The following is a 136,229-nucleotide window of genomic DNA, read 5'->3' on the forward strand; positions in this document are numbered from 1 at the left end:
CTACCTCTCTAAATCAGGGATCCTCAAACTAAGGCCCAGGGGCCGGATATAGCTCTACAAGGTCATTTACCCGGCCCTCACTCAGGGTCAACCTAAGTCTGAAACTATTTTAAAGCACACAACAACAACAACAACAACAACAATCCTATCTCAACAGCCAAAAGCAGGCCCACACTTCCCATTTAAATACTAATAAGTTTATATTTGTTAAAATTGTTCTTCATTTTAATTATTGTATTGTTTCAAAGTATTTTTTGCATTACAAATAAGATATGTGCAGTGTGCATAGGAATTCATTCATGTTTTTTTTTTTCAAATTATAATCCGGCCCTCTAACAGTTTGAGGGACTGTGACCTGGCCCTCTGTTTGAAAAGTTTGTGGACCCCTGCTCTAAATACTTTCCCCAAAAATTGTTTACATATTTACATTGCCACCACATGTATGTTCCTGATTCTTGGCATCATCTCCAGCAATCTTTTGAGTCGTTTTTATTTATATTTCCTATTCTTACTGATGTTAGGTACCATTTCCATATTAACTTATAGTAATTTTCTTTAACCTGTAGTGATAAATTTTCAAATGTCTTTCTCTCCATAATTGTAGCCACTCTGCTTCATTTATTTTCATTCCTAAATCTTCTTACCAGACCTCCTTGAGGGTGTTATTCTTTATTTGTCCTTGGTTTATTTCAATTATTATCTTATATACTTTACTAGTTATTCCTTTCAAATTTTCATGCTCCTCCGTAGCCCTTCCATTTTGTATTATTTGTTCGAATTGGTTAAGCTTACTTACTTTTTTTTATTTTTTCCCCAATTTTTAAACCATTGTTCTAATTGTATACAATGGAACCATGTCGATTTTATTTCTCTAAATTCTTCCATAATCATTTCCTTCTTCATTCCATCCTTTATCCAGTCTCCTATTTTGTCTATTTTTTTTCCCTTAACTTTTTAACTTAAAAAATGGAATTTTTTTCCATTATAGTTGGGGTTATTATTGAACCATCCGCTATTAACATTCTCCTATATTTGTTCCATAATTCTAATATATTGCTCAATAGTTTTTTAAAGATAAGGTATTTGCAGAACTGTGTTTGACTGACTGCCACCCCCTTGCCTTCTGCACACCTCACCCCAAGAATGGTAGCCTGTAGGCAGGAAGCTGCAAGAACATGACGTTATCTTTTGATGTGTCTGGAACCTAATGCCAGAAGAGGAAAGGCACCCCGTGTTGGCCAGAGGCCAGATGTGAGGTTACTGTTGGAAGAAACTACAAACAGCTGCCAGCTGCAGCTGGCACAGAATGGCAGGCAAGGCGAAGAGCCCAGTTATGTAGAAAAAACGAAAACAACTACGAATAACAACAGAAAAATAAATCCCAAATGACCAAACACATCAAGGCTTTCAGGCTCATTGGGTTCTAGCTAGTCAAGATCCACAGAACAGGACCAATCAACTCCCAGCACATTCCGTACCCTAGTTTCACAAACACAGATCCTCATTCTAGTCTAAGGAGCCGAGAACACACGTGGTTCCATTTGGGAAGGAATGTGACAAAAAAGACCAAGGAAGGGTTTCTTTGATTCAAATTACCTACAGACTTGGGATCGAAAGAAATGTTTGTTCAGTTGCCTGTTACTTTTATTTACTACTAGCTTAGTGCCCAGGTTATTTGAGAAAGGCATTGTGTGCCAAGGTTGTTCTTTATCAGTTATTTATGTGGCTCACAGTGATGTCAGGAAGTTAGTGATGGTACTGCAAGTCCCATCGTCCATGGTCCATCCTCCAAACAGTACCAGGTGGCTAGAGTGGCTCATGGGGGTCTGTGTCAAGTTTGGTATTGATCAGTCATTGGATAAGGGTCACAGTGGTCTCAGAAAGTGAGTGAAGGTACTGCAAGTCCCATCATCCATAGTCTGTCCTCCCCCAAACTGCACTAGAATGTTGAGTTGGCCATGGAGGCTCTGTGTGCCAAGTTTGGTCTTGATTGGAAATCATTGGATGAGGGTCACAGTGATCTAGTGAAGTGAGTGGAGGTACTTCAAGTCCCATCATCCATTGTCTGCCCTCCTCCAAACTGCAGTAGGATGTAGAGTAGGTCATGTGGGCTCTGTATGCCAAGTTTAGTTTTTATCAGTTTTTGTTGGGGGCCGCAGTGGTCTATGGGAACTGATGGGTTTGAAAGTACTACAAGTCCCATCATATTTTGTCTGTCCTCCCTCAAGCCACACCAGGACGTAAAGGGGGTCATGGGGGTTATGTCTGCCAAGTTTGGTCCAGGTCCGTCACCTGTGCTGGTCACAGTGGCTTGTGAAAGTGGCAGCCAATCAGAAAGCTGCCACATACACCTTCCTCCCTCTGCATACAAACACTGACTTTTATTATATACATAGATTTATTTATTTATTTATTTATTTACTATATTTGTATACCACCCTTCTCAGGCCTCAGGCAACTCAGGGCAGTTTACAGAGGCAACGATTCGATGCCCAAGAACATCATAAAACATTTTAAACACAATATAAAACCACAACAAGAATAATAAAAACATAAGCCATTTATGTCTTCTAATGAAAAACATTTATCCATCTCCGTCGTCCAGTCGTTCCAAGTTCCTATGTCTTTTACATTGCATTTCCAAATGCTTGCTCGAACAGCCAGGTCTTGACTTTGGAAGGGACCGATCTAATGTCCCTAGGAAGGGCGTTCCATAGCCAAGGGGCCACCACTGAGAAGGCCCTGTCTTTTGTCCCTGCCAAACGTATTTGTGACGTAGGTGGGATCGAGAGCAGGGCCTCCCCGGACGATCTTAAAGTCCTAACAGGTTCATAAGGGGAGATGCATTCAGACAATTCCACTGAGCTGAACAGATATGTGCCAAGTTGAAGAACTCTAGGAAAATTTAGTTGTTTTTTTGAAAGGGCCATCTCTATGCCCTCTTACTTCTTTAGTTCCTGTAGCACTGCAGTGACAATTGAACAAAAAACTAAGCAAAATACATGGTCTATTTTTAGGCAGCCTACTTCTGGCTGGGTTTATTTTTAGCATTCAACGGACTGTTTTGAGGAGGTGGAAGTGGAGAATTGCGGGGAGGGAGGAACAGGCACTCTTGGAAAATACTCTAAAGGAATGCTGTTAAAGGGACAAGATTTTCCATTACTCAGTCAATATATGCAAAGAGAACTTGGCTGGGAAAACTACTCAGATATGAAAACATGAAAATGATTTGTCCAACTCGCTTTCTTCTGTGGCCTCTAACAGGTTGGATAATACTTGTGCGTTTAGAAAAGAGTACTTTTGGGCTAAAGTACAAGATGTGCAACCTGTATCAGAAGTCCAATTTTAAGAGGAATGGTTTATGTCCTAACTCATACAGAAGCAATAAATCCAGGGTATGACCTCAGGAAAAGGTTCTGGTGAACTTTCAGAGTCAGGTAAGTCTTACAGCTAAATCAGGCAGAACTGTTGACCTCCTTAATCCGATCTTGTCTTGTTTTCATTTTCTTTGGAAAGGCAACAGTAGGAGGCAAAGTCTAGTACAAATTCAGCACACATACTCCCAATTTTTTTTGTTAAATACAACCTTTTTTAAAACGTAATGAAAATCTGGTAAAGGAAGAACCACAGTTCAGTGTCAAATACAAATTTTGCAATCAGCATGTCCCAAAATCAAGTCTTAGGTGGGGAACTGTAGTCTCAAAATACTGTATAAGTGGGGCTCCTTGAAAAAAATACATTTAAATGACCATAATTAAGGGAGATTGCGTTAGTTCAAGGAGGGAGTTCACCTGATAGTAGAAAGTGCAAAGAGGGACACATAGCCACTCCGAGGCATATGAAGCCAAAGATTCTCAGCGTTGTATACAGGAGAGAAAACTAGAGGATGGACGTAGAGCACAATGCTACACAAGTGTTCTTCCGAGAGAGAAACTGCTTTTATGCACAGTTGTGTGTTTCTAGTAAACAGTGCTCTGTTTTGTTGTATTATTATTATTATTATTATTATTATTATTATTATTATTATTTTGGACGTGTCAGTAGCGACTTGAGAAACTGCAAGTCACTTCTGGTATGAGAGAATTGGCCGTCTGCAAGGATGTTGCCCAGGAACACCCAGATGTTTTGATGTTTTATCATCCTTGTGGGAGACTTCTCTTGTGTCCCCGCATGAGGAGCTGGAGCTGATAGAGGGAGCTCATCCACATTCTCTTCAGATTCGAACCTGCGACCTGCCAGTACAGGGGTTTAACCCACTATGCCACTGGGGCTCCGTTATTATTAGTAACTATATATATTGTTGTTTATTCATTCAGTCGCTTCTGACTCTTCGTGACCTCATGGACCAGACCATGTCAGAGCTCCCTGTCCCTCCCCCAACTCCTTCAAGGTCCAGCCAGCCACTTCAAGGTTACCATCCATCCATCTTGCCCTTGGTTGGCCCCTCTTCCTTTTTCCTTCTTTTTTCACCAGCCTAACTGTCTCCTCTAAGCTTTCCTGTCTTCTCATTATGTGCCCAATGTACTTCATCTTTGCCTCTAATATCCTTCCCTCCAATGAGCAGTTGGGCTTTATTTCCTGGAGTATGGACTTGTTGGATCTTCTTGCGGTCCAAGGCACTCTCAGAACTTTCCTCCAACACCACAGTTCAAAAGCATCTATCTTCCTTCGGTCAGCCTTCCCTATGGTCCAGCTCTCACATCCTGTCATATGTTCTGCAGTTGATGGTGCTTGGTGATGGAAGGGTTAATGTAAGTATTAGTTCTAAAGGGCTTAGTAATATGTAAGTAGGAGTTCATGGGTGAAAGCAATTAAGGGTGGAGGTATGCAAGAGATGGGTTGCAGCTGAGTGTTTGTGGATATAAGGAGTGAGCCTTGGAGGTGATCTTTGGGAGAAAAGTATTGTTATATTTTGGTGGTGGATGCTGCTGGTTTTTCCCCCAGGTCTGTTGGATTTTCGGTATCCTGACCTTTCTCCAGTAATCTTGGAACCCTGGAACCTTGAACTTTTGGACTGGCTTTTGACTACGGAATAGACTCTTGATCCCTGGACTTTGTTTATTCTCGGCGTTTGATCACTGGACTGGACCCTTTGACTACAGTGTAGTTTTTGCTATCAGTTTTTTATTCCGTGGCTGAGTACTATCTTTATGTTTTATATTTTGGTCTATTAAAACAGCCAGTAAGTAAGTGCTGTTTTAATTAAAATGTTTGATAAAACTGGGAGTTTGGTTCATCTCTACCTAAATAAGTCAGAGCCCTGGCAACGTGACACATGCATAGGTTGCTACGGGATGTGTGTGTATATATATGAGATAATTGAATAATAATAATAATAATAATAATAATAATAATAATAATAATAATAATAATACCTGCCTCTCCTTTCGGCTCAAGGCAGAGTACAACACACACTATTAATATATATATAACAATAACGAGAGATAAAACACAACACTATTAAAATAATATAGCAAGATACACACAGGTAAAATGCAGGCTTTCACCAATAAAATGCAGGTTAAAATTGACTGGTTAGGCCTGGCAGAAGAGATAGGTCTTCAGTTATGTCTTTAATTCTGACAACTGATTTGGCTGTTAGAGCTCTTCTGGCAGGTCATTCCACAGTCTTCTCACGGCAGGCAATGAAAAGGTCCTCTGAGTGGTGGTTGCCAGTCAGATTCTGGCTTGTTGGAGTAGCCGCCCCCCAGAGGACCTAAGTGTCCATAGTGGATTGTACTATGGAGAAGGCAATCCTCTAGGTAACCTGGACCCAAACTATACAGGGCTTTAAAGTCAAAGCCAACACTTTGTACTTTTCCAGAATATTGATTGGCAACCAATGGAGTGACATTAATATGGGTGTAGTATGCTCATTCTTGGATGTTCTTGTAACTAGTCTGGTGGCTGTGTTTTGAAGTGATCAGAGTTTCCGAACTTGGAACAAAGGTAGCCCAATGTAAAGTGCATTGCTAAAATACAGCCTTGAGGTTTCCAGTGCATGCAATAACATATTTAAGTCTTCTAAATCTAGGAAGGGTGGCAGCTGCCGTATCAGGCAAAGCTGGTAGTAAGCACTCCTGTCTGTTCCATCTACCTGGGCCGACATTTAGAGAGGTGGATCCAGGAGGACTCCCAAGCTGCAAACACAGTATTCCATGGAGAGTGTACCCCCATACAGAACTGGTTGACACACCGCCATCCCTAGGTTAGGACTCTTGATGGAAAGCAACTCTGTCTTATCTGGATTCAGTTTCAATTTGTTTTTCTTCATCCAGCCCGTTACCTCCTCCAGGCATTCATTCCGAGGAGACATGCTATCCTTAGCCAAAGCTGTTTTTATATACAGTCATACATAAACATGGATCATAAAACAGCAATTATAAAGTACTATGTTTTATATCTGACCTAATCAGACCTCAGAAGACACCCTCCCAGAATCCCAGAACAGCTTCTGCCCCTCCAGAGGAACTGTGGACATGATCTTCACTGCTCAACAGATCCAACAAAAATGCAGGGAACAAAACCAACCTCTGCCTGGCATTCATTGACCTTGCAAAGGCATTCGACACAGTAAATCGCTGTGCTCTCTGGATCATCCTCCAAAAAATGAGGTGCCCTAACAAATTTGTGAACATCCTGCGGCTCCTCCATAATGACATGATGGCAACAGTCTTGGACAGCAATGGCTCCCAAAGTGACCCATTTAAGGTGGAATCAAACAGGGATTTATTATTGCCCCAACCTTATTTTCCATCTTCATCACTATGATACTTCATCTTGTTGATGGGAAGCTTCCCACTGGAGTGGAAATCATCTATTGGATAGATAGCAAGCTATTTAACCCCAGCAGACTGAAAGCCAAAACCAAGATTACAACAACTTCTGTTATAGAACTCCAATATGTTGATGACAATGCCGTCTGTGCGCATTCAGAAGAAGACCTACAAGCCACTCTAAACACCTTTGCAGAAGCATACAAGAAGCTTGGCCTGTCATTAAACATCGAGAAAACCAAAGTGCTCTTCCAGCAGTCACCGGCCAATCCCTTTCCAATGCCAGAAATACAGCAACATTAGAAAATGTTGACCATTTCCACTACCTTGGCAGCCACCTCTCCACAAAAGTCAACATTGACACTGAAATTCAACACCGCCTGAGCTCTGCGAGTGCAGCATTTTTCCAAATGAAGCAGAGAGTGTTTGAGGACCGGGACATCCGTAGGGATACCAAGGTGCTTGTTTATAAAGCTATTGTCCTCCCAACCCTCTTATACACCTGTGAGACGTGGACAGTCTACAGATGTCACATGCAACTCCTGGAATGATTCCATCAGCGCTGCCTCTGAAAATTCCTGCAAATCTCTTGGGAAGACAAGTGGACAAATGTCAGCGTGCTGGAAGAAGCAAAGACCACCAGAATTAAGCGATGGTCCTCTGCCATCAACTCCACTGGACCGGCCATGTTGTCCAGATGCCCGACCACCATCTCCCAAAGCAGTTGCTCTACTCCGAACTCAAGAACGGAAAACGGAATGTTGGTGGACAGGAAAAGAGATTTAAAGATGAGCTCAAAGCCAAACTTAAAAACTCTGGCATAGACACTGAGAACTGGGAAGCCTTGGCTCTTGAGTTCTCCAGTTGGAGGTCAGCTGTGACCAGCAGTGCTGCAGAATTTGAAGAGGCATGAATGGAGGGCGAAAGAGAGAAACGTGCCAAGAGGAAGGCGCATCAAGCCAACCCCAACCGGGACCGCCTTCCACCTGGAAACCGATGCCCTCACTGCAGGAGAAGATGCAGATCAAGCATAGGGCTCCACAGTCACCTACGGACCCACTGCCAGGATACTACACTTGGAGGACCATCATCCTCAGACTACGAGGGATCGCCTAAGTTATCACAAAACAAGCAAATAACATATTTCATTTTATGTGTGTGTATGTGTGTGTGTGTATTCAGTTACCGGTTTAATTGTAAGATGTACTTTATAGAGCAGTAGAGTTCAAGAACTGTATTTTGTTTGTAATCTTAAGGCAGAAAGGTACAGCTATAGAAAAGGTAAAAAGCACAGCTTTAGTTTTACTAAAGCTGCCGGGGTTTGCATGTAGGAAAAGAGAACGGATGGACTTGACCATATATGGGAGACAAAGACAGACTCAAGATGAGTTTTTTTGTGAAAGGGTGAAAAATCGGTCATGAGACTTGCCAACTTTGCAGAAAGGAAATAGCCAAGGCTAAAGTTAGAACTTGCCAAGATCAGCAGATGTTTTCAGCTGTATTTTGCATGTCGGCATCTTGAGATGTCTCCAAGAAGGGGCTTGCTTATTGCGAAGCGAAACTTAAAAATATATGAGCTAATTGCTTAATATAATTATAATATTGACAGCTTTTTTAACCAATGATTTAATCTTCGGGGCGGCTCTTAAAGCCGAACCCCTTTTGATGTATAAAAGGAACACTACCTTTGATGCTCGGGGGCTTTCCCAGAGACGCCATTTGTTGTGTCGGAGAGCCACTAGCAGCTGCTATAAATAAACTTTGATATTCTTGCTGAACCCAGTTGGCTGTCTTTCCTGACTCATCTGTGTCCGCAATTTGAACTAAAACGGAGCATTTTGGCTGAGCCTTTGAGCAATTGCTCAGGGAAGGAAAAAAGCCTGCTTCAATCTCTCTCTCTCTCTAAATATATATATGCACATTCTGACAGTAGTTGCTTCATTGACCATATGATGAGAGACATGGGATCACAGTTATTAACTTTTCACATCACAACATAGAGCTGTTTCCAAGTGTCAACACCCCTACAGCTGAATCTGTGATAATGGGAGTTGACAATACATACAAACACTGAATTGTGTTTAGAGGCAAACACTTCAGTAAGTGAACATAGTGATTTTTAAAAACCCAGTGTTTCGTTTTAGCAAAACTATGTTGACTATAATAAAATTCAAATGTATGAAAAAGGAAACCACTAGCAAGGTGTGCTCCTTCAACGACTTCCTGCTGTCAGATGATAATACTCATTTTGATGTTATTCTCTTTATATATACACACACTATCATACACACTGTGTACTGTGAACTTTTAGTTTCTGTTCCTGTTGGTAGTTTTTTTCCCTCAGCTTCCTGTTTTCTACAGTTTCTTTCTTCTTCATCTACTCCACCTTCATATTTGCATAGTTGGCCTTCTGTATCCACAGCTTGAAAAGACTTTTTTTAATCCCAAAAGCAAATTTTGATTTTCCAATTCTGAATAAAGGACACCACTTTATTATGCCATTATAATTCAACTTAAGCATGCATGGATTTTGGGATCCATAAAAGGTCCTGCATCATGGTGGAGTCTCCTTCTCTGAAGGTTTTTAAACAGAGGTTGGTTGGCCTCCCATCTGTTGGGAGTGCTTTGGTTGTGTATTCCTACATGGTGGGGGGAAGGACTGGATGCCTCTTCAGGCCTCTTCAACCCCTAGTATTCAATTCTAGCAGATACGAAGAGTCTACTGAATTGTTTGCATTTTTGTCATCTATTCTACTTTGTGTGTTTTGTCACTTGTATCTTAATTATGTTGCAAAAGTTCCTTTCCCCTTTCAATTTTTTGGTTACATTTACCTGTACGTCTTCTCCCCTTACTGCTTATGATTTTTCACCTCTATAAAAATACTCTCAATATTCCTCTTAAGAGTGCATTTACATTGTCAAATTAATATAGGTTGACACCAGTTTAGCTGCCATGGCTGAATGCTGTGGGTTACTAGGAAAAGTTACACAAGCTAAAGTCCTTGTGTAACTACAACTCCCATAATTCCATTAGTTGAATTGGCCCTTTTAGCTTTAACTTAATTTTCAGCTCTTGCACTTGACTAGTATTTCTGTCCTGTAGATGTAGTGCACAGATTTGAATTGGCCCTTCCAGTCCTAACTATTTATTTATCGTGTCATCAGCAACCATTGTATTACAATTCTAACAGAGCAAAACAAACACAGAGATTAAAAAGAAAAAGGAAAAAAAAGGGGGAAAAAAACCCACACAGATTTTGCAAATTTGGTATTTGGTTAAATGTCCTTTGACCAGTATCTGGCCACTTGGAGTGCCTCTGGGGTTGCCGCAAGAAGGTCCTCCATTGTGCATGTGGCAGGGCTCAGGGTGCATTGCAGCAGGTGGTCTGTGGTTTGTTCTTCTCTGCACACGCATGCCGAGGATTCCACCCTGTAGCCCCATTTCTTAAGATTGGCTCTGCATCTCGTGGTGCCAGAGCGCAATCTGTTCAGCGCCTTCCAAGTCGCCCAGTCTTCTGAGTGCCCAGGGGGGAGTCTCTCATCTGGTATCACCCATGAATTGAGGTGCTGGGTTTGGGCCTGCCACTTTTGGACTCTCGCTTGCTGGGGTGTTCCAGCGAGTGTCTCTGTAGATCTAAGAAAACTATGTCTTGATTTAAGTCGTTGACGTGCTGGCTGATACCCAAACAGGGGATGAGCTGGAGGTGTCTCTGCCTTGGTCCTTTCACTATTGGCTGCTACTTCCCGGCGGATGTCAGGTGGTGCAATACCGGCTAAGCAGTGTAATTTCTCCAGTGGTGTGGGTCGCAGACACCCTGTGATAATGCGGCATGTTTCATTGAGAGCCACATCTACTGTTTTAGTGTGGTGAGATGTGTTCCACACTGGGCATGCATACTCAGCAGCAGAGTAGCATAGCGCAAGGGCAGATGTCTTCACTGTGTCTGCTTGTGATCCCCAGGTTGTGCCAGTCAGCTTTCGTATGATGTTGTTTCTAGCACCCACTTTTTGTTTGATGTTCAGGCAGTGCTTCTTGTAGGTCAGAGCACGGTCCAAAGTGACTCCCAGGTATTTGGGTGTGCTGCAATGCTCCAGTGGGATTCCTTCCCAGGTAATCCTCAGAGCTCGGGATGCTTGTCTGTTCTTAAGGTGAAAGGCGCATGTCTGTGTTTTAGATGGATTAGGGATCAGTCCTAACTTATCATCTGGCTATTGCACTTTTCTATCAGCCCTGTCCTTGCAGTTGCATTTCACAAGCCACTGTCCACCCACTAGTTTGAAATGTCCAATAAGCCCAGCTATTGGTTGTTGTATGATGAATTATGTTTTTATGATGTTTGTATATGTATTTTTATCCTGTACATTTTAACTCTGTTTGTCTGGGCTTGGTCCCCATGTAAGCTGCCCTGAGTCCCTTTGGGGTGGTGGAATACAAAAATAAAGTTATTATTATTATTATTATTATTATTATTATTATTATTATTATTAGAAACACAACAAGATGAGTCCACAGCAAACAAGATCACTCTGCTAGCTGTTGTATTGGATCACACACCTGACACATCCCAAGTCTCTAGGACTGTGTGATGTATCTGCGAATAATGCATGCAGATCCCAGTAAGGTGGCCTTCTGCAGCAGGCAGATCATAATTTTGTCAGTGCCGATTATGTTTAAGTGCAGGCCAAGGTCTTTTGGCACTGCACCCAGTGTGCCGATCACCACTGGGACCACCTTGACTGGCTTGTGCCAGAGTCTTTGCAGTTAGATTTTTAAATCCTCATAACGTGTCAGTTTTTCCAGTTGTTTCTCTTCAATCCTGCTATCATCTGTGATTGCAACATCGACGATCCATATTTTGTTTTTTAAAACGATTGTGAGGTCAGGAGTATTGTGCTCCAAAGCTCTGTCAGTCCCAATTCTGAAGTTCCAGAGTAGTTTGACGTGTTCATTTTTTTTCAGGCTTATGATCCCTATTATTATTATTTATTATTATTATTAATTATTATTATTGACACAAAAACACAGTATGTCACAGCAAATGAAATCTATATGCTGGATTTCGGATCACAAAATCACAAGTCGAACATTTCCCAAGCGTCTAGGACTGTGTGATGTATTTTCGAATGATGCGCGCAGATCCAAGTAAGGTGTCTTTTTGCAGTTGACAGATCATGATTTTGTCAATATGTATTGTTTCCAAATGTTTCCAATTATAATCGTTTCCTATTATTCTTATTATTATTATTATTATTATTATTATTATTATTATTATTTGTACACAGAACAAAACAATTTTACGTATTTACCTGTTCCCTCCTTAAACAATAATTGGCTGCTATGTTTCCAATTATAGCAGTTAGAAGGGGGGAAATTTAGGATTATGTGGATATAATAAAGGAGGGAATGCTCTCCCAGAATTCCCTTCCTCTTAGCACCGCTTAGGTAGGTAGACTTTGGAGCAGAAAAGGAGCACCAGCCACCACTAAAGGGTTGTTGTTGTTCACTAGAAATTGTACCGTTCCAAAAACAAGCTCTCATTATGTCCGTAGAAGTTGCTGCTCTGCAAGTTGAAAAGCCTGTTGTATAAAACAAACAAATGGGTGCTTATGTGTGGTGAAAGGATAGAGAGAACAGCGCATCCGCTGGCCCTGCCTGGCTATGACGTTGAGCCTGACCAGAGACGGACAGGCAGCCAAGGCTCCTCCTGCTTCTTTAATCATAGTAGCAAGAACTGTCAACAGGTCTAGCTTTTATGGTGATTTAAAAATATTTTAAAATCAAATTGTTGTGCAATTCTATAAAGTTTATCTGGTCATGCAGATTCCATATGAAACATTTAATCTAGAGCCCTAGTTATGCCTTCACAGAGAAGTCCATCTCTCCCACTAACATCAATCAATGGAGGCAAGAACACACTTTCCTTTGTACAGGTTTACGCAGACTATGAGACACCAAGACAAAGCAGTTGTTAGCAACACAATGGTGAGTTCTCTAAATAAATACAGTGGATACAATTGCCCTGCATGGTTTGCAACAGCTTCTATGCATTATTATTATTATTATTATTATTATTATTATTATTATTATTATTATTTTACTGACACAAAACCACAGTATTTCACAGCAAACGAGATCTATATGCTGGATTTTGTATCACAAAATCACAAGTCAAACACTTCCCAAGCATCTAGGACTGTGTGATGTATTTTCGAATGATGAGCGCAGATCTAAGTAAGATGGCCTTTTGCAGTTGACAGATTGTGATTTTGTCAATGTTTATTGTTTCCAAATGCCGGCTAAGATCTTTTGGCATGGCACCCAGTGTGCCGATGACTACTGGGACCACCTGTACTGGTTTATGCCAGAGCCTTTGCAATTCGATTTTGAGGTCTTGATAATGGCTGAACTTTTCCTGTTGTTTTTCCTCAATGCGACTATCACCCGGTATAGCGACATCAATAATCCAAACTTTTTACTTTTCCACAATCGTGATGTCTGGCATATTGTGTTCCAAAACTTTGTCAGTCTGGATTCCAAAGTCCCGCAGCATTTTTGCATGTTCATTTTCCACTACCTTTGCAGGTTTATGATCTCACCAATTCTTTACTGCTGGCAGGTAGTACTTGTGACATAAGTTCCAGTGAATCATTTGGGCCACAGAGTTGTGCCTCTGTAGTCTGTCTGTGCGATTTTCTTCCGCTTCCTTGCACAGTCTGCATTTTGGGGTCATCAGCTGATTTTTCAATCCTGGCCTTAATGGCATTGGTTCTGGCTTGCTCCTGGGCTGCAAGAATCTGGCCTTCTGTCTCCTTCTTCAGGGTTCTATTTGTGAGCCATAACTAGGTCTTCTCCCTGTCAACTTTTCCTTTAATTTTGTCAAGGAACTGCCCATGCAATTCTTTGTTGTACCAGCTGTCAGCTCTGGCTTGTAGTGCAGTTTTCTTGTACTGGTTCTTTGTCTGCTGTACTTTGAGAAGTTTCTGATTATTGACTTCAATTAAAGCAAGTTTTTGGCTTTCCTTTACTTATTATTATTATTATTATTAACTGGGGAGTAACTTCTGTTGAAATCCACTGGAATGTTTCAAAAGATGTACCCAATTTGAAATGGCTCTATCTATGACAGAAACTCATACCATTTGAAAGACTGGGGCAAAGAGTTTCAAAGGAGTAGTGCTAGATGCCTCACCCAGCACACAAACAGCCCCTAGCCTCAGTCATTCGAAAAAGGACAACTCCACAACACAAGGTCTAATAAGATATCCTCCATTAGCGGAATCGATTTTTAGATTTGTTTCTGACTCAAAATGGTTAGAAAAATTGATTATTTTTTAATTTATTAAACAATTTCTAACTTTTAGGTAATTATTGAGCATTTTAAAAAATTGCAGGAAAGGAAACATTGTTTACTCCCCAGCCAGCAGAATCATGACTCTTCTAACACTCAAAAACTTTGGAAACAACTTCATATGAAAACAAGATGAGGCATATAGTTTCTATATATGAAGGGACTTCAAAATGTTTCTGCACTTTTTTTGTTGAAAACGATGAGGGTGGAGGGAGTAGTAATTGGTCACATCTGAGAGTGTCATATGAATAGTTTGTCTGGTAAGCCGGTTGACCTTGTAGTTTAGTATAAGAGTTGTTGTGATGTAGTGAACATGGCTGTGAAGTGTATACATTTCACCAAAGACTAACCATCTTCTATCATATGCTACTTGTGGAAGATGGTGTGCTGGGAGCACAAATTCATCTCTGCACGTGCGCTCAGTATGGGGATAAACTTCTCTCTCCTAGAGTCATCCATGAATGGATTGAAATGTTTGAAAATAGTGTGAAGGACATCCAGCTACAGCACATGTGTCAAACTCAAGGCCTGAATCCAGCTCACTATGAAATTGTATGTGGCCCTCCAGATGCTGGACAACAACTCGCAGTTGGTGGGGATGAGAGAGAGGGTCTTCTCAGTGGTGGCCCCCCGCCTCTGGAAAGCCCTTCCTAGGGAAATAAGACAGGCCCCACCCCTCGCCTGCTTTCGTAAGAGCTTGAAGACATTTTTAACAAGCCTTTGAAAATGACCAATTCTAACTCAGCCCTACACATTGTCGAATATGGCCTTATTCTTCCTACCAATTACCCAGATTCTTTCTCTAATCGGCCCCAGAATGAACAGCCACAGACCCGTACCTAATATTATTGTTGCCTGCCATAGCATTGCACTTAATTCCCGGGCCCCCTAGAATTTTTGGGCTTGCACAAATCTTGGCCCGGCCTTTTATTAATTTTTAAATTGCCTTGAACAGGCAAGATTCTTTTAATATATGTGTGTTATGGCGACAATTTTAATGCTTATATTTTGTTTTGTAAATCTTATAACTATGTTGTTTTTTACTTTTATGTTTTGTGATGTTACCTGGGAACTGCTCTGAGTCCCCTCGGGGAGATGGAGTGGTATATAAATAAAGTTTTATTATATTATTATTATAACTCCTGTATTACTCATCACCGGAAATCATGACTAGAGCTGATGAGAACTGTGATACAGGAATATCTAGAAGGCTGCAGTTTGTTCTGTTTAGTCAGGATAGTGAGTTTTGAATTTAGATACAAGGCTTGTGACTACGATATTTGACTTTAAAATGTCATTTAACCTTTCCTAAACCTCAGAGCTTTTCACCTTAAGAACAGACAAGCATGCCGAGCTCTGAGGATGGCCTGGGAAGGAATCCCACTGGAGCATTGCAGCGCACCCAAATACCTGGGAGTCACTCTGGACCGTGCTCTGACCTACAAGATGCACTACCTGAATATCAAGCAAAAAGTGGCTGCTAGAAACAATATCATACGAAAGCTGACTGGCACAACCTGGGGATCACAACCAGACACAGTGAAGACATCTGCCCTTGCGCTATGCTACTCTGCTGCTGAGTATGCATGCCCAGTGTGGAACACATCTCACCATGTTAAAACAGTAGATGTGGCTTTAATGAGACATGCCGCATTATCACGGGGTGTCTGCGCCCTACACCACTGGAGAAACTACACTGCTTAGCCGGTATTGCACCACCTGACATCAGCCGGGAAGTAGCAGCCAATCGTGAAAGGACCAAGGCAGTGACATATCCAGCTCATCCCTTGTTTGGGTATAAGCCAACACATCAACGACTTAAATCAACAAATAGTTTTCTAAGATCTACAGAGACACTCGCTGGAAGACCCCAGCAAGCGAGAGTCCAAAAGTGGCAGGCTCAAACCCAGAACCTCAACCAATGGCTGATACCAAATGAGAGACTCCCCCCTGGGCACACAGAAAACTGGGCGACTTGGAAGGCGCTGAACAGATTGCGCTCTGGCACCACGAGATGCAGAGCCAACCTTAAGAAATGGGGCTACAAAGTGGAATCCAAGACTTGTGAGAATGGAGAAGAGCAAACCACTGACCACCTGCTGCAATTCAACCTGAGCCCCGCCACATGCACAATGGAGGACCTCCTTGCGGCAACACCAGAGGCAAGTGGCCAGATACTGGTCAAAGGACATTTAATCAACTATCAAGCTTGCAAACTTTGTGTTTCTCTGTTTGTTTGTTTTTTTGTTTGTTTGTTTGTTTTTGTTAAAAATGTAATACAACTCTCTGGCTGCTCCTGACACGATAAATAAATAACCTCAGAGCCACAAGTGCTGTTGGGTTGCGATTCCCATCATCCCCAGCCCGCATGGTGGATCATCAAAAGTGATAGTTGTCCTTCAATAACATCTGGGAACCCAAACTGGGTAAAGACTAAAGAGCCTTGGCCACTATGTGAAAAACTTGTAACTGCCCCCCTGTATCCACGGATTCTCCATCCATGGATTCCACTGTCCTTAGAAGGCAAGCATAAGGTTGATGTGACCCTTGATGAAAATGAGGTTGGCACCCTGTTTTACAGCAATGGCCACAAGAACCCTGGAACCCATTCTTGAAAACAGAAGAATAACAATCAAAGAGTTTGCAGAAAAGCTGACTGTGAGTGCTGGATCTGCCTTTGCCCTGATTCATGGCAGCCTCAAGTTCTGTAAAGTGTGTGCCAGGAGGGTGTCTAAGCAACTAACAGAGTGCGAAAACTTTTTGAAGACTCGTTATATAAAAAAGTCTATGTATGTATGTATGATACTTGTTTGTTTGTCTCTTTGGACCACAAAGGTGATCGCTAGATGAAGTAGCCCTCTGTGGCATCACTGGGTGACATGTATGGTATATGAAGAGAATGAAGGAAGGAAGGTAAAACCCACAAAATGAAAAGCAGATGGGATTGGGGGGGGGGGGGGGCGCACTGGTTGTGTAGTTTTTTTAATGTAATAATAATAATAATAATAATAATTTATATAAATAAAATGTAATGTTCGTTTGTGGGATCAACAGAACTCAAAAACCACTGGGCGAATTGACATCAAATTTGGACACAAGACACCTACTAACCCACGGAGTGACCATGACTCAAAAAATTGATTTTGTCATTTGGAAGCTGTAGTTGCTGGGATTTATAGTTTACTTACAATCAAAGAGCATTCTGAACTCCACCACTGATGGAAGTGAACCAAACGTGGCATACAGGACTCCCATGACCAACAGAAAACACTAGAAGGGTTTGGTGGGCATTGACCTTGAGTTTGGGAGTTGTAGTTCGCCTACATTCAGAGAGCACTGTGAACTCAAACAATGATGGATCTGGAGCAAACATGGCATAAATATTCCATATGCCCAAATATGAACACAGATGGAGTTTGGGGAAAATAGACCTTGACATTTGGAAGTTGTAGTTACTGGGATTTATAGTTCACCTACAATCAAAAGCATTCTGGACCCCACCAACGACAGAATTGGGGCAAACTTCCCACACAGAACCCTTATGACCAACATAAAATACTTAAGACCATCCAGTCCATCTCCCTTCACCAGGGCAAGAAAACGTAACCAAAGCCCTCCTGACAAAGAGCCATCCAGCCATAGATATGGATAGATATGATTCACACACAGAGAGATATAGTATCATAAATCTGAAAGGGACCCCTAAAGACCCCTAAAGGAAAAACAATAATATGTTGCATATTCCAGAGTAGGCAAACCAGACACTCTCCACATCAACACTGACAAAAAAACCCAGCAAGAAATACTGTTTACCCACAAGCATACAGAAATTACATATATTAGAAACCAACACTTTCTAATTACTTTATTTTCCAGATCACCAGACTGGGCCACAGCAGTGCGTGGCAGGGGACTAATAATAATAATAATAATAATAATAATAATAATAATAATAATAATAATAATCTTTATTTATACCCCACCAGCATCTCCCTGGGGTGGCTAATATGAGGCCAAACCCAAAGATACAATACAGCAAAATAAAATACAGAATGCAGACAACAAAAATTACATCAGAATAACATACAGTAACAAAATAAAATAAATAAGGCAAACTAACACAATACATGCATTTATTGTACTTCAATTGTATTTTGACTTTATATCAATACCCTGAGATTTTTTTTTTCATTTTTGTATTTGTCTTGTTTTCAATGTGTATTAGATTGTGTGGTTGTTAGCCACTTTGAATTCCTACGGGGAGAAAGGCAGGGTGTAAATAAAGTTAATACTCATGAACAGGGAATTTATGGGAAAAGTGAGTAATTTTATATAAAAAGAAAGACTCTAAAAGTCTTAAAGGCTTCAGTGTTTAAAGGAAATAAGGAAGTAATAGTCGTCTCTGTGGACAAAAAATAAACATTAAGTGCTTCAGTTTTCTTTTCACTAAATAGAACGCAAGGCGATTAAGGAAGAACCTCTACCTCAAAGGGAAGGAAGGAAGTCTAAACAAGACACTGAAGCAGTGACTCTATTTTTATTATTTAATTGTATTATGTTCTGTTTACCTTGTTTGAGTTTGTCCTTCTTCTTTGTCCTTTTTTATGATGTATATTTTTTCTTGAAACCTAAAAAAAACATTTCTGTTGAAATTGTCCACATGTTTATGGATTTCAATAGTTTCCCTGTGTAGTCTGACATGGTAGTTGTTAGAATGGTCCAGCATTTCTGTGTTCTCAAATAATATGCTGTGTCCAGGTTGGTTCATCGGGTGCTCTGCTATGGCTGACTTCTACTGCCCCCCCCCCGAATCAAACTCACCCCCCCCCCCCAATCCAAATCCTGGCTACGGGCCTGATTCACACCTTGCTCCAACAGACAAGAGTTCTTTCTCCCGTCTTGGACATTCCACAGATATATAAACCCAATTTTTCTAGTTCCAACAGACCTCACAATCTCTGAGGATGCTTGCCATAGATGCAAGTGAAACGTCAGGAGAGAATGCTCCTAGAACATAACCATATAGCCCGAAAAACCTACAACAATCCAATCATAATAAGTATAGCAAAGCTTCTCGTAAGCTTCTGCGAAGGTGTTTAGAGTGGCTTGTAGGTCTTCTTCTGAATGCGCACAGACGACATTGTCATCAGCATACTGGAGTTCTATAATAGATGTTGTTGTAACCTTGGTTTTGGCTTTCAGTCTGCTGAGGTTATATACCTTGCCATCTGTCCGATAGATGATTTCCACTCCGGTGGGAAGCTTCCCATCAACAAGATGAAGTAAACATCGAGAAAACCAAAGTGCTCTTCCAGCAGTCACTGGCCAATCCCTCTCCAATGCCAGAAATACAACCTAATGGTGTAACATTAGAAAATGTTGACCATTTCTGCTACCTTGACAGCCACCTCTCCACAAAAGCCAATATTGGCACTGAAATAAAACACCACCTGAGCTCTGCGAGTGCAGCATTTTTCCGAATGAAGCACAGAGTGTATCCGTAGGGATACCAAGGTACTTGTTTATAAAGCGATTGTCCTCCCAAACCTGCTTTACGCCTGCGAGACATGGACAGTCTACAGACGTCACATGCAACTCCTAGAACGATTCCATCAGTGCTGCCTCCGAAAAATCCTGCAAATCTCTTGGGAAGACAGGCGAACAAATGTCAGCGTGCTGGAAGAAGCAAAGACCACCAGCATTGAAGTGGTGGTCCTCCGCCATCAACTCTGCTGAACCGGCCACGTTGTCCGGATGCCTGACCACCATCACCCAAAGCAGTTGCTCTATTCTGAACTCAAGAACGGAAAGCGTAATGTTGAAGGACAGGAAAAGAGATTTAAAGAATTTATTTATTTAAAACATTTATATTCCGCCCTTCTCTCCCCAAAGGGGACTCAGGGCGGAGCACAGCATATACACGGCAAACATTCAGTGTCGGGACACAAATTCACATACAATACATAAACGTTAAAAAACATTTATCAAAATATTAAAATACACCATTTAAAACAGTCCTAGTCATCTGCGTCAAATCTAATTGGCCTGGTCATCTTTCCTATTGCCGCTTTATTACCCTGTCCTGAAAGCTTGGTCCCACAGCCAAGTTTTTACCATCCTTCTAAAGGACAGGAGAGAGGGGGCTGACCTGATCTCACCAGGAAGGGAGTTCCATAGCCGGGGAATAATCACCGAGAAGGCCCTGCCTCTCATCCCCATCAATTGCGCCTATGACAATGGCAGGACGGAAAGCAGGGCCTCCCCGGAGGATCTTATTCTCCACAATGGTTCATAGGGGAGATGCGTTCGTAAAGGTAATTTGGGCCAGGGCCGTTTAGGGCAGAGGTCCTCAAACTACGACCCAGGGGCCGGATACGGCCCTCCAAGGTCATTTACCTGGCCCTCGCTCAGGGTCAACCTAGGTATGAAATGACTTGAAAGCACACAACAACAACAACAATCCTAGCAGACAAAAGTCCTTTGTCCCACCCTGGTCATTCCACAGATATATAAACCCATTTTCCTACTTCCAACAGACCTCAGTACATCTGAGGATGCTTGCCATAGATGCAGGCGAAATGTCAGGAGAAAATGCCTCTAGAACATGGCCATATAGCCCGTAAAAACCTACAACAACCCAACAACAATGCTATCTCATCAGCCAAAAGCAGGTCCACACTTCCCAATGAAATACTAATAAGTTTATATTTGTTAACATTGTTCTTCATTTTAATTATTGTATTGTTTTAAAGTGTTTTTTGCACTACAAATAAGATATGAGCAGTGTGCGTCATCTGCGTCAAATCTAATTGGCATGGTCATCTTTCCCAGTGTCCTATAAACACTGAGAACTGGGAAGCCATGGCCCTTGAGCGCTCCACTTGGAGCTCAGCTGTGACCAGCAGTGCTGTAGAATCCATTCATGGTTTTTTCAAATGATAATCCAGCCCTCCAACACTTTGAGGGACTGTGACCCGGCCTTCTCTTTAAATAGTTTGAGAACCCCTGGTTTAGGGCTTTATAGGCCAAAGCCAGCACTTTAAATTGTGCCTGGTAGCAAACTGGCAGCCTGTGGAGCTGGCATAACATGGGAGTTGTATGCTCCCTGTATGCTGCCCCAGTTATTAACCTGGCTGCCTCTTGTTGGACTATTTGAAGCTTCTGAGCAGTCTTCAAAGGCAACCCCATGTAGAGTGTGTTGCAGTAGTCAATCCTAGATGTAACAACGGGCTCAAAGCCAACCTTAAAAACTCTGGCATAGACACTGAGAACTGGGAAGCCATGGCCCTTGAGCACTCCAGTTGGAGGTCAGCTGTGACCAGCAGTACTGCAGAATTTGAAGAGGCACTAATGAAGGGCGAAAGAGAGAAACGAGCCAAGAGGAAGGCCGCCTTCAACCTGGAAACTGATGCCCTCAATGCGGGAGAAGATGCAGATCAAGAATAGGGCTCCACAGTCACCTACGGACCCACCACCAGATACTACACTTGGAGGACCATCATCCTCAGACTATGAGGGATTGCCTAAGTAAGTAAGTAATAAGTAAGTATAGCAAAATTAGTAAACTGTTCCCAGGGGCGGCTCGTCCATTATGCGAAGTAAGCAGTCGCAGAACACTTTTTTTTGCCAGGGGTGCAGAGGCACCTTTGTAAATGCCCCTCGACCGCCACTGGAGGAGCGACCCCTCAGCTCACAACAGCCCTAGCAGTCCAGAGGAGCCTCGACTTTCTTGCCTTGCTGCCGGGCGATCCTCTTCCCAAAGGGGCCGGGCCCTTGAGCCTCACCTAGCCCCTCTCATTCCTGCTCCACCTGGCCACCGGGTGCATGAGCAGAGCCGGCGCTCAATCGTTCTCCGCGTTCGATCCCTTCCCCATGACCGGCTCCCTTTCCTGATCCCCTGGCAATCCAGCCTCCTCCTTTCCTCTCCCCAATCCGAGGGTGTGCCAAGGAGCTGCCGCGCCTGGCCCGCTTCGGGACTGGAGGCGTGTCTGAAGACCCCAGCATGTGCACCAAAAGTCGCCTCTTCTCCTGACTTTCTCTTCAGCCATTGGGACCAAGAGAGAGAGAGAGAGAGAGAGAGCCCCTCCGGCTGGAGGTATCTCCCACCTCCGCTCCCTCCTTTGTTTTTGCGCCTACCTTCAGGAAAGGTGGGCATCTCCACCTTTCTCTCTCTCTCTCTCGGTCCCAATGGCTGAGGAGAAAGTCAGGAGAAGAGGTGACTTTTGGTGCACATGCCGGGGTCTTCAGGACGCCTCCGGACCCAAAGCGGGCCAGGCAAGGGAGCAAGTACGGCAAGGTGAAGTATTACTGGGATGTATAGTTCACCTACAATCAAAGAGCATTCTGAACTCCACCAATGATGGAATTGAACCAAATATGGCACACAGAACTCCCATGACGAACAGAAAATATATATCAATGATTGGTTGGGGGGGGGGGGGCGCCAAAATACTGTTTGCTTACCGTTGAAAATTACCTAGGGCCTCCTCTGACTGTTCCCAGGGAGGGGGGAGAAAGAGGGGAAATGATATAAACCTGGGTCCAAGTTGATGAAGAAAACCAAATGAGGAAGAATGCCTCCTAAACACCAAAGCAGCCAAGTAGTTTAAAGAGCAGCATCCAATGCGGCAGGCCCTAAGAACTCAAGGTTAGCTGTGAAAGTCTTGCAAGATAGAAGGAAAGGGCTGGGAGGAGAGGCCTGTCCCGCCCAGGTGCCGCTGGAGGGGCGGGGAAAGCCAAGGCAGGGCTCAGAGCCGGCGGGAAGGAAGCGGGCCCGCTCTCGCCTTCTTCGCTGTGGCCTCCGAAGAGAGAGCGAGAGCAGGAGGGCGCGCTCAGGGCCGCAGCAGGGAGGGAAAGTTGGGGACTGTTGCGCCCCTCCAGCCTCTCTGGGGCTCCCCTTCCCAAAGCAACGCCTGGCCGCCCAGAGGAAGTGGAAAGTCCTCGCCGGGGAGGGAGCCTTTCGAGGAAGGACTTGGTGTGCCCTTCAGAGCAGCAAAGGAACTCAAGGGAAGCCCCGCTTGGTGCCTTCCCATTGGCGGGGACGGAGGGTAAGGCAAGAGCTGGCCGATGGGGAAGGGAAGGGAAGGGACAGAACTAGCCCGGCTTGCCTGGGAGGGAGGGAGGGATGCCTGGCTTACCTGTTGAGTCTTCCTCCGCCAAAAGGGGGCCGCTTTCAAAAGTAGGGGATAATAAGCAGGAATCACATACAATAAGGATGGAAATAGTAATAATAATCATTTTGGGGGATTGGTGTGATCTTGGCTCGGACTTTTAGGTGGACATAGTGATAGTTATTATTACTATTATTATTATTATTATTTGTGGGATTGGTGTGAACTTGGGCTCAGACTTTTAGGTGGACTTAGTGATAGTAATTATTATTATTATTATTATTATTATTTTGTGGGATTGGTATGAACTTGGCTCGGACTTTTAGGTGAGCATAGTGATGGTAGTAATTATTATTATTATTATTATTACTATTATTATTATGTGGGATTGGTGTGATCTTGGCTCGGACTTTTAGGTAGACATAATGATGATGATGATGATTATTATTATTATTTTGTGGCATTGGTGTGATTTTGGATCTGACTTTTAGGTAAGCATAGTGATGGTAGTAATTGTCTGAACAGATTCTCCCCTATGAGCCATCAAGGCTATTAAGATCTTCCGGGGGGGGCCCTGCTCTCGGTCCCACCACCCTCACAGTCGCGCTTGGTGGGGACGAGAGACAGGGCCTTCTCGGTGGTGGCTCCCTGGCTCTGGAACGCCCTTCCACTAGAGATCCGATCTGCCCCCTCCCTCCTGACTTTCAGGAAATCACTAAAGACCTGGCTCTGGAATGTGGCTTTTGAGGACTGAATCTTTAATGAACTGTGACTATGACTATGACTACGACTGCAATTGTATTGACGTTTTGGCCTGGGTAATTGTAATGATGATGTTTTATTGTATTTTATTGTGTGGTTTTAATCCTTAATGATGTTGCACTCGGTTGTATTTTGTATTTTTTGTAATTGCATATATGCTGTAAACCGACCTGAGTCCCTCGGCTGAGGTGAGAAGGCCGGTATAGAAATCTCCCAAATAAATAAATAAATAAATATTTTGTGGGATTGGTATGAACTTGGCTCGGATTTTTAGGTAGACATAAATGATGATGATGATGATGATGATAATTATATTATTATTTTGTGGAATTGGTGTGGACTTGGCTCGGACTTTTAGGTGAGCATAGTGATGGTAGTAATTGTTATTATGATTATGATTATTATTTTGTGGGGTTGGTATGAACTTGGCTCCAACTTTTAGGTAGACATAATGATGATGATGATGATGATGATGATGATGATTTTGTGGGATTGGTGTGGACTTGGCTCGGACTTTTAGGTGAGCATAGTGATGGTAGTAATTATTATTATTATTATTATTATTATTATTATTATGTGGGATTGGTGTGATCTTGGCTCGGACTTTTAGGTAGACTTAGTGATAGTAATAATAATAATAATAATAATTATTATTATTATTATTATTATTTTGTGGGATTGGTATGAGCTTGGCTCGGACTTTTAGGTGAGCATAGTGATGGTAGTAATTATTATTATTATTTTGTGGGATTTGTGCAATCTTGGCTCGGACATTTAGATGGGCATAGTAATAATAACAACAACAAATTTCTGTGGACTTGACTTAGATTTTAGGTGAACATAATGATAATAATAATAGTTTTGTGTGATTGATGTGAACGTGGCTCGGATATTTAGGTGGATGAAGTGATAGTAATGATGATGATGATAATAATTTTGTGTGAATTTGACTCTGACTTTTAGGTGGACTTAGTGGTAATTATTATTATTACTATTATTTTGTATGAACTTGGCTCAGACTTGTAGGTGGGCATAGTAGTAATAATAATAATAATAATAATTATTATTATTATTATTATTATTTTGTATGAACTTGGCTCGGACTTTTAGGTAGACTTAGTGATTGTAATAAAGATAATAATAATAATAATAACAATAACAGTTTTGTGTGATTGATGTTAACTTGGCTTAGATTTTTAGGTGGACATAGTGACAATAATGATGATGATTTTTTTGTATCAGAAGCGACTTGAGAAACTACAAGTCACTTCTGGTGTGAGAGAATTGGCCATCTACAAGGACATTGCCCAAGGGGCACCAGGATGTTTTAATGTTTTTATCATCCTTGTGGGAGACTTCTCTCATGTCCCCACATGGGGAGCCGGAGCTGACAGAGGGAGCTCATCCGCGCTCTCCCCACATTCGAACTTGCAACCTGTCAGTGTTCAGTCCTGCCGGCACAAGGGTTTAACCCACTGCACCACCAGGGGCTCCACATGATGATGATGATGATGATTTTGTGTGAACTTGGCTTGGAGTTTTAGGTGCATATAGTGATCGTTATTATTATTATTATTATTATTATTACTATTATTATTTTTTTGGTGTGAACTTGGCTCAGACTTTTAGTTGGACATAGTGGTAGTAATAATGTTAATATTATTATTTTGTGTGAACTTATCTTGGAATTTAAATGGACATAGTGATAATAATAACGATGATGATAATAATAATAATAATAATAATAATTATTATTATTATTTTGTTGGATTGATGTGAACTTGGATCAAACTTTTAGGTGGACATAATTATATTATTATTATTACTGTGAACTTGGTTCAGACTTTTAAATGGACTTCATGATGGTAATAATGATAATAGTAGTCACGAGAAAAGACAAAATCATAAAATTGTATGTTATTACCTTACAAATCATCCATGTTTAAAAATATACCTTATTTACTCAAATATAAAATATAAGATTTTCATGAGAATGTTGTGTTCCCCTAAATTTCATTATTACCGTTTATTTTTGTGTCCAAATCTCTTAAAGGGGCTTGGTTTAAACTCTGTGTGGCTGGTGAAACTGAATTACTCTATCGCAAAATGATGCATGTCTAAAAAGTGTGTCGTCAACATGCCGTATTTGGAAAACAAAAGGTTTACTTTATCCTTCTGTTGGTTTCCATGCCCCTTTCCCCACAGATTGGCTGTTTGTGCTCAGAATACCTAAACTTTGTTTACATCAGTGTCCACGTACAGATGTGAGATAACCATCTATGGGATGAAATGCCTCTGTTAAAATGTAGAGAAATGATTTGAAAAGAGAGAATGAAACTACTCATGTTCATGATGGGGGCAAATTAACAAGAGGGCTCGCATGGCGTAATGGTTTGAGCATGTAACCAGGGTTTAAACCCCCACTGAGCCATGGAGATCCATTGGACAAGTCACATACTCTCAACCTCACAGGAAGGCAGCAAATGTTAGCAAGAAACAAGCAGTAATGGGTGCCTTAGGGTCACCACAGGTAGGGAACTGCTTGAAGGCACACAACAGCAAAGGTAATACATTGCCTATCCCTATCTCTCTGTTCATAGAATTATGGAATTGAAAGCGACCAAATCAAGTCCAATCTAATTCTGCTATGGAAAAACACACAATCAAAGACCCCTTACAAATGGTCGCGCAGCCTCTGTTCAAAAGGCTCCAAAAAGGGAGCCTCCACCTGACTCCGAAGCAGAAAGTTCAACTGTTGAACAGCTCTTATGATCAGGAAGCTCTTCCTGATATTCAGCCTTTCCACGGTAGTCCACACTCTGGTTACATCCCGTATAGACTACTGCATGCACTCTATGTGGGGTTGCCTTTGAAGACTGTCTGGAAGCTTCAAATGGTCCAACGGACAGCAGTCAGCTTGCTAACAGGAGCAGCGCTCAGTGAGCACACAACCCCTCTGTTGCGCCAACTCCACTGCCTGCCAGTTTGCTACTGGGCACAATTCAAAGTGCTGGCTTTAGCCTATAAAGCCCTAAACGGTTCTGGCCCAACTTACCTGTCCAAACGCATCTCCCCTTATGAACCCTCCAGGACTTTAAGATCGTCTGGTGAGGCCCTGCTCTCAATCCCGCCTTTGTCACAAGTATGTTTGGTGGGGATGAGAGACAGGGCCTTCTCAGTGGTAGCCCTTCGACTATGGAACGCCTCTCTAGGGATATTAGATCGGTTCCTTCCCTTTTATCATTCCGAAAGAAAGCCAAGACTTGGCTCTTTGAGCAGGTGTTTGCAGATGCAATATAACAGACATAGAAAAAAAGAAATGGAACGACTAGATGACGCTATTGGATAATGTTTTTAACTATGAGACTCAAATCGATACATGTTTTTATTGATATTGATTGTTTTATCTGGTTTTATATTTGAATTAACTGTTGACTGTAAACTTCTCTGAGTCGTCTGCGGGCTAAGAGGGGCGGAATATAAATATAGTAAATAAATAATAAATAAATTTCCTGCCTTTTGAACCCATTGCTTCATTGAGTCCTAGTCTCCCGGGCTGCTCCTTCCTCCTTATGACATCCTTTCAAATATTTAAACATGACGATCATGTCTCTTCTCATCCTTCTCTTCTGCAGGCAAAACATACCCAGCTCTTTAAACCGCTCCTCATAGGGACTCATGGTTCATTAGAGTAGAGATAATTTTATGTCCCTTTAGCCTAGAGTTTTATTACCAGTTTTGGTCCTCTGAGCCAGTGTGGTGTTGCAGTTCAATTGCTAGAAACCAGGGTTCAAATTCCCTCTTTTCCACGGAAACCCACTGGGTGACCTTGAGCAGGTCATGTTTTCTCAATCTCTGAGAAAGGCAAAGCCAACCTATTAACAAATCTTTCCACAACAACTATACGTTGATAATGACTTGAGGGCACACACAAATAACGGCAACAGTAAAGAACAAAGACACCCAGCTGGGCATAAGTATTATTTCTCTGAAATTTGCTTCCAGGCTATGCCATCTATCATAGATAAGCTTGTTTTCTTCCAAAACTATGTCATTAAAATAAACATCTCAGTCAACATGTTTAGGACAAAGCAAATAGTTTTGAATATGCTTTGTGGGAAAGAATGCAAGGCATGTAATCTCCGTTGTAGTGGGGAGGAGATCCCTCTCCAATTACTTTCTGCCTCCTGCAGAATTCTGGGATTTGTAGTTTAGGGAGGGACCTTTAACAGCCTCACTAAACTACAAACCCCAGAATTTTTCAGGAGGCAGAAACTGGATTTAAAGTGGATTCATTCTCTAATGTGATGAGGTCCCAGGTCAAGCCAATGGCAGTTTCGCCTGCAATCCTCATCCAAAGGAGAAAATTGCCATAATGCCGGCCACCCAAACCTGTCTGAACGTATTCTGCCCTATGACCATCAAGGCTGTTAAGATCTTCTGGAGGGGCCCTGCTCTCATTCCCACCACTTTCGCAATCACGTCTGGTGGGGACAAAAGACAGGACCTTTTCTGTGGTGGCCCCTTGGCTATGGAACTCTCTCCCAAATGAGATTAGAGCTGCCCCCTCCTTCCTGACCTTCAGGAAGCTAGGGAAATCCTGGCTGTGGAATGAAGCATTCCCAGAACAATGGCTGAGACTGGCAAAAGACTACAGTTATTGACATATGCGGACTGAGTTGGACATGATTTTAATTTGGCGAACTGGCTTATATGTACTTTATTTTATATGTATTTTAATCTATTGTCGTTGTATGATGTTTTACACTGTATTGTGGCATTGTAAAAATACAATACAATTTAAAACACTGGGTGTGAGCAGCAGTAAAATGAATCTGAACAGGGGTTTTTAGAAGGTAAGGTAGGGTTGATTGACCCAAAAGGTAGAATAAAATGCTTCAGAGGACATTTTGCAAAACATTGGCCAGAACAGGGAGTTATTGTTTATTCAGGGAAGGCACGTTGGAACAACCAAATTTTCAAGCTCCTCCTAAAGACTGCCAATGTGGGGGCTTGTCTAATATCCTTGGGGAGTGAGTTCCAGAGTCGAGGGGCCACAATAGAAAAGGCCCTCTCCCTCGTCCCCACCAGTTACACCTGCGAAGAGGGCAGGAGTGAGAGCAGGGACTCTCTGAATGATCGAAGAGATTGCGTGGGTTCATAGATGGAAATGCGGTCATGCAGGTAGGCAGGTCCCAAACCATTCAGGGCTTTGTAGGTAAGCACCTGCACCTTGAATTGGATCCGGAAAATGAATGGCAGCCAGTGGAGCTTCTTAAACAGGGGGGTAGACTGCTCCCTATAATTCACTCCAGTTGAAATTGAAATTTCCGGACCGTCTCCAAGGGCAGCCCCATGTAGAGCGCATTGCAAAAACCCAATCTGGAGGTGACTAAGGCGTGGTCCACCACGGCCAGATCTGACTTCACAAGGTACGGTCCCAGCTGGTGCACAAGCTTCAATTGTGCGAAGGCCCTCCCAGCAACCGCCAATGCTTGCGCTTCAAACATCAGCGAGGAGTCCAGGAAGACACCCAAGCTGCGGACCTGTGACAACCAGTTAGATGACTCTGGAAGACTCGTGATGAGGGCAGGCAGGACGGTCGTATCTTCTGCCTCAAACATGTAGAGGTGCACCTGCCTTTCCTTCTGTAAACCTATGGAATTAAACATGGAATTAAATGTCTCATGGGTCACTTGTGTGTATATTAGCAGCTTGGAGGGGGGATCATACATACTGGCTGAAGATTCTTGGTAATATAGTCAAAATGCCCCGGAGTGTGGTGGAGGCTCCTTCTTTGGAAGCTTTTAAGCAGAGGCTGGATGGCCATCTGTCAGGGGTGATTTGAATGCAATATTCCTGCTTCTTGGCAGGGGGTTGGACTGGATGGCCCATGAGGTCTCTTCCAACTCTTTGATTCTATGATTCTATGAAATGGCTATTTTCCATTGCTTGCACTGCTTACAGATTCTGAAGTGAGCAGAGCCCTTTCAACAAATAGTAATAATAGTCTTGACAGCTATTGGTATCTATTTGCCATATTCCCTTCTAAAATGTCTCAGGAAAAATCCACTGGATTATTCATAATTCTACATTTAGAAAAAATATCCAGGCTGTGTTACCCACCCCTCCTCCCATTCTAGCTTCCTGAGTTTGAAGTGTAGCATTCATTACACAAGAATCACAGAATGTTACAGTTGAAAAGCCTCACAAGGGCCATCTAGTCCAATGTCCACTGTGCAGGAATGAACCACTCCTGTGAACTGCCCATACAAACTGTTTAAAACCCTCCAACAACTGAGTCTACCACCTTATGAGTCAATCTGTTCCACTGTTGAACACCTCATTCAATAAATATGTCCTTGATGTTTTAAGTGGAATTTATTTTCTTATAATTTGAACCTGTCGGCTCATGTATTAGTCACTGGAGCAGCAGCAAACACAAGACATGATAATAAGCCATTAGACCAACCAATATGTCGTGGAAGCTGTCCTCCAAGAACCCTCCACTATGCCTTCAAAGTCATCTTCATCTTGGTTGTTCAATGTATTGTTGAAGGCTTTCATTGCCAGAATCACTGGGTTGTTGTAGGTTTTTCGGGCTATATGGCCATGTTCTAGAAGCATTCTCTCCTGACGTTTCGCCTCCATCTATGGCAAGCATCCTCAGAGGTTGTGAGGCCTCAGGGTTGTTGTAGGTTTTTCGGGCTATATGGCCATGTTCTAGAAGCATTCTCTCCTGACGTTTCACTTCCATCTATAGCAACCATCCTCAGAGGTTGTGAGGCCTCAGGGTTGTTGTAGGTTTTTCAGGCTATATGGCCATGTTCTAGAAGCATTCTCTCCTGATGTTTCGCCTCCATCTATGGCAAGCATCCTCAGAAGTTGTGAGGTCTCAGGGTTGTTGTAGGTTTTTCGGGTTATATGGCCATGTTCTAGAAGCATTCTCTCCTGACATTTTGCCTTCATCTATGGCAAGCATCCTCAGAGGTTGTGAGGTCTGGGTTGTTGTAGGTTTTTTGAGTTATATGGCTATGTTCTTTGTTGTTGTTTATTCGTTCAGTCACTTCTGACTGTCACAACCCCCAGTTCCTTCAAGGTCAAACCAGTCACTTCAAGCATAACATCCATCCATCTTTCCCTTGGTTGGCCCTTCTTCCCTTCTCCTTTCATTTCTTCCATTATCTTCTCCAAGCTTTTCTATCTTCTCATGATGTGGGCAAAGTACTTCATCTTTGCCTCTAATATCCTTCCCTCCAGTGAGCAAGCAGGCATTATTTCTTGGAAAGGCACTCTCAGAATTTTCTTCCAACAGCACAGTTCAAAAGAATCTATCTTCCTTCATTCAGCCTTCCTTTTGGTCCAGCTCTCATATCCATAGGTTACATACCATTGCTTTGACTATGCAGATCTTCATTGCCCATGTGATGTCTCTACTTTTAACTATTTTATTGAGATTGGTCATTGCTCTCCCTCCAGGAAGCTTCATTTTATGGTACCCCTATGAATAAGAAAGTGGTTCTCAACCTGGGGGTCCCCAGGTGTTTTGGCCAACAACTCCCAGAAACCCTGGCCAGTTTTCCATCTGCTAGGATTCCTCGGGGCTGAAAGCCAAAACATCTGGGGACACACAGGTTGAGAACCACTCTCTTATTCATAGAGGTACCATAAGTACCAAGAGGTCCTATTAGTAACAGCCCTGTCGAGCTCTTGAAAACCTGAGGCCATGATCGCTTTGATTGATTTTATTCACCTGTATTATAGGTATGTCATTTCATTATATACCCAAATTGTGAGAGTCCCATGCTACCTGACAGTGAGAGTTCAGGCTTGAATTGCTCTTGGCCCATGTCTTTGTTCTTTTTAGTAATCCATAGTATTTAAAAAAACTCTCCTCCAGCACACCATTGCAGATGAGGGTTTTTTTCTGTGAGCTTTCTCCATTGTCCATCCATACATCAAAAATGACATGGATGATCTTGATCCTGATATAATGCAGCTTTACATGTCAAGATCTTCTCTAGTGACTTCATAGCTGCCCTTTCAAACCTTCGTCTTCTGATTTCTTAGAGTATAATTACCATTTTGATTAATTACATAGAGTCATATTGTGTAATGATCCAGGTGCCAGCCAAACTCCTGGAGGAAATAAAAACTGTTACATTTTGTTTACTTGGGATTTCAGAATTTGATTTTGCAACAAAGATGTTGCCTGAAACAGGTCTTTCTTTGCAGGAAGAGAAGCCTGAATATATGCCACAGCAGACAGATTAAAATATATATCCCTGGAGATACTCCTACTCATACCCAGCTAGTGATGCAAATGCTGTCTCATTCATTCCTTTCGCCTGGAGCCAAATACTTAGCTGTTTTCCTGAAATATGTGTGTCAGCCTCAGTCTGCCTCGTGTCTGCAGTCTCTACCTCTGCTGAAGGCACATGTGATGTAGTTGTAGGCAATGGTACAACGAGGCCATGGCATGTCCTACACCTCTCAAAATCTAGCTGGCATCTGAAGCAGAAGTTGTCTAGATGATGACTAGGGTATTTTGGTTTCTTTGTGAGCTCTCCCTTGCAAATAATCTGCTCTTTTGTTTATCTCACCCTGAGTTTTAACATTTTATCTTGCACATTGTCATTGTGCATTTCATTTATATGTTAGAATCATAGAATCACAGAGTTGGAAAAGACCTCATGGGCCATCCAGTCCAACCCCCTGCCAAGAAGCAGAAATATTATATTCAAAGCACCCCTGACAGATGGCCATCCAGCCTCTGCTTAAAAGCTTCCAAAGAAGGAGCCTCCATCACACTCTAGGGCAGTGAGTTCCACTGCTGAACGGCTCTCACAGTCAGGAAGTTCTTCCTAATGTTCAGATGGAATCTCCTTTCTTGTAGTTTGAAGCCATTGTTCCGTGTCCTAGTCTCCAGGGAAGCAGAAAACAAGCTTGCTCCCTCCTCCCTGTGACTTCCTCTCATATATTTATACATGGCTATCATATCTCCTCTCAGCCTTCTCTTCTTCAGGCTAAACATGCCCAGCTCTTTAAGCCGCTCTTCATAGGGCTTGTTCCCCAGAACCTTGATTATTTTAGTCGCCCTCCTCTGGACTCATTCCAGCTTGTCAATATCTCTCTTCAATTGTGATGCCCAGAATTGGACACAATATTCCAGGTATGGTCCAACCAAGGCAGAATAGAGGGTAGCATTACTTCCCTAGATCTAGACACTATGCTCCTATTGATGCAGGCCAAAATCCCATTGGCTTTTTTTGCCGCCACATGACATTATTGGCTCATGTTAAACTTGCTGTCCACGAGGACTCCAAGATCTTTTTCACACGTACTGCTCTCGAACTAGGCATTGTTCCCCCATTCTGTATCTTTGCATTTCATTTTTCCTGCCAAAGTGGAGTATCTTGCATTTGTCCCTGTTGAACTTCATTTTGTTAGTTTTGGCCCATCTCTCTAATCTGTCAAGATCGTTTTGAATTCTGCTCCTGTCCTCTGGAGTAAATTGCTTATTGTATTCATATGTTTTATGTATTTTACTGTGTTGTTGTATTTTGGTTTTTATCTGCTATTTGGGCTTGGCCTCCTGTAAGCCACCCAAGTCCCTGTTGGGAGAGATGGTGGCAGGGTATAAATAAAGTTGTTTTATTATTATTATTATTATTATTATTATTTTGAGAGGTGTCGTACAAAAGCAACACTTTCACTTTACAAAAGTAACATTTGCCAGCTTTTCCAGATGATACAAAAAAGGAATTTACACCGTTCACATTGGGATTTTTGGAAGTCATAGTTCAAAAAGTAATGTTTCAGAGCTTTGAGCCAGGCACAGGACCTCTTTCAGGGTTATAGCAGTCCATATAGTTAACAACATTCTTTTTTCGGCCTTTATTCCCTGATTTGGTTCTATCTTGTTCTTCGGAGATCCAAGCAAGTATCTGGACTCCCAATCTCAAAAGTGCAACAATGCGGTCCTTTTTGTTAATATATCAGTTCCAGAGAGAAGCAGTTCCTGTCACCGACTTTCCCTCCTTAAGAGATATTTGTTACTATAAGGACAGAAAGATCACATGGTAGCCAAAATGCAGGGGAATCACAAATAGGGAAGTGTTCTCATTTAAATCTTTGGATAATAAAAGCCTTGTCTAGAAGACCCCCAATCTGAGAGAATTTCCTGCTTCTTCCAGATTAAATTTGAAGCCACCACTATTCTTGAGCAAATGTCAAAGGGGTTTGTAGATTCTTTAACCCCACTTTCCTTGGACCCCTCTATCCTCCCTATTACTCTATGAATTGTCCGGAGGCGCAAGGAATACGGCCTACCATTCCTCCTCCCCGTGACCTCCCTCCGCCCCCCTCCTCCCTCCATCCTCAAGCCATGCCACTAAGTGAGCTGGATTTTATTTTTTTCTTTTAATTATTATTATTTTAATTTTATACCCAGCGTACTAGAAAACCCCTGATTTTTCATAAGATTTTCCAGGGTTTAAAAAGTCATCTAATATGCCACTTCTACCTGTTCTGCTCTATACTGTTGATTTTTTGTTAGCACCATAGAATCAAAGAGTTGGAAGAGACCTCATGGGCCATCCAGTCCAACCCCCTGCCAAGAAGCAGGAATATTGCATTCAAATCACCCCTAACAGATGGCCATCCAGCCTCTGTTTAAAAGCTTCCAAAGAAGGAGCCTCCACCACACTCCGGGGCAGAGAGTTCCACTGCTGAACGGCTCTAATAGTCAGGAAGTTCTTCCTCATGTTCAGATGGAATCTCCTCTCTTGTAGTTTGAAGCCACTGCTCCACGTCCTAGTCTCCAGGCCAGGAGAAAACAAGCTCCCTCCCTCCTCCCTGTGGCTTCCTCTCACATATTTATACATGGCTGTCATATCTCCTCTCAGCCTTCTCTTCTTCAGGCTAAATATGCCCAGCTCCTTAAGCCGCTCCTCATAGGGCTTGTTCTCCAGACCTTTGATCATTTTAGTTGCCCTCCTCTGGACACATTCCAGCTTGTCAATATCTCTCTTGAATTGTGGTACCCAGAATTGGACATAATATTCCAGGTGTGGTCTAACAAAAGCAGAATAGAGGGGTAGCATTACTTCCCTAGATCCTATTGATATAGGCCAAAATCCCATTGGCTTTTTTTGCCGCCACATCACATTGTTGGCTCATGTTTAACTTGTTGTCTACGAGATCTTTTTCACACGTACTGCTCTCGAGCCAGTCATTGTCCCCCAAAGTTCTTTGTCCCCCAGGTAGACCTTCTACCTTTTAAGGTAGACCTTCCCAACCTGATGGCTAAGCCTTCTGGAAGCTATAGGCTAAAATATTTGAAAGTTACCAGATCAGGAAAGACTGCTTTCAAGCATATTATGGTTGAAATTCTAACTCCTGATTGCTCAAGCTGCTCTTGGTTTAGTACTAGGCCACAAGAAAATAAAAACCTGTTGTCTATTGTCTACTCTTTCATGTCTCCAGGGGTTTTTCTCCACCTACGATCCTGGAAGGAGGTTGCAGGTCTTGTGCTCCTACTCAGGATTGCAAGACCAAGGGGCAACAGGCTGGGCAGATGGACAACAGTGTTGCTTCTGCCAGCTTGCTTCCCCCAATTAGCCTCAAAGCCAAGGTGAAATTCAGATTTTCACCTAATGTGGAAGCCTGGGTTAGCATTATTTTAATAGTTATGTTAGATAAGGTTTTGACCCCCATTCGGTGCCCCTTTACAGCTAATTCATTCCACCTAGCTTTTCCTACTTCTAGTTGTTTATTCGTTCAGTCGCTTCGGACTCTTCGTAACCTCCTGGACCAGCCCACACCGGAGCTCCCTCTCAGCCGTTGCCACCCCAGTTCCTTCAAGGTCAAACCAGTCACTTCAAGGATAACATCCATCCATCTTTCCTTTGGTTGGCCCTTCTTCCTTTCTCCTTCCATTTTCCCTATTATCTTCTCCAAGCTTTCCTATCTTCTCCTGATGTGGCCAAAGTACTTCATCTTTGCCTCTAATATCCTTCCCTCCAGTGAGCAGGCGGGCATTATTTCTTGGACAGGTTTGATCTTCTTGTGATCAAAGGTACTCTCAAAAATTTTCCTCCAACAGCACAGTTCAAAAGTATCTATCTTCCTTCGCTCAACCTTCCTTATGGTCCAGCTCTCGCATCCGTAGGTGACTATGGGGAATACCATTGCTTTAACTATGTGAACCTTTGTTGCCAGTGTGATGTCTCTACTCTTAACTATTTTATCGAGCTTGGTCATTGCTCTCCTACCAAGAAGTAAGTGTCTTCTGATTTCCTGGCTGCAGTCTGCGTCTGCAGTAATCTTCGCGCATAGAAATACAAAGTCTGTCACTGCCTCCATGTTTTCTCCCTATATTTGCCAGTTATCAATCAGTCTGGTTGCTATAATCTTGTTTGTTTGATGTTTAACTGCAACCCAGCTTTTGCACTTTCTTCTATAATAATAATAATAATAATAATCATCATCATCATCTTTATTTATATCCTGCCACCATCTCCCTCAATGGGAACTCGGAGCAGCTTACATGGGGCCAAGCCCGAACAACAAAATACAATACAAAAATACAAATTGCAATAAAATAAACAACATAACATTAAAGTATAAAACATCAAAACGTATAAACAATATACACAGAACATAGAAACCAAACATAATGACAGAGAGCGGCGGCATGCCTATAAAATGATTCAAAAACTCAGGGTGAGATAAAAGGGCAGAACTATTTGTAAGGGAGAACTCATAGAGAGACAGGGAAATACACAAACCTTCGTACATTGGAGGGGAGAACTCCTGGGACAGGAGCGTTGAGGGAGCAACAGCATAAAGTTATGTGACTACTTTCTAAAAGCGCACCTTGGTTAGAAGGCTCCTCAGCTCCTCACTTTCAGCCATCAAAGTGGTATCATCTGCATATCTAAGGTTGTTAATGTTTCTTCCAGCAATTTTAACTCCAGCTTTGGATTTGTCAAACCCCGCATGTTGCATGATGTGTTCTGCATACAAGTCTTGAACCAGTCTGTTGTTACAGTGTTTGTATGCGGAGGGTGGTGTATGTGGCAGCTTTCTGATTGGCTGCCACTTTCACAGGCCACTGTGACCTGCACAGGTGATGGACCTGGACCAAACTTGGCATACATAACCCCCATGGCCCCCTTTACGTCCTGGTGCGATTTGGGAGAAGTGGACCATGGATTATGGGATTTGTAGTACTTTCAAACACTTTGGCTCCCACACACCACTGTGGCCCCCACCAATGACAGATCAAGACCAAACTTGGCACACAGAGCCCCCATGACCCACTCTACAGCCTGGTGCAGTTTGGAAGAGGAGGGACAATGGATGATGGGATTTGCAGTACCTTCACTCACTTTCAGAGACCACTACAACCCTCATCCAATGACTTTGATCAATGACTGTGAGCCACATAAATGATTAAGACCAACCTTGGCACACAATGCCTTTCTCAAATAACCTGGGCACCGCCGGGTGCCCAAACTAGTTGTTAATAAAAAGAACGAGGCTATTTCTGACTCATCATACTAACCAGAAGATAATTTTTTCTAGCTGCCAAAATGCAAACACTCCTAAAGCTCAGACTTCAGGAGTGGCAACATTCCTTGCTATTGATGAACACCTTGGAATGAGGGCATCGTTTTTGCACAATCTTTCTGCAATTTAGTCATTTTCTTTGTTTAATCCAGACCAGAGGTGCCAGCACATTTAATGTTTCAAAGGCAAGGAGTTGAAGTTTGTTCAGATTGTAAAATTATGTCGTTCTTCCAGTTTTAAAGCACAGATATTGGCAATGTATTAAAAGAGTTTGGGCTTCTCTGTGGTGTGAACAAAAAGGGTTGGGAGGAGTGTGACCTTTCCTACAAATCTCAGAAGACAGGGAAATTTAGTAGTTGAAGCTTTTCCTTGCATGGATGCGGGAGCAGGAAATCAAAGTAATGGTAGTAGTAACTAGAAAATAAGCATGAAGTATTCAGAGAGCATGACAGGAGGAGCAGCCAAGAGAGCAGTCATTGTAACATTAAGAGGGAGATACTGAGTAAGTAGACAAAATTATTCACATAGAAGAAGGAAGGGCCACACTGCTGGTTGTTAGTCCTGGTTAATATTTAGATGGGAGACTGCAAACGAACATATTTCACAGGGAGCCTTGCATTTCTATACACATAAAACTGAGTGGGGCTGTACAGTAGTAAGATTGGAAGAGATCTCAAGTCTAACCCCGTGACAAGAAGCAGGAAAATCGTATTCAAAGCACCCCTGACAGATGGCCATCCAGCCTCTGTTTAAAAGCATCCCAAGAAGGAGCCTCCACCACAGTCCGGGGCAGAGAGTTCCACTGCTGAACAGCTCTCACCATTAGGAAGTTCTTCCAAATTTTCCAGTGTATTTTCCTTTGATGCATAACATATTATCTAGACCAGGGGTCCTCAAACTAAGGCCCGAGGGCCAGATACGGCCCTCCAAGGTCATTTACCCGGTCCTTGCTCAGAGTCAACCTAAGTCTGAAACGATTTGAAAACACACAACAACAGCAATTCTATCTCATCAGCCAAAAGCAGGCACACATTTCCCATTGAAATACTAATAAATTTATATTTGTTAAAATTGTTCTTCATTCTAATTGTTGTTTTGTTTTTAAGTGTGTGTGTTGTTTTGTTTTTTTGGGGTTTTTTTGCACTACAAATAAGATATGCAGTGTGCATAGGAATTCATTCATGGTTTTTTTTTTTTCCAAATTGTAATCCAGCCCTCCAATAGTTTGAGGGACTGTGACCTGGCCCTCTGTTTAAAAAGTTTGAGGACCCCTGATCTCGACCCTAATGGAGATGAATATTTCTCTGAGCAGCAACCGTCCCAGAGCACTACCAACCTCCTTTCCTTCCTGTAAATACCCTATTGAAGAGGCCCACAAATGCACTGCACATTGTATGATTTGTGCCAAGGGAATTGATTCTCACACACTGAGGAAAGAGCTGCTCAAGGTAATGAGGCAAAACAAACACAGTAGAACAGGCTGTTAACTGGTGCTCCTTACAGAGAGAGGTCAACCCTCCTGTTCAAGGAGCTCCATTGGCTGCTGTTCATTTTCCGGGCTCAATTCAAGGTGCAGGTGCTTACCTACAAAGCCCTAAATGGTTTGGGACCCACCTACCTGCGTGACCGCAGGTAGGTCACGCAGGTAGGTGGGTCCCAAACGATCCCTTCGTTCATTTGGTGAGGACCTGCTCACGATCCCACCAGCATCGCAAGCGCGATTGGTGGGGACGAAGGACAGGGCCTTCTCGGTGGTGGCCCCACGACTCTGGAACTCCCTCCCCAAGGACATCAGGCACTCCCCAACACTGGCAGTCTTCAGAAGGAGCTTGAAAACATGGATGTTCCAGTGTGCCTTCCCAGATTAAGGAATCCCAAGCAATTGCCCCTAATGCACTTTAAGAGAGAGTTAGAATTGTCTGCACACCCTTCTATTTCCAAAATATCCATTCTACCTCACCTGGACATGCCCAGCATTTTTAGAATTTTAACCATTACATTTGGCCCTGCCACAGGTTTTTAACAGTGTCGTGCTTTTGTTATTGTTTTATTGCTTGCTTATTTATTGTTGCATTGTATTGTTGTCTGTTGTATTTTTGTTAATGATGTACTTTGGGCTCAGCCTCTTGTAAGCTGCACCGAGTCCTGCGGGAGATGGTAGCGGGGTACAAATAAAGGTTTATTATTATTTATTATTATTATAGAAAGAAACAGAAGGACACTTCACAAGCTTTTCTTTCAGAAACTCTTGTCTATTAACTAATCTTAGAGTTTTCTGTCACATCTGTTTATTTTCTCTCTCATATTAGGAGATAAACCATTTATAACTTTAGTACTATTTCTTTAAAGGGGGTGCAGACAGCACCTTAAACAGCCCCAGCCCAGTTTACCTGTCTGAATGCATCTCCCTTTATGAACCACTGCGGAAACTAAGATCTGGGGAGGCCATGCTCTTGGTCCCGCCACCATCACAGGCGCGTTTGGCAGGGACAAGAAACAGGGCCTTCTCAGTGATTGCCCCCCCCCCAGTTATGGAACTATTAGATCAGCTCCACCCCCCCCCCCCCCCCCCCCCCCCCCGTCCTTCAGAAGGATAGTGAAGACCTGGCCTTGGAACCAAGCCTTTGGGGCAGTGCAATGAGGCAAAATGGTGTCCTGAGATGGTTTTTAAGCAACTTTTAACGTGAATATAAGTGATTTTAATGTTTCTATATATTTATGGTCTATGTCCCAACATTAAATGTTTGACGTATGTATGTTGTCCCCTGAGTCCCCTGCGCGGTGAGAAGGGCGGAATATAAATGTTTTAAATAAATGAATTAATTAATTAATTACAAACATCCAACTTACAAACAGCTCATAGTTTAAAACGGGACTGAGAAACAGGAAACAGGAGAGGAAATCGACCCCTAGGAAGGGGAATTCAATTCTCATGGGGAAAAGGTGTCTCCATTGAAGCTTTATCACCAATCCTTGTTTCCACAACAAGCCATGTTTTTCAAAATCCAATTATCACAGGGACAGAAAATGAGGTAGAATCTTCTAGAGCACAAACCTTTCTATACGTACACACACACACACATATCTGAAGTTACTCTTAAAAATGTAGCTGTTCCAACTTACATACAAATTCAACTTAAGAACAAACTTACAGAACTTATCTGGTTCGTAACTTGGGGAATCTCTGTATACAAAGAGAACAATGGACCATTTTCCCTTGCTGCTACCTCTAGCTTTTTCTTTAGAAAAAAATAATATTCTTTTTTAATATTTAGTTTTATTAGCATACTGGTAATATCCACGCAAAATTATAACAAAAGGAGACAAATACACCCCAGTATGACTATACAAATTGTGTTCTAAAGAAACTCTCCCAAAGACTGTACCGATTTCCAGCAGAATTATACTTGTGAATAATTCTGAATATTCTATTTCCAAAAAAGCAAGTTACCAGAAATATTACACGTCTTTCCAACATGTATTTTAAAATGTGTGGAGCTTTGGAATATCCAATATATCATTTGCAAAACCAGTGAAAGGCTGCCTTATCTCAACAAACGTGTCTGTCCTAGTTTTTCTTTTAAGAACTTTACACTTAGTTGTTAATTTTTTTTCATTTAATCCAAATCCCACATTTTTTAATAACCTTCCTCAGCATATCTCCATCCCTTAGGTATAAGCATTTTATAGCACTTCTATAATGCAAGTGTTCATAACTGTGTTTTATATATATATACATATATATATATATATATATAGTAGCACCAGTCTACCTTAATTTTCCTATAGCTTTAATCTGTTGTTCTGTGTGTTAGGGAGAGCTACATGATAGAATTAATGCACATTCCACATAAATTAGACCAGAATTACTGTCTTATTTCTATCCCCACTATTCTCAAAGCTATTTTTGCATAAACCATGTTTTCCATATCCTTGATTTTTAAAAATATGTTTTCACTTTTTCCGCCTTAAATAATGTAGTGTCAGACAGATGACATTTCATTATTTTTCCTTAATTCCAAATCTTGCATGAAGATAATAATCTATACACTCAAGCATGACAAACAAGTTTTGCTTTTGCTTTTGAGAGTTTCCGTTCTTTACAGCCTAATATATACCCACAACGTTTGGTTTTAGAGGCCCTTCCACACAGCTGAATAAAAACCAAGATTATGTTTTTTTGAACTGGTATATATGGCAGTGTGGATTCAGATAACCCAGTTCAAAGCAGATATTGTGGGATTTTCTTCCTTGATATTCTGGACTATATGGTTGTGTGGAAGGGCACAGAGCAGTGTAATGGAGGAGGGGTGTGTTATGAGACTTTTTCCTTCACTTGCATATATGATTACTTTGTAAATTTCCTTTATTTTTTTGTTAATAGTATATTTCCATTGTAGTCACATTGTTACTTGCTTCAGTGAATGGCAGTGGTGGTGATTTGGACTGCATTGTATTCTGTGTGCTTGCTGTTTTATAAGAGCACACTTGCAAATAGGTAAAATTCAAAATGACTTGCCAGTTTTGAGCCTCTCTGCCTTAAAAAAAGGTTCGAGGACCCTTGGAAGCTATTTATGCATACATATTGTTTATTTTATTTTGTATTCACAAGCCTCCTTTCCACATTAGACATGTCCACAACAATGTCCATTGAAAACACTGTAGATCAAAAGTTTCATTTGCAATAGATGTTTTCCATTATTGTCAGAAGTCAGTATTTAAGTTTAGACTATATGTGGCAAACTCAAGGCCCATGGGCCAAATCCAGCACGCTGTATCATTTCATGTCCCTCTCCATATTCTGGACTACAATGTCTGTATTCCTCATCATTGGACATCATGACTAGAGCTGATGGGATGGTGATACCACTATGGTACGACGATAAATGGGAGCCCCCGGTGGTGCAGTGGGTTAAAGTACTGAGCTGCTGAGCTTGTTGATTGAAAGGTCTCAGGTTCGACTCCGGGGAGCGGCGTGAGCTTCCGCTGTCAGCCCTAGCTTCTGCCAACCTAGCAGTTCGAAAACATGCAAATGTGAGTAGATCAATAGATACCGCTGTGGCGGGAAGGTAACGGCGCTCCATGCCGTCATGCCGGCTCTTCGGCGTAGAAATGGAGATGAGCACCACACCCCAGAGTCAGACATGACAGGACTTAATGTCAGGGGACTACCTATACCTTTACGCCTATAAATAAGAGAGTGGCTCTCAACCTGTGGGTCTCCAGGTGTTTTGGCCTACAACTCCCAGAAATCCCAGCCATTTCACCATATATTAGGATTTTTGGGAGTTGAAGGTCAGAACATCTGTGGATCCATAGGTTGAGAACCACTGATTTCTGGAAGGATGCAGTTTATTCTGTTCAGTCAGTAAAGTGGGTTGATACATATTATACATCATATTCTCAAGCCTAGATGCAACGCTTGAGAATATGATGTCTGATTTTAAAAATATCCTTTAACCTTTCCCCAACCTTAGAGCCATAAGTGTTAATGGATTACAGTCACATTATCCCCACTCTGCATGGCGGATGATCAAAACTGATGGGAGTAAAAACTAAAGAGCACCAATTACTATGTTAAAAAATATAGTTGACCATCTGTACCCACGGATTCTCTGGCCATAGATTCAATGACCTTTTGAAGGCAACAATAAGGCTGATGTGGCCCTTGATGAAAATGAGTAAAATGGTGAAAGGCAAGAGTTCAGTCCATCCAGGGGCGGCTCAACCCAGTATGCAAAGTAAGCATTTGCAGTATAGTTGATTTTGTCCAGGGGCGCTCTTGAGGCGCTCTTGGGGGAAAATAGACCTTGACATATGCGAGTTGTAGTTACTGGGATGTATAGTTCACTTACAATCAAAGAGCATTCTGAACTCCACCAATGATGGAATTGAACCAAATATGGCACACAGAACTCCCACGACGAACAGAAAATATATATCAGTGATTGGTTGGGGGGGGGGGGGGGGTGCCAAAATACTGTTTGTTTACCATTGAAAATTACTTAGGGTCGCCTCTGAGTCCATCCTAGAAGAACCTAAAAAGAGCATCAACCCCTTCTACTCCCTCTCCCATGGCACCAATTCTGGCAAGTGAACTATAAATCCACACAACTGCAACTCCTAAATGTCAGGTTCTATTTCCTCCAAACTCCACCAGTGTTCAAATTTGGGCATATTGAGTATTTGGTCCAGATTCATAGTCATTTGGGTTCACAGTGCTCTTCGGATGTAGGTGAACTACATCTCCCGTAAATCACTCAATTTTTTTCTAACCCAGTATTTTATGTTGACCATGGGGGTTCTGTATAAGTTTGGTCCAGGTCTGTAATTTGTGGGTATCTCAGTGGTCTGTGGAAGCTGGGCTGAATCGGTTGAAGGTACTGGCAATCCATACTCTCCCAAATATATTGTTTTTGTGATTAATCACTATGCTTTAATTATGTTCAGTTTGTAACAATGAAAATACAGTGGGTTGTTGTAGGTTTCTTCGGGCTATATGGCCATGGTCTAGAGGCATTCTCTCCTGAGGAGAGAATTCCTCTAGACCATGGCCATATAGCCCGAAAAAACCTACAACAACCCAGTGATTCCAGCCATGAAAGCCTTCGACAATACAATGAAAATACATCCTGCATATCCGATATTTACATTAGGATTCACAACATGAGGAACTTTATTTAGGGGTCATGGCATTAGAAATGTCGAGAACCACTGACTTAAAGTCACTCTAAGTCTGAAACAACTTTAGGTCACACAACAACAACAACAACAACCCAAATTAACTTGACTATCTGATCAGCCAGAAGCAAGCCCAACATTTCCATTGAGTTTATGTTGGTTAAAATTGTTCATCATTTTAAATACTGCATTGTTCTTTCATTTTTATTTTTAATTTTTTTGCAGTACAAACAATATATCTGCAGTGTGCATAGGAATTTGTCCATGTTTTTCTCAAAACATGGTCCGGCCCCACAACAGTCTGTGGGATAGCGAACCTGTCCTCTGCCTTAAAAGTTTGAGGACCCCTGCTCTACTGTAACAGGAATGCTATTATATTTTGAGGACTTGAATTTCTGTTGGGTGAGCACTGCTACTTGATGTCAGAGTAATCGGCATTGCAAGTTTTCAGTGTGCTCATTTAATGTTTCAGTTCCATCTTTTAACCCACAAAACTCTGTGTTTTTTAAATGCATTACAACAGTACCCACGGTTCACTTTTGATATGACAAATAAATACCCAGTAGGTGACCAGATGCAAAGAATTGCACATATTTGGACGTGTAATTATTGTCAACAGGTTCCCTGCTGTAGAAAAGATATACTCAATTTTATGCATTTTCACATACAACGCTTCAGCAGCCTCCCAAGGTGAGTGCACAAACTGTATGGGTTGCAATGCACATATGGTTTCTAATTTTATACCCATAGTAACATTTTTCATATCTGACACCTGGTGTAAAAAGGGAAGTCCATGCATGTACTTGAGTAGTAAGTATGCAAACACCCTTTCGATCTCCAGTTTTTACCAATTTCCCAATGGAAATTGTGTGCTATTTCTGTTTTCAGTCTGTTCATTTGTACTTATCATAATTGCTGTGGCTACATTTATATAAATCAAGAAACAGCTATTCAGTTAAAATGGCAATTCCTTATATCTGGAATTTAAAAACACAAGCATCATAATAACTAGGCTGAAGACAGACCTATCTCCTGAAGACTACAGTTTTTTCTATTACTTCTTCTACCTATTTCTAGTGACTTATTTACTTAGGCGATCCCTCGTTGTCCGAGTAGGATAGTCTTCCAAGATCAGTGTCCTGGTGGGTCCGTAGGTGACTGTGGAGCCCTATTCTCGATCTGCATCTTCTCCCACGGTGAGGGCATTTGTTCCCAGGTGGAAGGCGGTCCTGGTCAGGGTTGGCTTGATGTGCCTTCCTCTTGGCACATTTCTCTCTTCTGCCCTCCATTTGTTCCTCTTTAAATTCTACAGCACTGCTGGTCACAGCTGACCTCCAGCTGGAGCGCTCAAGGGCCATGGCTTCCCAGTCCTCAGTGTCTATGGCAGAGTTTTAAAGGTTGGCTTTGATCCCATCTTTAAATCTCTTTTCCTGTCCACCAATATTCTGTTTTCCGTTCTTGAGCTCGGAGTAGAGCAACTGCTTTGGGAGACGGTGGTCGGGCATCTGGACAACATGGCCAGTCCAGCGGAGTTGATGGCGGAGGACCATTGCTTCAGTGCTGGTGGTCTTTGCTTCTTCCAGCACATTGACATTTGGGTTGTTGTAGGTTTTTTCAGGCTATATGGCCATGTTCTAGAGGCATTTCTCCTGACGTTTCGCCTGGATCTATGGCAAGCATCCTCAGAGGTAGTGAGGTCTGTTGGAACTAGGAAAAAGGGTTTATATATCTGTGGAATGACCTGACTGAGACAAAGGACTCTTGTCTGCTGGAGCTAGGTGTGAATGTTTCAACTGACCACCTTGATTAGCATTTGATTGCCTGGCAGTGCCTGGAGCAATCTTTTGTTGAGAGGTGATTAGATGTCCTTCTGTGTTTCCTCTCTGTGGTTGTGCTGTTCTAATTTTAGAGTTTTTTAATACTGGTAGCCAGTATTAAATTCTAATTTTAGAGTTGTTTTTTTTAATACTGGTAGCCAGTAATATCTGGCTACCAGTATTTAAAAAAATCTGGCTCATTCCACAGATATATAAACCCTTTTTCCTAGTTCCAACAGACCTCATTACCTCTGAGGATGCTTGCCATAGATGCAGGCGAAATGTCAGGAGAAATGCCTCTAGAACATGGCCATATAGCCCGAAAAAACCTACAACCCAGTGATTCCGGCCATGAAAGCCTTCGACAATACATTGACATTTGTCTGCTTATCTTCCCAAGAGATTTGTAGGATTTTCCGGAGGCAGCATTGATGGAATTGTTCCAGGAGTTGCATGTGACTTCTGTAGACAGTCCACATCTTGCAGGTGTATAGCAGGGTTGGGAGGACAATCGCTTTATAAACAAGCACCTTAGTATTCCTATGGATGTCAAACACTCTCTGCTTCATTCGGAAAAAAGCTGCACTCGCAGAGCTCAGGCGGTGTACCTATTTCTAGGGAAATGGATAGAGGAAAGAGCTACCTACCTCCTTAACACAAGACTATACAAGAATGGGGTTTAAAAAGAGACTTAACCACATCCTATGGTTTTCTTAAAGCCAGGGAGTATAGATCTCCCAGGTGTCATATATGGTCATTAACCAAAGGAAGAAAGGAGGGCTAGTCTGATTGTTCTTCACATGGAAGATTTTCAAATGCTAACCTTCTAAGTTACCCTTCAGTAGCAGGAGATGCAGAACCTCTGTAAACCAGAAATGAATGTTTTGTTTTCATTTTATTTGGCATTTCTGAATGAGCTGAAGAGACAGTTTTAGTTGGAGAAGGAGGCCATTGTGCTCCAGGCAAAGAAACCAGGACAGAAAGGGGCTATGCTGTTCTTGGCTATTCCGAAAACATCCTGAGCAATCACAGGCAAGTCACATGCCTCAACTAAGTTTTCCAGCTGTATAAATGGAGGGGGGGGGGGGTTCTTGGCACAGCGTGTTGAGGCATCCTTTGTCTATTTAAATATCCTTGCTGTTCTCAATGACCTCAAGTAACATCGGATCACTTCTAGTCTCGGAGCAGGAAGATGACCTCTTCTTAGACCAGCAGGTTAATTACAGAGAGAGGAGATGGTCACAGTCCCATCAAAGTGGGGAGTGGAAGAGGGTGCTTATTGCCCCCAAACAGTTTTCCAGATTCAGATAGCCTGAATAGTCAGGATGACAGTTCCCCTAGGTGGAAAATGCTGCTGTTGAATGCCGGGTCAGTAAATGGTAAAATAAATGCCATTCAGGACTTGATTTTGGATAATCATGATGCCCTGGCATGTATTACAGAGACCTGATTGGAGGTAATCTCTTTCACTTCTGGTCTCCTGTACAGCAATAGGCAAAATTGGGGGCAAGGAGGTGAAGTGACCAAGTGCCCCATCCCACAATCTACAGGGTTCTCATGTATATACCTAAATGTGAATAGCCAGGACAGAATAGGGATTCTGTTTGTGTGCCGCCCACCCCACTGCTCAACATCCTCCCTTTTTGAGTTAGCAGGAGTGGTGCTGGGGCTGGTTGTGGAATCTCAGCATCTTACAGTGCTGCGAGACTTCAATATCTGTGTTGAGACAGTTCTGTCCAGCGTGGCTTGAGATTTCATAGCCTCCATGACAACCATGGGTCTGTCCCAAGTAGTGTCTAACCTACCCATGCACACTGAACCTTGTTTTCTGTGTGGGATGGGATGCTGGTGGTCGTGATTTGGAGGAACTCTCTAGAGTTCTGTTATCATGGACTCATCATCACCAACCAGGTCAGGTTTAGATTCACTGGGTCTCAAAACTGCAACAGGAGTGAGTAATTGAGTAGGATCACAGAATCATAGAATCATAGGGTTGGAAGAGACCTCATGGGCCATCTAGTCCAAACCCCTGCCAAGAAACAGGAAAATTGTATTCAAAGCACCCCCGAAGGATGGCCATCCAGCCTTTGTTTAAAAGCCTCCAAAGAAGGAGCCTCCACCACACTCCGGGGCAGAGAGTTCCACTGCTAAACGGCTCTCACAGCCAGGAAGTTCTTCCTAATGTTCAGGTGGAGTCTCCTTTCCTGTAGTTTGAAGCCATTGTTGCACGTCCTAGTCTCCAGGGCAGCAGAAAGCAAGCTGCTCCCTCCTCCCTATGATTTCCTCTCACATATTTATACATGTCTCCTTTCAGCCTTCTCTTCTTCAGGCTCCTCATAGGGCTTGTTCTACAGACCCTTGATCATTTTAGTCGCCCTCCTCTGGACACATTCCAGCTTGTCAGCATCTCCCTACAATTGTGGTGCCCAGAATTGGTCACAATATTCCAGGTTTGGTCTAACCAAGGCAGAATAGACAGGTAGCATGACTTCCCTGGAACTAGACACTATACTCCTATTGATGCAGGCCAAAATCCTGTTGGCTTTTTTAGCTGCAGCATCACATTGTTGGCTCATGTTTAACTTGTTGTCCACAAGTACTCCAAGATCTTTTTCACACGTACTGCTCTCAAACCATGCGTCCCCCATTCTATATCTTTGCATTTCGTTTTTTTCTGCCTAAGTGGAATATCTTGCATTTGTCACTTCATTTTGTTAGTTTTTGCCCATCTCTCTAATCTGTCAAGATCTTTTTTAATTCTGCTCCTGTCTTCTGGAGTATTGATCCACCATAGCAGAGTAATGGATCTGGATGGATTTCTGGTGGCTCTTGAGGATTTTTCTGTAACTTTGGTGGCCAGTTCTGTTGAATCTCTGACTGACCTCTGGAATTGAGAAGTGGCCAGGGCAGTGAACACAATCTCTTCAGAGCATCTCCTCTTATGGAATGGAGCCAAACCAGCCACCCAGCTTTCCAGAGAGATGGCAGTGATGAAGCGAGTGAGACAGAGACTAGAGCCACATTGGCAGAAAAATTGAAGCAAATCTGACTGGACATGAGCTTGAGCTTATTTGAAGGCTTACCCCACAACAATGACGGCAGTAATGAAATATTTGTTTACTGCCACCATTGCACCTGCAAACAACAGTGGAGCTGTTCCAAGTGGTCAGAGGACTTATTATACACTGGTTTTTAATGGGGAAATGTGGATCACTCAACAGCCCACTATGAAGAATTTGCACAGCATTTTGCAGATAAGATATTTATTTATGTATTGTGTCAGTATCAACCAGACAATTGTATTACATTTTTAACAATTTTTTAACAATAAATTGAAACTTCAGAAGCAACCAGGAGCAGATAAGGTCACTTATATTCACTACAATTTGGATACTGTAGTTCAGTGTATCTCAACCTGGGGGTCGGGACCACTGGGGGGGTCGCAAGGGGGTGTCAGAGGGGTCACCAAAGACCATCAGAAAACACAGTATTTTCTGTTGGTCGTGGGGTTCTGTGTGGGAAGTTTGGCCCAATTCTATCATTGGTGGGGTTCAGAATGCTCTTTGACTGTAGGTGAACTATAAATCCCAGCAACTACAACTCCCAAATGTCAAGGTCTACTTGCCCCAAACTCCACCAGTGTCCACATTTGGGCATATTGAGTATTCATGTGAGGTTTGGTCCAGATCCATCATTGTTTGAGTCCACAATGCTCTCTGGATATAGGTGGACTACAACTCCAAAACTCAAGGTCAATGCCCACCAAACCCTTCCAGTATTTTCTGTCAGTCATGGGAGTTCTGTGTGCCAATTTGGTTCAATTCCATCATTGGTGGAGTTCAGAATGGTCTTTGCTTGTAGGTTGACTATAAATCTCAGCAACTACAACTCCCAGATGACAAAATAAATCCCCCCAACCGCACCAGTATTCAGATTTGGGCGTATCGGGTATTTGTGCCAAATTTGTTCTAGTGAATGAAAATACATCCTGCACATCAGATATTTACATTACAATTCATAACAGTAGCAAAATGACAGTTGTGAAGTACCAACAAAAATAATTTTATGGTTGGGGGTCACCACAACATGAGGAACTACATTAAGGGGTCGTGATATGAGGAAGGTTGAGAACCACTGCTGTAGTTGATACAGTTTCAGCAGATGTAACCTGGGCTTTTGATTGTCAGTGTTGATGGATACGTTTTCATTTGTGCAGCCTAAGGATGTGGACGAGTTCCTTGGAAATGTGAGAGCCACTACATGTGTTCTAGACCCTTGCCCTTCCTGGCTCAGATGGGAACTGATGGAGTAGATAAAAGGTTTGGCCAATGACTTCTTGGAACAAGCCAAAATACCAGCTTGCCTAATGGAGGCATCTGTAAAGCCTGTATTAAAAAACGCTGTCCCTGAACATCATGAACAATTATCAGCCAGCGTCCAAGCTTCCATTTTTGGTCCAGGTATTGGATCTTGTGATGACCTCCTAACTCCAGGGGTTTCTGAATTGAACAGATTATGTACATCAATTTCAATCTGGTTGCAGGCCTAATTATGGAAGATAGACAGTATTAGGTGGATAACCTACGCAGAGGACTAGACAGGAGTGTATCCCTGTTGGTTCTCTTAGACCTTTTAGTGCCTTGTGATATCATTGACCATAGCTTCCTTCCAGTTTGCCTTACTAAGGTGCGATTTGGAGGCAATGTTTACAATGGCATTGTTTCTTCCTTGAAGAGCAAATCCAGAAGGTGGTGTTAGAGGATTACTGGCCATTGACCTAGAATCCTCCTTGGATTTCTGTTTTGACTCTTATCCTGTTTAACATATACATGAAGTCTCTGGGAGAGGTCACCCAGAGTTTTGGGATGCAGTATCATCTGTATGTAGATGACATCCAGCTCTACTACTTCTTACCATAGCAAGCCAAAGAGGCTGTCTTTATCCTAAGCTGGTGTCTCTCCAGCAATAGACTGGATGAGAGCAAATAAATTGAAACTCTTAATCCAAACAAGACAAATGTGCTTCTGGTCTGTTAGAAGGCAGATCAGGTAATAGGGATTCAACCTGTCCAATAGGGGTTACACTCCCCCTTAAAATGAAGGTTCACCATTTGAGGTTCTCCTGAATCAAACATTGAATCAGAATGGCAATTTTTTTTTTGGTGGACAGGACTTTCTTTGCACATTTAAAACTTGTGTGCCAACTGTGTCCATCCCTTGAGATGTCAGATCTGGTCATGGTGACACATGCCTTAGTTACACCCCATTTGGATTACTGTAGAGCACTCTGCTTGGAGCCACATTGAAAGAGTGTTTGGAAACTTTGGCTTGTCCAAAGACCTGTGATCTAATTAACTGGGGCTGGCTACACGGAGCACACAAACCTACTCAGCTCCATTGGCTCCCAGTTTGTAAAAGCCATAATTTCCACCTTAAAACCCTACCCTTGAATTATACATTTATACACAACTGTGGTGTTGGAGGAAAGTGCTGAGAGTTCCTTGGACAGCGAGAAGATCCAACCAGTCTGCTCATTGGAGGGAAGAATAGTAGAGGCCAAGTACATTGGCCACATCATGAGAAGAAAGGAAAGCTTAGAGTAGACAATTATGCTGGTGAAAATGGAAGGAAAAAGGAAGAGGGGCCGACCAAGGGCAAGATGGATGGATGGTATCCTTGAAGTGACTGGATTGACCTTGAAGGAGCTGGGGGTGGTGACGGACCGACAGGGAGCTCTGGCGTGGGCTGGTCCATGAAGTCACGAAGAGTCGGAAACGACGGAATGAATGAACAACAAATAAACAGTAGTAGAAAATTTTAGCCAATATGACTCAATTTCTCATCAGATCTAGGGCTGAACCGGACTGCCTCAAAGTATCAAGACTTTCCTAATTTTTTTTCCCTAATATATCTGTGTATTTGTGATTTTGCAATTAGGTCTTTCCTGAAATATCTAGGGTTTCCTTCCCACTCCTACTGACTCACATCTAGTCTCATGCAATGTTTCGGAAATAAATGTTCAGAAAATAATTTTCTGATGCAATTTGAGCATAGAAGACCCATAAATAAATAAACAAACTTTATTTATATACTGCTCTATCTCTCGGAGGGGGACTCAGGGCAGTTTCCAAGTAACATCACCAAAACATACAGAGTAAACAGCATGACATAAAATTAACAAAACAATATAAGCATAAAATTATCACAACAACACATATATATTAAAAATAATCCTGCCTGTTCAGAGCAATTAAAAGGCTGGGCCCAGACTTGTGCAAACTCAAAAATATGAGGGGTCCAGGAGTTAAGTACAATGCTATAACAGGCTAACAACAATAGCAGGTACAGGTCTGTGGCTGCTCATTTCCAGGGCCTATTAGAGCAGTGGTTCTCAACCTGGGGTCCCCAGATGTTTTTGGCCTACAACTCCCAGAAATCCCAGCCAGTTTACCACGATTTACCAGTCAGTTAGGATTTCTGGGAGTTGAAGGCCAAAAACATCAGAGGACTCCAGGTTGAGAACCACTGAATTAGAGGGATGATGGGAGTAATCGGTAGGAAGTATAAGGCCATATTCAACAGTGTTTGGGACTGAGCTAGAACTGGTCATTCTCAAAGGTTTGTTGAAACCACCAGGTCTTCAAGCTCTTACAAAAGGAGGGGAGGAATGGGGCCTATCTTATTTCCTTTGGAAGGGCATTCCAGAGGTGGGGGGGCCACCACCGAGAAGGCCCTCTCTCTCGTCCCCACCAACTATACTTGTAACGATGGTGGGAGCGAAAGGAGGGCCTCCCCAGAAGATCTTAGAGTTCGCGCCGGTTCTTAGAAGGAGATGCAATCGCGAAGATAGGCGGGGCCTGAATAATAATATCAACAATATAATAATATCGACAACAACGACAACAACAATTTATTTATATCCCGCCAACATCTCCCCGAAGAGACTTAGGGCAGCTCACAAAAGCACTGAATAGTGCAAACATATAAGATACAACTAAGTATCTTACAAACGCCTAGAGGAAGCAAATGCATAGGAAGCAGAGATAACTATATTAAATCTAAGCTCTGCTAAAATATAGACAACAAATTAGGAAAGGTGCCAATAGGTCCAAGATAATGGAGCTGACCAGTTGTTTAAATGAAATTAGATACACTTGTGGAAAGTAAGTATGTGAGCAGACTTGAACATATGGTTTTAGATGCTGCCAATAAATACAAGTCACTGAGGAGCAACAACAGGGAAGAGCTATTGCTTCCCTGCCCTGCTCATAGGTTTGCAATAGGCAGGCATCTCATCAGCCACTGAAAGAAACAGGTTTTTATGTATCCTTGTGATTCAGCGTCTTGTCTCATTAAAAAACAAATAAGCAAACGAACAAGGCAGATTTCAGGTTAAGTAAAGGCTTCATTGAATCTGATGACTAACTGTATCCAGGAATGTAAAAAATGCATTTGCAATGAGACACATTGTTTCTGATAGACTCCTGAGTTGAAGTCGAGTGTGGAAGGTGTACACACCCCATTCCTTAAGGAAGTAATGTGGGGGGGGGGGGGGGAGCACACAGAGCCCTCTTTATGCCTGAGAAGAAAATATTAACTTGAATTGGGGGAGCAGGGCTTATTGTGAAAGGCAAGAGGTATGTGTCTGTATATCCCTCAGTTCCAGAGCACATGAGAGTATTTCCCAGGAACTGCATCTCTGATTTGTCTACTAGATAAGTTGAGCTAATGGGCACTCTGTACTGAAAACGGTTCCTTGATTGCGGCACCGCTGGGCAAACCAGAAGAGGACAATGATATCCTCATGTTACACCAGCCTTTAAATGTTATTCCTTCGTGAGTAATGAGTTGTCTTTGTCCTGGACAGATATCATGTGAGCCAAAATTTTAGTACACACGTTTATACCAAAATGAATTTAACACAAGCTCAAAAATCTAACAAAATGGGAAACCTAGAAAACTCAGAAATAGATTAAATGGGGCCAGCTGCGACCATATCTCGTGAAGCCTGACTCTACCACGGTGGTCCACGCCTTAGTTACCTCGAGATTGGACTGTTGCAATGCACTGTACATGGGGCTAGCCTTGAAGATGGCCCAGAAACCTCAACTGGTTCAACGCTCCGCAGCCAGATTAATAACTGGGGCGAATTACAGAGAGCGGTCAACTCCCCTGTTTAAGGAGCTCCATTGGCTGCCGTTTATTTTCCGGTCCCAATACAAGGTACAGGTCATCACCTATTAAGCCTTTAACGGTTTGGGACCTGCCTACCTTCATGACCGCAGGCCCGTAGCCAGGATTTCGATTCGGGGGGGGGGGGGCTGAGTTTGTTTTGGGGGGGGGCTGAGTCTGAGTGAAAGACTACCCTAGCAAACCTTTTGTATCGTTACCCCAATACCCCCATGCATATGGGATATATTGAGCATGGTGATCAGATCATGATATGAATAAAATAACAGTTTAAATAATGCACCAGTAAGGCCTTTTCACGAACCACCATGAGAATTTCGGGGGGTGGGGCTGAAGCCCCTCAAGCCCCCCCCCCCCCCCCCCCGGCTACATGCCTGTGTGACCGTATCTCCTTCCACAAACCTGCCCGATATCTTCGATCTTCAGGGGAGGCCCTCCTTTTGCCCCTCCCTTTATCACAGACCCGACTTATGGGAACGAGGGAGAGAGCCTTCTCCTCTGTGGCCCCTCAACTCTGGAATTCACTGCTTGGTGAGATTAGGCAAGTTCCCACTCTAGAAGCCTTCAAGAAGGATATCAAAACCTGGCTTTTCCGTTGCACTTTTGGAAAGTGACCTTACATCTCCTTTGTCCGCTCCCCTAAAATGTTTGTCCCCATACTATATTTCCCTCCGATTGATTCTTGTTTGGAATTCCCTTGTTTTTGAGTATTGCTTTTTATTTACTGTCCTGATTTTAGAGTTTTTTAATATTGGGAGTCAGATTTTTTTCATTTTCATAGTTTTCTCCTTTCTGTTGATATTTTCTACATGCTTGTGGATTTCAGTGGCTCCTCTGTGTAGCCTGACATGGTAGTTAGTTGTTAGAGTGGTCCAGCATTTCTGTGTTCTCAAATAATATGCTCTGTACAGGTTGGTTAAACAGGTGCTGTGCTATGGCTGAATTTTATGGTTGGTTTAGTCTGCAGTGCCTTTCATGTTCCTTGATGCATGTTTGGGCGCTGCATTTGGTCGTCCCTATGTAGACTTGTCCACAGTTGTGTTTCTTCATCAGCTTCCCTATGTGTTCAGTGGTTCCCTTTTCCTTTGGGTGGATCTATTTACCAAGGTCCCAAGAAGCACAACCTACAAACTATCTATAGACCCAGTAAGAAAATCCAACAAATGCTATGTTCAGCAAAGGACAAGAGGGATCCTCTCACTTCTGCAGGAGTCTACTGTATACCATGCAGCTGTGGACAAGCCTACATAGGGACCACCAAATCCAGCGCCCATATATGAAACTGTGTGTATCTCGTTTTGGTGGGACTGTAAGTATAGTTAGCTAGGTCATTCATGGTGAGATTCACATTCAACTTGTTTTTTTCAATTTAGTGCATGAGATACATGTTATGTCATTTTAAACATTATATAGATAGATTTAAAATCAAAGAATATTTATTTATTTACTTAAAATCTATTCTGGTCTCATTGGGTTATTTGGCTACTTTGCTCACCTCACCTTTCCGAAAATTATAAACATCTTACCTGTCTTAGACATGTTTAATTTATTTATTTATTTATTTATTTATTTCCTATATTTATACCCTGCCTTTCTCACCCCCGGGGGTGGGGGGAACAGACTCAGGGCGGCCTCACAGAAGCACTATATGATGCATTCAACAATACACTAAAATATTAAAACAGTAATTAAAACAATAGATTAAAACACACCTATTAGAAATCAGAATCCAAAATCCAAGTCCGGATCAATTCATTGTCACAAGTTCCTTAAGTCTTCTTTCACTTGCTGCCATTCACTGGTCGAATGCTTGGTCCCATAGCCAAGTCTTAAGATTCCTTCTAAAGGGCAGGAGGGAGGTGGTCAGTCTGGTGTCCCTGAGGAAAGTGTTCCACAGACGGGGGGCCACTGCTGAGAGGGCCCTGTCCCTCGTCCCCAACAGTCACGCTTATGATGGTGGTGGGATCAAGAGCAGGGCCTCTCCAGATAATCTTAAATTTTGTGATGGTTTGTACCAGGAGATACGTTCGGACAGGTAGTCTGGGCCAGAACCGTTTAGGGCTTTAAAAGTTATGTTCTCCGTGAACACACATTCTGCGCAATTCTCAGCACAGAGAGTTTTGTCCTGGGTTGTGTATTTGTGTGCATTTTTAGATCAGACCATTGAAGTTGATATTGGGACATGTTTGAATGCATAGACAAGACATTCAAAAGCAAGTCCTCCACAGTGGCCATACTATTTATTTATTTATTTTATTTGGGGTGCTTCTACCCCGCCCTTCTCAACCCCCTAGGGGGGACTCAGGGCGGCTTACAAAAGGCACAATTCGATGCCCAACAATTCACAAAATACAATATAGAAAATTACAATATAACGTCAACCATTATAACTAATTAAAACAATCAAAACAGTACAATAGCAGCAATAAAATCATCTTGTGATCATTGTTCACCAATTCATAAATCCGTAATCCATCTAGAATCGTCGTTGTCCTTTCCTACTCTGGTCGTCATTGTCTTTTGTCCATCAGCCAGCTTATCCGAAGACCTGGTCCCACATCCAGGTTTTAACTTCCTTCTGAAAGGGAGGAAGGATGTTGATGACCTAATCTCCCCGGGGAGTGCATTCCACAGGTGAGGGGCCACCACCGAGAAGGCCCTGTCCCTCGTCCCCACCAGTCTCACTTGTGATAAAGGTGGGGCCGAGAGCAGTGCCTCCCCAGAAGATCTTAAACTCCGAGGTGGGACGTAGAAGGAGATACGTTCGGACAGTTACGCTGGGCCAGAGCTGTAAAGGGTTTTGTAGGTCAAAACCAGCACTTTGAATTGTGCTTGGAACTGGATCGGCAGCCAGTGGAGCTGATATAACAGGGGGGTGGTATGCTCCCTGTATGATGCTCCGGTGAGTAATCTAGCCACCGCCCGTTGGACTAATTGAAGTTTCCGAACAGTCTTCAAAGGCAACCCCACGTAGAGCGCGTTGCAGTAGTCTATTCGGGATGTAACAAGAGCGTGGACCACCGTGGCCAGATCCGACTTCCCAAGGTATGGGCGCAGCTGGCGCACAAGTTTTAATTGTGCAAAAGCTCTCCCAGCCACCACCAAGACCTGGGGTTCCAGGCTCAGCGATGAGTCCAGGATCACTCCCAAGCTGCGAACCTGCATCTTCAGGGGGAGTGTAACCCCGTGTAACACAGGCTGTCACCCTATGCCCTGTTCGGTCTTACGACTGACCAGTAGGACCTCTGTCTTGTCTGGATTCAATTTCAATTTGTTAGCTCTCATCCAGTCCTACACAGCGGCCAAGCACCGGTTCAAGGTCTGGATAGCCTCCTTGGTAACAGGTGAGAAGGAGTGACAGATTTGGACATCATCTGCGTAGAGATAACCTCTTAGTCCGAAACTCCGGATGATCTCTCCCAGCGGCTTCATGTAGATGTTAAACAACATCGGGGACAGAATTGATCCCTGTGGGACCCCACACGACAACGGTTGTGGGGCCGAACATGTGTCACCCAGTAACAGCTTCTGGGACCGTCCCTCAAGGAAGGACCGGAACCACTGCAATGCAGTACCCCCAAGTCCCATATCCTCGAGGCATCCCAGAAGAAAAAAAGTAGAACGAAAACCGTGCTATGTGTGTATCAACTGTTACAATTAGAAGGCAAGAAATTAATATTTATTAAGAGAGACAGAGATGACTTCACATCCCAAGTATGAGGCTGAAATTTTACAGGTTGAAAGCTTACATAGTCATCAAATAATGAGTGTGAGAAATCCTCAACAAGAGAAGTAATTACAACCAGATAATTGGATATTACATGTGTGTCCCTTTGGAGAGGTTAAGCAGACAGGTGTCTAGTTCCTTTCTCCTTCCTTTGCTTCTGGAGCCCTAGGCATTGTGCTGGATGGAGTTCAATGAGTCAATTTTGTAACAACACAACAAAAGCCTCCAGCCATCCTTCGGAGAGCCTTATATAATTGTGGGAGATAGAGACCCACAGCCATCATAAAAAGTACCTGCATAGTCCTGCAAATTAGAATTAAACTCATCTCTTCACAGAGCAGAGTTTCCCACTGTTGTACTTTGCCTCTGTAACAGTACCAGTAACAAGCAAGTGTTTTTCGAAACATGACCCAGACAGGTCAAAATGATGTAGGGTTTAACAGCTACAAGAACTGGTGCAACAGTGAGCAGTGTATAGTTTTCAGCAAGCTAAAGTAAATGTGAGTAAGACTGAGTATGTGTGGGTTGTAAGAAGTGCAAATGCCAAAGATGCTCGATTTCCTGCCATCCCCTTATGCCACCCTCAGTGCTAATCCTGAAAGCATTCTCTGATCCTGTGTGGTCTAGGACACTTTCAACACTATGTGAAAAAAGCAATGAATATACACACAGATGTAGATATCATGCATACTAAGCAATTCCTTTGAGGCATTTTGCTTCAATCTACAACCTTCTTTTTCAGATAGAACTCGCAAGACACCAATTCTGCATATTTATAGCAGAAGACAGCTGTGTACGACACCAATTGGTGTGGAAACTACCGACAAGCCACCTGCTACTCCACCCAGAAGACTTTTTCCAGGTATTTAAAATTTATTCTGCTTATTTTCCCTGCTGCCTAAAGCGTGGAGGGTTTAAAGATATGCCTAGTTAACTAAATGTATGTGCAACATTATTCTCTGCAACATTTCCACAGATGATAATCAGGACTCGTGAGACTGGAATCCAAAGGATGTGAGAACGGCAAAAGTTATTAATGGAAAAAGAACACACAAAATAATTTTAAGTAGAGCAAACTTAGCATTTCTATGCTGAGTTAAGGAAACCCTACAAAAAATAAAAAGGAGAAGACCAAATCATTAATGGAACAATATTAATGATGGTGCCTGTGTACATGCGCAACATGATTAAAAATAAATGTCATACAATGCATTATTTTAAAACCAAAACGTTTTATCAGAAATGCTCAAAATTACACCTGACTCGTAGATTCATAGTCATTGCATGAACTCTGTGTTCACACCCATCCCCTCTTTTACAGTAAGTCGTAGCAGAATCAAGTGTGTGTTAAAGAAAAACATATGATGTTAATTATTATGTGCAGCGGTAATGTAGGTCAGCCAGCATGTTTGGGCCACACCCAGTGGGGTATAACTGTATGGATTTTAGAATACAGTTTGGAGAAGCAATGTGCTACTTTGAGGAAGAGAAGTAATATGCGGTAATGCTCTAACAGTGATGCACTTTGCTATGGTGGAATAGCTATTTACTCAAGGTTTATGTTTTGCTCTCTCATTTGAATGAAGATGAAGAAGCCTTATTCTGTGTTACTTATAAGGACTATGTAAGTTTGTTGCACTGTTTGATTTTGTATGCAACACTGTAAGTTTATGCCTCTGCTGATAAGAGTAAAGTTTTTTTTGTTCAAGATCAAGTGTGTGTTAAAGAAAAAACTTATGATGTTAATTATTATGTACAGCTGGTAATGTAGGTCAGCCAGCATGTTTGGGCCACACCCGGTGGGGTATAACTGTATGGATTTTAGAATACAGTTTGGAGAAGCAATGCCCTACTTTGAGGAAGAGAAGCAATTTGCTGTAATGCTCTAACAGTGATGCTCTTTGCTATGGTGGAATAGCTATTTACTCAAGGTTTATGTTTTGCTCTCTCATTTGAATGAAGATGAAGAAGCCTTATTCTGTGTTACTTATAAGGACTATGTAAGTTTGTTGCACTGTTTGATTTTGTACGCAACACTGTAAGTTTATGCCTCTGCTAATAAGAGTAAAAAAAATTTCTGTTCCTTTTTCCTCTTGCCTGTGTGTCTTTTGCCTTCCACTTTCCCCAGCATAATTGTCTTCTCTAGGCTTTCCTGTCTCCTCATGATGTGGCCAAAGTACTTCAACTTTGTCTCTAGTATCTTTCCCTCCAGTGAGCAGTCGGGCTTTATTTCCTGGAGGATGGACTGGTTGGATCTTCTCGCAGTCCAAGGCACTCTCAGAACTTTCCTCCAGCACCACAGCTCAAAAGCATCGATCTTCCTTCGCTCAGCCTTCCCTAAGGTCCAGCTCTCACATCCGTAGGTTACTACAGGGAATACCATGGCTTTGACTAGGCGGATCTTTGTTGCCAGTCTGATGTCTCTGCTCTTTACTATTTTATCGAGATTGGACATTGCTCTCCTCCCAAGAAGTAAGCGTCTTCTGATTTCCTGGCCACAGTCTGCATCTGCAGTAATCTTTGCACCTAGAAATACAAAGTCTGTCACGGCCTCCACGGTTTCTCCCTCTATTTTCCAGTTGTCAATCATTCTTGTTGCCATAATCTTGGTTTTTTTGACGTTTAGCTGCAACCCGGCTTTTGCGCTTTCTTCTTTCACCTTGATTAGAAGGCTCCTCAGCTCCTCCTCGCTTTCGGCCATCAGAGTGGTGTCATCTGCATATCTGAGGTTGTTAATGTTTCTTCCAGCAATTTTCACCCCAGCTTTGCATTCATCCAGCCCCGCACATCGCATGATGTGTTCTGCATACAAGTTAAAGAGGTTGGGTGAGAGGATGCAGCCTTGCCGTACGCCTTTCCCAATCTTGAACCAGTCTGTTGTTCCGTGGTCAGTTCTTACTGTTGCTACTTGGTCCTTGTACAGATTCCTCAGGAGAGAGACAAGGTGGCTTGGAATGCCCATCCCACTAAGAACTTGCCACAGTTTATTATGATCCACACAGTCAAAGGCTTTAGAATAGTCAATGAAGCAGAAGTAGATGTTTTTCTGAAACTCCCTGCCTTTCTCCATTATCCAGCGGATATTGGCAAAAGGAAGAGGGGCCGACCAAGGGCAAGATGGATGGATGGCATCCTTGAAGTGACTGGACTGACCTTGAGGGAGCTGGGGGTGGTAACGGCCGACAGGGAGCTCTGGCGTAGGCTGGTCCATGAGGTCACGAAGAGTCGGAGACGACTGAACGAATGAACAACAACAACGTGTGTCTTTTGCATGGGACTTGGCTAAGATCCGCTTCCTCTGCCTAATGTGCCCGAGACATCAGGTCAATGCTTGAATTCTATATAACATAATATTTATTTGTTTTGTCAAAGGCTTCCATGGCCGGAATCACTGGATTGTTGTAGGTTTTTCCGGGTTATATGGCCATGTTCTAGAGGCATACTCTCCTGACGTTTCGCCTGCATCTATGGCAAGCATCCTCAGAGGTAGTGAGGTCTGTTGGAAATAGACCTCACTACCTCTGAGGATGCTTGCCATAGATGCAGGCGAAACATCAGGAGAAAATACCTCTAGAACATGGCCATATAACCCAAAAAAACCTACAACAATCAATTTATTTGTTTATTTATTTACAGTATTTATACCCTGCCCTTCTCACTCCGAAGGGGACTCACAGTGACTTACAGAATATACACATATGACAAACATTCAATGCCAATTATACACTTAGCAATGACAGACAACACAAACAGAGGTAAACGCAGTTGTTCTCATCTTATTTCCGGCATCTTGGAGGCTGTGCTCAACTCTAGCCATCAGAGGGTGTTGTCACTCCATCTTCCATGCTGAGGAGCTTTCCTCTCATCGATTAATGTCCTTAAGAGCGCCTTTATTACCTCCTTGCTAGAAATGGTACCTATTTATCTACTCGCATTTTTGGTTTTGACCTGCTAGGTGGGCAGGTGAGCTGAGGCTAATGCGGGTGCTCACCCCGATCCAGGATCGAACTGCTGACCTTTTGATCAACAGGATTTTTCTGCAGCACTGCAGTTTAGCCTGCTGTAGTAAGCCCAGCCCAAGATGACATGGTCATCTTGTGCCAAGCTTAGTATCTCAATCTAGCCTACTTCACAGTGCTGTTAGGATTAAAATGGGGATAGAGAGTACATGGGTAGGGTTACCATATTTTTAATTCTGAACAACCTTTGGAATTATTTTGATTAATAATTTTTTTCAAATATATTATTGTTGTAATGAAAATTAAACATTCTAGTAATGTTTAAAACTTCTGAGGATTCTTGCCATAGATGCAGGCGAAACATCAGGAAAGAATGCTTCTAGAACATGGCCATATAGCCCAAAAAAACTACTACAACCCAGTGATTCCGGCCATAAAAGCCTTCGACAATACAATGTTTAAAAAAACTTAATTAGGCTTGTGCCCATTTACCTAGGAGTAGTCTCACTGAACCTATTGGAGTCTACTTCTGAGTAAATACATTTATGATCTTGTTGTTGCCGTAAAAGAAATCGTGCTCTTCAAAAACAGATTTAATAACTAGTAAATCACTCTCAAGTATACAGTTTCTTTTCTGTGATACTGTGCAGCCCTGGTACATACAGGTATATACACAGAGAAAATTGTATGGAAGTATGGATAGAAGAAAAAAAGTTAAACTAACACTTACCCTATAAAGGAGAAAAGAGAAAAGAGGAAATATATATATATACACGCCAGTAATACTTCTCTGCCGATCTGCAGCCAGGTTGCTTACGGAAGTGGGGTACAGGGAGCGTACAACTTCCTTGTTACACCAGCTCCACTGGCTGCCACTCAGCTTCCAAGCACAATTCAAAGTGCTGGTTTTAACCTACAAAATCATATACGGTTCTGTCCCGGTTTACCTGTTTGAATGCATCTCCTCTTATAACCCATCAAGGATGTTAAGATCTTTCTCAGAGGCACTGTTTTCAGTCCCACCACCTTCGCAGTCACGTTTGGTGGGAACGAGAGACAGGGCCTTCTCTGTGGTGGCCCCCCAGCTATGGGACTCCCTCCCTGGAGAGATTAGGTCTGCCCCCTTCCTCCTGTCCTTCAGGAAATAGCTAAAATCCTGGCTCTGGAACCAGGCGTTAGTAGATTGAGGGATGACCCGGTATTGACTAAGAGTTAATGGACAACAACAATTGGTTGAATTGGATGACATTTTTAACTTGATGTATTGCTTTTTATATGTATTCTAGAATGTATTTATTGTGTATTTTGTTTTATGATATTTATTGTATTGCATTGAAATCTTGTTAGCTGTTCTGAGTCTCTCCACGGAAGTAGAGAAGAACGAGATACAAAAGTTCTGAATAAATAAATAAATAAATTTTAGGGAAATCAGTGTTGGAGAGGAATTGGAAATCTGTTAAAGGGAAGATATCTGGATATCTGTGAGAGAGGCTGGCCTGCATTTCCTATATGCTAGTGTTTGATCTAAAGTGACACCGAGAGACGTTTTGCCTGCCTATCTGCCTGACCACATCCTCCCCTATGAACCCACACAGTCCTTAAGATCTTCCGGGGATGCTCTTCTCTTGCTCCCACCCCCATCTCAGGTGCAGTTGGTGAGGACATTCTTGGTGGAGGCCCCTCGTCTCTGGAACTCCGTCCCCAGGGAGATTACGCTGGCAGCTTCCCTACCCTTATTCTGCAAGGAATTAAAGACATGGATGTTTCACCATGCTTTCGTCTGACGACTCCTTTGACAAACGACCTGTATCATGACCTGAATCATGACCTGAATCTGAATTCCTGTATTACATTACAGTGTCAGCTGCATTAAGATCACTCTGACCAAAAGGTCATGAGTTCGAAGCCAGCCCGGGTTGGAGTGGGTTTCCAACCAATTGTGTGCAGCCTGTTGTCGACCTTTGCAACCTGAAAGACAGTTGCATCTGTCAAGTAGGAAAATTAGGTACCACCTTAAAGTGTGGGGAGGCTAAATTAACTGATTTATGAGGCCATAAAGAAGACTCCAGCAAAGCATTCCAGCGGGGAAGCATGCGGGGAATGCGGAAGTGCTTCATCAGCGTCGCAGATGGACATTGAAAGCGACAGCTCCCCTGGCGGCCAGAAAAAGTTAAATAGCCTCTGTCTATGTCTGTATATGTTTGTATGTCAAAAATTGGCATTGAATGTTTGCCATATATGTGTACACTTAGTCCCCTGCGGGGTGAGAAGGGCGGAATATAAAAGCTATAAAGGAAGGAAGGAAGGAAGGAAGGAAGGAAGGAAGGAAGGAAGGAAGGAAGGAAGGAAGGAAGGAAGGAAGGAAGGAAGGCTTTCATGGCCGGAATCACTGGGTTCATTTTCATGGTTTCCTCCTTTCTGTTGAAATTGTCCACATGCTTGTGGATTTCAATGGCTCAACAGAAAGGAGGAAACCATGAAAATGAACAAAATCTGGCTACCGGTATTAAAAAAAACTCTAAAATTAAAACAGCAAAACAGCAGAGGGAAAACAATCAGGGACATCTAATCACCTCTCAACAAAAGATTGCTCCAGGCACTGCCAGGCCATCAAATGCTAATCAAGGTGGTCGGTTGAAACATTAACACCTAGCTCCAGAAGACAAGAGTTCTTTGTCCCACCCTGGTCATTCCACAGATATATAAACCCATTTTCCTAGTTCCAACAGACCTCACAACCTCTGAGGATGCTTGCCATATATGCAGGTGAAACGTCAGGAGAGAATGCCTCTAGAACATGGTCATATAGCCTGAAAAAACCTATAACCCAAAGTAGTAGTAGTAGTAGTAGTAGTAGTAGTTGTTGTTCTTCTTCTTCTTCTTCTTCTTCTTCTTCTTCTTCTTCTTCTTCTTCTTCTTCTTCTTCCTCCTCCTCCTCCTCCTCCGCTTCTTCTTCTCCTTCTCCTTCTCCTTCTCCTTCTTCTGTCCAGCAAAATGACTCTCTCTCTCTCTTTGGTGCCTGTTTTAGATCTCTCACTCTACTTTTGTGTGGGGGAAACACCAGTGGGCTGGAGAAAAGGGGGGGAAGGAGGGACAGGACAAGAAAAGCCTGCTTGCAAGCCTTTTTTGGAGTCTTTTCTATCCTCTCAATTCACTTTGTGAGCAACAACACGCATGCTCTTGCAAGCAAAGTGAGCCTCGTTGGAAGAACTGAAGCAAGCCTGCTCTTTTGATGCTTGCAAAATACACAGGCAAGTTCCATTTATTCAAGGAGGGGTCCACTCTTTCCATAGGCTAGCCTTGGGATTGTGTGTCTATACACACATGAGCTATCCCAAGAGAGCCTCTTAGGCAAGAAGACCTGAGGAAAAAGTAGAAATAATGGAACTTGTCTGTAATTAGTAGCAGTTAAAACAGTGAGTCACCAGAAAGCAAAATGTCAAAAGGCAGGAGAATTCTGTCAGATGGCATTGGAGTGAGCTTTAAATTATTGTTCGGATTAGTTTCCTTGCACACCATTTTTGATGTGAGATTTAAACGACTGGGGCAGGAGGCAAGGAAGATGGGAAAGAGAGTGGATTAAGTGAATGACTGCTTCTGCACACTTGCCCCAGATTTCTGCATGCAGTGTGTGACACAGCAATGAGGTCTGCTATACAGTTTTCTGGGCTGTATGGCCATGTTCCGGAAGCGTTCTCTCCTGACATTTTGCCCCCATCTATGGCAGGCATCCTCAGAGATTGTGAGGTCTGTTGAAAATAATAATCTATATATATATTAGCTGACCCCTGCCATGCGTTGCTGTGGCCAAGTCTGTTCATCTGGAAAATAAAGTAATGAGAAAGTGTTGGTTTCTAATATATGCAATTTCTTTATGCTTGTGGGTAAACAGTATTTATTGCTGTTTCTTTGTCAGTGTTGATGTGGAGAGTGTCTGGTTTGCCCACCTTGGAACATGCAACTTATCATTGTCCTTCTGTAAGGGTCCCTTTCAAATCTATGATACTATATCTCTCTGTGTGTGAATCATACCTATAGTATCAATCTACCTACCTACCTACCTATCTATCTATCTATCTATCTATCTATCTATCTATCTATATCTATGGCTGGATGGCTCTTTGTCAGGAGGACCTTGATTACATTTTCTTGCTCTGATGAAAGGAGTTGGATTGGATGGCCTTAAGTATTTTCTGTTGGTCATGGGGTTCTGTGTGGGAAGTTTGCCCCAATTCTGTCATTTGTGGGGTTCAGAATGCTCTTTGATTGTAGGTGAACTGTGAATCCCAGTGACTACAACTCCCAAATGTCAAGGTCTATTTCCCCAAATTCCATCTGTGTTCATATTTGGGTGTATCGAGTGCTTGTGCCAAGTTTGGTCCAGAGCCATCATTGTGTGAGTCCACAGTGCTCTCTGGATGTAGGAGAACTACAACTCCCAAACTCAAGGTCAATACCCACCAAACCCTTCTAGTATTTTCTGTTGGTTTTGAGAGTCCTGTATGCCACGTTTGGTTCAATTCCATCATTGGTGGAGTTCAGAATGCTCTTGGATTGTAGGTGAACTATAAATCCCAAGAACTACAACTCCCAAATGACAAAATAAAACAAATGAGTGAAGGACATACATTGGGTTGTTAGGTGTATACTGTCCAAATTTGGTGTCAATTTGCCCACTGGTTTTTGAGTTCTGTTAATCCCACAAACGAACATTACATTTTTATTTATATAGATTGTTCCAACGTTTCAGATGCTTGTTTTAGAATATTTGTAAATCTCACACAGAGACCTTTTAAAAAAGAAAATTACTGCAGAGTTGTCCTTAAATAAATGCATAAAAGTGATTTTAGCTTGTGTTTCTGCCTTTTCAGAGACTGCTTGGCAAAGCTTGAAAACCCATCAAAAGCTAGCAAGATCAACACAAACGTTCCCGCTGTATAATCCAGACCGCAGTCAAAGGAGGCGCCCTCACCCTATTCCATCCCCTCATCCAGGGGGTCACTATGGAGCAGATCAGCAACTTTTTCAGCTCCATCTGGACCTTCATCCTCACCAAGCATCAGCAGGGCATCTACAACACGATCTGCTTGGGGGTGCTCCTTGGCCTGCCTGCCCTCGTCCTCCTCCTTGGCATATTTATCTGTTGCCACTGTTGTTTCTGTGACCGGCGGCAGAAGAACAGTGCCAGCTTCGTCAGGAGAAGCCCCTCTCAGGGGACAAAAAGAAAAAAGATGATGAGGAAGAAGAAGGAAGAGGATCTCTGGATCTCTGCCCAGCCCAAGATGATGCTGATGGAAAAAAGGCCCTCTTTGCTGGCCTAGAGAAAGACCCATTCCCCCATTCCTACCAAGGTTACAACAGCACTTCTGGCTGAAGGCATACCACGCTGGTTCTGTCCCTCTGAAGGGAGTTGCAACTTCTTTTTTAAAGGCTTCTGAAATTAAATGCTCACAGGACGTCCTTGGGATTCTCTGAGGAGTCCCGAGCTGGGCTCAGTCCAAGAGCTCTGCTGCTCCACCTGGACAAACTGAGCTACTCCCATGCCAGCCTGCGTGGCTAGACCAACACAAAGAGGGCCTGTGCAGAGTTGCTAGCATCCTTTGCTGTTGCAAACAAGCATCTGTGGGTTCGAGCTTAAGGCAGCGCATGCACTAACAAATATTGCGCTGACACCATTATGCGCACATTATGCAACACTGCCGTATAGACTTGCAAACATTTCATTGACCTGAGCGCACACATATAAAAGCATTCTGCTTCCAGATGGAGCTGCTTCAGATAATTTTATATGGAAAGTGGTTTAGGTGACTTTAAAAGGAGCTTAGAGCAAATTGCGGAAGTCTTAATGATTAAATGGAGTCTCCAGCTTCAGAGGGAGCAAGCCTTGAAATGTCGGAGCCATGCACAGGTATCCTCATGCCCATTGTACATCTCTGGACACTTTACGCAGTTGTCTAGAGATGAAAAATTTTCAAAAACATTGAAGTCATGGGGGGAAATCATTTTTAAAAAGAAGTATTTTTTAAAAAATAAAATATTTTCAGGAAAGGTAAAAAAAATCAATATTTGCACCTTTTATACATTGAAAGTCACTTTGTTACAATAGAAACATAAAATGCACTATATGTATATAGGGTTGGGATAAAACTTTTATTTTTATATATAGAAAAAGTAAAGTCTATTCAGAATACAGTATAATTAAGATTGTATTGTCAAAGGCTTTCATGGCTAGAATCACTAGGTTCTTGTGGGTTTTTTCGGGCTATATGGCCATGTTCTCGAGGCATTTTCTCCTGACGTTTCGCCTGCATCTATGGCAAGCATCCTCAGAGGTAGTGAGGTGTGTTGGAATTCGGAAAATGGGTTTATATATCTGTGGAATGACTGGGGTGAGGCAAAGAGCTCTTCTCTGCTGGAGCTAGGTGTGAATGTTTCAACTGACCACCTTCATTAGAATTTGAAGGCCTGGCTGAGCCTGGGGGAATCTTTTGTTGAGAGGTGTTAAGATGTGCCTGGTTGTTTCCTCCCTGCTGTTTTGCTGTTGTAATTTTAGAGTTGTTTTTTTAATACTGGTAGCCAGATTTTGTTCATTTTCATGGTCTCTTCCTTTCTGTTGAAATTGTCTACATGCTTGTGGATTTCAATGGCTTCTCTGTGTAGTCTGACATGGTGGTTGTTGGAGTGGTCCAGCATTTCTGTGTTCTCAAATAATATGCTGTGTCCAGGCTGGTTCATCAGGTGCTCTGCTATGGCTGACTTCTCTGGTTGAAGTAGTCTGCAGTGCCTTTCATGATCCTTGATTCGTGTTTGGGCAATGCTGCTGCGTTTGGTGGTCTCTATGTAAACTTGTCCACAGCTGCATGGTATCCAGTAGACTCCTGCAGAGGTGAGAGGATCCCTCTTGTCCTTTGCTGAATGTAGCATTTGTTGGATTTTCTTGGTGGGTTTGTAGATTGTTTGTATGTTGTGTTTCCTCATCAGCTTCCCTATGCGGTCAGTGGTTCCCTTGATGTATGGCAGGAACACTTTTCCTCTGGGTGGATCTTCATCTTTACTCTCGTGGCTTGTTCTTGGTCTTGCAGCTCTTCGGATGTCTGAGGTGGAATATCCATTGGCCTGTAGAGCCCAGTTGAGGTGGTTCAGTTCATCAAATGCTAATGAAGGTGGTCAGTTGAAACATTCACACCTAGCTCCCGCAGAGAAGAGCTCTTTGCCACACCCTGGTCATTCCACAGATATATAAACCCATTTTCCTAATTCCAACAGACCTCATTACCTCTGAGGATGCTTGTCATAGATGCAGGTGAAACGTCAGGAGAAAATGCCTCGAGAACATGGCCATATAGCCCGAAAAAACCTACAAGAACCTAATAATTAAGATTGATTTTTAATTAACTTTTTTAAAAAAAAATATGTTACATATAGAGTTGCATTCTGAACAAAAATTCCTTTTTGGTTTTGCCAATTAGAGGAAAAGGCAAAAAAAAAACCAACAACAATAAAAACAAGGGGGAAAACATCAATAGTAGTAAAACAGGGAAAAACATTATTTTCTCTCCACTAGTTCTCCATAGGGTCGAACAGAGATAACACACTCATTTGCATTAAAAGAAAAAAGGGAAGTAAGACTAGTTTTTATGATGCTAACACTTAACATGTTACACCGTTTATAATCTTCACACGTGTATAAGAATACAGTTTGTAGAAATGATTTTGGGACATCTCTAACTGCATCTACCCGAGCGTTTTTTGCTAAATAGTCCCATGAACTGGTCTGGCAAGGGAAGTTAAATGACAATGCCCCTCTAAGTAGTAAATCGTGAAGCCAGATATCACAAATTTACCACACAATCTTCTCAATGCATATATTTTCTGATCGGAGCTTTGTCTCATGCTGCAGAATTCAGTTCTAATAAGATTCATATATGCCAAGATTAGACTTTATCAGGCTCTGTGGTTTGTGAGTAATGCATGACCAAATATTGAGGGAAGTAAGAAAGGGAGAAGGATTATGACACACACACACACACACACACACACACAACAATCAATAGTAGAATAAGCTGAGCAAAATGAACAAGTGCACACAATTTATTATTCCCTGCCATGTCTGTTCTGTCACAGCCACATGTGGACAATTATCACAAACTTCAAGGGGAGAGTAACATCTTCCTCATTGAAATCAAGGGCACTTGTAAATCTTTTAGTTTGTCAACATTGTTGTTGTTTTGCGGAGAGGGATTTTAATTGTGCTTCTAGAATCCAGGGACATGTTAATGCATCTGTTTTTGCCTTGGCTTTGTTTACACTCAAGCTTCTGTATTTAGTTGCTAGAACTACCCCTGAACTTATTGACAGAAGGGTTGCAGGTTCAAATCCGGGAGCGGGGTGAGCTCCCGCTGTCAGTCCCAGCTTATGCCAACCTAGCAGTTCGAAAACATGCAAATGTGAGTAGATCAATAGATACTGCTTCGACGAGAAGGTAACAGCGCTCCATGCAGTCATGCCGGCCACATGATCTTGGAGGTGTCTACAAACAATGCCGGCTCTTTGGCTTAGAAATGGAGATGAGCGCCAACCCCCAGAGTCGGACAGGACTGGACTTAATGTCAGGGGAAAAGCTTTACCTTTTTTAAGGCAATGAAATGTCCTTGCAGTTTTCTTCTTCATTTACCCTGCTTTTCTCACTTTTAAAAGCTAAAAATCCATTCCATCTTCAGCCCAACATTTCTTCTTTTTTGTCATCCAGGAAACAGTTTTCCTCCCAGGCCCCAGGCAGGATAGCATAGCTTGCCTTTACAGCTATTCCATTTCTTGGCAATACTTGGTTCTATAATCCTTTCAGAGCTTTGCAACATTAGTTCAAAAGTACTGCGGTGTTACTTTGTCAAACATTACTTTTGGAGGTCATAAGGGGCATTATTTTTTCCCCCATGTGCAAAGTGTGCAATGTTTTGGGGGGTGTTTAAGGGGAACTCCCCACCTGACTCAGATAATTTTTCAAGCTCTTTAAGGAGATTTTTCAAACTCTAAGAAAATTTCATCTGAACATTAGGAAGAACTTTGTGACTGTGAGAGCTGTTCAGCAGTGGAACTCCCTGCCCCAGAGTTTGGTGAAGGCTCCTTCTTTGAAAGCTTTTAAACAGAGGCTGGATAGCCATCTGCTGGGGTGCTTTGAATGCAGTTTTCCTGCTTCTTGGCAGCGGGTTGGACTGGATGGTCCATGAGGTCTCTTCCAACTCTATGATTCTATTTCAGCATTTGTACTTTACAAAGGTATATTATATACTTTCTGTGGTGTGCAATGTTTAGCATTCTTGTTCTCTTTTTGTGGCAGGAAATACATCTAGGTCCTAATGAACGAAATACATCTAGGTCCTAATGAACGCCGGTCTTTCAGGACATGTTTGAGTTTTTGGCCTTTTTCATCTTGCTTGATTCTGCTTTGCAGAAACAACAGGCAGTACACTTCCAGTAGCAGTCACAGAAAGCCATGAGTAAAGCTATGAATGTTTTCAACTTTCTCTTAACCGCTTCCTTAAAAAAACCTGTGCAGTGCTATAGGAACAATTTTTTTTAATGTTTCTCTATTGGGACACAAGGCTTTGCACAAGATTCACCCAAAAACTGTGGGGAGGCAGTGATGTAGGGGAACATCGGACAGATTGGAGGCGTCATCCCTTGGCTGTGTGATATGTCAAATGCCCAGTTTTATTTGATACTAGCCATCTCCTGCCACACGTTGCTGTGATCCACATGGGGGTTCTGTATGGGAGGTTTGGCCCAGTTCTATCGTTGGTGAGGTTCAGAATGCTCTGTGATTGTAGGTGAACTATAAATCCCAGCAACTACAACTCCCAAATGTCAAGATTCTATTTTCCCCAAACTCCACCAGTGTTCACATTTGGGCATATAGAGTATTCGTGTAGACTTTGGTCCAGATCCATCATTATTTGAGTCCACAGTGATCTCTGGATGTAGGTGAACTACAACTCCAAAACCAAAGGACACTGTCCACCAAACCCTTCCAGTATTTTCTGTTGGTCATGGGAGTCCTGTGTGCCAACTTTGGCCCAATTCCATCATTGGTGGAGTTCAGAATGCTCTTTGATTGTAGGTGAACTATAAATCCCAGCAACTACAACTCCCAAATGACAAAATCATTTTTTTAGTGAAGGACGTACATTGGGTTGTTAGGTGTCTCGTGTCCAAATTTGGTGTCAATTCGTCCAGTGGTTTTTGAGTTCTGTTCATCCCACAAACGAACATTTCATTTTTATTTATATAGATGGAAAGAAGTGTGTGTAATGGGGTGAATGGGTATCCAGTCCTTACTTAGCAATCTTAAACAGGTTGTCTGCTTAGATATGCATCCTCTGAAGTGTGTGTGATACTGTCCCAGTGTTGAAACTGTGCATCCTTATCTAGGAGTCAACCCTATTGAATTATACCAGAGCTTGCTTCAGAGGGGTGGCTTCTGCAAAGAGGTACAGCCATGTAAGAAACCTTGCACCATGTGCCGGACCCTGAAAGAAACTCCAGCTTGGACTAACACTTCAAATCACATCACCATGTCCGATCAGATGTTGATTAACTTCCTAGATTATAACCAGCAAAAGTATTGCTTGTATATTTTTTACACATCCATAAAATGCACACCTGCTCATATTTGCTGGTGGTGTGAGTAGCAGCCTTCATGTCATCGCTATCAGTCCTCTACTGTTTTGTATCGATCTGTATTGTGAGAATGCCCTTTTATTGCACGGGTTACCAAAATGAAATCCGACAGACTTCTATTTAAAAATAAATTTATTTTAATGAAATACACCTACCTGAATTTTTATTTTGTCTCTAGTGTATCTGTTTTACTGGAAATAAAAGGTGTTTGCTCAGAAATGAAATGAATTGTAGATTGTGCTTCAATCATGTCATTTTATTTATCGTGTCAGGAGCAACCAGACAGTTGTATTACATTTTTAACAAAACAAACAAACAGACAGACAAAACACAAAGTTTGCAAGCTTGGTAGTTGATTAAATGTCCTTTGGCCTGTATCTGGTACTTGGAGTGCCTCTGGTGTTGCCGCAAGGAGGTCCTCCATTGTGCATGTAGCAGGGCTCAGGTTGCATTGCAGCAGGTGGTCTGCGGTTTGCTCTTCTCCACACTTGAATGTCGCGGATTCCACTTTGTAGCCCCATTTCTTAAGGTTTGCTCTGCATCTCGTGGTGCCAGAGTGCAGTCTGTTCAGCACCTTCCAAGTCACCCAATTTTCTGTGTGCCCATTTGGTATCAGCCATTGATTGTGCTTCTGGGTTTGAGCCTGCCACTTTTGGACTCTCACTTGCTGGGGTGTTCCAGCAAGTGTCTCTGTAGATCTTAGAAATCTATTTCTTGATTTGAATTGTTGACGTGCTGGCTGATACCCAAACAGGGGATGAGCTGGAGATGTCACTGCTTTGGTCCTTTCACTATTTGCTGCTACTTCCCGGCGGATGTCAGATGGTGCAATACCGGCTAGACAGTGTAATTTCTCCAGTGATGTAGGGCGCAGACACCCCGTGATAATGCGGCATGTCTCATTAAGAGCTACATCCACTGTTTTAGCGTGGTGAGATGTGTTCCACACTGGGCATGCATACTCAGCAGCAGAGTAGCATAGCGCAAGGGCAGATGTCTTCACTGTATCTGGTTGTGATCCCCAGGTTGTGCCAGTCAGCTTTCGTATGATATTATTTCTAACACCCACTTTTTGCTTGATATTCAGGTAGTGCTTCTTGTAGGTCAGAGAACGGTCCAGAGTGACTCCCAAGTATTTGGGTGCGCTGCAATGCTCCAATGGGATTCCTTCCCAGATAGTCCTCAGAGCTCGGGATGCTTGTCTGTTCTTAAGGTGAAAAGCACATGTCTGTGTTTTAGATGGATTAGGGATCAGCTGACTTTCCCTGTAGTAAGCGATAAGGGCACCTAGAGCTTCGGAGAGCTTCTCCTTCTACCATCTCAATGCTCCCTGCTTGAGTGGTAATGGCATGATCACCTCCATAGATGAAGCTCTCTGTCCCTTCTGGCAGTGGCTGGTCATTTGTGTAAATGTTGAACTTGGATGGAGCAATCATGTGACAAGCATGAAAGAAACTTTCAACCAATCCTGGCCTACACAATGTGGTTGATGCCCCCTCACCCCCAAACTGCAGGCCACTTCAATCTTAAGCAATTTGTATTCTTCTCTCAAGAAATATGACATGTTCAAGAGGTACAAGAACTTAAATGCATTTAATGACATACATGGAGTTTTAGAACATTACATCGAAATCCTTGAACATAACAATCCTTTACATGTCTGCACAGAACAAAGTCCCACTGAGTACAGTCGGACTCCCAAGCAGGAGAACATTACATAATTTATTTGGTGAATAAATTATGACTTTACCATATATTGAAGTATTACAAAATCTGGATTTCTTTGAGTTTTCTGGGCTGTATGGCCATTTTCCAGAAGCATTGTCTCCTGACATTTTGTCCACATCTATGGCAGGCATCTTCAGAGGTTGTGAGGTCTGTTGGAATGTCCAGGGTGGGAGAAATAATTCAAGTGTGAATGATACAATTGACCACCTTGATTAGCATTGAATGGCCTTCAAAGCCTGGCTGCTTCCTACCTGGAGGGAAATCCTTTGTTGGGAAGTGTTAGCTGGCCCTAATTGTTTCCTGTCTGGAATTCCCCTGTTTTCTGAGTGTTGTTTTTTATCTACTGATCTGACTTTAAGAGTTTTTTTTAAAACACTAATAGCCAGATTTTATTCACTTTCATGGTTTCCTCCTTTCTGTTGAAATCAAGGTGGCCAATTCCAACATGCACACCTGCCTCAAACAGACAAAAGTTCTCTCTCCCACCCTGGACTTTCCACAGATATATAAACCCCACTTGCCTAGTTTCCAACAGACCTCACAACCTCTGAGGATGCCTGCCATAGATGTGGGTGAAACATCAGGAGAAAATGCTTCCGGAACATGGCCATATAGTCCGGAAAACTCACAGCAATCCAGTGATTCCAGCCATGAAAGCCTTCGACAACATATAAAATCTACAGTGAGCACCAAAATAGAGAACTGTATACAAATACATAACTATATAACTAATAATCTAGGTCAAGAATATATTCTGAGCAGTTTGCAAATCGAAAATTATGGTAGGTAGTAACTGTTCAACCTAGCCGTCGCAGAAGCTAAAACTACCAGATTCCTTACTTTGTAAAGAAACTGATGCTTGAAAATCCACACAAAATTTGATGAAATATATATTTATTATACTTAATTAGTACTTACAAAGGAATCTTGTAGCACCTTAGAGACTGAACAAGAACAAACTTCATAAGATTTGAGGACGTAGACTCAGGCTGGATCTAAACAGCCCTATGTCGTAGGATCTGATCCCAGATTATCTGGCAGTGTAGACTCATATAATCCAGTTCAAAGCAGATAATATGGGATCAGACCCTGGATACAGGGCAGTAGCAGTACACCAATCTTGGAAGACAACGGTGGATCACCTAAGTAAGTAAGCACAGGGCAGTATAGATCCAGCCTTCGTTTACAAAAGCTTATGCTACCAACTTTGGTACTAAAAGATCCTTTTGCACACCAGACTTAACAGAGCTTTGCCTTTTAATTAGCACTTGTATAACATTTAGCATATAAAGTAGGGTTTTAAAGCATGGAGGTAAGAGTATATGTATTCATTCGCACAAAAAAAGTCCACTTTATAATGGATCACTTTTTTATGCCAACCTAAAACTATAGATTATCCAAAATTTCCATAACAATCCAGAAGAACAAACACGAAATGTCTTAAGAGACATTCTGAATTAAGCAAGGACATATATGCATGTGTATAAAAAGATACATTCCTTTAATTTCAATGGAAGTAGGGCCAAAATTTTATAACAGGAGTGAAGTCTCAGACGGAAAAGCAAGGAATGGGCCAATCTCAAAACTAGGAAATAGGTTCTTGTGGGTTTTTTCGGGCTATAGGGCCATGTTCTAGAGGCATTTCTCCTGACGTTTCGCCTGCATCTATGGCAAGCATCTTCAGAGGTAGTGAGGTCTGTTGGAAATAGGAAAATGGGTTTATATATCTGTGGAATGGCTGGGGTGGGGCAAAGAGCTCTTCTCTGCTGGAGCGAGGTGTGAATGTTTCAACTGACCACCTTCATTAGCATTTGAAGGCCTGGCTGAGCCTGGGAAAATCCTTTGTTGAGAGGTGTTAAGATGTGCCTGGTTGTTTCCTCTCTGCTGTTTTGCTGTTGTAATTTTAGAGTTTTTTAATACTGGTAGCCAGATTTTGTTCATTTTCATGGTCTCTTCCTTTCTGTTGAAATTGTCCACATGCTTGTGTATTTCAATGGCTTCTCTGTGTAGTCTGACATGGTGGTTGTGGGAGTGGTCCAGCATTTCTGTGTTCTCAAATAATATGCTGTGTCCAGGCTGGTTCATCAGGTAATCTGCTATGGCTGACTTCTCTGGTTGAAGTAGTCTGCAGTGCCTTTCATGTTCCTTGATTCGTGTTTGGGCAATGCTGCGTTTGGTGGTCCCTATGTAGACTTGTCCACAGCTGCATGGTATACAGTAGCCATTGAAATCCACACACCTAGCTCCAGCAGAGAAGAGCTCTTTGCCCCATCCCAGCCATTCCACAGATATATAACCCATTGTCCTAATTCCAACAGACCTCACTACCTCTGAGGATGCTTGCCATAGATGCAGGCAAAACGTCAGGAGAAATGCCTTTAGAACATGGCCCTATAGCCCCAAAAAAAACCAAAAGAACCTAGTGATTCCAGCCATAAAAGCCTTCGACAACTAGAAATTATTATTTTTTATTGCAGCTCCCACAATCCCCCAGCCAGCAAAACTAGTAGTATTGCCGAAGGCTTTCATGGCCGGAATTACTGGGTTGTAGGTTTTTTCGGGCTATATGGCCATGGTCTAGAGGCATTCTCTCCCGACGTTTCGCCTGCATCTATGGCAAGCATCCTCAGAGGTAGTGAGGATGCTTGCCATAGATGCAGGCTAGTAGTCATGCAAGCTGGAGAAATAGTGAGGGAATCCGAAGCAATAATATTTCCAAGCTCTTCCGCAAATGCAAAATGTTATCAGTGTTGTGATGGGTTTCTGACTACAACTTCCAGAATTCCTCAACGAGCTAGTTCACACTGTCTAAGAGATTCTGGAACGTGCCATCTAAAAAGTAACTTTCCCAGATTCTATCAGTGGTCCCCATATAAAAAAATGTAACATAGAGACTAGCCCTTAGCTCTCATCTATTTTTCGAGCTCACTCACAGTATAGCACATGTTTATATGATGTTCTTAACCAGTTATACCAGATAATGTTTCTGAGCCACTAAACCAGTTAATGTGATTATAAATGTATTAACATAAGCCACCCACGGGCAGACACACTGTTATGTGATTATGCATTTTTTTGTGTTTGGGTTGGCAAGAAGTCATTTCAAACTCCAAACTCCTTCCTCTTCGCCGCCAGGGATCTCTTTTTCCTGCCAAGGACTGGCTCCGAGCTATGTCGCCGTGGACGGATCTTCATTTCAGTGAAAGGAATGGAGTATAAATGCCCTTTCCATGGTTCCCAGTTCACTCCCTGGAAAACAAAAATGTGTTTGACATGGGTGATATTATAAGCCCAGTTTCTCCAATCTACAGATAGACACTTTAATGCTTTGTCATACTGATACTAAAACTAATCTGAAGAAATCTTGGATCACGTTTGCTGCCAAAATCGTTGGAGAAGAACTAATAAACTGCCAGCCTCTAAACAGCAACCATCATCATCACAACATATTCTGTAGCATATTCTTAAACTTTTTTCCACTTGTGATCCCTTTCTACTCAAGAAAACTTTTAGTGACCTTTTTCCTCCTGAGAAAGGGTATATCTATATGTATAAAAATGCTCTGTTCATTTTGAGTGACATCATAACTCAAGAAACGCTGAACTAATTGCCACCAAATCTGGCCACAAGACACCCACTAACCCAATTATTATTATTATTATTATTATTATTATTATTATTATTATTAACTTTATTTGTACCCCGCTAGCATCTCCCGAAGGACTCGATGCGGCTTACAAAGGCCAAGGCCTCAAAACATAGCATAACAAATACAAAACTCAAAGCAAATCAAAACAATTAAAGCAATATCAAAACAACCGGACCCAAGGAGTGACCATCACTAAAAAAATGATTTTATCATTTGGAAATGTAGTTACTGGGATTTATACTTAACTTACAAGCATTCCGAACTCCACCAATGGTGGAATTGAACCAAACTTGGCACACAGAACTCCCATGACCAACAGAAAACACTAGAAGGGTTTGGTGGGCATTGACCTTGAATTTTGGAGTTGTACTTCACCTACATCCAGTGAGTACTGTGGACTCAAACAATGAAGGATCTAGACCAAACTTGGCACAAATACTCCATATGCCCAAATATGAACAGAGATGGAATTTGGGGTAAATAGACTCTGACATTTGGGAGTGGTAGTTGCTTGGATTTATAGTTCACCTACAATCAAAGAGCATTCAGAACCCCATCAATGATAGAATAGGGTCAAACTTCCCACACAGAACCTCCATGACCAACAGAAAATACTGTGTTTTCTGGTGGTCTTTGGCGACTCTTCTGACACCCACTTACAACCCCCCCCCCCCCAGGGGTCCCAACCCTCAGGTTGATAAATCCTGCCTTAAGCCATCCAATCCAACTCCCTTCACCAGGGCAAAAAAACAATCAAAGCCCTCCTGACAAAGAGCCATCCAGCCATAGATATTGATAGATATATATGATTCACACACACATATATGTATATGACAGATATAGTACCATAGATTTGAAAGGGAACCTTAAAGAAGATCAAGGATATGTTGTATGTTTCAGAGCAGGCAAACCAGACAATCTCTACATCAACACTGACAAAGAAACAACAAGAAATACTGTATACCCACAAGTATAAAGAAATTACGTATATTAGAAACCAATACTTTCATGTTACTTTTTTTCCAGCTCACCAGACTGGGCCACAGCAACGTGTGGCAGCGAGTGGCTAGTAGGTATATTTATTTATTATTATTTATTTATTTAGGGCTTTTATATCCCGTCCTTTCTCAACCTCCGCAGAGGGACTCAGGACGGCTAACAAAGTGGCACCCCATGGCACCCACATCAAAACATAAATATACAATTAACAGCAATGTAATAATAACAACAATATAAAACAGTATAAACAGTATAAAACCATATAAACAATATAAAAACAGACAACAAATAGTCAGTGGTTGCCGATTTAAATCATTACCAAGGGCAGTCCATCAATTCTAAATAAGTCAATACGTTAGTAGGTCAGCCTATTCTCCAAAGGCCTGATCCTATAGCCAGGATTTTACTTGTTTCCGGAAGGTCAAGAGGGATGCAGCAGATCTAATTTCACTCGGGAGGGGGTCCCATAGCCAGGGGTCCACCACAGAAAAGGCTGTGTCCCTTGTTCCTGCCAGACGCGATGGTGACAATGGGGGGACAATGAGCAGGGTCTCCTCAGATGATCTTAGGGCCTAGGTGGTTCGTAGCGGGAGATACATTCGGACAAGTACACTGGGCCAGAACCGTATCAAACAGTATCAAAATCGAATCTTTACTAATAATAAACCAGTATCTGCAAGACTTGCTAAACAAGTTGATTTTCCTTTTTATAAAGTACAGCTGAAGCATTTTCTGCAGAGTTTGCTGTAAACTGCTGCTAATGGATTCATATAAATGTCTAGGTGGCAATCAAAAAACTTTTACTGCTGCCAGGTTTTTCACAACCACAACATTGAACTAAGAGAGCCCCATTTGGTGCCGGGACCCACATTTTAAGAAGCAGTGCTCTATAGTACTTTAGAGGGATCGAAGCAGTTGCATGAATTATTTTCCTACAGGATCAGGATGCCCCATTCCCCTTTGAATGTTTGGTGCCTTATTTTAAGGGATTCCCTTTTTTCTAGGCATGGCTCCAACCTTTGCTAACCCAGACCCCAAATGCCCCAATGTTCCAGCACCACCCAATGGACTAAGCTGGAGTTTGAGGTGTTAATCTGCAATGCTGAGGATCACAACATTGACAGGGTTCATGCTTTTGCTACAACATGTATTCCTAATATGCTTGTGCCACCCAAGAGTCTAGAGCTGCTCCAAGGTGCTCCAAGTCCCAGCCCCAGGAGGCATAGTCTATTTTTGCTAGGACATTCCTTGTGAGCTTAATGTCTTTAGAACATCCAAGGGTCTAGGCTGGGTGTCAGGTGCCACCTAGTGGACTATAGTTGCAACAACATCACAACTTCATGAGATGGTGAAAGATTAAAAAAAAACATTTTTTGTACTACTTGGGAAGAGAAAGCAATTCAAACTTTGTAAATTGCCAGATGCAATATAACCACAAATCCAAAAGAACATATCGAAACAACAGAAACAGATGCCTACGCTTAATATGAAGGGGGATAGTGTGTAGATCCAAGGAAGTCATGCTACCCCTCTATTCTGCCTTGGTTAGACCACATCTGGAATATTGTGTCCAATTCTGGGCACCACAATTGAAGGGAGATGTTGACAAGCTGGAATGTGTCCAGAGGAGGACAACTAAAATGATCAAGGGTCTAGAGAACAAGCCATATGAGGAGCGGCTTAAAGAGTTGGGCATGTTTAGCCAGCAGAAGAGAAAGCTGAGAGGAGACATGATATCCATGTATAAATATGTGAGGGAAAGTCACAGGGAGGAAGGAGCAGGCTTGTTTTCTGATGCCCTGGAGACGAGGATGCGGAACAATGGCTTCAAACTACAAGAAAGGAGATTCCATCTGAACATGAGGAAGAACTTCCTGAGTGTGAGAGCTGTTCAGCAGTGGAACTCTCTGCCCCAGAGTGTGGTGGAGGCTCCTTCTTTGAAAGCTTTTAAACAGAGGCTGGATGGCCATCTGTTAGGGTTGCTTTTAATGTGATTTGACTATAGGAAGCGATAGCTATATTCCCTCTCTGTTATCAATTCATATTATTTCAGAATGGTATTATTTGATTCTCAGAAAGATCGAGGCAATTGGCCTGTCTTCAGAAGGTTCTGGCCCGCTTCCCTTGTCTGAACGTATCTCCCTCTATGAACCACCAAGGACTTTAAGATCATGCAGGGAGGCCCTGCTCTCAGTCCTACCGCCATCTCGTCATGTTGGGGATGAGAGACAGGGCCTTCTCTGTGATGGCCCCTTGGCGTGGAACTCCCTCCCTAATGAAATCAGATCTGCCCCCTCCCTCCTGACCTTCCAGAAGAAACTTAAATCCTGGCTATGGGATCAAGCGTTTGCAGAATAGACCGATTTACTGGTGAAGATAAGACTTTATTTGATTTTTTTTTTGGATAATAATTTTAACCTGGCAAACTGTTTCTCATGTATATTTATAACTGTTTTAACATATATTGTTGTTTTTATGATATGTTTTATATTGTGTTGGCACTGAATCGTTGCCTGTTGGAAGCCGTCCTGGGCCCCTCTTCGGAGGTTGAGAAGGATGGGGTATAAATGTTTTAAATAAATAAATAGTGGATCCCCATAGTCAAATAGAGACTCAAACCCTAGTCTCCACAACCACAAGCACTCCACAACCACTACACCACTACATTGGTTCACATCTCCTGGACACCATGTGGATTTTGTTTGTTTGTTTGTTTTTTTGTTTCGGTTTGGTTTTTGGCCTCATTACATTATACAAAATAGGCATGCCAAAACTAAAGAGGGCTCAGTCAGTGTAAACAACACCTGCTGAAAGAAATCCCTCTTCTGCACAGCCATTCAAAGTACATGAGCCATCTTCAATTTTCACTCTGACAATCTTAATGCAGAGCCTCCTTGGTACCTGCACCCTAGATTTCTTGTGCAGAAAGAAAAAAAGGCAGAGAAGAAAACCTGGCAATGAGTTATGCACTTGACAGGTGTTGAGCCTGATGCAGACAAAAGGACTAAGAATAACATAGGTCCTGATACTTACTTCACTGTGGTCGTTGTCTCCATATTTGCCATTGAGATTGGCCAAGTGGCAGTTCTTATACCACCAGCCACCATAGTGTGAAAGGGCGCAATTGCTGATCGCAATGTCACTGTCCCTGTCCCGGGTAGTAAATTTATAACCATGATGGTAGGACATGGCATCCCCTGAATCAGGAGGAGAAAGAAACATTAGTATCATAAGTATTCTAACTTCATGAACACACCTGATTCCTGACACCAGAATTGGGAGAACATATTATTTACAAGAGGTGTCCGAACACCTTTCAAAGTCCAATATATACCATTCTAGCCAAATTAAAACTAAGTGGGTTCAGAAGACAGCAGAAATGACATTTCAGACCAGCTAATCTGATCAAAATGGACTGTTGTTTTGATGAAAGGAACGGGCATTGGCCAAAATCCTCTGGGCTTCAAATACTTTTATGTGCTTTCTTCCAGGAAGTCTACAGAGCCTGCATGTACAACACTTTTTGAAGGTCTCCACAATGGCAGCCATAGAGCTACAAGGGATGGAATGCAAAGGCATCAGAAAAAACTCCCCCTATTGCATGCGCACATCTATATAAATAAAAATGTATTGTTCGTTTGTGGGATTAACATAACTCAAAAACCACTGGATGAATTGACACCAAATTTGGACATAAGACACCTATCAGGCGAATGTATGTCCTTCACTCACCCCCCCCCCCCCCGCCCCAAAAAAAAAACAGTGAAAGGGACTTTAAAACCCAAACATGATAAAACAAGGTACAGCGCATGTGTGAAAATGACCCACTGGCCCCTCCCCCTCCTGCAGTGTTGACTGCTCTGGTGGGCTGGGCAGGCAGACCCTCAGCTTCCCCAGGTCCCCAATTTGGTGTCTCCCCCCTCTCTCTCCCACTCGCCACCCACACGGGGCCCTTACCATCCTCACCTTTGGGCCTACCCTCCCCTACCACGCTGGGGCCTTGTGTGGGCCTTCCTTCATTATTATTATTATTATTATTATTATTATTATTATTATTATTAACTTTATTTGTACCCCGCTAGCATCTCCCGAAGGACTCAATGCGGCTTACAAAGGCCAAGGCCTCAATACACAACATAACAATACAAACCTAAAGCAAATTAAAAACAATTAAAGCAATATTAAACAACAAAACAATAAACAATACACCAAAACACAATAAAAACTGGCCGGGCAAGAGTAATGGGTACAGAAATTAAAAGTGCTGATGTGACAGGTGGTATATAAGGATTATAGGGTAAGTGCAGTGTGCAGTGTGTGGCAATCTTAGTTCTAATAAAGTGCATATGGGACTTGGTATTGGAGATTTCCTATTCTGGGATGGCACATCGGAACAGCCAGGTCTTCAAGTTCTTTCTAAAGATTGCCAATGTAGGGGCCTGTCTAAGATTTTTGGGGAGGGTGTTCCAGAGTCAGGGGGCCACCACAGAAAAGGCCCTGTCTCGTGTCCCCACCAAACGCACTTGCGACACAGGCGGGATCGCAAGCAGGGCCTCTCCAGATGAACGAAGTGAATGCATGGGTTCGTACACGGAGATGCGGTCACGCAGGTAGGATGGTCCCAAACTGTTCAGGGCTTTGTAGGTAAGCACCTGCACCTTAAATTGGGCTCGGAAAATAAAATAAATAATTGGGCTCCTTCACAGTCTTCTTTCCTCTCTTTGTCGGGCCCATCAAACACGGACCTCTCCTCCTTCTTTTTCCCCTGGAGAGGTGAGCGGGTGGCTGCTCCATGTGGATGTTGCTCACCAGACTTCACCTTCCTTTGCCTGGGTGCCGACAGGAAGGGAGTGTTGCAGCCCTCACCCTTGCTGGGCCCGGAGGGGACAGGAGGCATTTTTCGAGCTGGGCCTTGCTCACCCACATTGGCCCCTTCTTTCTGCCGCAGCCACAGGGTGCCTTTCATGTGTCCCTGCCTGCATGCCCACCTGCCAAACACAGGGAAGGCACCCTGCAGCCAGAAAGAAGAAGGGGTGGCGCTGGGTGAGCGAGCCCTGCCTCGAAAAGTGCCTCCCACCTGCCCCACACCTGGCCCAGCAAGGTTGATGGCTACAACAAGGCTCTCTTCCTGCCGGTACCCAGGCAAGAGATAGAGAGGGGAAGGAAGGAAAGAGGGAGAGAAGAAAGGATTGAAAGAGGGCGGGAAAGAAAAGATAAAAGAATATCTGTGTTGGGACTCAATCACAGCCTGGCACAAGTTTACAGTCCTCATCAAGGACTTAGGGCACTTTCACAGAGCCATATAACCCAGAACATGTGGATTTTATATAGCTGTGTGGAAGGGGCCCTAAATTAGTAAGTCCCACCCAGAGCTAGTAAAAAGTGGCCTATCCGATTCCCTTATCGGAGTGCAAAATATTGCTAGAGGAAGCAAAAGACTTTCCTTACCTGCTGTGCCTCTGTACTTTCCCACAGCCAGCCTGTATCTCTCTCTGCTGGAGCCCACCTGGAATAGGTCATAGACAGCATACGCAGAGTCATTGTGCGTTTGCAAATCCACCCTCAACTCATATGGAACAGGGGACGAAGTGGTGAGTTCATGAAGCTTCTCAAGACCTAAAAGACACAAAGTAAGAGCTACTGTAGACTTGTAAACAGCTTATGCTCCTGGTCAATCAAAGTGTAGAGTTTTAAACCAGCAGAGCATCTCCTGGCTGATGATCTTGATCAGACCTGCACAACTTGGCAGTAGGTAGGGGGCGAAATTAAAATGGGCTAAACTTCTTTAGGTCGCAGATAGGTTTTTAGTGCCTCACCAAACTACAACAGTCAGAATTCCATAGCACTGAGCTATGGCAGTTAAAGTGATGCCAACCTGTATTCAATCTACAGTGTAGATGCACCCTATGACACTGAAATGGGAGAATGTGTCCACATTAGGATCTCCTACATGAACAGACCCTAGTAAACACACTTTTAGAAAACAACTTTGTGAATCATCCAGCCAACAAGATCAATTGCCACAGTGACTTGTGGATTCTTGGAGTCATATTCCAAAAATGATCATTACAAGCTCTGTGTAGATTAGAAGAAGTCAGATTCCTTCTTTCTGTTCAGTCGATGGCACATACAGTAGCTTGCTGACTGATGGGACTTGTAGTGCACTTGTTATAACTTTAGTTTACATCTTTTTTCATGGGCTGCCTATGTTGGAATAGCAACCTTCTACAAGCCTCCTATACTAGTTATTTGTTATGTATATAATTTGGATTGCTTATTAGGCTTGGGTAACCACGGAAAAATTTGGTTCTAAACTCGTTTTGTTTTAGGGGGCCCTTGCGTTTCGTTTTTTTAAATAATTCCAAAATTTTCCTTTTAAAAATTTCGAAATATACAAAATTTCATAAAATTACGAATCAATTCGTTAATGGCGGACGCGATTGCGCAATATGCTAAAAAAACCTCCAAATGGGACAGGGGGGACTTCTGAAGCTTCCCTCTCCCTCTGTTGTTGACTGTTGGTGTGATAAAACAAACAACAACTATAAAACTTGCACCAGACATGCGAAAATAATTACGAAATAATTACGAAATAATTTTGAAATAATTACGAAATAATAACAAAATAATTACAAAATAAATTGAAAAAATTGTTTCGAATCTAATTTACTCCTCACACTATTCCTGCATGGCTCAATATTGGATCGTAAGCTAATTTAAATACGAATTAATAACGAAATACGAAATTAACTAATGAAACCGCCCAAGCCTATTGCTTATATATCTCTCTGTGTGTGTTGGTATGTACAAATGGAAGGCGAAAGAGAGAAACATGCCAGGAGGAAGGAGCATCAAGCCAACCCCGATCAAGATTGCCTTCCACCTGAAAACCAATGCTCTCACTGTGGGAGGCTCTTGGAAGACTATCCTACTCAGAAAACAAGGGATTGCCTAAGTGTAAGTGTAAAGTACATCAGAGATTGGGAATGTATGCACAACTTCCTCACTCTTCCCAATTTACATACAAAACACAGATACAGTACCAAGCCAAAATTCTCCAGTAGAGTCTCCAAAGCCGTCAACGTAATTCCTCCAGCGCTTAAAAAAATCCAGCTGGCCTGTGTTCCTCCTTTGAAACACCTGCAGAAGCAAGCAAAAGCCAAGTGGCTTATCTGTTTGGTTGAACACTGATTTCTAAGCATTCAATAAGATTATAAATGAAAATCAAACATTAGGTGCCTCATGAACTATGGATGGAGTAGGAATACTTAGAGTGAAAAAAATCAAGAACTGTTCTCATTTTATTTATTTTTTTCAACATCTAGGACTCTGAAGGTGTTGTGGAGCATCACCCATGCATTAACTTTTCTTCCTATTTTGATTTCTGTAGTTGACCTAGGTCCCTTCCACACAGCTGTATAAAACCCACACTGACTTGGATTATACGGCAGTGTGGATTCAGATAATCCAGTTCAAAGCAGATATGGTGGATTATCTGCCTTGATATTCTGGGTTATATGGTTGTGTGGAAGGGCCCTTACTTGTCCATTTGCTGCAGTTCTGGACTCACATTTTCCCCTTTCCCACACTTTACAGATTATTTATCTGTAGTCTCCAAGATGGTATCTGTGGGCAATGATATCTGGATTCTTCTCTTAGACCCCTTCTACACTGCCATATAATCTCAGTGGTGGCCCCCCCAGTTATGGAACTCCCTCCCCAAGGATATTAGATCGTCCCCTTCCCTCCAGACTTTCCAAAAAAAGGTAAAAACTTGGCTCTTTGAGCAAGCTTTTGAGAATGCAGCGGAATAGATAACATGGAACTATGAACTGATGAACATGGAATGGCTAGATGATGTTACTGGAAACGCTTTTGACAAGATGACACCGATGATTAGATGTTTCAATAGTTTTTATATATGTTTTGATATTGTTATGTTGATGGCTTCTTTTATGGATGTATGGCATCGTATTGTGCCAACCTGTAACCTGCCTTGAGTCACCATAAGGCTAAGAAAGGCGGGCTATAAATATCGTAAATAAATAAATAATCAAAGTAAATAATTCACATTATCTGCTTTGAACTGGAGTCTACACTGCCATATAAAAGGTAAAGGTTTCCCCTGACATTAAGTCTAGTTGTGTTTGACTCAGGGGGGTGGTGCTCATCTCCATTTCTAAGCCGAAGAGCCAGCATTGTCCATAGATACCTCCTAGCTCATGTGGCCAGCACGACTGTATGGAACACCGTTACCTTCCCGCAGAGGTGGTACCTATTGAGCTACTCACATTTGCATGTTTTCGAACTCCTAGGTTGGCAGAACTCATTCTGCTCCCCTGATTCGAAAGACCAACCTTTTGGTCAGCGAGTTCAGCACCTCAGCTGTTTAACCCGCTGTGCCCCTGGGGACTCCTACACTGCCATGTAATCCAGTTCAAATCAAATAATCAGGATTTTATATAGCAGTGTAGAAGGGGCCTAAGGCACCATAAAACTGGTTCTCCTTTATTTTTAAAATAAACATATACACACATATAATATACACATCCACAAATGCAATACACAGGTCCTGCCTGAACTATTTCATGTCTTTTGGTGACTGCTAAATACCAGGGCACACCTAACCTTTGCTACACAAAGGTAAGAAGTGCAATTTTGGTGTGTTGGTTGTTGTGTCAGTCCTACTTACAGTATCAACACCGTATAAAGGGCAAATTCAGTGGTGGGAGTGCTTTGGAGAAAAATAAAAATAAAACAATTCTAAATGCAATCATAAGAGCAGCATTTTTAGGACCAGAGCAGCACTCACGATCCAACCACCTCCATCCGTGGTCATGTCGCAGAACACCTGGAAAGGCTTGTTGATGTCCCCATTCAGATAGATGGTGTACAGGCCATTGGTAGAATGCCCATTGTGCTGGACCTGGCTGCAATCCGCAGGATAGGGATAGAGCAAGCTGACTGCAACAACAAAGCAGATTAAATGATATTTTAAAAATACAAAAGTGAATGTGGGCAGCCCAACTTTTTAAAAAAGGAGTTTGGAGCAAAGCAACACAGGACACAAAGTGCAAAGGAAAACGAAGGAGAAAAAAAATGATAACAAGGCAAATGCAGTACCATGAGCAAAGCTTAACAATAGAGGAGAAAATCTTACCAAATCCAATAAGACTTACTTCTGAGTAGATACAAGACTTATATATTTGTTTTATCTGATGTTTTAATTGGTTAAAGTGTTTTACATGTGTGTTTTAATTGTAATTTTGGGCTTGTCCCTTGTAAGCCGCCCCGAGTCCCCTAGGGGAGATGGTTGGCAGGGTATAAAAATAAAGTTATTATTATTATTATTATTATTATTATTATTATTATTATTATTATGTGTGGCTGCTTTTGCTCAATCACTCTTACTTTCCTTGCCTTTTCCTTCCTAACTTTCTTTCTTTCTGAGGATCAATTTTATGCAGCTCCTTCCTTCCTTCCTTTGTGGATTTTATTTTGTGTGTGGGTGGGTCAAGAGTGACTTGAGAAACTGCAAGTCGCTTTGGGTGTGAGAGAATTGGCCATCTTCAAGGACATTGCCCAGGGGATGCCCGGATGTTTTGATGTTTTATCATCCTTGTGGGAGGCTTCCCTCATGGGGAGCTGGAGCTGACAAGAGGTAGCTCATCCACACTCTCCCTGGATTCGAACCAGCAACCTTCAGGTCAGCAGTTCTACTGGCACAAGGGTTTAACCCATTGCGCTGCCAGTGGCTCCATGGTGGAAATAGTGATAGTAATAATAGTAGTAGGTATTATTATTATTATTATTATTATTATTATTTGTGGTTGGTGTGAACTTGGCTTGGACTTTTAGGTTGGCATAGTGATAGTAATAATGTGTGTGTGTGTGTGTGTGTTTTTTTTTTTACTATCCTTGTGGGAGGTGTCTGTCATATTCCCGCATGGGGAGCTGGAGCTAACAGAGGGAGCTCAACCCTCTGTCCCCGGATTCAAACTGCTAACCTATTGGTCAGCACTCATACCAACGCAAACGTTTAACCCATTACATCACCAGGGGCTCCTCCTTCCTGGATAATAAAACAACTCTCGTATAAGCTCACTAGGAGCAAGATCTTTATTGGTCTACCTTGGAGAACCGTGGCCACACAGACTACAACTCCCATCATCTCCTTTGTCACCAAAGCCAGTGATGAGGAAAAATCAGAATTTCAGTCAGGTAATTTGTTACTGTTAGTGTTAGCAGTATTTGAAAAATAGCCTATTATTGCCTTTACTGTAATTAGTGTAACATTAAAAAAACAATTCACTCATGTTGTTGATCTAATTTTCCACTACTTTCTGTTTCTTTTTTTTATTGTTTGAAGGAGAAAAGTAAAATGAGTAAGAAAATGTCGTGAAAATGACAAATTCTTGTCAAAATGATTCAAATATCTTTTTAATGTAACTAGAAATGCTTAGTAACAACACTATGTAACACGATGTATGTTCCTGGGTTATACATGTCATTTCCTAATTGGTTCTATCATAAAAATATGGGAAAAGATTATTAAGCTGCAAAAACATTTTTTTTTTTTTGGCAGGACATTCTGCAGCACATTTTGCCACAGTTTTTCTATAGCAAAATGTGGCGCAGCTGGCTGGGAGTCAGTTGCATTAAGATCACTACTGATCGAAGGTCATGAGTTTGAAGCCAGCCCAGGTCGGAGTGAGCTTCTGACCAATTTGTGTACCTTGCTGTCGACCTTTGTAGCCTGAAAGACAAGTAGGAAGTTTAGATACCACGTATGCGGGGAGGCTAATTTAACTAATTATCTAATATAATTAGATAATAGATAGAGGCTAATATAACTAAGGAATCCCACTGGAGCATTGCAGCACACCCAAATACCTGAGAGTCACTCTGGACCGTGCTCTTACCTACAAGAAGCACTGCCTGAACATCAAGCAAAAAGTGGGTGCTAGAAACAATATCATACGAAAGCTGACTGGCACAACCAGGGGATCACAACCAGATACAGTGAAGACATCTGCCCTTGCACTGTGCTACTCTGCTGCTGAGTATGCATGCCCAGTGTGGCACACATCTCACCACACTAAAACAGTGGATATGGCTCTTAATGAGACGTGCCACATTATCACAGGCTGCCTGCGCCCTACACCACTGGAGAAATTACACTGCTTAGTCGGTATTGCACTACCTGACATCCGCCGGGAAGTAGCAGCCAATAGTGAAAGGACCAAGGCAGAGACATCTCCAGCTCATCCCCTGTTTGGGTATCAGCCAGCACATCAACGACTTAAATCTAGAAATAGTTTTCTAAAATCTACAGAGTCACTCGCCGGAACACCGCAGCAAGCGAGAGTCCAAAAGTGGCAGGCTCAAACCCAGAACCTCAACCAATGGCTAATACCAAATGAGAGACTCCCCCCTGGGCACACAGAGGACTGGTTGACTTGAAAGGCACTGAACAGACTGCGCTCTGGCACCACGAGATGCAGAGCCAACCTTAAGAAATGGGGCTACAAAGTGGAATCCACGACATGCGAGTGTGGAGAAGAGCAAACCACTGACCACCTCCTGCAATGCAACCTGAGCCCCGCCACATGCACAATGGAGGACCTTCTTGCAGCAACACCAGAAGCACTCCAAGTGGTCAGATACTGGTCAAAGGACATTTAATCAACTACCAAACTCACAAATTTTGTATTTTGTCTGTTTGGTTTTTTTGCTTTGTTCTGTTAGAAATGTAATATAATCGACTGGTTGCACTGACACGATAAATAAATTTAACTAATTTATAACGCCATAAAACTCTCCAGCAAGTATGCAAAGAATGAGGAAGTACTTCATCAGTGTCACAAATGGACGGTGAAGCGACAGCTCCCCCGGTGGCCAGAATACCCTCATCAAAAAGCTGGAATGTTAAATAGCCTCTGTGTGATTGTATATATATATATGTCTATGGCATTGAATGTTTGCCATGTATATGTACATTGTAATCCACCCTGAGCCCCTTGCGGGATGAGAAGGATGGAATATAAATACAGTAAATAAATAAATAAATATTCTATCGAGTCTTAACTAATTCAACATAGTTTGTGGCAGCCACAAAAACAAAGTTTCTGGAGTAAAACAACTACTTTCGAAGTAAGTACTGTACAATTAAACAGGAAATAACACTTTCAAACCAGGAACAGATTTTTTTCCAAATTTTGTTACATAGTTTAAGGTAACTCATTGCTTTTTAAATGCGACCTCGTCACAAACTTGCCCTCCTCTTCCCCACTGACAAAGTTATACTCTGAAGAAGACATTACTTTAAGCTGATCATTTCCAAGTTCTACTTTAAAATATAGGAAATGTTACTGCAGTAACCCAGGCTTACCTGTAGTAAAGGTGGTAGTTGCTTTTCGGCTCCTGCGATCACCCCTAAAGGCTGTAATATATATGGTGTACTTAGTCCCCCGACTAAGGTTTTCTAGCACAAACGTTCGTTCATTAGGACCTAGATGTATTTCCTGCCACAAAAAGAGAACAAGGAGGCTAAACATTGCACACCACAGAAAGTTTTGCTCCAGCTCATCCTGTCAAAGCAGATAATCCACATTAATAATAATAATAATAATAATAATAATAATAATCTTTATTTGTACCCCGCTCCATCTCCCCAATGGGGACTCGGTGCGGCTTACATGAGGCCAAGCCCAAAACAACAATTACATTATCTGCTTTCAACTAGATTGTATGAGTCTACATGGTCTATGCAGTGTAGACAGTGTATACATATAATCCAGTTAATAACTCTAGATTATTAACTGGATTATATGAGTCTACACAACAAATGAAATGGAAATAGAGGTACGTCTTAGGCTATTTTTACCCTGCATATAAAACTCAGATTATCAGCTTTGAACTGGATATATGACAATATATCCAGTTCAAAACTGATAATCTGAGTTTTATATAGCTGTGTAAAAAGAGCCTAAAATCTACCTGTATTTCCATTTCATTCGTTGTTCTTATCAATCAGGTTGTGATACTTGTTTTTTCTTACCTGATGGAATTTTGCATACATTTTCCATGCACATATTTAAGAAAATATGCTTTTGTGTATGTTTTCAAAGTGCAGTTTCCCATTGAAGTACATTTGTGTATGGCTTCCAGTTTACATGTTGCGCATTTTGCAAATATGCAACTTTACAACAAAAACTGTGCTCTGCCTCCCAACAGTTCATAGGATGGGCAAAATTCATAATTTCAGAAAGAATCTCAAAAACCTTGACATTGGTTTTCTATCCTTACCATAGAAAATCAATGCCAAAAAAGGGCTTGAAGAAAAGCCTGAAAGGTTAGTCACTTTATTTATTTATTTTTGAGTGGTCGTTACTTAAGAGTTGAAAAACAAAAGTTACAAGTACAAAATACGTTCCACTTTCTTTTAAGTAGAACTTTTTATATATTTTGGGAGTATAACTTTTGGAGGGGTATATAATATACCTTTGTAAATTACAAATGCCGAAATAGAATAATAGAATCATTGAGTTGGAAGAGACCTCATGGGCCATCCAGTCCAACCCCCTGCCAAGAAGCAGGAATATTGCATTCAAATCACCCCTGACAGATGGACATCCATCATCTCTTTAAAAGCTTCCAAAGAAGGACTCTCCACCACACTCCGGGGCAGAGAGTTCCACTGCTGAACGGCTCTCACAGTCAGGAAGTTCTTCCTAATGTTCAAATGGAATCTCCTTTCTTGTAGTTTGAAGCCATTGTTCCGCATCCTAGTCTCCAGGGCAGCAGAAAACAAGCTTGCTCTCTCTCCCTATGACTTCCACTCACATATTTATACGTGGCTATCATGTCTCCTCTCAGCCTTCTCTTCTTCAGGCTAAACATGCCCAGCTCTTTAAGCCGCTCCTCATAGGGCTCGCTCTCCAGACCCTTGATCATTTTAGCCGCCCTCCTCTGGACACATTCCAGCTTGTCAATATCTCTCTTCAATTGTGGTGCCCAGAATAGGTTTGAATGGTGCATATTTCACAGGTGTACTCTTGCCAGAGAGCTTGGACTGGCTCCCTTGGTGGCACATCAAGTTGTGTTGATGTGCAAGGTCTGCAATTTCCCTGTGAAATCTGCCCACTGAAAATCGCATGTTGCTAACTGCTAGTTTAGCTCATTTCTATTACAGGAATTTAGTGATTCACGAACTTACCCTGCTGGTGCCATCTGGTTCCTGATAAGTGAGGAGATAACCACTGATCTGTGCATCGGGTGGTGTCCATGTGACGGTTCCACTGGACTGCGTCACTTCCGATACCCGGAGATTCCTGGGAGGATCAATTTCTAGACCAAACAAAAAAGCATGAGCCAATGGTAGGGGTAGGGGTAGGGGTAGGGGTAGGGGTAGGGGTAGGGGTAGGGGTAGGGGTAGGGGTAGGGGTAGGGGTAGGGGTAGGGGTAGAGGCAGAGGCAGAGGCAGAGGCAGAGGCAGAGGCAGAGGCAGAGGCAGAGGCAGAGGCAGAGGCAGAGGCAGAGGCAGAAGCAGAAGCAGAAGCAGAAGCAGAAGTAGAAGTTTTCTCCTGACATTAAGTCTAGTCGTGTCCAACTCTGGGGGTTGGTCCTCATCTCCATTTCTAAGCCAAAGAGCCAGCGTTGTTTGTAGACACCTCCAAGGTCATGTGGCCGGCATGACTGCATGGAGTGCCGTTACCTTCCCGCCGGAGTGGTACCTATTGATCTACTCACATTTGCATGTTTTCGAACTGCTAGGTTGGCAGAAGTTGGGACTGATAGCGGAAGCTCACACCGCTCCCAGGATTCGAACCTGTGACATTTCAGTCAAGAAGTTTAGCAGCTCAGCGGTTTAATCCACTGCGCCACCGGGGGCTCCATGTAATACTTAAATGATGGACTGTGTTTGCACTAGCAGTGTGCATATTGAGAGTTTTCTTTCCCATGTTTGTAAATAAATGTTGGCCACAGTGTCAGAGGCTTTGATTCTCTCCACCACCCAGTGCTCCCTTGCATTGTGAGAGAGGAAAACATGAAAATGAACAAAATATGGCTACCAGTATTTAAAAAACTCTAAAATGACAACAGCAAAACAGCAGAGAGGAAACAACCAGCCACATCTTAACACCTCTCAACAAAAGATTTTCCCAGGCTCAGCCAGGCCTTCAAATGCTAATGAAGGTGGTCAGTTGAAACCTTCACACCTAGCTCCAGCAGAGAAGAGCTCTTTGCCCCACCCCAGCCATTCCACAGATATATAAATCTATTATCCTATTTCCAACAGACCTCACTACCTCTGAGGATGCTTGCCATAGATGCAGGCGAAACGTCAGGAGAAATGCCTCTAGAACATGACCCTATAGCCCGAAAAAACCCACAAGAACCTAGTGATTCCAGCCATGAAAGCCTTCGACAATACATGAAAAAGAAACATAATAATAATGATTCCAGCAGCTGGGAATTAATGTCTGGAAGCCTGTTCAGTGAATGGACAGCAGAGGGAGCTACAGGATAACAAATGCTGTACACAAGTCAAATTAGACAGAAGGAATGTGATCAGCTTCAGCAGTGACATTATTGGTGCAGAGGAGAAAAATCAAAATGTCACTTTATTCCCCTTAATTAATATGTTCATTTCACTAAGAAGTTCTCCAGCGAGTGCTCATGTCATCCAAATATATGCATATCTGTATGAACAATGTGATGTTGAAGGCTTTCATGGCTGGAATCACTGGATTGCTGTAACTTTTGGGGGCTGAATTGTCATAGTCCAGTAGCATTCTCCCCTGACGTTTTGCCTGCATCTGTGGCCAGCATCTTCAGAGGTTCTATTGGCAGTGAAACAAGTGGGGTATATATATATATCTGTGGAATGTCTGTTTAAAGCAAGCTTGAACAACATTGAGTAGGCATCACCCAGGGCACTCTGGACAATTTTCCCCTTGCTGCTTTCAGATACTCGGCTATAACTTAAAATGTCGCCAAGTTCTGCACTACATCGATTAAAATCCGGCAGTTGATAGCACCAGCTAGTACAAGTCAAGATTTCATACTAGCAGAAAATTGGGGTTATAGTCTTTTAATTATAGTGTTTTAATTATAGTATGGATGTTGTTCCCTCCTCTGTCTGGCTGGACTTCCCTTCCCTGTGCCACATGAGCACCCAAATCTCCTCTCTTCAGACTCCCTTCCTTTTAATTCCATCAAGTATGTTGGTTTTGGATATATTCCTGTATATGGCCTTTGGCTTAGATTCTTAGATAATTATCTTGATAAACTTATTTTAAAGTTTTAAAGTTTTGAAGTCTTAAATCTCTCGACCCTTAGAATTGATGTGTTTGTGCAGGACTGTGTCCCTCTTCTCATGAGCTGGTCATTGACCATAATAAAGTGAACTTGAACTTGAGTAGCCATGAAGCTGCCAAGTCAATCAGTGAGGGTATCTGCATAGAGGTAGCCTCGCTGTTGTGCCTGGAGGCATCATCTGGAAGGTGTTAACTGGCACTTGATTGTTTGCTGTCTGGAATTCCCCTGTTTCAATAATAATAATAATAATAATAATAATAATAATAACAACAACAACAACAATAATGAGTTGTAGGGTTTTTCGGGCTATATGGCCATGTTCTAGAGGCATTTCTCCTGACATTTCACCTGCATCTATGGCAAGCATCCTCAGAGGTAGTGAGCTTGCCATAGATGCAGGTGAAATGTCAGGAGAAATGCCTCTAGAACATGGCCATATAGCTCGATATAAACCTACAACAACCCAGTGATTCCAGCCATGAAAGCCTTCAACAATAATAATAATACTTTATTTATACCCCGCTCCATCTCCCCCAAGGGGACTCGGTGCAGCTTACATGAGGCCAAGCCCATCAATGCAGTACATACATCATAATATAAAAACATAACAATAACCAGAAAATAAAATACATAAAATCCAAAGAAATATAATAGACAACAGCAGACAATATAAAAACATGCAATTAAAAACAGAGGATTTCACTGGGCAGGGCCATCTTCAAGGCTAAAATTTTAAAAACTCTGGGAGATAGGACGGTGCAGATCATCGATGAGGATCCGAGAATGAGGGAGGATTCAATTGCATGAACTATAAATAAAGTGCTTCTAAGGATGTTTAGTGCAAAGTTTGGTCAGGGAGTTTCTTACATTCAATCACTGAAGGCACATTGAAATAGCCAGGTTTTCAGGTTCCTCCTGAAGATTGCTAGCATGGGGGCTTGCCTAATATCTCTGGGGAGTGAGTTCCAGAGCCGGGGGGCCACCACAGAGAAGGCCCTCTCCCTCGTCCCCGCAAGTCGCACTTGAGATGCGGACGGGAGCGAGAGAAGAGCCTCTCAGGAAGATCGAAGAGATTGCATGGGTTCGTAGATGGAGATATGGTCGCGCAGGTAGGTGGAACCACTGAAGATGCCAGCCACAGATGCAGGTAAAACATCAGGAGAGAATGTTACTGGAACATGGTCATACCGTCCGAAAAACTCACAACAACCCTTTTTAAAATAATTCTGATTATACTAGTGGTAGCAGTAAAAGCAGCAAACAAAAAAGTGTTTTGGGCAGAGATGACAAAAGACCAAGAATAAGATACAGGAACTACATCAACTAGGACAGCGGTGCAATGCCAGAAAAGTTATCCTTTCTATGGAATCCTGGAAATTTTAAAGAAAATGGAACAACCCAGACATCTCATTACCTGTCACAGTTTTTGTGATGGTCCTTTTGCTCTGCTGGATTCCCTTTACAGCCCAGATAGAAATAATATACTCCATGCCCGGCTTTAGCCCAGTCAAAGTGGTGCTGCTCTTATCATTCCCAACAGCTATCTCTCTACTTTCTCCGTCAGCAGAGATATAACTCAGTATGTACCGGTCTATGGGAGCCAAAGCCTTGTTCCAAGAGACAGTTGCTGTGTTCTCTGTTGTTTGATCTGTTTTCAGGTTTATGGGGCCATCTATTTCTATAAAACAAAATGGAAGTGTTAGTATTGATTTCTTTCACTATTGAATATATATTTTCCTTGCAACTTCAAGGTTTGCTGGTTTGTTTGTACTGTATTTGATCTTGTTATATTAATTGCAGGTCTTTGTTGACAAAAAAATTGCGCTACCATGGCAGACAAGGTAGCGAGGATCCATATCTCAATGGTCAAATATTATGTTTGATTATTGAGGGATTTGAGGGATTTAAAGGGAGGAATCTGGGAAGACAGAATTGACAACTGACAATGTAACTAAATTATCTTCTCAGAAAATTTGTCAAACCAAACAGCGGTCAGTAAAAAGATCACAGATACACATACCATCTATATATATAAAAAGAGAAAGGGCGTTCAACGGGACAGCAAAACGCGAAAAAACCCCGACGAAAACTTACCAAATTTACCATGCACATACCTCAACCCACAAGGTATGCACAAATTGATTCAAAATTCTAAACAACATTAAAACACACTCACAATTAGACAAAACAACTGAGCATGCGCAAAGGCACCCCGATGCAAGTCCCCGGTGCGTGCACATGGCCGGCCGGCCAACGCACCCTCCGCGCAAGCCATGCCCCCATCCTCCGTCGCCCAGCCCCTACCCTCCCATACGCCCTCTTTCCAACGCACCCTCCTTCTTCTTCCCCGCCCACGCCCCCCATGTTCACGCCCCGCCCCTAAACGCCCATACCCCATCCTTACCTCCTCCCCCTCCTTCTTCTTCCCCCGGCTATGCCCCCCACATTCACACCACGCCCCCACACCCACACCCCACCCCGCCCCCACCCTCCCCCGCCCTGAAAGTGTGAGAGAAGAAGGGAAAGAAGGAGAGAAGGAGAGAAGGAAGGAAAAAAAGAAGGGTAGAGAAGGAAGGAAGGAGAGAAGGAGGGAGAGAAGGAGGGAGAGAAAGAGGGAAGGAGAGAAAGAAGGAAAGAAAAGAGTAGAGAAGGAAGGAAGGAGAAAAGGAGGGAAAGAAGGAGGGAAGGAGATAAAGAAGGAAAGAAAGAAGAGTAGAGAAGGAAGGAAGGAAGGAAGGAGAGGAGGGAGAGAATGAAATAAAAAAGTGAAAGAGGGGAGGAAGGAGAGAAGGAACGAAAGAGAGAAAGAGGGAGGGAAGGAAGGAAAGAGACAAGGAAGGGTGGAACCAAAGAGCAAAAGAAGTGAGAAAAGAAACATGTAGAGAAGGAAGAAAGAAGAAGGGAAAGAAAAAGAAAGAAAAAGAGGGAAGGAATGAAAGAGGGAGGGAAGGAAAGATAGGAAAAAAGGAGAGAAAGAGGGAGGGAAGGTTGGCCACAGCAACGCGTGGCAGGTACAGCTAGTATATATATAAATTGCGAGGAAAACACCATGATAAGGACTGCATGGACCTTGTGCTCTGTTCTGGCTCTGTGATTCTACTTGTATTTATATTATAATACTAATGTGTCTGAAAAAGGCTACATAACAAATGAGTGGGAGTGGGGTGATAGAAAATATTCTAGGAAAGAGAAATAGTGCAAGATATCACAATGTCACATTTATGGGTTACCTGTTTCAGTTTCCGTGCTTGCCTTCCTGCTCTGCTGGGTTCCCTTCACAGCCCAGATGTAGATGGTATACTCCATGCCTGGCTTGAGTCCCATCAGGGCAGTGGTCCTCTTATCCTTGCCTACAGATATTTCTTTTGTGTCACCATCGGCTGAGGTGTAGCTCACGATGTATCTGTCTATGGGAGCCTGGGCCCCAATCCAGGAAATGGTCGCTGTGTCTTCTGTAACTTTTTTGGTTTCCAGATTAGTTGGGCCATCAATTTCTGTGAAGGGAATAAGAGGTTTGGGTCAAGACATTAACCCTAGTAAGGCAGACACCGAGAATGTGTTTGTTTTGGACCAAACCAAAGTTTTTTTGGCATCTGAAGATATAAAAACTAAATGATAACACCTTCCTCACTCCTTCCATCGGTTAAAAAAGGCATAAATCAACCTTTCAGAAACGAATGTAGCTAAAGCTAGGAGACGTAGCAAATATGAACTTTGGAAAACCTAAACCTAAAGTAAAATGCAGTGTACTGTTGAAATAGGATAGGCTCTGCTTGAAACAGGATGCTGGTTGTGATGAAATCAGATCCAGTATGTCTTAAGTCTTAGGGAGAAGGTTCTTGCAGAAATAAAAACACAATTTTCTCCCTACTTCCAGTATGTTCCAGTATATTCCAGTATTGTGCATAAGAAAACTTTATTTGAACCACTGGGTGAAAAAAAAAACTTTTCTCCATTTGAAGCCCACAATTGAACGGCCATTTGTGTATTTCCTTAGAAAGAAGGGATCACAGCAGCTGAGCAGGCAAGAGAAGAAGGAGTTTCAGCAAGGTTAGAAGAGGTTTTTGGATTGGCTGAGAATGAGCTAATGTTTCAGGGTCAACCGAAAACATACTTTAATAAACAATGCCTTTGTCAATCACAATTGGCTATGTAGATTATATAGTTAATAGGAGGCATACAGCAATGGAGAGTCTAAAACAGGGGTCCTTAAACTAAGGCCTGAGGGCCGGATACGGCCCTCCAAGGTCATTTACCCGGCCTTCGCTCAGGGTCAACATAAGTCCGAAATGACTTGAAAGCACACAACAACAACAATCCTATCTCATCAGCCAAAAGCAGGCCCACACTTCCCATTGAAATACTAATAAGTTTATATTAGGGTTGTTGTAGGTTTTTTTGGGCTATATGGCCATGGTCTAAAGCAGGGGTCCTCAAACTAAGGCCCAGGGGCCGAATGCGGCCCTCCAAAGTCATTTACCCGGCCCTCGCTTAGGGTCAGCCTAAGTCTGTAACGACTTGAAAGCACACAACAACAACAACAATCCTATCTCATCAGCCAAAAGCGGGCCCACACTTCCCATTGAAATACTAATAAATTTATATTTTTTAAATTGTTCTTCGTTTTAATTACACTGTTCAACAGAGAAAAAGTTGCGGGCCTGAAAATAGTTGTTCTTTTATGATTTTGGGGTGCTGAAAACGAAAATGACATTTAAAAATGTATATTATGATATAAGCAATCACGTGATCACGTATGGTTGAAAAAATGCATGTTGCGACTTACAATATGGAAGATTCTAGATTATTCTAGAAAGTTTGATGACGCAGTATTAGTGTCGTGTGCAAAAGCCAGAAAGCCCTATATAAGGCCAGACTTTTGAACGGTGAGGGTCAGTCAGTTGAAGACTGAGACAGTATTGTTAAACATAGTTTTACATTGTTCTTTTTACTGTAGTTATGCCTCGCACGTGTGTAAATAAAGCACTATGGAAAAAAGATATCAAGGTAAATGGACTCCGTCAGTGCTGTCAGACTACTGCTAGAGCATTGTAAGAGACAATCCTTTCCTTGAATACAAAAGAAAAGTCAAGAGAAGCAAACAGGATATAAACTAAAGTCACGATTAAAGCGACATTTAAACTTTCAGACTTTTCAACTGCATTAGGCCTACTAATATAGTTTCTTGCTGCACAAACATAAACAATAGACTAATTAAATAAATATTTCTCATGTATAAACTATTGGCAATATAATTTGACTAAAATTTAGTAAATATTCACGGTTTATATACATGCAGTAAGGTTAGGCGCATTATCATAATATTAACGAATTACCTATTGAGAAAATTGAAATAGTTATTGCATAAAAACCAGAGCCAATTAACACATTTAATTATTATATTTGAATTCAGCATGTTAAATTTATTAAGAAATGGCACATTTCGTTTCCGCAACTGAAAAAAACTGAAAATTTGTAGAACAGTGTTATTGTAGTGTTTTTGCACTACAAATAAGATATGTGGAGTGTGCATAGGAATTCATTCATTTTTTTTCCAAATTATAATCCGGCCCTCCAACACTTTGAGGGACTGTGACCTGGCCCTCTGTTTAAAAAGTTAGAGGACCCCTGGTCTAGAGGCATTCTCTCCTGACGGTTCGCCTGGCAAGCATCCTCAGAGGTAGTGAGGACTAGACCATGGCCATATAGCCCGAAAAAACCTACAACAACCCAGTGATTCCGGCCATGAAAGCCTTCGACAAGTTTATATTTGTTAAAATTGTTCTTCGCTGTAATTATTGATTGTTTTTAAGTGTTTTTGCACTACACATAAGATATGTGCAGTCTGCACATTCATTTTTTTTCCAAATTATAATCTGGCCCTCCAACTGGTTGAGAGACTGTGGCCTGGCCCTCTGTCTAAAAGCTTGAGGACCCCTGGTGTAAAAGATTAAACTAAAAAGGAAGCCATCACAAATATGATCTACCAGATCAGTATGGTATGAAAAGGGACATGTACGACATCAACTCTTCTGTACTTCAGCATCTACCTCCCTGCTCTACACTCCCAAAGCTTCCAGGTGTTACCTGTAACCACTATAATGCTTGTCCCATTGCTTTGCTGGGTTCCCCTCTCAGCCCAGAGGTAGATGAAGTACTCCATGCCTGGTTTCAGGTGTTTCAAGACTGTGCTGTTCTTGTCTTTGCCCAAAGATAATTCCTTAGAGTCCCCACTGGCAGAACCGTAGATCATCATGTATTTGTCAATCAGAGACTGAACGTCACTCCAAGACAGTGATACTACACTCTCTGTCACTTGGTTTACCACCAGGTTTTGGGGGCTGTCGATTTCTTTAATAAAAAGAAAGATTTTAAGCCAGAGTTGAATGAAAGTGCTAGGATAAGATTTTCCCTCTTCATCATTTGTATTTCTAGGTGCAAAGATTACTGCAGACGCAGACTGCAGCCAGGAAATCAGAAGATGTTTACTTCTTGGGAGGGGAGCAATGACTAATCTCGATAAAATAGTGAAGAGTAGAGACATCACACTAGCAACGAAGATCCACATAGTTAAAGCAATGGTATTCCCCATAGTAACTTATGGACCATAAGGAAGGCTGAGCGAAGAAAGATAGACGCTTTTGAACTGCGGCGTTGGAGGAAAATTCTGAGAGTGCCTTGGAGTGCAAGAAGATCCAACCAGTCCATACTGGAAATGAAGCCCGACTGCTCATTGGAGGGAAAGATATTAGAGGCAAAGATGAAGTACTTTGGCCACATCATGAGAAGACAGGAAGGCTTAGAGAAGACAATAATGCTGGGGAAAATGGAAGGAAATGGAAGAGGGGCCAACCAAGGGTAAGGTGGATGGATGGTATCCTTGAAGTGACTGGCTTGACTCTGAAGGAGCTGGGAGTGGTGACGGCCAACAGGGAGCTCTGGTGTGGGCTGGTCCGTGAGGTCACGAAGAGTTGGAAGTGACTGAATGAATAAACAACAACAACCGTTCATCAAGAGGGTTGAGATTATCCTGTGTATATTCCTCAGTCTGACATTTAGAAAGATGACCCGAGGAGGATGAAAGAAAGTACCATATATACTCGAGTAGAAGTCAAGAACCTAATTTTACCGCAAAAAACTGGGAGAACGTATTAACCCAAGTATAAGCCGAGGGTGGGAAATGCAGCAGCTACTGGTAAATTTCAAAATAAATAGGTACCAATAAAATTATATTAATTAAGGGATCAGTAGGTTAAATGTTTCTGGATATTTACATAAAACTGTAATTTAAGACTGTCCAACTCTGATTAAACCATTATTCTAACTTTCTTCAATGCAAATGTGCTTACGTATCCTTCTGATAATAATAGAGTAAAATAATAATAAAAACTGTAATTTAAGACTGTCCAACTCTGATTAAACCATTATTCTAACTTTCTTCAATGCAAATGTGCTTACGTATCCTTCTGATAATAATAGAGTAAAATAATAAATATTATAATAATAATAATAAAGTAAAATAATACATGTAATAATAGCAGAGTAAAATAATAAGTGTAATAATAATAATAGAGTAAAATAATAAATGTAATAACATCAGAGTAAAATAGTAAGTGTAATAATAATAAAAATAAATAGAGTAAAATAATAAATGTAATAACAATAAGTAAAATAATGGAAATGTAATAACAATATAGTAAAATAATAAATGTAATAACAATATCAACAATAAAGTAAAATGATCAACGTAATAATATCAGAGTAAAATAATAAGCGTAATGACAATAATAATAATAATAATTAATAGAGTAAAATAATAAATGTAATAATAACAACAACTACAACAACTGAGTAAAATAATAAATAACCTTGACTCGAGTATAAACCGAGGGACTTTTTCAACCTAAAAAAGGGGGCTAAAAATCTAGGTTTATACTCGAGTATACACAGTATATCTCTTGCTCCTGCAGTACTGGGACAGAAGGACAATGGAATGCAAAATTCAGATGTACACCAGCAAAATAGAGCCAGGGTATCCACAATTGGCAAATATAAAAAGCCTATGCATGAACAGCAGCTCCAAAAGTCACCATACTTGGACAGGTGCTATGATATCTGAAAATGAACTGTTGGAGAAAATAATGAGTTCAAGGGAAGAACTCCAAGTCAATTGTTTACTGAGAACCCATCTCCGACATCACTGACTACTCCTTCTAGCCAAAAGCTATGTAAAAGTTTTCTTAAGATTAAGTTTCAGAGCGACAAGAGACAAAATGAATAGTAATTTTATCTCTTCAATTGTTGGAAGCTCACATCATTCAAAGATCACTCTCAGAGGAGTGGGGTAAAGTCTCATTTGCAAGTCCTAGATACTGGAGACCACCTTGCTACAATATATGGATCTAATAGGCTTGTACATTTCGGATAAATCGCCATCCATTTCTGCTTGCCAGTTACCGGAAGCCCCGTATATCCGTTTTCCAGTGTCTCCCGAAAACAAGCACACTGCCAAATGGGTGTTTTCATTCAACATCCAAATAAACTATTAGTGGCAATGGGGACTTATGAGGCTCCCTTTCCCCCTGGGAGTCTTTCCTTTCTTCTCTTCACAGAAGCCTGGGTGTCAGCAACAGAGTTGAGAAAGCACCCTCCAGCCCATTATAGGGGGGGAGCTTCCCACAGGCCCCCTTCCATATCCTTCATTAAGACCTCATAAAGCATCAGAGTTAAGATATACTCTTTCTGGATTTTTTTCCCTTCTGTTTGTAAATGAGATGACTGCATTTGATCCTTCTTAAACCTGTTCTACTCTAGAGTTGAGACAGGCACCCAAGCTTTCTTCTCTTCTAGCACCAGCAGCTTTAAGGCATTTTAAGGAGGCCCAGGAAAGGAAGAGCAATGACCTGCCGCTCAGTTGAGCTACCCTCCCTGGACTACCTTAAAAATTCCCTCACTTACCTGCAAGGCTGCAATCTCCTTTCTGCTTTGGTTTATTGCTTCATTTTTGTTTGCTGGGATTACTAGTATTAATAATTAGCATTATCTTTTAGAAGTATTTTCTGAAGGAGAGGAAGGGAAGGAGAAAAATAAGCTAAAAGGGTGACTCTCTGTCTCCAAGCCCCCAAATGTGCACATGTTCACCTCACTCACTCTCCTTAAGGTTACCAACTCCTAGTCAATCCCACTAAATAAAAAGAATCAGGAAAATAAAGGAAAATAAAGGAAAATAAAAAAGATTAATTGTGACGATGAATAAGATCAGCTCCTGCTTGCTTTCGTGTTGGGTGGGTTTTTGTACCGGAAGGGCCCTTCCCATTACGAGCTCCCGAAGTACCAACGGTACCAAAGGAAATAGAGGAAACGAAGGAAATGAAATCTGCGCACAACCCTAATATCTAATATGACTTTTAGTTATTGCCTTCTGATTCTTCTTGTTCACAGCCCAGATGTAAAGAATATATTCCTTGTTGGGACTTGCTAGAATGGCAGTACTACTTTTATCTGTGCCTACAGACCCTGCTTAATGCCATCACCTCCAGTGTTGAATTCCTATAATAATACAATAATTATGGGCACTCTAATCCAACCTCTGACATTGCATTGAGAGAGGCTGGCCCTTGTCTTGGGAAATTACTGTATCTTCTGTGACATGTCCAGTCAGTAATTCCAATTTCATTGAGAAAAGATGAATGAAGAGTTAACATGTAAGATTGTTTAATATTCATAGATTTTTTTAAAAAAACAAAAAAAAATCGTCAGTTAAAGTTGTTTCTTTGGTGCCATGGGGGTGATAAGCACTAATGGGGATGATAAGCACTAATTAATACCTAACAGCTATTATTATGCTGAATTGTGTTTATTTTGTAATAGTACAATCCAGATTAGAGAAAAGATCCTCTGAATATGCCAGCCACAGATGCAGGCAAAACGTCAGGAGAAAATGCTGCTGGAAAACACCCATATAGCTCAGAAATCACACAACATCCCGGTGATTCCAGCTGTGAAAGCCTCCTACAATATATATTCGAAAATACTCTTTATAGGTGCTGAAACGGAAACTACAAGGATTCCAGAAGCTGTTGATCTCACAATATATATTAGATATTTTTGTGTTTTGGCAGCAGAGTCTACACAGTTGCTTTTCCATGTATGCCCTTTCGATTGCCTTCCCAGTTTCCAGAAGCTGCTTTGCCATAACCAACCCAAAGCACAAAATGTTCAGATCAAAGCTCTTTAAAAGGCTGCACCATCTGCAAGATCAGGACATTCCACAGCGATGATCGACTGCCCCAAACAAAGCAAAATCTCTATGTTCCAATCTCACAGGCCAAAAAACATTGAAGGCAGAAGTAAATTAAAGTAAATCTAAAACCAAATACAACACTCAAAACAACAGGCATGCGGTGCAGGCAGAAGACGCTGAAACATATGTCTATGATCCAGCCAGCTTTAAGAAAAAGAATAGTGTGAAAATTTCACTCCAATAGAAGAAAGCTCCAACAGCTACATTTCACACATTTGTTTGTTTTTTTAAAAAAAACATTGTGTGCATGCTCAAGATGTTGACTTTAAAACTGAGCTGCATCTCAGTCTTGTGTGGCACTTTTTGTGTTCACCCTGCAGGGTGATTTGATCAAATAAACCTGTTGAATGATCTTCTTGCCTCCAGTATTTGATTGGATAAAAGGACCCTGGAGGTTTTGGAGCTGTTTGAGGATAGAGGAACACAACAAAATGCCCCAATATAGTAGCATGGTGTTGGTGCAATATGTGAAGTCAGCAGTGAAACTAGTTGTCACAATCCCACTCACATACACATATATACTGACTGTAAGTAGATATTACTTGTTAAAGATATTAATGTCAGAAGTCTGAATATGTTGCCATGGATTGAGAGCAATTTAGTAAACGTAAAAAGATCGTGTTTTGACAGATTGTTGTGTTAGTTGTGACAAACAATAGCAGTCCTGATTGTAATAACTCCTCACACTTTAGCAAAAGATCTTTATTTTTACCTGTCCAGCCGTTCACTGTGGATGGCTTCCCTTCCATCTCTCCCTTCACAGATATGACAGTAATCTTATACAGTGTTCCTGGTTTCAGGCCTGTAAAGAGAGAAGGTAGAGGCAAACAATAATGAGTAATAATAATAATAATAATAATAATAATAATATAGTAATAATAATAATATTAATAATACTTTATTTATAGCCTGCCACCATCTCCCTAGGGGGACTCGGGGTGGCTTACATAAGGCCAAGCCTGACAATACATACATCAGTAAATCAACACAGCAATAAACAAAATAAAAAAATAAAAAATACAATACAAGGCATTATAATAACATATCGGCAGTAAAACAAAACATTTAAAATACAAATATCCAACACTAAGGGCAGTAAAATGTCTTTTCTTTCCTCTTCTGTCCAGATTGATAGGGGACTTCTATTTTGATATTGTCTGTGCAAGATACATATGAAATATGATCTTCTGTAAAGATAATGGAAAGATAAATTGCAACTAATGACTTGTGTTGCCAGTCTTGAACCAACTATACCAGAGTCCATTGTTTTCCTAAGACCATTTCCAGATGCTGGTTTTGATCTTCAAAGCTTCAAACATTTTGGGACCAAGAACTCAGAAATACCTTCTCCTTCCATATGAGCCTGCTCATATCTTCTGTCCTTCATAAAAAGTCCCTCTATAACTCTAGCATCCATGAGAAATTGGCAGGTGCATATACAAGACAGGGCCTTTCCTTTAGATACACTTTGACTGTGGCCCTATTCCTGGATTTCAGGTGGGTAAAAAGAATTATATGGTTTCATTAGGATTTTGACGAATTCTAATATTGTTTTGGTTAGTATAAACTAGCTGTACCCGGCCACACATTGCTGTGGGCCATTGTGGAGAAATGGGAAAGAAAGAAAAGAGGAAGAGCTGGTTTCTATACTACCAATACACAACTGGATGTGTGGAAGGGCCCCGGGTTACCTGAGTCCACACTGCCATATAACCCAGTTCAAAGATATTATGTAGTTATTATTATTTATTATTATTATTTATTATTATTATTATTATTATTATTATTATTGGCATGTAGATATTATTATAGACACAGATATTATTATTAAAGGCATATAGGTATTATTGGGTGTCGTTTTAATGCATGCTCTGTATAGCCATTTAGCTTTGTGGCAGAATAAGTTCTTTCCGGGTTTTTTTTTTTTTTTTGGTTTTTTTGTGTGAAGGACATAGATTGCTTTGGTAGGTGCCTTGTGTTCAAATTTGGTGTCAATTCGTCCAGTGGTTATTGAGTTCTGTTAATCCCACAAACGAACCTTACATTTTTATTTATATAGATATATGTATTTGTTCATGCTTGTCTTCTATTTTGCTTTTACTTCATCAAAATGTGCCCAATTTTTAATTGTTTACAGAGCCCCTGTGATCAGAAAAGCAGCATACGTGTATAAGTAACAGGTCCACTACATCCAACAGTATTAAAAGAACTGGCAGAAGTAATCTCAGAACCACCAAGAATAATATTTTAGAATTCCTGGATTACAGAAAAAATCCCAGGAGATGCAGAGGACAAACGTCCACATCTTCAAAAAGGAAGAAAAAGACTCAATTACTGCCCAATTCACTTAATATCAATTTTAGGAATGTTGCAACAGTATCTTCTTTGGTGGTTTTGAACCATAGACTGGATGGCCATCGCTCAGGTATGCTTTGATTATGTGTTCCTGCACTGCAAAGAGTCAGGCTCTATGGCTCTTGTGGTCTCTTCCAACTCTACGATTCTTTGATTCTCCATAAGCTATATGGCTAACATCTAAGCTGCTAGGACCAATTAGAATACAGTTACTTAGGGCACATATACACTGTAGCCTTAAAGCAGTTTGGTATCTCTTTAAGTACTATGTCTCAATGCTATGTAATCCTGGGATTCGTAGTTTGGTGAGGTGCCAGTATCCCTTGGCAAAGAGGGCTGAAGACCTTGTAAAATTCAGCCCATATGATACTGTAGCACTGAGCCCTGGCAGTTAAAGTGGTGCCAAACTGCATCAATTCTACAGTGGGGAAGCATCCTTAATCAATAACTGAATAATAAATTTATGCAAATCCCTGTTGCACTCCAGCTCAGGAAACAGGGCCCTCTTGTCATACATACACCACACCTTGGTTTAGGAAAATACAATCCCTTTTATTGAATGATGCCTATAAAAAAGATAGAAGTCCAAAGGTAAAGAAGTCAAAATGAAACATCAAACAGCAATGTCCAGAAAGCTTGCAGAAAATCCAAAGCAGTAAAATCCATAAAACTCTCAATAGAAATCCGTGAACAGATTAGCCCCTGCTAAATCTCACTTGAAGCCAGAAATTCCCTTGGAGACCAGGCCACTGGAAACTGGAAAACCTTGGAGCTTTGTACTTGAACGAAACGATGCTTGGTCTGAGGAAATCCCCCTCAAGGCAAATCTTAAATCCCAGAAACTGATTCCGGAAAACTCTAATCTTTGGTTTCAGTTGTCGAATTCTCTCGGACCTACGTAAACATTGAGTCTCCCTTCGGCTCTGGCCTATCTCTAAACTGCGGCTGTTATCACTGGCCCGACCAGGTGACAAGTTATCTTGCAAGCCCGAGCCAGAAGGAGAAGGGAGCGAATTTTCTTTCTCATGAGAACTTGGCTTTCCCCTTGAAGTCTCTAAATCAAAGCCTGTAGTATTTTTACTGCCCGAATTGTTTCCATCTTGAACCTCCTCCTCATTGATCACTTCAGCCAAACTATCCAAACTAGGCCCTTCAACATTTACATCAATATTATCAACATTAGGCAATACAATCAGAGATTTGGGCTCAAGTTCACACACAGAGTCAAACACAGGCTGAGTCCCAACAATTCCATTGATTTAATGGCTCTGCTCAAAATTAGAACTAGCACTTGGGTTCAGGGTTATTCACAGTCACAGATGCTAATTTAAAAACAGCTAAAAATAACAAACACATGTGAGATTTTTCAACTTCAAAAAACTCCATTCTCTAATTCCATATGAACACTACTTTATTGCTTACCTGTGAGAACATATCTGCTCTTGACATCATTGTTTTTGGGAACTATCACTTCCTTCTCCTCCCCAAGTAATGAACTGAATCTGAGTTTGTAATAATCCACCTCTGTTGCAGGATTCTCCCACTCCACTTCCAGCGAATTTTCGGTTTTCTCTGTGACCCAGATTGTACCAATGGCAGATACAGCTAGGAAAAAAAGAGGAATCAGAGAAACTTGGCAACACCCAAGATCACATGGGGGAAATTGTCTCCTAATAAAAACTTTACATGGAATTGGGCTGATCTACCGGATAAGTTTCTCAGTCGTGGGTTAATAATTTGTAGCCGAGCCTACTTATAAAAACTACAGGACGATAAGATGTGATACATACATTCAACATCCTGGTTATTACATGGGCAAAATCTTGTATTGTATGGGACTCCCACAAATCTACCTTGAAGCACTTCAGGTGGGAACTCATTGCACCTTGCATTGGAGAAGAGGCAGCAATATTTGGTGACAGTCAAGTTCTTAAGATAATTTGCTTCATGAAGAAGCCCAGCATAGTGTATACTCAGGGTGCATGGGGAACAAGAAACATATGAGCAAGAGTACAACTCACAGAGGGCAATGTTCCACAGTCTTTGTTTAATAGAGTTAAGTGCCAAGTTTTAAATTGTTTTGATCTTCTTAATATTTCAATTGTTATGTCAATTTTTGTAGTGCACTGTTTTAAAATGTTAGCTCCCTTAAGTCCCAATCCTGTGGGGGGAAAAATGCCCCCACGCAGGCCCGTAGCCAGGATTTTGATTCGGGGGGGGGGGGGGCTGAGATTTTTTCAGGGGGGGTTCGGGGGGGATGAGTCTGAGTGAAAGAGGGTCTACCCTAGCAAACCTTTTGTATCATTACTCCAATAGCCCCATGCATATGGGATATATTGAGTATGGTGATCAGATCATGATATGAATAAACAACAGTTTAAATAATGCACCAGTAAGGCCTTTTCGCGAACCACCATGAGAATTTAGGGGGGGGGGCTGAAGCCCCTCAAGCCCCCCCCCCCCCCCGGCTACATGCCTGCCCCCATGCTTTCCAATGCATCCAGTGCTTAGAGAATCAGAACAGTCTGTTACTTCTTATTGAATGAACATTTGACAGCTAATCTGAGTTGCATACTATGTATGTAAATTATCCTGATAGTCAGAATCTGGAGAATATTTTGAAAGCTGGGGAGACTGAAAATAATAACCTATTTCTGAAATAACACTGAGAAATAAAACTGAAGTATGATGGTAATCCTAAGCAAGAAAATCAAACAAAATATATACAATACATGGAATCAGTTCAAACATTATAAAGGTAAAAGTAAAGGTTTCCCCTTGAGACTAAGTCTAGTCAAGTCTGACTCTCAGGGGTGGTGCTCATCTCCATTTCTAAGCCAATGAGAGAGAGCTCACCCCATCCCACGGATGCAAACCACCGACTTTCCAGTCTGCAAGTTCTGCAGCTTAGCGATTTAACCCGTTGTGCCACCGTGGCCCCTATATCAAACTGTAAATTGAACTTGATAATGCCCAATAAAAAAGACTATTCTAACAGAAGATTGCCTAGAAATTTTCATTCCAGTCACTTCCTGTTCAAAAAATGGGCCTTCATGGGCCTTAAACAGCCAGAGATGGTCAATCAGTACAGACCTTGAATCGCAAACTAACTTCCAAACTTGGTTTCCAACTGTAGCTTGCAAATCACCACCTATATTGTATATATTTAAACATCAAACTATGTTTGGAGTGATGGCTTATTTTCTCATATTTTACTGGACAAAGCAGATCTTAGTGACAGCGGGCACTGCCGGTAGCCCAGCTTTTACATTAGTATGAACTGCAGCAGGGAGTTCCGCAGTTCCTGGGCCAAGTTTTGAGGCCAGCAGATGAAATGTGCCTCAGCCGCCAGCTTCAAGACCAGGAATGCCTGCAAACCTCGGCTAACTTTCCCTCTCCCTTACTTTGTATCATTCCCCAATAAAACACTTGAAGACTTGAAACTTTTTATCTTTCCGCATGCTACTTTTGTATCCTTTCCTGGCTCAGCACTCCATGAACATTTCCATAAACCCCTTTCTGGGCTCCGGAGGGCCGTGAGCCCGCGGGGGGTGCCTCCAGGTGCCCCCCGGACCCCGAATCTGCGTTAAACCAATCCGCGGATACGGAAACCTCCATTACAGACCTCGCTATCCACCAAAAACACGTAACATGGCGGATCGCCGCCGTTCCAATTTTGCTTTGTTCTTTGACTAATTCTAAGCCTATCTGCCATCTCCGTTTCTCTGTTTTGGGCTGCTCCTCCCGGGAGAAAAATTAGTTTTGTTTTGAGGACTTCTGTCTTGCAGAGAAACAGCTGATTGTCAGTGGCTGGGTTCTCCCGCTTCTCCGCGGCAGCCGGCTGCAGCAGCCCCGGGGAGGGGGCCAGATGGGTCCCAGGCCTTGGCTGGGAGATGCAGTTCTCCGAAGGACATTATTCCACTCTCCACCATTTGCGGATTCCTTGCGGACCTTTCTGCCCTCACTGATTGACTTGATGCCCTATCATCACGGACTCCCTCCATGAACTCAAAAACCAAGCCGCTTGGGAAGCATGGCCCCCGCCTGTGGGTGCATGCCCTTGTTGCAAAGGATCATACCTCAGGAACTCTGCTGATTATCTCTATCAATTGCTGTGGTTTTTTTTTTTCTAATAAACTTTACTGGGGCGGGATGGGGATCTTTCCTATGAAATCTAGGAGTTATGAAAGTCTATGAAGAATATATATATGAAGTATATGATATGTAATGAAATGAAATGAGATGTACCCTCACCCTCTTTCCTTACTTTTCCCCTCTTGAACTTTACCCTATAAAAGTATGTGACCTGGGGATTACAGTTAAGGAATCCAATTTCCTTGGAAGAAACTCCATTCATATTGACATTGCATGGACAAATACTGGCAATATCTTATGGCTTTGTTTTCAGAGTCAGACGAACAAAAGCCAAAGATTTGTCAGCCAAAAAACCCGGAAAAACGGACTGATTAAATCAATCATGGTGTTTGTGTACGCTCCCTTGTGACTAAGGACCCCCTTTGTCCACAAGGTTGAGATCCAGACGCCACCCATAGCCCACCCTTTGTGCCTCTACACATCTGTTATCGGAACCCAGGAAATCCCTTGTTCCCCCGTCTGCCTCCCTGCCGTGAGAAGAACAAAAGGTGATCAATCAGCTGGCGGACGCCTCCCAGGCATTCCGCCCCTCTGCACTGTCAAAATACATCCCGCCTCCTGGCCGCTGATTGGACAATCTCCGCAGGCGCTCCGAGGGCTCTGATTGGCCCCCTGGAGGCGACAGCGGCCGGCGATTGGAGGGAAGGCGGGACCAGCGGCCAAGCCTCCTCCCAGCTGTTCCGGAGCCGGCCAATCAGGACAGAGGGAACTGACAGGAGGCGGGCGGGGGATTCAAACCGGGATTTCTTTGTTTTGCCTGTATAAATATGCCTGAAATTCACTGTACTGTATGCTTATGGAGGATTCATCCCTGTAACGCATCCTTTTCAGCTGAATCGCTAAATAAACGCCTCGGTCGCAGATTTCCTCTTCAGCCTCTGGTGAGATTGATTTTCAACGTTTTTGCGTCTTTTTGAATTGGCATCCGCTGGCCGCTCACCAAGGTCAGGACCCCATTTGCGGTCCCTAGGGACTCCCCTCGCTGGGAGAACCCCCAAAAAGAGCTCGATATCATTAGGACAAGAGTATTTTAGCACTCCTACCTGTGCTGGCTTGCAGGAGTTCTGGCTCACTGGAAATGCCCTTCCTTACATTGCGAAGTGCTATTACGTACTTTGTGCCAGGAAGAAGACCCAGAATCTCATGGCTGAGATGGTCTTTGGGCACTCGTACTTCCTTCACAGAGGCCTCATATCCAATGGGAAAGTAGGTGATGACGTAATAGTCCACCTCCATCATTTTATCCCATCCAATGGCCAAGGAATCCTCTGTGGTCTTGAGGAGACGGACATTCCAAGGAGCGAGCACTGCAGTCAAAAAAGGGAAAGAAAAGAAAAGGAGAAGCAAAAGCAATGGCCAGTGAATTCTTTTTTCAATCTATATTATTATTATTATTATTATTATTATTATTAGCAATATAAGTATTATTATGCAATTAATAAAGGCAATGTAAACAAATTTCTCCACATGCCACACCCACCGCATTGAAAAACAATAATCAATATGGTAATGAAAAATGAAAATGGACTTCCCTCCTCCCACCTCCAAGAAATTCTTTTGAAAAGTAATCAGTTGACTTCTCCTTTATAAAGAAAGATAACTTGTCCATTTCTAAAACTTTTGTAACCATTTTTAGGGGTAGTTCTTGAATTTTCCATTTTTGTGCATAGAGCAGTCTTTCTGCAGTAATCATGTAATGTATTGACTTGAAATTTGTGGTTTTGTTTGTTCATTTGGAATAATCATTATCATCATCATCTGCATCATCATCATCATCATCATCATCATGATAATGAATATTCCAAATGAACAAACAAAAACCACAAATTTCAAGTTAATACATTACATTACAATAATCATTATCATAATCATCATTGCTGCATATTATCACAGGATGTCTGTGCCCTACACCACTGGAGAAATTACACTGTTTAGCCGGTATTGCACCACCTGACATCTGCCAGGAAGTAGCAGCCAATAGTGAAAGGACCAAGGCAGTGACATCTCCAGCCCATCCCCTGTTTGGGTCACGTCAATGACTTAAATCAAGAACTAGTTTTCTAAGATCTACAGAGACACTTGCTGGAACACCTCAGCAAGCGAGAGTCCAAAAGTGGCAGGCTCAAACCCAGAACCTCAATCAATGGCTGATACCAAATGAGAGATTCCCTCCTGGGCACACAGAAAACTGGGCAACTTGGAAGGCACTAAACAGACTATGCTCTGGCACCACGAGATGCAGATCCAACCTTAAGAAATGGGGCTACAAAATGGAATCCACGACATGCGAGTGTGGAGAAGAGCAAACCATAGACTACCTGCTGCAATGCAACCTGAGCCCTGCTACATGCACAATGGAGGACCTTCTTATAGTAACACCAGAGACACTCCAAGTGGCCAGCTACTGGTTAAAGGACATTTAATCAACTACCAAGCTTGCAAACTTTGTGGTTTGTTTGTTTGTTTGTTTGTTTAAAAATGCAATACAACTGTTTGGTCAGCTGCTGACACGATAAATAAAAATAAATCATCATCATCATCATCATCATCATCATCATCCAAAGAAAGGGCCAGCCTTGTTTCTGGATCACCTTCAACAACAACCTCAGAAAAAGAGTGCTGCAATAATTCAAAGGAGCAGTTAGTGGATGATATGCGATAATATCACATCTGGCCCATCAGGTAAAACCGGACAAAGACATTCCAAGTCATGGATGCCATCTTCACATCCAGAGATAGATGAAGAAGTACCCTGACTACAATCCTATTCTTTAAGCAGAATGCGATCCCATCCAGATCCTAACCAAATCCCAATCCCAAAAATTACCCAACAATCATATTTCTCTCTTGGAGTTCAGTAAAAGTTCACTGTCCTTCATCAAACCCATATCTGCCCCTCAATGGCCAACATACATATTAGATGGGTTGTTGTAGGTTTTCCGGGCTAAATGGCCATGTTCTAGAGGCATTTTCTCCTGATGTTTCGCCTGCATCTATGGCAAGCATCCTCAGAGGTAGTGAGGTCTGTTGGAAGTAGGAAAATGGCTTTATATATCTGTGGAATGACCAGGGTAGGACAAAGGACTCTTGTCTGCTGGAGCTAGGTGTGAATGTTTCAACTGACCACCTTGATTAGCATTTAATGGCTTGGAAATGCCTGGGGAAACTCTTGTAGAGAGGTGATCTGATGTGCCTGATTGCTTACTCTGTTGTTTTGCTGTTGTAATTTTTGAGTTCTTCAATACTGGTAGCCAGATTTTGTTCATTTTCATGGTTTCTTCCTTTCTGTTGAAATTGTCCACATGCTTGTGGATTTCAATGGCTTCTTTGTGTAGTCTGACATGGTGGTTGTGAGAATGGTCCAGCATTTCTGTGTTCTCAAATAATATGCTGTGTCCAGGTTGGTTCATCAGGTGCTCTGCTATGGCTGACTTCTCTGGCTGAAGTAGTCTGCAATGCCTTTCATGTTCCTTGATTCATGTTTGGGCGCTGCATTTGGTGGTCCCTATGTAGACATATTAGATTTTTTTCTGGGTATTTCTGATTTGCTGATTCCAAAATATGGCACCAGTTTTTCCCTATCAGCACTGGTTTTTGAGATACAGAACATACACCATCTATCAATCACCATCTGCTCAGACACAGAAAACCATGATAATGATATCTACGAAACTAGAACTGGTGCAGTCTATCCAATGCATTTTTCTGAACTCCAAATGAACCCTGGAATAGGTCTCACCACCAAGAACATTTTTGTTTAGGGCTGAGTTGTACAACAAGCATGGCAAAGTCTTACTTGACAATGATGGAGGAGGTAAAACCTAGGTGCCATCAGTATTCTCTTGATACTTTGCTCAAATGCCTTGATGGCCTCACATAGAAGTTTCATACAGATTTTGGAGAATGAAAATATAATGAAACCCTGAAGAACACTGCACATTTCTAATGGAGTCAAGCAAATGCCCCATGATGCCACTTCCTGGAAAACATCCTGGTAGGTTGTGGTAGAACCCACGTTGCACAATGATCCCAATTCCAGCGAACCTGTAGTCCATCCAGCCAAATACCATGACTGATGATCTCAAAAATTGTCAAGACATCCAGGAGGACCATCATTACTCTCCTGGCAAAGATCAATGATCAGTTCAGCCAAGACTATGTCATCTCCAAACCCAGGCCTGGAGCCCAAAAGAAATGTATCAAGATAATATATGTGTGCTCATCATCATGCATTACTACATTACTACATCCTTGTGGTTTTATGCACTGTGTTACTGGCTGGAGTCCTGAGGCCACAACCTTAACATTTCATACTTTTGCCCTACCAGCCCATCTTGGCAACACAACCCATAATTGTGCAAATAGTACAGTTGTTTAAGACCACAATTAAGGCAGTCAGTGCTGGAATACATTTTCTTTTAAGAATGTACAGCTGTGACGACAACGGAAGATAATGACAGTATTTGAAATCTGAGCCAAAGAAGGAATTAGTCTTTGATAATGAAGCAATCAGTAAATCTACTGCATGTGGTATTGTAACATTCGGTTTCTTGCTTTTCATCGAATATTCTTGTCAAAATTGCAACAAAATACTGGCTAATATTTAATATGCGAGTTTATCCTCTCTTAAAGATAAGTCAGAGCTACTCTGAAGGGAATGTTAAATATTTGCCAATCAATACATTCAGTATCATAGAATCATAGAGTTGGAAGAGACCTCATGGGCCATCCAGTCCAACCCCCTGCCAAGAAGCAGGAATATTGCATTCAGATCACCCTTGACAGATGGCCATCCAGCTTCTGTATAAAAGCCTACAAAGAAGGATTCTTCCCAAAACAGAAACAGAACTACAGATCCTGAATTACGAATCCACCCCCCCCCCCCAATCTTCCGGAATTCTCCCAAAAACAGAAAGGGGGGGGGGGGGTCAAAACAAAAACAGAACAAAAACAGAATTGATTTCTGCCATTTTGCACACCCCAGTACTAAAGTTCAAAACTAGCAAAAAAAGCCTTTCCCAATAACCCGAAGATGATCGTACATTCCCAAATACTGTGACATTTACTATGATGGGAAAATTGTTGTGGAGAGCGGATTTTAGTCAAGTCCCATGCAAAAGATACACAGGCAAGAGGAAAAGGGATCAGAAGAGGCATAAGCGTTGCATACAAAATCAAACAGTGTAATAAACTTACATAGTCCTTGTAAGTAACACAGAATAAGGTTTCTTCATCTTCATTCAAATGAGAGAGCAAAACATAAACCTTGAGTAAATAGCTATTCTACCATAGCAAAGAACATCGGTGTTAGAGCATAGCGGCATTACAACATATTGCTTCTCTGCCTCAGAGTAACACATTGCTTCTCTTAACTGTATTCTAAAATCCATACAGTTATACCCCACCAGGTGTGGCCCAAACATGCTGGCTGACCTACATTACCAGCTGCACATAATAATTAGCATCATAAGGCTTTTCTTTAACACACACTTGATCCTGTTATAACTTACTGCAACAAAAATAACCTTAATTTTTATGTATAAGGAGTTTTTTTTTCTCAAAATAGATTAACTATACCACACAATCTCTGAGGATGCCTGCCCTAGATCCAGGTAAAACATCAGGAGAGAATGCTTCTAGAACGTGGCCATACAGCCCAAAAAAACTACAACAACCCAGTTGTTCTGGTCATGAAAGCCTTCGACAATACATAGATTAAATAGGTTATTTACCCCACCCCAACAACAGAACACTTGCTCTGTTGAGAGATCTTGAGGTACACACTGAAAACATTCCTCTGTCCAGAGAAACAGGAATCCTAGCAGGCCACTAGAATGTCACCTCTCCCATCACCTGCCTCTCTATATACAACCGAAGTAGACAGAGCTGGAAGATGCTTATTACCCTTAAACTACCCCTATCTCACAAGCAAGGGAATACCCTCTTACCTTTCGAGCAGTCAAGTCCAGTGAAACCATCCTGACAGTAACACTCTCCAGTGTCACAATATCCATTGCCACTGCAATCACCAGGACACCTCTTCTCACTGCAATCATCCCCAGTGAACTCTGTGTAACAGTGACACACGCCATTGATACAAAGTCCATTGCCACTGCAATTCTCGGGACACAGGAGCTGGCTGCAGTCTTCACCGGCATAGCCGGCGTTGCAAATACACCGGCCACCAATGCAGCGCCCATTTCCATTGCAACTTCTGGGGCAGGTAGGTCGGGAACAATCTGGGCCTTCCCAGCCTTCGTCACAGTTGCAGCCACAGGTCTCCTGGATGAAGGATCCATGGCCACTGCAGGAGGAAACACCTGTCCAAAATGAACAGAACCCAAGCAAATGGGAAACAAAAAAGAAAGAAAAATTATGAAGATTATCCATTGAATGAACTTGGCATTCATCCTAACAAGGAAACAAGGACCAATCTATAGAAATGTAATGTTCGTTTGTGGTATTCACAGAACTCAAAAACCCCTGGATGAATTGGCACCAAATTTGGACACAATACACCTAACAACCCAATGTATGTTCTTCACACACAAAAATTGAGTTTGTCATTTGGGAGTTGTAGTTGCTGGGATTTATAGATCACCTACAATCAAAGAACATTCTGAACCCCACCAATGATGGAATTGAACCAAACGTGGCACACAGTTCTCCCATTACCAACAAAAAATACTGGAAGGGTTTGGTGGGCAGTGTCCTTTGGTTTTGGAGCTGTAGTTCACCTACATCCAGAGATCACTGTGGACTCAAACAATTATGGATCTGGACCAAAATCTACACAAATACTCAATACGCCCAAATGTGAACACTGGTGGAATTTGGGGGGAAAATAATCTTGACATTTGGGAGTTGTAGTTGCTGGGATTTATAGTTCACCTACAATCACAAAGCATTCTGAACCCCACCAACAATGGAATTGGGCCAAACCTCCCACACAGAACCCCCATGTGGACCACAGCAACGCGTGGCAGGGGACGGCTAATCTATAGAAATAAAAATGTAATGTTCATTTGTGGGATTAACATAACTCAACAACCACTGGACGAATTGACACCAAATTTGGACACAATACACCTCTCAGGCCAACGAGTGACCATCACTCATAAAAACACTGAAAAACACAGCAGAAGAGACTTAAAAAGCCAAAAGAGAAAAATACATTACAATGCATGCACAAAATCACATATACACAAACACACATACACAAATATATACGCACACATATACACATATATACAAACACAAAACACATATATTGGGCCACAGCAACACATGGCAGGGGGCGGCTAGTTTAGAAATAAGAGTAATTCATTTTGGCCTAAGTCAGGGTGTGAAGATCCAGATGTTGCTGAATTCAAACTTCCATCCTTTCTGACCATTGCATCTGCTGTCTAGGAATGGCAGGAGCTACCATTCAGCAACATATGGTGATCCATACTTTGCTTACCCCTGCCGGATCCAATTATTATTTCAATAGGTAGACCTAGTTAAAGAAGAGGGACTTGAAAAGTCACTACTAACCAAAGTCACATTGATTTGCCTGCTCAAGTCTGGACTAGCAATTTGATTTTGGCATTTATGTCTAAGATGTTGTCTATTTCCTTTTTCATGTTGCTCTGTGAAGGAGGCAGGCAAAGTGAATCTCCAAGATGGAAACTTTTTTTGGCTGGGAGCTCCAAACCAATCTACATATTTCCTGAGCTACTCTTTTCCTGACTAAAACAAAAGACAAATTACCCATCCTGGAAACTTGTAGGAGCAACAATTCATCTTTTAAATTGGTAGCAGAGCTTACTACCTTGTTAATCTCCATGTTTCAAAACTGAAATTATTTTATTATTTATTTATTTGCTACAGGCAACTCAGGGCAGTTTACAGTCAACATCAAAGCATAAGAATACAATAAAAAAACAATTAAGGTAATATAAAATCATGATAAAATATAATATAAAATCATGATAAAACCAATAATAAACATTTGAGTCTCCTTATTAAAACACTGTCCAATTACATTCATCCAGTCAGTCAATTTTCCTATGTCCGTTACACTGTATTTGCAAACACTTCCTCAAAAAACCAAGTCTTAACTTTCTTCCAAAATGTTAAAAGGGAGAGGGCAAATCTAATATCCTAAAGGGGAGCATTCCATAGCCGAGGGGCCACCACTGAGAAGGCGCTGTCTCTCATCCCCACCAGCCATGCTTGTGACAAAGGCAGGATCGAGAGCAGGGCCTCCCCGGATGATCTTAAAGTCCTAGAAGGTTCATAAGGGGAGATGCGTTCAGACAGGTAAGTTGGGCCAAAACCGTTTAGGGCTTTATAGGCTAAAGCCAACACTTTGAATTGTGCCCGGTAGCAAACTGGAAGCCAGTGGAGCTGGCATAACAGAGGGGTTGTGTGCTCCCTGAGTGCGGCTCCTGTTAACAACCTGACTGCGATCCGTTGGACCAATTGAAGCTTCCGGACAATCTTCAAAGGCAACCCCATGTAGAGAGTGTTGCAGTAGTCTATACAGGATGTAACCAGAGCGTGGACTACCATGGCCAAATTGGATTGATCGATACTTGCTGGGCTTTTTGAAATTTCTGGCAGTCTATGTGGCTTATGGACAAAATGGGATGCTGGACCACAATAACTGCATCACAGAATAACACAATTTTGTGATGGTATACAAACAAAAAACAAAAGCATTCACAGTTCTTTAGGGAGGGGAGTCAAATTGTTAGAATATTTAGATGAAGAAAGACCTACATAAAAGACCCCAAATAATTAAAACATATCATCATAGTTCAGCTAAAACATACATTGTGACCCATAGAACTAAATCTAGTCTGTCGCCCACATATTACAAACAAAAAGGCAAACTCCTGATTTTGATATTCATCTGGAACTTTGAGAACATGGTGTTGTTGAGTGCTGAACAGGCCACAACAAATTGTGGACTGCATTTGGTTTGGTGGGGTGCAGTTTGTGTCAACATACCATCGTCACCATACACAGTTCTTACCTTGGCCTCTTCCACAGCACCTCTGAGGATTACAGAGCCCTCTCAGTTGTATCACTTCAATCTCCATCTTCTCCATCCTTCCCAACAATGACTTGAGCTGCCCTAGGACTTCACAGTCACCTTTGGGCGTCTGGAGCCGAATGTTGTGCCTGAATATAATGTTTTGCTCCTCACCCTCATCCATTTCACCAGCAGCCAAGAGAATATGGCTATCATCTTGGAGGGGTTGTGGCTCCACCTTGATCTGACTAGACTTGGGCACATCAATCTTGTATGAGTGGCTGAAGGATATTTTCTGGTTTTTGCCAGAGCAGTTTTCAGTTGGCTCAGCGAGTTGTGGCAAGGCTTCAGACAGTGAGTAGTGCAGTATAATACTCAGAAGAAAATTAAAAATTACCATATTTTTTCTGTGATTGTCACAAAAAGAAAAAGTAAAGAAAAACAAGGTGATGTATCTAAGAGAAAAACATGTCAAAATCTTAAAATTAAAACAATTTTAATATTATTTAAACATTACAGGAAAGGCATCAAATAATCAGAAAATCAGATCTTACTATACAATTTTAGAGCTACATACATGGTAGAAATAATAAAATGCTTTGATTGCCAAAGCTAATTCAGACTACATATGTCTCTTAAGACTGCAGTTCAGGCGTCATCATTTTAAATTATTTTCTGTGTTGAACAAAAGGAATAGTAAACTAAGGCTTTCCCAAAAAAATTCTTCTTTGACAAATTAGTTCATTATATACAGATAAAGAGAAGTTGCAGGAGGAGAGCATTTAATCATGAATTCATTGAGACCAATGGGATAAGAAAAGCATTTAGACACTTGTACTCTAAGCTGTATCTATAAGAATTAGATGACATTACCCTAGATCAGGGGTCCTCAAACTAAGGCCCGAGGGCCGAATATGGCCCTCCAAGGTCATTTACCCAGCCCTCGCTCAGGGTCAACCTAAATCTGAAACAACTTGAAAGAACACAACAACAACAACAACAACAACAACAACAACAGCAACAAATATCCTATCTCATCAGGCAAAAGCAGGCCCACACTTCCCATTGAAATACTAATAAGTTTATATTTGTTAAAATTGTTCTTCATTTTAATTATTGCATTGATTTTAAGTGGGGGGGGGGTTGCACTACAAATATGTGCAGTGTGCATAGGAATTCATTCATGTTTTTTTTCAAATTATAATCCAGCCCTCCAACAGTTTGCGGGATTGTGACCTGGCCATCTGTTTAAAAAGTTTGAGGACCCCTGCCCTAGATCCCTGTCGTAAGTCTCTCAAGGCAAACCCCATCTCCAATCCACACAGATAAACTGTCCTATGACAACAGATGAAATAAACACAGTAATACAAAACATGAAGTATGGTAAATTACCAGGAACAGATGGCTTCTCAGCAGAACATTTAAGGAATACTCTAATAATTCAGCTTTTTAATCACTTTTCAAAAAAGTATTATCCAAAATGCCTAAATCTTGGCTTGAGGCAAGAATGGTTACAATAACCAAACCTGGCAAAGACAGTGCAGACAGACACTTCCGCTTGCAGATAGATTTCACTATTGAACCAAGAATAAACTGCTAATGGCAATCCTTGCTAAAAACATGTCTGCATTTATAATGCAGTACACGTTACCTAAAACGACCCTATGAAATCCATTGAATTGCTATAAATCAACAGGTGACTTGAAGGTACACATACACATTCACACGAATCAATTTGGATTCATGACCACAAGACAAATTGCAGTGTGCATTAGAACAAGGATTTCATGTTAGGAGGCAGCATTAATTTAGCAATAATCAAATAAGGCTGCATTCAAGAAACTTCAATTTGATATACTTAAAAATGTAACTAACTACTATATACTTAATAATTACAAAAGATTAAACTATTCTTTAATTCTAAATGTTCAACTTCTTGTCTACTAAGGGCCGTTCTACACTTACCTAAAACCCGGGAGGAAGCAGGTTAAAATAAACCACTTCATCCCTGGTTTCATTCCCACCCCATCTCACAAACCTGGGCTTTCCGTCAGCCCCCCCCCCCCCCCCCATTTCCTCCCAAAAGCTTACTAGCGGCATCTGCCAGCAGGACAAGTCCCTCCATAGAGTATTCCTGAATGGAACCTCGGGAGTCAGGCATGTAGCCGGGGGGGGGGGGGGGGGGCTTGAGGGGCTTCAGCCCCCCCAAAATTCTCATGGTGGTCCGCAAGAAGGCCTTACTGGTACATTATTTAAACTGTTCTTTTATTCATATCATGATCTGATCACCATGCTCAATATATCCCATATGCATGGGGGTATTGGGGTAACGATACAAAAGGGTAGACCCTCTTTCACTTAGACTCAGCTCCCCCCCCCCCCCGAATCAAACTCAGATCCCCCCGAAACAAAATCCTGGCTACGGGCCTGTCGGGAGTCAATCCCCACAGATCCAGAACCTCAATAGATCCAGACCTTTCAGTAAGTCTGAATCTGTTGAGGTGTTTTATTAATCTGAAATAAACTGGAAAATCCCAGATTATTTTGGATTAATCTAGTTTAACCTGGGCCATTGTTTGGATGCCTGAGGTTAATCCATGATAGGTTGTGGGTTTGGGGCCTGTGGAGAAGGGTCCTAAGACTCCAAAATCTTTTTCATATGTACTGTTGTTGAGCCAGGCATCACCCATCCTGTATCTGTAGTAAGCGGACAATAACAATAACAATGTTGACAATGACTTGGAAATTGATTATGGATAAGTTGATGGAGCATTCAACCACAGTTTTCGGCTAAAAATGGTCACCAGAGTTATAATTCTTAGTAGGTTTTAATTGTATTGTTTTAATATTTTTAACTATGTATAATTATTGATTGTTTGTTTTTACTATGTATATATTGAGTTTGGATTGGAAGCCGTCCTGATCCCCCCCCCCGGGGGGGTTGAGAAGGGCGGGGTACAAATATTCGAAATAAATAAATAATATCTGTGCATTTTATTTTTTCTGCATAACTGTAGTATTCATTTTGCCTTGTTGACATTCATTTTATTAGTTTTTGCCCAGGTCTCCAATCTGTTAAGATTTTGCTCCTGTCTTTTGGGGTATTAGTTATACTAGTTATATCCTCATTTGGTGTCATCTGCAAACTTGATAAGCACGCCGTCTAAACCTCCAGCCAAATTATTAATAAAGATGTTGAACAAGCACTGGGCCCAGAACAGAACCCTGCGGCACCCCACTAGACATATCTTTCCAGAACGAAGAGGAACCATTGAGTATCCTTTGGCTTCGTTCACTCAAAAATTACAAATCCACCTACTAGTGGCATTGTCTAACCCACATGTTACTAGGTTGTTTGCAAGAAGGTCATGAGGGGCTTTGTTAATGACATTAATGAAATGTATATATTGCTACTTTAAGAAAATAACATTTAGACTTAATGGGAATAAACCATGCTCCCTTCATGGGCCTGAACACCTCACTGAATTTCTGGGGCAAACCACAGAACATGGAAACAGCTGCTTTAGGAGCAATGAGAAAAAAGGAAATAAAATAGCAAAGTGGAGGTCCTTAATAAAATAAAAATCTGTTGCCCAAGAGATTGCATCACCATATTTTTTGATCCCTAGAAGGTTAATTATCTTAGCACTGTTCAAAGACTAGGGTGCATCTATACCAGTGGTTCCCAACCTGTGGTCCATGGACCACCAGTGGTCTGCAAGAACTAAAATATGGTCCACAGCCTCACCATTACTACACCATTGCAAATGAAAGGGTCTTTGAGTGAAATTTCCAAATGCTAAGCAAGGAGCTTTGAATGAAATTAACAGCAAAAGAGAAATATATCCTTTCTCTGTAGAAAAAGAGCAACACGGAAGAAAATGTTTTTAAGAAACAAGATGTGACATGTAGAGGTCATACAAAGTTCAAGCCTACATAGGAAGTAGTTGTGTTGTGGTTAAGCCAAAGGTTGTGGTTAAACGCCGAGTCTGCAGGTACAAGAAGGTACTTTCCATCAAAAGATCAAGGGAGAGGGGCTAGAAAGAGAATACTTTCAATGACCAAAAATATTTTTGTTTACTTGAGGGTATATAACGGTGTACAAAAGCCAATGGGGCATGGCAGTCACTTGAAGGGTAGCATCTGCATATGCAGCCAGGCTGTTCGTCTTCTTATCTTTTTTTGGGACTGTCTTATTCCTTACGTGCTCCCGTGATGTGGACCTAACAACAATTTAGGGTCTCTAACACAATGAGAGAGACTAGTCACACAAAGCCCTCTTATAATGGCGAGGCTTATTAAATATGGTTTTCTGTGGGTGAGCAGATGGCAATTACTGGATGGCATATGTTCTGTATCAGAAACTAGAGCTGATGTGGTCTATCCAAGGCAATTTTCTGAATCAGCACCCCAAATAACCAAACCGAATCTAAAGTTGACCAAAAACTGATTCATAACCCTTTTAGTACTAAGGTTGGAGAGTGGTTCCTGGTTGAAGTGGTCCCTGATCAAAAAAAGGTTAATGCAGTTTGGTATCACTTTAACTGCCATGGCTCAATGCTATGGAATACTGGCTGCTGTGATTTGATGAGGCACTAAAAACTATTGATGGGGTGCTAAAAAATTATTGAAATACAATAACAATCAAGCTATATTAAAAGGAAAAAATGGGATGGTATATAAAAAATAAAATTAGAAACATTGAATTTGAGTAAAAATGTTCAAATTGTATTAATATCACTTGTGCATCAGTATTAATCTTAAATTTTGGTATTTAGCAGAATTTATCAATGATGTTTTTAAAATCTTTTATGCCTTTTTATATTTTTAGTTATATCTTTTTAAAATAGGGAGAGGGAAGAGAGGGTGTGAGTGGACTTGGGGATTGGTTTGGTATTGTGTTGGTTGTTGTGTTATGGTTGTGGTTAAGTTGTGGTTAAGTGTTGTAGTTTGTTTTAAATTTAATTGAGGATTTTTAAAAAAAATCAATAAAAATTGAGTTTTAAAAATATGTGTGGCAATTGAAGGATAGACTCATATGGAAGCATTACTATTGATAGTTCTGATGGACAAATGTTGGGATGAAAATGCAATCTCTTTTCTCCTAATTTCAGAATACACTATTCTGCTGAAACAGCCTTTCCTTCTCCCTTGTCATTCTGAGGCTAGTCTGGCCACCAAACATGCAAAGGATATCTTTAATAGTAATCATTTTCCTATACTTATCCTTACCAACACACTACCAGAGATTAGTTCTCAGTGTGTCCGCCAATGCCTTGTTTTCTTAGACAAATGAACTAATGACGATTGCGTCAATGCTTTGCACTTAATAAGACCTTGCTTTGCAGTATTTGTGTGCCAAGACTTCCAGATTAGGAAAGCCACTGGTTTGTTTTCTTAAACTCCTGTCAGATTTGTAGCATGCCATTCTCGGCCACAAATGTGACTTTGTTTGCAATGAAAGTCTCTTCAAGACCACAAATTGAATCCAGGTTTGCCTGTGCTGGCCAATGCCACAGAGTAAAATCCTGAACTCCACTTCTTTTAGGTATATTTAGTATAATAAGAGACTCTGACTTTCTTCAAAGGGCAGATGTAGAACATCCTAGAGGTTTTCTGTTTTGAGAGACAGAGGAGGGGCAAAGGCCCATTACATAATAATCTCATGGAATTGCTGGTTATAACTTACTGTATATACTCGAGTATAAGCCTAGGTTTTCAGCCCTTTTTTTAGGCTGAAAAGGTCCCCCTCGGCTTACACTCGAGTCAAGGTTATTTATTATTTTACTCTGTTGTCTATTATTATTATTATTATTTCATTTATTATTTTATTCTATTTATTATTAATTACATTTATCATTTTACTCTATTATTATACATGTATTATTTTACTGTATAATTGTTGTTATTGCTACATTCATTATTTTACTCTTTTTAATATTATTGTTTACTCTTTTTATTATTGTATTTGTTATGCTGCTCTCTTTATTATTATTGGAAGGATAAATAGGCACATTTACATTGAAGAAGGTAAATAATCATTTAATCAGAGCTGGACAGACTTATCTTAAATTAACACAGATGATCAAGTAAATAGAATATTTTTGGACTTCCAAGAAGCATTTTAACAACTCGCTCAGCAAAGGCTTGACAAAACTTATGCATCATGGGCCAGTGGGTCATGAGAACAGACCCATGTAAGGGTTGCAAACTAGTATGTGGAGCAACGAGCAGCAGAGGATAGCAGTACAGAACCAGTTCTCACAATGATAGACAGCGGAAGGCCCTTCAGACCCAGGACCTCATCACATTGATGCTCGAAAAGGGGGAATTCACCAGCCTCCATGATAAATCCGCTGGGCAATCCCATGGCCCTGTACCCTACATCGCCCACAGCAATACTTCCCCATCACATGTGAGGAAGCATCACTAGAGGCTCGCCCCCCCCCCCCCCCACATACACACACACTGGCCCCATTGCTGCCTACAGAACACATGAAGCCTCCCATGTTTTGGGTGGAGAATCCAGTACAGTTCATTTATGAAGCCTGCCAGAAGTGAGCGTGCATCGTGTGATGGTTGGCGTGGGGCTCCGCAGATGAAGTGTGCTGCAGGCATCCTAGGACACTTGCGTAGACTCATGTGATTAAGTCCTCCATCTCATTTTCTCCTTGAAAAGAACCTTGAGACAACTTCCACAGATGAGGAGTGCTGCAAGACTGGGCTCTTGCAGCACTCCTCAATCTGAGAAAGAGCCATAGACAGGGTTCTCCATAAGGGATACGTGTCCCGTCCCCCCGTCCCCGTCCCCCCCGTCCCCTGGCTGCTCATCCCAAATTGCATAGACAGGCAAAAACAGGACTCTGATTTTTTCCACCTATGTGAAAGAGGCAAGTGCAAACAACAAATAGAAGAATTTCTAGGCATCGAAAGCAAAGTATTAGCATCAGCTGCATTCCTTCAGGTGGAGACCTGGGGGGCAGTTAACCTTTTTTCCCTTTCTTGCTGCTGATTTGTTAATTCCTTTGGCTTCTTGACCCTAGTATGTTCTTTCCTCTCAAGCTGACTTTTCGGTTGCTTCTGATACTTGCAGACCAAAGTCTGAATAAAGTCTGTTTTTGGCCGAACGTCTCTGGCAGCTCTTTTAATTGCTTGCTGCTTCATCATGTGTTTAACACTGGACTAGTTTTGACTCATCCCCTCCCTGCACCACCCTGCTCAGCATGGGCACATACTATCCTAACTAAGACAGACAGAGGAAGAGACACATGGATATAAAACATCTAGAGAACACCTTTGTATTGTCAAGCACAGGCCATTTCTTGGGTCACACTTGGGACCTCATCACATTGTTGAGGTCCCCCATGCTGATTCACCAGCCTCCACGTCAAATCAGCGGGGCAGCAAGGCAATCCCGGTGCCCTATGCCCCACCTCGCCAGCAGCAATGCTTCCCCATCATATGTGGGGAAGCGTTTCCATGTGGCTTTTCCCTACGCTAGCCTGTTGTTCCTAATGGAACATCAGAAGGCTCTCATGTTGCCAGTACAGCATCATACGTTGCTTGTTACCTGGTTGAGCCACGGAGCACCACCAGAAGTGAGCATCTGTTGTCTGATGGGCAGCATGGGGCTCCGTGGCTCAACTGAGGCAAAAGCATCTTAGAACACTGAAAATGTAATGTGTGACGAAGTCCTTAGACATATAAATATATAGATGTGGAAGTTTTAACATCCACCCCACATGCAGGGAGTAATCCCAGAATGCATATGTCAAGATTGATCTTGCTTAGTCAGTCTGAGGTGACAAATCTATATATATATAAATGCTCTGTACCTTAAAAACAAAAGAACCAATGAACGAAATCACACCAAATTTGGCAACAAAACATCTCACAACACAAGGAGTGACCATCACTCAAAAAATTATGATTTTGTCATTTGGGAGTTGTAGTTGCTGGGATTTATAGTTCACCTACAGTCAAAGACCATTCTGAATTCCATCAACGATGGAATTGAACCAAACTTGGCACACAGAACTCCCATGACCAACAGACCCAGGACTCAAATAATGATGGATCTGAACCAAACTTGGCACAAGCATTCAATACGCCCAAATATGAACACAGATGGAGTTTGGGGGAAATAAACCTTGACATTTGGGAGTTGTAGTCACTGGGATTCACAGTTCACCTACAATCAAAGAGCATTCTGAACCCCACGAACGACAGAATCGGGGCAAATTCCCCACACAGAACCCCCATGGCCAACAGAAAATACTTAAGGCCATCCAATCCAACTCCCTTCACCAGGGCAAGAAAACGTAATCAAAGTCCTCCTGACAAAGAACCATCCAGCCATAGAGATAGATAGATGATAGGTAGATAGATAGATAGATAGATTGATCGATCGATCGATCGATCGATCGATCGATCGATCGATAGACAGAGATATGATTCACACACACACAGATATAGTATCATAGATTTGAAAGGGACCCTTAAAGAAGGAGAATGATATCTTGCATGTTCCAGGGTGGGCAAACCAGACACTCTCCACATCAACACTGACAAAGAAACAGCAAGAAATACTGTTTACTCACAAGCAGAAAGAAATTATATAGTATTAGAAACCAACACTTTCTCATTACTTTATTTTCCAGATCAACAGACTGGGCCACAGCAACGCATGGCAGGGGACAGCTAGTATATATACATACACACATACATCTGTATATGTGTGTGTGTGTGTGTGCGTATATATATATATATATATATATATGCACACACACACACATACCTATATATATCACATACACACATGCACCTGTATTGTTTTAACTAAAATATTTTTATTTTTAATTGCATTTTTCTTTTAAATCAGAGCTTAATTTTTTAATATTGTATTTTGTTTAATTCTAATATTAAAGTTAACATTCAGTTTTGCATATTTTTAATCATAATGTTCTTTTAAACAGTGAGCCACTTTGACTGCCAACTTGAGGGGGTGAGAAATCATAATAATGATATTGTCCTTCTCTTCCCCATCACCTCACCCTTACCTTTCACAAAACGTAGCCTTACACTAAGGGGGTGGGAAGCTGTTTTGTACAATAGAAATTAGAAATATTTTTTTCTCTTCCTTTTCTGTGGCCTGTGGAAACCATTTCCTTTTTAAAAACATTAATTTGTATTCAAACAGAAATGCAACCATAGAAACAAACAGATACAGAAAAAGGAGTTACAAAAAGCAAGAATATCCCCCCGTTCATATTTAGATTACAGCAACTAACAGATTATTATTTTTAAATTGCTTAGTAGATTGTAGCACAATTAGACTGATTTTAAATTCAAAACATTTTCCTCCTTGGGACTCTTTGGTGATATTTGGCACCACTAACATGATTAAGATAAACTAGGGTTGAACAGCAAGCATATATAGATAGGCTGGAATAACTTTGTCATTATACATCATACAATGAAATTAAATGCTATTCGCAATCACATTATATATGTACAAATTACAAAACAAAGCACCCATCCTTCCACATTCTAGTTGCTATTGCACAACCTTCAATGCCACATTAATGTGAGATCACAGAGTTCAATATAGTCACAGCTCTAGGATAAAAGCAATCTCTCAATCTATTTGTCCTCTTTTTTATCATCCTATACCGTCTGCCAGTTGGTAACAATACAAAAAAAAGAATATCTAGATTATGATAAAACAATGTTAAAATCTTATTGTTTGGAGGTTCCAGCAGGGGAGCGCAGCTATCGGATACCCGGGACCAAAAACTGGAGACCTCAGTACACTCCTTCTATACCTGAGACACCATCCTCTTCCACCGAGTGCACAGCTTCGGGAGGGATGCACATGGAGCGGTGATGGAGGAAGGGGACACCCGCCTAGCCAGCCAGATCAGCCGAATCAACCCTGGCGATCAATAGGGTGACAGATCACAGCCAGATCACCCTCACATCTTATTTCGAACTATTTAAATTACAATATACATTATCATATTGTACACAAAGCACCAGATTGAAACAAGACAAGCTGAGAAATGTTCTTATTCCAAGGAAAAATGCTGAACAGGTTCAAAACATCTTTATTCTTTGAACTTGGACTGTATAATGCCCAGAAGGTTTCTGTATTTTATATTTTATATTATAATACACACACACACACTGAAAAGTAATGCTTCCACCTTCGTTACTTGGGTTTGGATGGGAATATTTTAATAAATCAAACTCAGAAATAATCCTTAGAATGTGCTCTTTAACTACCACTATTCACTTTTCCACATAATCACCAGACAATTGGATACATTTCTGCCAACGATGAACAAGTTTTCTGACGCCATCACGGAATAAGTCGACACTCTTTTTCCACAACCCATCATGCACAGATCTTCCGATAGCCAAGCAAAAATGTGACCCACATGTTCTTGTGAAATGCCAATTATGCTTGAAATTTCTCTCTGAGTGATACGACAATCGCCCTGAATCAATCTGTCAACCTTTTGCTTGTGAAACTCGGTGGTTACTGTCACAGGACGTCCAACTTTTGTCATGCAAGTCAGATGTTCCCACCTCAACATCTTTAAACTTACTCGCCCAACGATGCACAGTAGTCACATCAACACAATCATCATAAACAGATTACATTCTCTGATGAATCTCCTTAGGGGTGATACCTTCTGCTGTCAAGAATTCAATGACTGCACGTTGCCTAAGTCACATTGACCGATCGTCTGCGCAGGGTTCCACACTTCACACTTTAACAACACAACCATTCAATGCTAAGGCTTTCCACCAAAATGGAACTGTAGAGGAGAGTCTACTGAACAAGTAAGCACCTGCCGCATACCAATACTACTATCTGTTGAGGAGTTACGAAGGTGGAGGCATTACTTTTCATTGAACCCTTGTGTGTGTGTGTGTGTGTGTGTGTGTGTGTGTGTGTGTGTGTGTTACACACACACACACACATGAGGGTTGAATGAAAAGTAATGCCTCCACCTTCGTAACTCCTCAACAGATAGCAGTACTGGTATGCGGCAGGTACAAGAGTGTGATGTGTTTGGTTTTAAGCTTAGGCTGGATCTACACTGTCATATAGCGCAATTTCAGAATGCAGATTAACTGTGCTGAACTGGATTATATGAGCAAAGGACAAGAGAAGAAAGCGGGACCCCCAACCTTCTTCTTACAGCCTCCTGAGCGTCCTTTTCTCTTTGAAAATATGTGAAGGAGAAGACACCTGCAACTCCCTGAGCACGCCTCTGCTTTGACTATTGGTTAAACTTTACTGATAAAAATCTTCCTTACCTTGAAGATAAGTACCTTGAAGATAAGTAAGTAGCAGGAATCCTTTAGTAGGACCAGCAGCACCTGCTGGAAGAGAAAGCAAACAAAAAGGCCAGGGACTGCCTTCCTTCTCAGCTGTGGACTTAAATTTCTTTGGGACTAGAGGAAAGAACCAATAGAGCTAAATTTGGGTGGTTCCTTCTTGAGGGTTTTTTCCTTCTTCTCCTCCTTCCTTCTTCATTTCCCTCAGACGGTCAGACGTGGTTTGAGGGATGGAAAAAGAAATTAATGATTGTCTGTCATTTTGCTGGAGAAACTGGGATCCATCATACTTGCTTGGATTCCAACTGAGAACGGAAAGAGCTTCCTGGCAAGACTGCCCCGTGCAGATTTGACTCAGGGCCCTTCCACACAGCCCTGTATCCCAGAATATCAAGGCAGCAAATCCCACAGTAGCTGCTTTGAGCTGGGTTATCTGAGTCCATGCTCAGATAACGTGGGATTTTCTGCCTTGATATTCTGGGATATCGGAAAAGTTCCCAGAGCTGAAGGTTAGGTTTGGAAAATAATTTGAAAATGCTACCGGGCAGATCATTCACTACTATAAAACACTGTTAACGGAAATTAGTTAATTGTTTAATTAATTCATTTAGTAAATGTTAGTGTTTAGCCAGACTGTGGGATGTGTGCAACATGACACAGAGGGCCCTTCCACACAGCCATATAACCCAGAATATCAAGGCAGAAAATCCCACAATATCTGCTTAGTTCTGGGTTATCTGAGTCCACACTTCCATATATGCAAGTTTAAAGCAGGAAATGTGGAATTTTATTCAGCTGTATTTTATTTTACGTATTACAAAGTTACGTAATCCCAAAAAAGTGTGATTCCCCCTCCCCATCTTCTGCCTCACAACAACATAGGGTAAAGGTAAAGGTTGTCCCCCGACATTAAGTCCAGTCGTGTCCGACTCTAGGGTGTGGTGCTCATCTCCATTTCTAAGCCAAAGAGCCGGCGTTGTCCATAGGCACCTTCAAGGTCATGTGACCGGCATGACTGCATGGAGCGCCGTTACCAGGCATGTAGCCAGGGGGGGACGGGCTTGAGGGGCTTCAGCACCCCCCCCCCCCGAAATTCTCATGGTGGTTTGCGAAAAGGCCTTACTGGTGCATTATTTAAACTGTTATGTTTATTCATATCATGATCTGATCACCATACTCAATATATCCCATATGCATGGGGGTATTGGGGTAACGATACAAAAGGTTTGCTAGGGTAGACCCTCTTTCACTCAGACCTCCCAAAACTCAGCTCCCCCTGAAACCCCCCCTGAAAAAACTCAGCCCCCTCCCCCGCCCCCCCGAATCGAAATCCTGGCTACAGGCCTGGCCGTTACCTTCCCGCCGGAACGGTACCTATTGATCTATTCACATTTGCATGTTTTCGAATGCTATGTTGGCAGAAGCTGGGGTTGACCTTTTGGTCAACAAGCTCAGCAGCTCAGCGCTTTAACCCACTGTGCCACTGGGGGTTCCTTACAATAACATAGTGATACATTATTTCTTCTTTTGTTTTTATATTTTAAATGTTTTAAAATGTTGACCATTTTCGCTACCTTGGCTGCCACCTGTCCACTAAAGTCAGCATTGACAGTGAAATACAACACTGCCTGAGCTCTGCAAGTTCAGCATTTTTCCGAATGAAGCAGAGAGTGTTTGAAGACCAGGACATCCGTAGGGTGACCAAGGTGCTTGTTTATAAAGCTATTGTCCTCCCAACCCTGTTTTATGCCTGCGAAACGTGGACTATTTATAGACGTCACACCCAACTACTAGAACAATTCCATCAGCATTGCCTCCATTCTGGAAGAAACAAAGACCACCAGCATTGAAGCAATGCTCCTATTCCATCAACTCTACTGGACTGGCCATGTTGTCCAAATGCCCAATCACAGTCTCCCAAAGCAGTTACTCTACTCCCAACTGAAGAGCGGAAAAAGGAATGTTGGTGGACAAGAAAAGAGATTTAAAGATGTGCTTAAAGCCAACCTTAAAAACTGTGGCATTGACACTGAGAACTGGAAAGCCCTGGCTCTTGAGCGCTCTAACTGGAGGTCAGCTGTGACCATCAGTGCTGCGGAACTCGAATGGCACAAATGGAGGGCAAAAGGGAGAAACGTGTCAAGAGGAAGGCATGTCAAGCTAACCCTGACCGGGACCACCTTCCACCTGGAAACTGATGCCCTCACTGTGGAAGAGCATGTGGATTAAGAATAGGGTCCTACAGTCACCTACATACCCATTGCCAAGACACTACACTTGGAAGGTCATCATACTCGAACAATGAGTAAGTAACTTATTAAGTTAAATAAGTAAAATGATTCATTCAAATTTTTTAATGAACCATCTTAACAACCTCCTAAAAACTATATTTAGAAGAAAACATATTGTGTTTACATGCAAGAAAAAGGGTGTGGAATGTGTTACTTTTTTGGAAACTTAATTCATTTTTTACTATTTTGAAAGAAAAAAATAAATCGTGGCCTCCAACAACCTACTGCTGGCATATGGTCCCTGATGCATTTGTTCAGACAAGAAATTTCAGCCTTATTTCACCATTATCCTTCAAAATTAAGAATGGACATTACATAACACAGTGGTTGGTGGGTTGAACACTGAAATAGTACTGTTTTTAGATTGAAATCTTGTGATTTTCTAGCTCTTTTTGAAAGCATCAAAGGAAGGGAAGAAGAGCCATAGAATTATAGAGTTGGAAGAGACCACAAGGGCTAATCCCTTGCAATGTAGAAATATATGATCAAAGTGCTCCGAACAGATGGTCATCCAGCATCTGTACAAAAAGTTCCAAAGGAGGAGACTTCACCACACTCCAGTGCAGTGGATTCTTCTCTTGAATGCCTCTTACTCTTGCCTTTGAAGACTGTCCGGAAGATTCAAATGGTCCAATGGACGGCAGCCAGATTACTAACAGGAGCAGGGCTCAGAGAGCATGCAACTCCTCTGTTGCGCCTGCTCCAGTGCCTGCCAGTCTGCTACCGGGCACAATTCAAAGTTCTGGCTTCAGCCTATAAAGCCCTCAATGGTTCTGGCCCAACTTACCTGTCCGAACGCATGTCCCCTTATGAACCTGCTAGGACTTTAAGATCGTCCGGGGAGGCCCTGCTCTCAATCCCGCCTGCGTCACAAATAAGTTTGGTGGGGACGAGAGACAGGGCCTTCTCAGTGGTGGCCCCTCGGCTATGGAATGCCCTTCCTAGGGACATTAGATTGGCCCAAACACAAAGCAATCTATGCGTAATGTCAAAGTGTAGTATCAAAAGAACATATAGTATTCCATTTACCAAAATTCCCAATACAAATGGAATACTATATGTTCTTTTGATAATACACTTTGACATTACGCATAGATTGTTTTGTGTTTGTGCTGATACCTTACAAGTACTCTGGGATATTGTGTAGTAGTATTACCACATTAGATCGGCCCCCTCCCTCTTAACATCCCTGCATCGCTGTCACTTATCAAACTTTTCTGCAAGCAACAATACCTGGTGCAAGTTAGAAAACTACTAATTTACTGATGAAAAACTATTTTTGCAGTAGCCTAGAGAGGATTTGACACAACAGAAGAAAAGAATGTAGTACAGTTATGCAACAACAGACATGCGTGTAGGAGGATTTTCCAGCTGTTTATCACTTGGTGTAAAGCTCATAACTTTTTAAGAGAGGGGTAAGTGGCACACAACTT

General features: G+C 41.9%; 2 protein-coding genes across 3 annotated transcripts; one reads left to right on the plus strand and one right to left on the minus strand.

Annotated features, from left to right (window-relative positions):
• Window positions 1–22,946: 22,946 nt before the first annotated feature.
• KIAA0040 (KIAA0040 ortholog) lies at window positions 22,947–68,277 on the plus strand. Of its 2 annotated transcripts, none has more exons than XM_060771611.2 (3): window positions 22,947–23,172; window positions 58,729–58,848; window positions 66,817–68,277. In XM_060771611.2, exon 3 carries the CDS (start codon window positions 66,949–66,951, stop codon window positions 67,264–67,266), a length of 318 nt encoding a protein of 105 aa, XP_060627594.2. In that variant the 5' UTR covers window positions 22,947–23,172; window positions 58,729–58,848; window positions 66,817–66,948; the 3' UTR covers window positions 67,267–68,277. The 2 variants fall into 2 exon arrangements, with proteins under 2 accessions (XP_060627594.2, XP_060627596.2); XM_060771613.2 differs by having other exon boundaries at window positions 58,733–58,848.
• Window positions 68,278–77,243: 8,966 nt separating this feature from the next.
• Window positions 77,244–121,556, minus strand: TNN (tenascin N). Its single transcript, XM_067467048.1, has 14 exons — window positions 121,157–121,556; window positions 118,083–118,454; window positions 113,178–113,441; window positions 109,402–109,584; window positions 106,337–106,426; window positions 98,552–98,815; window positions 96,736–96,999; window positions 93,217–93,347; window positions 91,390–91,522; window positions 87,811–87,962; window positions 86,042–86,138; window positions 84,447–84,614; window positions 82,032–82,195; window positions 77,244–77,599 (listed from the first exon to the last, which is right to left on the minus strand). Exons 1-14 carry the CDS (start codon window positions 121,554–121,556, stop codon window positions 77,453–77,455), a joined length of 2,829 nt encoding a protein of 942 aa, XP_067323149.1. The 3' UTR covers window positions 77,244–77,452.
• Window positions 121,557–136,229: the final 14,673 nt, after the last annotated feature.

The sequence above is a fragment of the Anolis sagrei genome, chromosome 4 (assembly GCF_037176765.1).
Source record: "Anolis sagrei isolate rAnoSag1 chromosome 4, rAnoSag1.mat, whole genome shotgun sequence".
Lineage (NCBI taxonomy): Eukaryota > Metazoa > Chordata > Lepidosauria > Squamata > Dactyloidae > Anolis > Anolis sagrei.

Coding starts and splice junctions, on each gene's coding strand:
- KIAA0040 (XM_060771611.2), top strand. CDS start 66,949: ATGGAGCAGATCAGCAACTTTTTCAGCTCCATCTGGACCTTCATCCTC.
- TNN (XM_067467048.1), bottom strand. CDS start 121,556: ATGGTAATTTTTAATTTTCTTCTGAGTATTATACTGCACTACTCACTG. Junction 113,442..118,082: donor TGGACTTGACTGCTCGAAAG/GTAAGAGGGTAT, acceptor TTTTGACTGCAG/TGCTCGCTCCTTGGAATGTC. Junction 77,600..82,031: donor GAGACAACGACCACAGTGAA/GTAAGTATCAGG, acceptor TTTGTTTTCCAG/GGAGTGAACTGGGAACCATG.